This window comes from Diabrotica virgifera, chromosome 6, assembly GCF_917563875.1.
Source record: "Diabrotica virgifera virgifera chromosome 6, PGI_DIABVI_V3a".
NCBI classification, from domain to species: Eukaryota; Metazoa; Arthropoda; class Insecta; order Coleoptera; family Chrysomelidae; genus Diabrotica; species Diabrotica virgifera.
The window spans coordinates 207,344,398-207,480,982 of NC_065448.1; the positions used below are offsets into that span (position 1 = coordinate 207,344,398).

The 136,585-nt window shown below is 33.3% G+C and overlaps 2 protein-coding genes across 2 annotated transcripts; one reads left to right on the forward strand and one right to left on the reverse strand.

The window, feature by feature from the left end:
• The first annotated feature begins 9,582 nt into the window (after positions 1–9,582).
• Positions 9,583–28,593, forward strand: LOC126887171 (uncharacterized). Its single transcript, XM_050654556.1, has 2 exons — positions 9,583–9,751; positions 27,241–28,593. The coding sequence occupies exons 1-2, from the start codon at positions 9,734–9,736 to the stop codon at positions 27,532–27,534; spliced, it is 312 nt and encodes a 103-aa protein (XP_050510513.1). The 5' UTR covers positions 9,583–9,733; the 3' UTR covers positions 27,535–28,593.
• A 3,687-nt stretch (positions 28,594–32,280) lies between these two features.
• LOC126887166 (uncharacterized) lies at positions 32,281–62,768 on the reverse strand. Its single transcript, XM_050654550.1, has 4 exons — positions 62,576–62,768; positions 45,612–45,856; positions 39,450–39,608; positions 32,281–32,913 (listed from the first exon to the last, which is right to left on the reverse strand). The coding sequence occupies exons 2-4, from the start codon at positions 45,834–45,836 to the stop codon at positions 32,407–32,409; spliced, it is 891 nt and encodes a 296-aa protein (XP_050510507.1). The 5' UTR covers positions 45,837–45,856; positions 62,576–62,768; the 3' UTR covers positions 32,281–32,406.
• Between the last annotated feature and the right edge of the window lie 73,817 nt (positions 62,769–136,585).

The window sequence follows — 136,585 nt, forward strand, 5'->3', positions numbered from 1 at the left end:
TATGATGTTTATTTTGCGAAAGATCGCGAGATTTGTATTTAAAATTTTAAATTTACCCCCCACCCCTCTCCGTGGGGGGTCAAGTTTGGTATTTTTCGATAGATTTTTGAAAAATATTGAACACGTAGTTTTTAGTTTTTCAATCTGACGTTCATTTCGCGAAATATTCGCTTTTTTTTGTGAAACTTTTTGACTCACCCATTTCCGTACGCCCCGCTCAAATCGTCATATTTTTGAAATATAGACTCTTTTGCATGTACTTAACTTACCTTATCTTAATCTGACAATTTCGAATATTTTAAGGATAGATTTTTTTTCGGGCCCCCCTGAACGAACTCCCCTGTGTTAAGAGCCAATATATGGTGGAGGTACATCTGCAGGGTAACACGTTTCTCCCCATATGATAATCTGACGCGCTCGAGTAACTGCAAAAATCCCCGCTTGGGCTCCCCTACCATTATATTTGTGTTGCCAGGAAGCGAAAAAGGTAGTTCCCGAAATGTTCCCAAACTGTGGCTTATTCCACATAAAATAGTAAATTGCATAAGATGACACAAGAAAATAGTTTCAGAACAATACCAAAATAAGATGTAGTAGAAGTACAGGACAGAGACATGATTATCTACAATTACTAAACGTTCGTAAGTTTCCTCTGGATCGTCAAAATGAAAAATTTTAACGAACAATAACCGCGCCACGAACGCGCGGCGCACACACGGCGCGGAGTTCGCGGCGCGGATATGTATTTCCGCCTTTAGAGTCGGAATTTCAAAAACGAAAATGTTGCCAAAAATATTGAAGCCCGAAACAAACTAGACATTGTAGCAATAGATATGTTAAGCGATCTAATTATGACCACTAAAAGGAACAAACATATTCTGGTAATGGTGGATGTGTTTTCAAAATACGTAAAATTATATAGTTGCCGCACCACAAAGGGGGAAGAAATATTAAGAAAAATCGACAATTTTATAGCCATAGTAGGAACACCAAAAAAGATTCTACTGGACAATGCAACGTATTTCCGAAATGATCGTTTCAAGGGACAACTTCGAGAACGAGGAATAGAGACAAATTTTGTCAGCATCAGGCATCCACAGAGTAATCCTTCGGAACGATTCATACAGGAAGTGACGAAATTTCTTCGCATTGCAACAGATGGTCAACATCGCCACTGGGACAGGAAAATGGCGGAAATAGAAAGGTATCTAAATACAATTCCGAGCACAGTAACAAAAGAGACCCCAGAATACATCATGAAGGGTGTACTGCCGATAAGGCCATGGGAAGACCAAGAGCCAAAAGAATATCAACAGGTGATTGAAACCGTACAGAGAAGATTACGGCGAAGCAACGAAAAATATATCCAAAGACAGGAACAAAATAGAAAAAGAAGACCAGTGACTTTCCAAAAGGGTGAAAAAGTACTCGTGAGGGCATTACGAGTATCAAATCTTCCTGGGGGCATTTGCGCAAAGTTGATGCCTGTTTTCGAAGGCCCGTACATCGTGAATAATGAAAATGGGATAAATAGTTATGAGTTGAGGCACAGGAACTCGGAAAAGATCCGAGGAATTTATAATATTCACGATGTATACAAATATCACGAATAAAAGACAGAATTACATGAAGTAGATAGTAAGTTAGGATATAAGACGTAGATTGAAGTTAGGAAATATACAGGGAGTTGGTTTTGCCCCGAGAAAATTTATTTAAAAATGCAGATAAATTTTATCGAATACAAGGCGGGGATTTGTTATATTTCTATTTGATATGAAAATTAAATTTTGATAATTATAAGCAGAATTCAATTTAATATAAAATATTTTCAATTTTCTCAACCACGGGCATATAAATTTAGAACAACCTGTATACAACAAATTGTTATGTTTAATTTTAAGAAGTGATTAGACGAAGCTTACGAAACTCGGGACAATGCGCTTAGAATAAACAAAGTGAATGGCGCGTACCATTATCGTTGTTCGCGGAAGGTTCGATCACTAGCCTATGCTAAATAAGACTCAGTTGAAAAAGATAATAGGTCATTATCGTTGTTCGCGGAAGGTTCGATCATTAGCCTATGCTAAATAAGACTCAGTTGAAATAGAGAATAGGTCATTAAAATTTGTAAATAGTAGAAAGTAATTTTAGAATGGGAATTAACTATTTCTTTTTTGAAATCCATTAAGCATATTTAGAAAGATTAAAAATTGGTTTTGAGGAAGACTGCGAATGAGAGTTGGTGGTGGAAGGTTGATTTGTGAATCTGGAAGGGATATTTAGAAAGTAGGGGAATGAATGACAAATATAGATCAGAATGTTTTGAGCTGTCGAGAAGTGAAGTCCAGTAGGAGACGGTAGTGTACGGAGAGTGAGAAAGCCGGTGTAGTTCCGTGAGTGTGGAGATCTATCGTGGAACGAGAGGTAGGCCAGGTTGAGAGTAAAGAACCTCCTTGAGCAAAGAGTGTCCCGGTAGCTGATTGCAGTTTCGAAAAAGGTAGAACACAGCATCACGACAGAAGCAGGAACGAGAGCTATACGAGCTAATCTTCAAAGGAGAACATTACTGAAAGCCAGGACGAGGTTTTGATCGCACCCAAGGATAGCAGGAAACGGGTCTTGTGTGAAGACATTCTCAGTTCACCAGAAAAAGGTCAGTCTCATTTGTTTGGACATGAATGTATGGGTTTTTCGTATTAAATACCACATTATAAATTGAAGAACATAATCAATAATATCAGAAAAGCTTCATCAAACTTAAATAGAATTGTTGCTAATAAATCCTAATAGTTAAATGTTAATAAAAACTTTCAATTGGAAACCAAAAGGAAATAAGATTCCCATTTGTAAATGTTATGTTTAAGAATAATAAGATCTAGCACATATTAAGCAGTGATTGCCATTTAAATAAAATAAACAATATTTTGATTATAATTGTAACCCATATGTATGTATTATTTTACTCTTTTCTTTCCTATCCCGATTAGGAACCATTGAGAAATACTGAGAAGCCACGTAAGTAAGTAATTAATTTTATAATTCGCCCTGAGATTGAAAACATATTGATATGTGATCTGGTAAATTAATTAGATTATTATTAATGCATTGATTAAATTAAATGACATATAAGAATATTATCTCATATCAATAATCAAGATCACATCAGTATATATTTATATGATGTATTTTTTAAATAGACAAATTAATATTGTATATTGTAGACATGTATATAAAGCTTACAATACCGGGATTCCCGGTATATGACGATATTTTCCGGTATTTGATACCGGTATTTATAATAAAAATACCGGTATTTCGGTATTAGCTTAATTTATAAAAATGGAATTGATGCACAATAAACTTTCTTCTAAGATATTTTTTTGCTATTACAAGAAATTATTTTTGAGGATAAACTACCAATATCAAATATCATTGTAAAAAATATTTATTAAACACATTCATTACACATACAAGTCAAGTATATCGCTTTCTAAAAGCGTGAATGTCGTTAATTTAAGGCGAACGGTGATACATAACAGCTTCTACAACCAAATTATTAAATCTCGTGTTAGTATGGTATAGTTAGACCCAAACCCAGACATCCAAAGTGAAAGTTATCCTCCAACACCAAATTGTTCTATATGGTCCACATAATGTTCAGAAAAAAGTCACACCATTTTGAGCGTCGGGTTTGGGGGGGAGAGGGGGGAGAAATCTGCAAATTCGTAGTTTTTTACGTTTTTCGTCAATATTTCTAAAACTAAGAGGTTTAGCATGAACAACCTTCTACACAAAATTGTTCTAAATTAAATTTGAAATAAAAAAGGCCCTATGCATAAACCTTCTAAAATGAACGGTTCCAAAGTTATGGAGGTAGTATAGTATAATTGGTCCAAAAAAAGGCCTAACCCAGACATCCAAAGTAAAAGTTTTCCTTCAACACCAAATTGTTCTATATGGTCCACATATTGTTCATTAAAAAGTTACACCATTTTGAGCGTCCGGTTTGGGGGGGGGAGATGGGGGAGAAGTCGGTAAATTAGTAGTTTTTTTACGTTTTTCGTCAATATTTCTAAAACTATGCTTTAGCGTAAGGAATGTTCTATAGAAAAATGTTCTACATAAAATTTAAAACAAAAAAGTCTCTACACATAATTGTTATAAAATCAACGGTTCCAGAGTTACGGAGGGTGAAAACTGGAGGTTTTCGATACTTTTTATATTAACCGATTTTTCCCCCCTCTCCCCCCAAACCCGACGCTCAAAATGGTGTGACTTTTTTCTGAACATTATGTGGACCATATAAAACAATTTGGTGTTGGAGGATAACTTTCACTTTGGATGTCTGGGTTTTTGGTATAGTTATATCATAAATATTGCCCAAAAAATATAAAAAGTATCGGAAACCTCGACTTTCACCCTCCGTAACTCTGGAACCGTTGATTTTATAACAATTATGTATAGAACATTTTTTGTTTTAAATTCCATGTAGAACATTTTTGTATATACCATTGTTTACGTTAAAGCATAGTTTTAGAAATATTGACGAAAAACTTAAAACAACTACTAATTTACCGGCTTCTCTCCTATCTCACTCCCAAACCGGACGCTCAAAATGGTGTAACTTTTTACTGAACAATATGTGGACCATATAGAACATTTTGATGTTGGAGGAAAACTTTTACTTTGGATGTTTGGGTTAGGCCTTTTTTTGGACCAGTTATACTATACTACCTCCGTAACTTTGGAACCATTCATTTTAGAAAGATGATGCATAGGGCCTTTTTTATTTCTAATTTAATGTAGAACAATTTTGTATAGAGGGTTGTTCATGCTAAACCGCATAGCTTTAGAAATATTGGCGAAAAACTTAAAAAACTACGAATTTACCGATTTCTCCCCCCTCTCCCCCCCCCCATACCCGACGCTCAAAATGGTGTGACTTTTTTCTGGACATTATGTGGACCATATAGAACAATTTGGTGTTGAAGGATAACTTTCACTTTGGATGTCTGGGTTATGCCATCTTTTGGATCAACTATACTATACTATGTATACAAATATATAAAATGAGTTCTTAAACTTGAGTTCAAAAATTCTTAAATATTTAAAATTAGACTACTTTATTTTATAAATAAGCCGAAAGATTTATTAATCAGAATTGTTTTTACATTTTCAGATCTATTTTTCATTTTTTTGTGTATTGTGGTGTATAAATTAGGCTCACTTATTTTCTGAATTATTAATAATAATTGAAAATATATAGCGGTCTAAATACAGAGTAATCCATATAAAATATTTGTCACAGTAAGTTAATCTTTGTATTAATATATTTTAAAGTTAAATTAATTTACAAATAGCAAATTTCTTGAGTAAAAGTACTATCCTATTATATGCAAAATTTATCCTAGAACCTAATATATAGTTTTTCTATTTGCACATTTTTTGTATCTATCTATTTCTACTCTCTAGGAATGTTATAAACAACATCTACTCATTTCAAAACAAAATTTAATAGGTTTCATATATTATTTAATAACAAGTCGATATAACAACTGAGGATAGTATAAATATAACGCGTATATTTTTTATTCATAATACCGGTTTTAATACCGGGATCCCGGTATTTGAAATTTTAAATACCAAATACCGGTATTGAGATTTTGGCTCGGTATTCCCTATATGTATAGTAAAAAAAATGTAATTGTGTTTTTCACGCCCAGGGCCTACATGGCCTGTTGAGCAAAATAAATAAGTGATCCTCTGTTTGCGATCACCAATTTATGCAATTATCACGATTATATTTTTGTAATGCCAAAAATGTATCTTCAAAAATGTGTAAAAAAGTTATAAAAATTTCATATTTTTCATCTTTCTACTTTATAGATAGGCTCAATGCTTGTTTTACTTCGGTTTTTAGCCTCAATTGACGTTGTTTGACCGTCTTTTCCTCGGTCGTCCCAACTATCTCCTTCCATTTGGCAATTTGCCTCTTGCTATTCGTACTATTCTATTTTCTGTCATTCTTTCTACGTGTTGATTCCATTCTATTTTTCTTCTTTTGGTCCACATGTTTATTTCTTCTATATCACATCTCGCTCGTATTTCCTTACTTCTTACTCTGTCTTTTAGAGTATGGTTTGTTATTTTTTGTAAGACTTTCATTTCTGCTGTTTCCAGCAGTCTTTGTATTTTCGTATCTGCTCTTGTTTCCGTTGTGTACGTCATTATAGGTCTTATTGTTGATTATGTATCCTGGTTTTAGTTTCCGTTGTGAGGTATTTGTTTCTCCAGATTGTATTGTTGAGACATCCTGCTGCTCTGTTCGCCATGTTCACTTGTTTTTGTATTTCTTCTTCCACTTTTCTGTAGCTTGACAGTTTTATTCCCAAGTATTCCGTTTCCATCACTTGTTTTATTATTTTGTTATTTACGACCAGTTTACATCGTTTCAGTTCCGCTGATATCACTATCGATTTAGTTTTCTCTGTTGAGATCACCTTGTTGTATACTAGCACCGTGTTTTCGAATTATTTAATTAATCTTTGTAGGTCATCTTCATTTTCGGCTATTATTATTGCAAAAAAAAGAAAAAAAAAAAAGAAAAATCAATGGGAAATTCCCAATAGTTGGCTGTATACCATAGTTTAAAAAACCAATACAGAAGTAAAAACTTCGAGATGTATTCTGGTATAAAATCGTTTATTTAAAACTATAAAATGTCATCGATTGCAGAACGTTTTCGTTCTAAACAGAACATCTTCAGTGCATCCTGCCGAGTATTTTGAAACTAGCACACTGTAAATAGTGTTAACATCATCATATATGGTTTACATAATGTAATATGTTAAAATGTTATGACTACAAGTCGATGTTAATGGATAAAGTGGAACACATGCTAAAAGGGTGCCATGGTTCCCTGCTCGAAGATACTAGGTATTTGCCAATTCAATGGGCACAGACCAACCTGGTCTGTGCCCATTGAATTGGCAAGTACCTAGTATCTTCGAGCAGGGAACCATGGCACCCTTTTAGCATGTGTTCCACTTTATCCATTAACATCGACTTGTAGTCATAACATTTTAACATATTACATTATGTAAACTATATATGATGATGTTAACACTATTTACAGTGTGCTAGTTTCAAAATACTCGGCAGGATGCACTGAAGATGTTCTGTTTAGAACGAAAACGTTCTGCAATCGATGACATTTTATAGTTTTAAATAAACGATTTTATACCAGAATACATCTCGAAGTTTTTACTTCTGTATTGGTTTTTTATTATTATTGCGTCGTCGGCGTTGCATATTATCTTTATTTCCTTTTCTCCCGTTCTATATCCTCTTCTTTTTTTAACTTTCTTTACGATTTCATCCATTATCAGATTAAATATTAATGGGCTCAGCGAATCTCCTTGTCTAATGCTCGTTTCATACTTGATAGGTTGCGATGCGATAGTTTTCCTTTACATCTTACCATAGCTATATTATCTTTATATACAGGGTGTCCCGAAAGTAGTGGAACGGTCGAATATTTCCCGAACTAAACATCGGATCGAAAAACTGAAAGATACGTGTTCAATCATTTTTAAAAATCTATCCAATGACACCAAACACCAACCCCCACTACACCCCCTGGAGGTGGGGTGGGGGGTAACTTTAAAATCTCAAATAGAAACCACTAGTTTTTATGGCAGATTTGAATTCATTACGTAAAAGTAAGCAACTTTTATTCAAGACATTTTTTCGAACTGTGGATAGATGGCGCTATAATTGAGAAAAACGATTTATCCTGATACCATAGGTAAATTATAGAAACGGTCTAATATCTCGAGAAATACACTTCTAAATGAGAAACCAAAAAAAGGTTTTTAATACTTTTCGAATACCTATCGAATAACACTAAACACGACCCTCCAACCCACCCCCTGGAGGTGGGGTGGGGGGTAACTTTAAAATCTTAAATAGCAACCCCCACTTTTTATTACAGATTTGGATTTGTCATGAAAAATTAAGCAACATTTATTCGAAACATTTTTTAGAATTCTTGATAGATGGCGCTTTAATTGGAAAAATACGATTTATTAGCGCCATCTATCAGCAATTTTAAAAAATGTTTCGAATAAATGTTGCTTAATTTTTCATGACGAATTCTAATCTGTAATAAAAAGTGCATGTTGCTATTTAAGATTTTAAACTTACCCCCCACCCCGTCTCCAGGGGGTGGGTTGGAGGGTCATTTTTGTTGTTTGTCGATAGGTTTTAGAAAAATATTAAAAACCTGTTTTTTGGTTTCTCATTTGGAAGTGTATTTATCAAAATATTAGACCGTTTCTATAATTTACCTATGGTATCAGGATAAATCGTTTTTCCCAATTATAGCGCCATCTATCCACAGTTTGAAAAAATGTCTTGAATAAAAGTTGCTTACTTTTACGTAATGAATCCAAATCTGCAAGAAAAACTAGGGGTTTCCATTTGAGATTTTAAAGTTACCCCCCCACCCCACCTCCTGGGGGTGTAGTGGGGGTTGGTGTTTGGTGTCATTGGGTAGATTTTTGAAAATGATTGAATACGTATTTTTCAGTTTTTCGATCCGATGTTTAGTTCGCGAAATATTCGACCGTTCCACTACTTTTGGGACACCCTATATATTCTCAATGGTTTTTACTAAATCCAGTGATATTCCCTTTTCGTATAATAGATGTATCGCGTCCCGAATTCTTACTCTATCCCGAATCAAAGGCTTTCTACAAATCTATTTGGCACATATATGCTGGTTTGTTGTATTCCAGCTATTTTTATTTTATTTGTCTTATTACAAAAACTGCATCCGTGCATGATCTTCTTGTCCGAAATCCTTGCTGTTCCTCTTGCAGAGTTATTCGTTCGTTTATTTTTGTCGCTATAATTCTTGTCAATTTGAGTGTTGAATTTAAATGATTTATTGCTCGATAATTTCTGGGGGTTTTGTTTTTTCTTATCTCCTTTCTTGAAGAACATCACCATGATCGCTCTCCTCCATGCATCTAGTATTCTGTTCGTGGTGATTATTTTATGAATAAGATTTTGCAGTTGTTGTACAAGGTAATCATCACCATATTTTAAAAGTTCATTTGGTATTTGATCTTCCCCTGGTGACTTTCTATTTTTTAATTTGTTTATTCACATCTATTTGGGTAATTTCGGTCTTTTCATCAGTTATTATATTTGGCGTTTCTGATAAAGATTCTTCGTTTTCTTTTTTAAACATTTCTGTCAGGAAGGCCACCCATGTATCCTCTTTTATGTGTTCTATTTCAACTAGTTCTTAAAAAAATACCCATATTAATTATTAGGCGCCCGAAAAGTATGTATCTGAAAGGAATAAATATTATACTTAGTATCATAGGAAATAATTTAAACAATTAACAAGTTATTACCATTCGCATAACTATTGCTCAATCGATAAACAAACAATTCCAAAAACTAACCTCGCACTTATATGAATATGTTTAATAACTGTATATTAATAATATAATACTGTGTGAATTGTATTTCATCTCTTTGTCATCTTTGTGGACATTACCAATTCATCTTTCCTGTTAACTACTGCTCAGGACTTTCCATATGGTTGTTGTTTTATATAAATGTGCCAAAGTCTTGTTGGTTTATTCAGTTTATTTCTTCCCCTCTAAGAGTAACATTGACATTGAATATACTTACGTAATCCTGAAAAAGTGTTCTTACAATGGAAGCGCTATACTTGGTAAGTACCTAATAAATTGGGATGAATTTATTTTTATTACACGCTTTTCTTTAATTCAGTAGTTTGTGCCAAATTTTTAGACGTTAATTTGACTGCCTTTTCTCCAATGCAAATAAATGAAAATATGCACACATATGCATTCGCGGGAACAATACACGAATAGTCAATAAAAAAATTATGTTTATTAATTGTTTAAATAAAAAAAATCGATTTTAATGGAAAATGCTTAAATTCTCTTGTTTTTTACAATGTAAAAACTTGAAACTTTAACGGATTGTAGCTAATGATATGAACTATACATAATTTCAATTTTTACGTTAATTGTTAATTGTTTACGTTATGCTTCATAAATAAACAATAAAGTTTCAAATTTTGAACGCTCATATATTTGTTTATATAAAACTTGGGGCTTATTAATGTCAAATTTCAATACGATACGAAATAAAACTTCAACCAAAACTCAAATTCAAAAAATTTATGTTTTTATCGTAGTCTTAGAAAAACTACCCGTAGAGACGTTTTGTGCTATAATTAACATGTTATTCGTTTTGGCGTATTAATTAAACCCTTTTCTTTAGCTCAACCGTTTGGGTCAAATCTTTAGACGTTAATTTGACTGCCTTTTCTTCAATGCAAATGATTGAAAATTTGTAGACATATGCATTCGCGGGAACAATATACGAATAGTCAATAACATTTTTTTTATGTTTAATAATAATTGTTTAAATAAAAAAAAAACGATTTTAACGGAAAATGCTTAAATTCTCTTGTTTTTTACAATGAAAAAACTTAAAACTTTTACAGATTGTAGCTAATTATATGAACTATACATAATTTCACTTTTTACGTTAATTCTTTATGTTAAGCTTCATAAATAAATAATAAAGTATCAAATTTTTTGCCGATTTCGACTACTTTTCATGTTAGTACATCATACGTTTTATACATATTTTAATAAACATGACGATATATTTTAATATTTGAAAAGTGTAAGACTAAAAAGTAAAAAATAAAAAATATAAAATTTTTTTTTTAGGAAACTCTTTTCTTTAGTTACGAGTTTTTTTTTAACGGATGTGTTAGATTTTTTCAATTTTTTTTATTTTTTGCTTTTTAGTTGATTTTTTTATAATATTTTTAATTTTAGTCACTCGTAACTAAAGAAAAGCGTTTCTTAAAAACTGTTTTTCATATTTTTTTATTAATAATAAATGCTACTAGTGAACAAATTAGAAATTAAAATAGGAAATGATTGAATGCTCGAATATATAAATTTTACAAATAGCCTAATAAAATAAAAAAAAAGTCAAAATATAAATTCGTACAGGTTGAAACAAATTTTATAGCAAAGTTTAGGTGGGTACAAAAAAAATTTTCAAGAAAGTATCCAAATCATACAAGAGGATCAATGTTTAAATAATTAAAAAGAGGTCATTTTTGCAAAAAAAATACTTTTTTAACTGCTGAGGTCATTCAATTACTAATAAAGGTCTATAAGATTATTTTCTGCAAAGATGAAGAGTAAATCTTTCACATAAGACTTACTAAATTAAATTTTACCCCCTATTTATTTAAATAATTGTATACAAAACTTTAAAAACAAATTTGCAATAAATTATTTTTAGCGTTTTAAATAAACACTATAAAATATCTTTTTTTACAGACGAAGTTGCGCTATGTTACCAGTATTAAGTAAAAAAAATTGATCAAAAAATATATAATATTTTTGGATATATTGAATTTGTTTTTTAAATGTTACTATATTTTCAATTGCAAAAACGCGGTTGTTGCCAAAGAAATATTCACCTGATTAAGATCTCATTATTTTTATTTTTATCTATATTTTCGATGAATGTATTGATAAATTCAAATTTCAATTAAACTCCCCCCTAAAATGGCATTTTAAAATTATTCAAATTTGTTTATAATTTGTTTTTATAATAACGTCACGGGGACTAAATATTTTGAAATGCCGTTTCAATAATTGGGTTCCTCGGAATTTTTCACTAATTAACAAATTTTTTTGTCTTTTTTTCCTCTTCTTTTTTTTTCTTGGAGTTATATTACTACGAGCCCTTTTAGGGTTAAGTTTCATTAAGAATGTCGAATCTCTAAGTTGTAGATTCTAGACCTAGAAATATTAAGATTGGTCTAAAATCACTTAAATAAAATATGGCTACTTACTGAGTTACAGGGTGTTTTATTTAAAAATTTAAAAATTATTGTTACCCAGTACTTTAAAACTATGTGACGTATCCTTATCATACTTGGCAGAAAGTGTGGCTATTATATATCCTACTAAATTGTGATTAATAAACGTTTCTAGCTAGTGCCAGATGCGTACGACAGGGGATAGTGAATGATTGACCCTTCCCAAATTCTACGCCACTGAGTGAATTACTATTTTAGCGAAATTTTTCGATTCTCCAATACTTTGTATGTAAATAACTTTATTGGTATCGATAAAGTTATCAGTTTGCGAGATATTGGAAGTTTAAAATGAATGAATGAATGATTCAAAATAATTAATCGTTACCAGTAAAGAGTAAATGATTTACATAGAAAGTATTGGAGAATCGAAAAATTTCACTAAAATAGTAATTCCCTCAGTGCCGTGGAATTTGGGAAGGGTTAACTATTAACTATCCTCTGTCGTACGCCTCTGGTAGTAGCTAGAAACTTTTATTTATCTTTATCACAATTTAGTAGACTGTATAGTACCCACACTTTCTGCCAAGAATGATAAGGATACGTCAAAAAGTTTGATAATACTTGGTAAAAATAATTTTTAAATTTTTAAATAAAACACTCTGTAACTCAGTAAGTAGCCATATTTTATTTAAGTGATTTTAGACCAATCTTAATATTTCTAGGTCTAGAATCTACAACTTAGAGATTCGACATTCTTAATGAAACTTAACCCTAAAAGGGCCCGTAGTAATATAACTCCAAGAAAAAAAAAAGAAGAGGAAAAAAAGACAAAAAAATTTGTTAATTAGTGAAAAATTCCGAGGAACCCAATTATTGAAACGGCATTTCAAAATATTTAGTCCCCGTGACGTTATTATTAGAGACTGGAAAATATGCACTAAAAAATGTCTAAAATATGCATGCAATATGCATTTTAAAACAAGCTGAATATGCACAATTAACATGCAAATATGCATTTATATATGCACTTATTTTTATATGAATAATTTTATGGTTTACGTTAAATACATAAATAAATAAAAAATAATAAAAATAAATAAATAGGTTTGAATTTAAACCAAATTGTATTATTATTTCTTAATATATTTTTTTAACTTCAGGTTTTGTGACAAATAAAACGGCAAAATATTTTATTTTGACCACAAGATAAATAAGAGTACAATAAAATAAATGTACATATTTTTATTGTTACAATATTGATTCATATTTTCTAAACTAATATTATAAAAAGAGTACAATAAAACAAATTTACATATTTTTATTGTTACAATAAATAATCATATATTGATTCATATTTTCTAAACTAATATTATGTCTTCTATCTGTTAATATTTGTTTATAGGCAGAAAAAGATCTCTCAACGTCACAAGATGTAATTGGGGCATATTTAAACTTTGCTATTAGAGACGGATCCATATTAATATTTTCATCGAAGTTTCCAAAATTGATTATATTATTTATTGAACGCAATAAAGTGAAACCCTCATTTTTGTTTAAAACGTCATCAAGTTTATCTTTAATTTTTACTCCAATTTCCCCATTCAGATTTGTTATTTTCTGTTTAACCGAATCAACAATAGACATACTATTGTGAAGACATAAATTTTGAGCCTCTAATTTTGTAATTGAACTTTCAATGATATCGAAATTCGATTTTATATACAACAATTGATTTTTAATAGACTTTTCTTTAAAAATATTTTGACAGTTATCAATAGCGGTACAAGTCGGATCAAAACTTGAAATAACGCTTTTGATGTCGTCGTAGTGTTCAGATAAAAATATAGCACTTTTAAGCCAAGTTCCCCATCTGGTTAATACTGGTTCTGGTGGTAAAGGAATATCGGGAAGCATCTCCCTATATACCTGTACACGTAGTGGTGCTTTCAGAAATACTTTTTTTACATTATTTATTAAGGTGTTTACATTGGGAAATTCAATTCTAACTTTCTCTGCAACTCTGTTTAGGCCGTGCGCCAAACATGTACAGTGAATTAAATTAGGGAAAAAGATTTTAAGATTGGATGCAGCTTTCATCATATATGAGGCGGCATCACTAAGCATTAATAATATTTTTTCAAATGGTACTTGATCAGGTAAAAAAAAATTTGTTAGGGATTCGTTAACAAATCTAGCTATTGTAGCATAGTTTGTTTTTTCCAAACATTTTACACTAATTAAGTATGAGTTTTTAAAATCGCCAGAGTCGTTAAGAACTCCAACAATTAGATTCGCAATTTGTCGACCCTTTGTATCCGTTGTTTCGTCGACGGAAATCCAAAGATATTCGGCTTTTAACTGATTTTTAATACTCGTCATCACATCTTTGTAACATGCACTGACATATTTTTTCCGAAGAGTTGAAGAACTTGGTATTTGAGCTGGTTTATCTTTAATCTTGCAATAAGTTTTTAAAAAGTTTTGACACGATTTATGTTCTAACTTGTGCAGAGGGATATTGCAGTTAAAAAAAAAATGGCATAAATCCTTTGCAAAGGTTTCTTGCCCAACTGACGTATTCTGAATCTGCAAACTGTTCTGTAGAATCTGCTGGCGAGGTTTATTATCATTTTTTGATAGCTTAGTTTGGTGAAGTGAAGTTTTTATGTGTTGAACTACTTGGAATTTCTTTTGACATGGAATCTGGAATATAATGATAATGATGTTTTAGATGTTTTCGTAAATAGATACCTACATTAAAATGATCAAACTTTTTAAACCTCCCCCAATTTTTTTTTATTTCTCAAAGTGAAATTGAAATCGTCAAACAATAAAGTACAGTCAGTGTACCGTAGTATACAGGGTGGGCCACTCTCAACACCTCGCTCTGTATAAGCCAAACCGTTGCGAACTTTAAAAAACAGTTTTTGAAGAAATGGGACGGTTTGTCATTTTAGAATAGACAGACACATAGATGTGCAAAGAAGTTTGATAAGTTTAAAAATCTATTGAAGTGGAGAACTTACCTTTTTATCACAAATGGTGCAAAACATACTTTCACTGTCGATAACTTTTAGATGATTGTTACTTCCAATCCAACTTCTGAGAAGACTTGATTTTTCCCTTGCTACTTTAGGCATTTTCACAATAATAATAAAATGATTTTTTTACACAGTATAGTCAATAACTTGCAATCACAAAAGTTGAATAATCGGCGATTGATTTAAGACTAACCATTCATAAAATAAAATAATCTATCCTACCCTTAAAATGCTTAAAATTTCGTTTTGGTTGGTTTTCCCAGAATAATTCATAGTTGGCCGACACCAGCAGAAAGTACAGGTAATATTTGTAATGTTATTCAAAATATAATCGGTATTTACTTAGGTAATTTGTAAATTCTGAGAAGTCTATAAATCTTAAATATCCGGATAATGATACCTGCAGCTATAAATAACGCCCATTATGTTTATGGGTACAACAACAAAGGAGCTTAACAGCAAAATATTTACTTTCACATTTTATTTTAATGGATGTTGATGTTACTAATATATACCTTATTTTTAAATGGGGTAGAGTAAATTCCCATCAAAATATGCATTTATATGCTCTTAAATCTCCAAATATGCAAGGCATATGCATTTATGAAAAACATGAGAAATATGCAGCATATATATGCATATGCATTTTGCATATAATCCAGTCTTTAGTTATTATAAAAACAAATTATAAACAAATTTGAATAATTTTAAAATGCCATTTTAGGGGGAAGTTTAATTGAAATTTGAATGTATCAATACATTTATCGAAAACATACATAAAAATAAAAATAATAAGATTTAATACAGGTGATTATTTATTTGGCAACAACCGCGTTTTTGCAACTGAGAATAGAGTAACATTTAATAAACAAATTCAATATCCCAAAAAATATTAAATATTTTTCGATCAATTTTTTTTGCTTAATACTGGTAACATAGCGCAACTTCGTCTGTAAAAAAAGATATTTTATATTGTTTATTTAAAACGCTAAAAATAATTTTTTGCAAATTTGTTTTTAAAGATTTATATACAATTATTTAATTAAATAGTGGGTCTAATTTAATTTAGTAAGTCTATTGTGAAAGATTTGCCCTTCAACTTTGCAGAAAATAATCCTATAAACTTTCATTAGTAATTGAATGACCTCAGCAGTTAAAAAAATAATTTTTTCGCAAAAATGACCAATTTTTAATTATTCAAACAATGATCCCCTTGTATGATTTGGATACTTTCTTGAAAATATCTTTTGTACCCACCTAAACTTTGATTTAAAATTTGTTTCAACCTGTACGGATTTACATTATGATTTATATGTAGTGTAATTTTATTTTACTAGACTAAAAGTGAAAGGTAGATATCGAGCACTGAATTTAATTTAATCTTGCCCAAGTACTTTACTAAAAATTGAAATTAAAAAATGAAATAGCTATGATGATTGCCAACCTCCGTAGCGGAGATGGCACCTGAAGAAGAAGTACTTTCGCTCCTAGAGCATTTTCAGGGGCATTTCGTCAATAAAATTAAGGTATCCTCGAATGTCATTTATTATGATACTTATTAGGGGAGCGCATATAGATTTTCACTTCGGAAAAAATCAAGCAAGATAGAGCTTTTTGTAATTTCATTAAGAAATGTTTAATAAACAACATATCAAAAAGTTCTACTCGAGAAGTGGGTGCTTCATTTTTTATTAAACAAATGAACTACGAAACTAGATTTTTTTTTAAATAACTCCGAAAATATAAATTTTAGAAAAAAACTGACTTGACCATTGAAAAATTCAGAAAATTTTACAAAAAAAACCTTATATAAAGAATTTTCTAAAATTAAATCTGTATCTTCCGTAAATTAACGTACGGTGAAGTGCACGGTTGAGTTATTTTAATGTAATTCTTTAACTAATTCATCAAATAAAATTTTACAAATTGAACATGAAACAAGAATAATTAAGCTATCTTATGGTTATAATAGAAAGAAATAAAATGTATGGGCATAAGTACAATGTGGGCGGAAAGTGAGCCTTACATGAATTTTGTTTAAAAATAATTTAAAAATGTGTAACTAATACAATTTTTCTTATAGAACCAGTGGCAGCTTTTGGAGGTAGGCAGGATAGGCCGGGCCTACCCAATAATTAAGAGCATTAAAATTGAAAAAGATATAAATATTTAAAAATTATGTTAAAGCATGTAAATAACTTTTAATTGTACTAAATCACTCAATACATCAGCGTCCGTTAAGACAACTTTGTTATATATTATCACAGAAAGCATCGAATTGTATTCAGGCATTTTAATAGGCCCGCTCGGGCCTGGCCGACCTCGCTCACATCACATAAGACCTCCGTACAAAAAGCGTTTGAAGTTAGGCAACTTGCCGGAGAATGATTTTTAAATTGTCGTGTTATGCTTGTAGTCCAGGGCCCATCTGTTTTGAGATGGACGTTGAGAGGTGACTCAAATTTTTTTGCAGAAATTGCTTGAAAATAACTCAAATAATAATATTTGAGTTATCCTCCCTCTCAAAAAGGCCCGGAACATTGTTTAAATAATCAAAATGTCAAAAAATGAAGGAAAAATTCGATTTTTTTCTTCGTTTTTTGATTATAACTTTAAAAGTGTTGATTTCCGAGAAAAGTTGTACTGACATAAAAGTTGCGTAATTAAATTTCCTATAATATAGAATTGGTTATAAATTTAAAAAATAGTCACCCTTGTTGCAAAATAGCAATAATTGCGAAAAAACCATACAAAAACAAGTATTCGCATTTTACTTTTCTCAACCATTTATGTTACACCCAGGACCTTCATATTTTACCCAGAAAAACTTTATAATATAGTTACACAACACTGTAAATTTCATTAAGATCGGTTTAATAGATTTTGCAAAATAAATTTTGCAATCCAGCTTTCGCAAAAAAAATTAATTTGTTTTAAATGTTGCAGGACTGAAAATAAAGCAGATAGCATATTGAATTTTTTTTTGCTTATAGAAGTGTACTGTATCTTTCATTTGCAATTTGCAAAATTAAAATCGATTAATTACCACGGCGTCAGGAAATTTTTTAATTTAAAATTAATTTTTGGTGCTACGCGCAGGACAGCGGTGTTCGATTCACACAAGTTGAATTCCACCAAAATTTCTTCCAATCTTTATTTAATATATTATTTTCTTACTCTATATTTTGTTGTATTTTAATATTTTAATTCCACAAAAATCAAACTAATTTTATTATTGTTTGTGAAATATTGTTTAAACAATTGCATATGTTTAAAAATAATAAACTTTTATTCTCTAAGTTAAAATATATGAACAAATAAAGTTTTTGCTAAAAAAGTGTTATTTCAAAGGATAGAGTATGTGTTTTTATTTTGCAATAAACAAATTTATTTATTTATATCGAAATCAATCGTATCAATCATTATCAAAGGTCATTGGAATACCCAATCAGAGCAAACTATCCGCTGTCCTGCGCGTAGCACCAATAATTAATGTTTACTTAAAAAAATTCCTGACGCCGTGGTAGTTAATCAATTTTAATTTTGCAAATTGCAAATAAAAGGTACAGTACACTTCTATACTCAAAAAAAATTTCAACTTGCTATCTGCTTTATTTTCAGTCCTGTAATATTTTGAAAATATAATTTTTTTTTGCGAAAGCTGGATTGCAAAATTTATTTTGCAAAATCTATTAAACCGATCCTAATGAAATTTACAGTATTGTTTTACTGTATCATAAAGTTTTTCTGGGTGAAATATGAAGGTCCTATATGTAGCATAAATGATTGAAAAACGTAAAATTCGAATACTTGTTTTTGTATGTTTTTTTAGCAATTATTGCTATTTTGCAACAAGAGTGACTATTATTAAAATTTTTAACCAATTCTATATTATAGGAAATTTAATTACGCAACACTTTTATGTCACTACAACTTTTCTCGGAAATGAATACTTTTAAAGTTATAATCAAAAAACGAAGAAAAAAATCGAATTTTTCTTTCATTTTTTGACATTTTGATTATTTAAACAATGTTCCAGACCTTTTTGAGTGGGAGGATAACTCAAATATTATTATTTGAGTTATTTTCAAGCAACTTCTGCAAAAAAATTTGAGTCACCTCTCAACGTCCAAATGTACTAATATTTTTACAGATGGGCCCTGGTCTATTGGTGTATAGGCCCGATTGAAACGGGCCTTCGCCAAGCCTCGTTGCCACTTGTAACATAATTATCGAATTGTAACTGACAAATTTGCACAAAGCAAAGAGAGAAGAATAAACCTGCTCTATAAATAATAAAATATGTAAACTATTTGTAAATTTTATTTCATAATTTTATTTAGTTTTAAAAATATAATTAAATGTAAATCTGTTACAGTTACCTTCTAAGTATTTTTATACATAAAAATAAATTTTTATTATTTGCATATTATGTATTATACATAGCTATTTGTAATTTGCTGGCGTGGCCTACCCAAAATTTTACCCCACCAGCCGCCACTGTATAGAACTCTCAATTTTGCACAACTTACCTTTCAAGCATCTTACTAAATGATAATTCATTAAAAAAAAATCTCAAAAATTTTATTCAAATGATATGACGTCTCAAAAATTGTAAATTTTGAAATCTTCGTAGTTTTATAGAATTACCACCACTTTAAGACGGTATTACTCAAGTTTGAACAGATCTATTACAGTTTTATAAGTGCTTTTTGAAAGGTTAGGATGTAATGTTTAAAATACACTAAATTATTTTACTTTAGAAATGAAATAAACTTTTTCTTTTTAAGGAAATTAAGAAAGATAACAAAAATGTAATACAAAGACCGAAAATTACCGGCTAAAAAAATGTTTATACAAAGTCATCAAAACTTTTTTCTGTAAAACTTACCTAAAATACATTTAATCATAAGCTTCAACAATAATAAATGTTTAGCAAAAAAATTGTTTTAGCTCTTATACAGTATGTCTGCGTAACTTGGAACCTATTGATAACTTTTTTATTATCAGTTTTACGAAAAAAAAGGTATTCTTTATAAAATGCTCTGAATCATATATAATCTAAGATGCAATCATCAAATATCAAATTTACTTAATGTTATACGAGGTATGTCAAAAATATGAATTTCACGCAAGAGTAAAGTACCTTTACATTTCACAATATCGAAAATTGTTATTAAGAAAAGTTGTTTGGAACTAAAAAATTTGTTTTAGTGTTCAGTTACATCCTTCTAATTAAAATATTGTGAATAATAAAGGCACTTGACTCTTAAGAAAAATTCATATTTTTTACATACCTCGTATAAAATTAAAAAAGTTTGATATCTGATGATTGTATCTTAGATTTTAGACCAGGGAGAGCATTTTATGAAGAATAACTTTTTTTCGTAAAGTGATAATAAAATAGTTATTATAATTGTAATAAAATTATGTTGAGTATCCGTAATTTGAGAAAAATTATTTTTTTCCGATTAGAATGATGTAATTGTATATTTAGACATAGTTTCTAATTTCAAACAACTTTTCATAATAGCATTTTTTGATATTCTGGAATATAAAGGTACTTTACTCTTTAACGAAATTCATATTTTTGACATTACTCGTATAAAATTGATAAAATTTGATATCTGATCGTTGAGTTTTAGATTTTTGACTATCCAGAGCATTTCATTAAGATTAACTTTTTTTCGTAAAATTGATAATAAAAAAGTTTTCCATGTGGTTCCTAGCTACGCAGACTTCGCAGACACACTGTATAAGAGCTTCTGTATAAGAATTTTCAAATTGCAAATTGCAATGCCATATTTGGATTCAGCATAATTAAAAACAAAATAGAAACATATTTGATCAAAGTAAAATAATGAATTTATCGATATTTTTAAAATTATTTATACAAAACAATTGTTATTGTTTAAACAATTAATAAACAATTAGCGGCCAAATCTGCGAGTAGAACTTTTTACTTTAATATGAATACAAACTAACAAAAAAAGTTTTAGAAAAATATAGGCTTGTTTGAATTTTTCCGAAACAATGCATGTTTTCGTTCTAATTGCACTCCCCTATATCAGATAGCTGGCAACTTAAATTAACATATAACTACCAACAAATACACTAAACAAGGGACAAACAGATAAATTTGAGTGCCGGGTGTGGTAAAATTCTACAACAATGTAGAATTCTTCCAACAATGTAGAATTTTACCACACCCGGATTCAAATTTATCTGTTTGTCCCTTGTTTAGAGTATTGTTCGTAGTTATATGTTAATTTAAGTTGCCAGATATCTGATAAGTATCATAATAAATGACATTCGAGGATACCTTCATTTTATTCACGAAATGCCTCTGAAGATGCTCTAGGAGCGAAAGTATTTGGGCAAGATTAAATTAAATTCAATGCTCGATATCTGCCTTTCACTTTATAAAAAAAATAGAAATTATGATTATTCGAAAATAATGTTAAAAAATATTAATTTAAAAAAATTTAATAAAATTTAGTTTTTTTGGTACCACCTACAACTTTTGTGTTCTGTTTTTAAAATATGTTTTTTTATTACTTTAACATTTTTTCATTTTCAATATTTTATTCATTCTTATTTATTTAAAGATATTGTTTGAAAATTACCAGGAATGTTACACATTTGTACTCAAGAAAAGTAATCATCATCTTCAATCAACCCTAATTTGTTCATTGTTGAGCTATTCCAAGTCAAATCAACACACTTTGAATTAATTTTTTTCCTGACCTATTTAGATTTTGTTAAAATTTAGAGTACTCATAGTGGATGATGAGTAAATAAAGTATTAAACTTTATTTTGTCTTCGATAACCATAATGCCATGTTATAATAATATACCTACCTAATATAATGTGGGCCGTAACCTTAATAATCCGGTCAACTTACACATCACAATGCTTGGCAAATAACAAAAATTGCCGGAGAGCCAAATTTTGGTGGAGAGCTAGGGTATACCATAACAAATAAAGTTTAAAAAGTCCCCATCGATCCCATGTGTGCGTCAAAAGTTATTCGGGGTCAAAGGTCAAAATTTGAGATTTTTTGGATTTTTTTCGAAAACGGTAAGTTTTATCAAAAAAAACTTCAAACTAAAGGTGTAGATCTTAACATTCTCTACAAAAGTTGTCCTTACAATTTTTTTCCTAAGAGTTACCATTCCTGAGATATCGCGATTTTAAAAGTTACTTTATACATTATATGCACATACAGGGTGAGTTTTTAGTTCGGGATCGGTCGATAATTCCATTACGGTATAGAATTTCGAAAAAAGTTATTTAGAAAAAATGTAGGCAATGATATTCTCCACGCTTGGAAAATATGTCTATTTCTACAGGGTGATCAATAACAGCGTGGTATATCAAACATATAATTTTTTAAATGGGACACCCAATATATTTTTTCATATTTATATTCCACTCATAATTCTTGTTCATATAATATAGGGTTTTGCATTACTATACAGAGTATTTAACAAGTTATGACCATTTTTATTTCGAAATCCCTATGAGATTAACACCCTGTATATAAAGAAGTAACTTATAAACAATAATTTGTTTTATGTAGTAAGATAAACAATATACTGTAGTTTTTAAATTAAGTCCAATTGAAATCATTGACGAATGTTTGTATACAGGGTGAACTACAAAACCAAATTACGATTTTCTCTATTTTTTTAAATGGATCACCCTATATTTTATTTTTCAAAAATATTGTATTTATTATACTATTTCATTTTTATATACCATTCCCTATATCTAAACTTATTACTTTCGGAGATATTTTTAGTTTTCTTCAACTTTCGGGAATACATTCAATTTTTCTAGTAGAAATAAGTTGGTATTGAATGATAATTAAACAAAATTATTTTTATTCAATAAATAACTAACACAAAATATAAACCATAGCATTATGCAATGAATGTATCAATAAATGTGATATTAAGGAATTATCAAATTTCCATAATATACAAGAATCATACAATTCCTACAAAAAAATATAGGTATCTTGTGTATAATAAAATTACAAGATTACTTTTATTTAATAAACAACTCACACAAAACATAAATCAAAACAATATACAACTAATTTAATAGTTTTTAGATTAATATATCAACAGCATTCTAAGCCAAGAAGTTTTTAGTAAAACATTCCTAATTGCAGATTGTGACCCGCAGTTATTAATAATATAATTTTCATACTACATTTCATTAATATGCATCAAGAAATCCCTACTTTGTTAACACTCAAACTAGGTGATCTATAAATGTTTAAGGTGATATTGTTAGAGATTATGTGATTGGTCCACATTTTTTGACGGTTGAGGTTTTTATACAACGGTGCTCCAGTTCTTCCAAAATTGATTTTTTTCAAGTGGGGCTATATAAAAAACCTTGTATACCACAAGCATCCTCCAACGCTGATGATATGAAAAATAGAATAAAAGAAGCTTTTAATAATATTGACTTACAAAAATGTTAGAAATGTGGCTCGGTCATTTGAATATCGGTTACAAAATTGCAGACGTTGAAAGTGGTCATTTTCAACATTTACTTTAGACTTATATCCTTAACATCACATTAATTGGTACATTCATTAAATTTTGTTATGGTTTATTATTTTTTTGTTAGTTATTTATTGAATGAAAATATTTGTTATATTATTACATAATACTTATTTGTTAAGTTATTTATATTTTTAAGAATTGAATGTATTCCTGGCAAATGAAAAAAACTAAAAATATCTCAGAAACTAATAAGTTTAGGTATAGGAGATGCTATATAAAAATGAAAGAGTATCATAAATACAATATTTCAAAAAAAAAAAATATAGGGTGATCTATTAAAAAAAAATTGAGAAAATCGTAATTTTGTTTTGTAGTTTAAAAGTGCTTATAAAAATGAATGTTCTACTAAAAAATTATTGGCTTAGAATGCTGTTGATATACCAATCTAAAAACTGTTACATCAGTTGTAGGTATATTGTTTTGATTTATGTTTCATGTAAGTTATTTATTGAATAAAAATAATCTTGTTATATTATTATAAACAATACAAAGTTTAAGTTTTTTTGTAGGAATTTTACGATTCTTGTATATTAGGGAAATATGATAATTTCTTAATATCACATTTATTGGTATATTCACTGCATATTGCTATGGTTTATACTTTGTGTTAGTTATTTACCTAATAAAAATAATTTTGTTTAATTATCACTCAATACTAACTTATTTCTACTAGAAAAATTTAATGTATTCCCGAAATTTGAAGAAAGCTAAAAATATCTCGGAAAGTAATCAGTTTATATATAGGAAATGCTATATAAAAATAAAAGAGTATATTAAATACAATATTTTTGAAAAATAAAATATGGGGTGATCCATTTAAAAAAATAGAGAAAATCGTAATTTGGTTTTGTAGTTCACCCTGTATACAAATATTCGTCAATGATGTGAATTGGACTTAATTTAAAAACTACAGTATATTGTTTATCTTATTACATAAAACAAATTATTGTATACGAATTACTTCTTTATATACAGGGTGTTAATCTCATAGTGATTCCGAAATATAAATGGTCATAACTTGTTAAATACTCTGTATTGTAATGCAAAACCATATATTATATGAACAAGAATTATGAGGGAAATATAAATATGAAAAAATATATAGGGTGTCCCATTTAAAAAATTATATGTTTGATATACCACGCAGTTACTGATCACCCTGTAGAAATGGACATATTTTCCAAGCGTGGAGAATACCATTGCCTACATTTTTTTTAAATAACTTTTCTCGATATTTTATACCATAATGGAGTTATCGACCGATCCCGCACTAAAAACTCACCCTGTATAAGCCACGTATATACATATGTGGCTCTTAAGACAAGTATAAATGCCTATTTGTGTCTCTTTTATATAGTATATTATACTATTCTGAAAATATTTCTTCAAAAGGTAATCAGTCCCAAACTGAATTTCCTCTATCCACGTGGCCTTGAAAAACATTTGGCTATAGAACATATACCACTGTTTAAAAAAGAACAGATTGTCTATTATAGGCAATGGCTACAGTATTGTCCGTAGGTCTGGTTCATAATATCTGTTTCTTTTAGTGCTAAAGGTTCAGTTCAAGTGAATATAAGTACCTATTACAAGCTTCTACCATTTAGTACCGTTACCGTTATTTGTACCTACAATTTTATAGTTTTAAAAATGTCTCAGTTTTGCTTTATTTGCAATAAACCTTTAAGTGAAACTAAAACAGTTGTGGTTGATCGTGAAATGCCAAATTTAATCGAGGCTAGTGTCGAGAGAGGTGATGAGTTTATTGAGTATTTAAGAACTCAAAAATCCGTTACAATACACGTGAATTGCAGAAAATCATACATTCGGAAAACTTCAATCGCTGCAGTGAAAAGACGACGTGAGGAGGAACAGGCTAGTACTTCAAAAGTAAGTCCACCTCATACTAGAACGCGAGTAAGTAAATCACATTTTTGTTTTAAAAAATACTGTTTATTTTGTGGCAATGAAGCCAATGAAGAATCTGAGATAAAGAAAGCACAGCATCTTCGAAAAATAATTCGTAACGTAACTACACTAAAATTCAAAGAATCCCTGTTGAAATTAGCTAAAGATCGTTCTGATGATGTTTCGAAGGCTGTTCTTGAACGTATTAATTTTGAGTATGATTTAGTCGCTGCTGATGCAAAATACCATGACAGTTGTTACAAATCTTTCTTAAAACCTAATACTGGTCGTAAAATTGGCCGTCCACAAGATGAAACTGTAAACTCTGCGATGGAGAAAATGTTTCAATTCATAGAAACGATTGATGATTGCCAGTTTTCATTGGATGAATTAAGGAATGTTTGTCAAGATGTAGTTTTAGATGACAGAACTATAAAAATACGATTGAAATTAAAGTATGGTAGTAGAATTATTATTACAGAAAAGCCTGGAAAATTAACATTTATTTGTTTTATTGACAATTACCAAGATATTTTAAGTCAAGTCTGGTCTGATAAAAAAGACTTGGATGAAAAAGGCAAGCGGTTAAAAACTTTGAAAGCCGCAGCAGCAATTGTTCGTGAAGATATTCAATCTTGTGTTTTCGATAATACTATGTACCCCCACCAGGTAGAATGTTCGAGGATATAAATAACGATATTCCCGAATCATTGTCATATTTTTTGGAACAAGTCATCTTAAAAAACAAGCGTCATAATTTAGATCATCTAAAATTAGTTTGTACGAATATTAGCCACTGCATCATGACAGCTGTTCGGCCTAGAACCTTTAAATCTAAACTACAGCTGGGTCTTTCAGTTTTTTTTCATCGGCGGTTTGCTTCGAAACGTCTCATACAAATTTTTTCGTCTCTTGGTTTATGCGCCTCTTACAGTGAAACAATGAACTATGAAGCAGCAGCAGTTTTCAGTCATCCACCTCACATTTTACCACCAGAAACAGGCACATTCATCCAATATGTTGCAGACAATGCTGACATTAATGTAAATACTTTGGACGGCAAGATGAAATCGAAGAAGACTTGACTGTTGAAGTAGACTTTCAAGAATATGAATCTGATTAAAATATCTAAAGAAATCAAAACAATAGTTAACCTAATAATCAATAGCAATATCAATAATCAATATCAATAATAAGGTAATATCTAGAACTTGACCGGTATTGTTTCCTTAAATTATCCTAAAATTGTCAAAACAGTTAGTGGAGTAGGCCTACAGGGGAAACCACGGTAAAAAAACGCGCCGAGTACACTACCTCACAGGTGGTGTGGAAACGTGTGCATATCATGTATAATGTGACTCTTTGAATCGCGATATCTCAGGGACGGCAACTCTTAGGAAAAAAATAGTAAGGACTATTTTTGTAGAGAATTTTAAGATCTACAACTTTGGTTTAAGATTTTTTTTTGATAAAACTTACCGTTTTCGAAAAAAATCCAAAAAATCTCAAATTTTGACCTTTGACCCCGAATAACTTTTGACGCACACATGGGATCGATGGGGACTTTTTAAACTTTATTTGTTATGGTATACCCTAGCTCTCCACCAAAATTTGGCTCTCCGGCAATTTTTGTTATTTGAAATGTCTATATAGACCGGGTTATAAACCGTTACCGTAACCTTAAACCGATAAGATGATTAACAAACCTATTTTATACACAACCTATTTTATATTTTATTTCATAAGATTTTCATAAACCATATCTCTATAACCATATTTTAACACTTTTCTTCATATTGATTTCAGTTTCTTCTTACCATGCTCGTGACTCTCTCCACACATGCTTCACCAGTTCCAGATGATTCGAGGTATTTATACTACGCTGATAGAGCACCTGCTAATCTCAACAGACTCTTTCTGGTAAGGAGACAAGCGGAACCTGACATTGGATATTCGGATGAGTCCCTGGATGATTCACCACGAAGACATTATTACCGTCCATACGTTCGTATCAGAAGAGTGTACCGCACCCATTATCAGCCAAGGCACCCCTTATCTAATTATGCGGACTCTTATGACAGATTTCCAACAGTAGCTTAAAATATATTATGAAGGTGAAGGTTATCTCTGAAGAAGATATTGCATATCGCAGAAAAACGGATTATTAGGTAAAAACATATATCCAAGAATTTCAAAACAATTTTATATTATGCACATCCTAGAATCAATAGAGCCATAAAATAAAGTACCTACATGTTAAAAAACAGTCCAAGAACTTGTCTAATTTTTGTTGTTTTAGGGCCTTGCTTATATTATGATGTGCAATGACAGTTTTTTTATCTTTGGATATCTGTATATGCTTGGCATAAATTTATTTACTTAGGTATACAGGGTGTTTCATTAATAATTGGAAATATTTTAACTGTAGATTTCTGGGCTCAAATCACTTGGTCCGAAAATGCTTCCTAAGGGAGCTAGAGTTCTTTGAAGATGCCGTCTTGTAATTAGTTTTTTTTAAATACCTCCAGAACGCTTCTATTTAGAAGAACGAAAACTGGTACACTTATTTATGTTCCAGAGATAAATAAATTCCATAAATTTCCAATTTCTAGTACCGGTCATAAGCGTCCCTTTTGTGTAGAGCAACGGTTATTTTATCGCATAACTTTTATGTCTTTAACTTTTTAAGCATTCTTGACAAATGATTATTAAATTGTGAGGTACTCTGGTACTAAAAGATACTCTTGCTTCAAGTCGGTAGGATCCACCGTTTTCTAGAAAAATCGATTTGAAAATTTTTCGTTTTTTGAATTTGAAAAAAATTTTCAAAACAAAAAATTAATTACAAGACACCATCTTCAAAAAGCTGTAGTTCTGCTAGGGAGCATTTTCGGACTAGGTGATTTGGATCAAACCTCAATATTTTGAGCTCAATAATCTACAGTTAAAAACTTTTTAATTATTAATGAAACACCGTGTATATATTTTTTAAGAGATCTGCCATAATGACTGCTTAGTTTATAAAATGAATATATGTATTGCTAGTTTTTATGCTATTCTTATTAATTTATTGTTTCTTTTAATTATTAGTATAATAGTATATATTTTTATATCGACTGTATATTGTATATTATTTAATAAAATTGCGTTTAAAATTTATATTTAAGATATTTATTAAAGATCATATTCAGAGTTTGAATCATCAGACATTGGCAGCAATCTGCCATACTTCTTCAAACACAGAACTGATATCCATATACATAGATCAAATTTGTAAAACAATAACAATAACACAATAAAAAGTAAAAGTAGAAGAATAACTAACTGACCCAATTGAAGTTGGTAATGGGATAAGACAGGTGGATTTCCTGAGTCCTACATTGTTCAACTTGATCACGAACGAAGTATTAAAAAAAGAGTGTGTGTGTACTTTGTACGCACGTAAGAAGATATTCTTCTATTATATAATAGGTAATTTAAACGAAGTAAATATACTTAAAAGGTTATTTGTATTTTATTTAAAAATCAAACTAACTTTCTTATCTACCACTTTCAAAAAATTTTTATTAAAACAACCAAAAATAAAAAAAATATGAATCGCCCAGGAATTGAACCCGCAACCTTCCAATCTCAGTGCTAACGCATTTCCCACTACTCCAGCGAGGCCCTAGAAATAAACATGTAGGTAAGTTTCGGATATAATTACACAACACGGCGACATATAGTGTAAAAATGTTATGCTTACATAATATTTTATTATTTTACTACAGGGAAACACAAATCCAAAAACACAAGAATTATAATAAATAATACATTTCCTAAAACCACTAATATATTCTTTTAATGACTTATTTGCACGGTTACAGATACATAATGAACTACATACTGTCAGAACTATATACTGTCAGTGTGCGCAGGCGCGCGGATCATGTACAATTTTACCCTCAATCGATTCGCCGCTAAAGAAGAATATCTTCAAAAAGTAAGAAAAGGATACCAAATGGGAGAAAAACAACTTAAAATAATCTGCTATGCATTCGATGCAATACTAATCTCTCAAAGTGAAGATGATTTACAACGTATGCTGCACCAATTTACTATAACTACCAGAAAATTTAACATTTAATTTCCACCAAAAAAGACATAATGCATGTTTTTAATAGCAAAACTACTGATATGCAAATTAGAGCTGGAGGGTCAGATAATAGAACGAAGAATGAAATGGTGTGAGTTTAAATATCTTGGCAGCAGTCTATATAGCTACGAAAACCTCGAAATAGAAGTGGCAGATCAAGTGAATAGATCAAACGGAGCCATAGATTGCCTGAATGAAACAATATAGAGAAATAAAAATATCAGAAAAGAAACGAAAGATAGAATTTACAAAACGGTCATCAGACCAATAATGACCATATTGGTAGTATGATGCAGTTTATGGGTGTTAATTTTGTTTTCATGGCTAATTTGCTTTTTCTTCCCGTGAGTCCTCTTATTGCAACTCTGGTCGTTGCTGTTTAGTGGACTGTCGCGTTAACATGTGGTATGAATGTTAGACCTTGGTACATTGTGTCTTCTAACTTACTTCGTTTTGCTATTCGATAGTATGTCTTACACTGTTAGCTATTCCCGCTTATTCTTCTATCGTATCCAGTGCCGTCTGTAGATTTCTTACAGCTATATCAGATTCGTCTGCATAAAAGCTGGTTACTGGTAGATACTCCAGATTCCGATATTCCATGTTCAGATAGAACTGGTTCTATCTGTATCCTGAACCTCCGGTCGCTTAGGTACAAGGAGATAAGTTTTGTCGTGGCCTCGCTGTAACCATAATTTCTCATTTTGTATGGCAGTCCATCACGACACACTGTTGAAGGATTTGCTTCTCACATCCAAGAAGGCTGAAGGCTGCTCCTGTATATTATTTGTCTTTGAATCTAGCTGATATGTACTCTGTAAGTCTGATTACATGTAGTTCGCTGGGATGTTCAGCTGTGAAAGCAAATTGTACTTCTGGTATTAATCTTAACCTGCCTGCTGCCTGTCTCTGATTGGAGTCTGGTTTGGACGGCTCATTCTATTTTACTGACTGTTGTACGTAAGCTATTTGGCCTGTAATTTTGCGAAAATATCTGATTCTTTCCTGGCGTGGGTGTACATGGGCTTCCTTCCGATTTGAGAAGAGCCTGTATATTAGTATTGCGTTTGTTATGTTTTTGTCAGATACACAAATGTTTTCGAAGGAACCCTGCTAGCGCTGAGCTCTGAAGGAATACTTCAGAGCTATGTTAGTGATTTCGTCTGGACCAGGTGCTTTATTTGGTGAACTTTTTCCGATCAGTTCACTTATTGCTCTTGGTTTGGTGACGTGGGATTTATTATTTCTTCTTTTTCTTTGGGTATTTCTAGATCTCTTTTTAGACTTCATAGATAAATTCTATATCTTATCGTCTTGCTACTGATTCAGTGTACCTACATTTTCTCTTTAGAGCCATTCTCATCATCTCGGCTTTCGGCTTTACTGAGCAGATGATTCCGTTTTCTCCGTGTGGTAGGGGAATGGATTTCTGTCGTTTCTTAAAGTCCTTGGGAGCCTCCATATTTTTTGCATTTTGCCTACTTCCTCCATTTCCTTTACGTAATTGTTCCACTTTTGGCCATTCGTGAAACCTGCTGAGCCATTTATGAAGCACTGAAGAAGGTATATTTCTTCTTCTTCAAGTACCATATCCACGACAGAGGTCGGCAATCATCATAGCTATTCGGACTTTAGAGACAACTGCTCTGAAAAGTTCATTTGATGTACATCCGCACCATTCTCTCAGGTTGCGCAGCCACGATATTCTGCGTCCCTCTACGCTTGTTTTTCCTTGAATCTTTCCCTGCATAATGAGTTGGAGCAAGTTGTATCTTTTTCCATGTGTAATATGTCCGAGATTTTCCAATTTTCAGGTTTTGATTGTATTTAAGACTTCCATTTCTTTATTCATCTTTCTCAGAACCTCTTTGTTTGTGACGTGTTCTGCCCATGATATTTTCAGAATTCTTCTATATACCCACATCTCGAATGATTCCAGTTTTTTCATTGATGCCGCATTCAAGGTCCAAGCTTCCATTCCGGAAAATAGAGTCGAGAAAACGTAGCACCTAGCCAACCTTCGGTACTCTTAACTTTAACCTTAGATCTCTTGTGCAGAGCACTTTTCTCATTTTGTTCAAATTCGCTCTAGCCTTTCTATTCTAATTTTAATCTAGAAGTAAACATTTGTGGAGTTGATCGTTGTTCCAAGATATGCATATTGGTCTACTCGTTCGACGTTGGTTCCGTTTATGAGGAGATTCTCGTTATTTCTTTGAGTTTTAGATATTCTCATAAATTTTGTCTTCTTGATGTTCATGGTTAGACCGTATTATTGGCTATATGTCGCTATTCTGTTAACCAGTCTCTGAAGATCTTCAATATTTTCGGCTAAGACGACAGTGTCATCCTCATACTTATCTAATGTTGTTAATGTGAATTCCGTTCACCTTTATTCCAGCTGTTTCGCCCTCAAGAGCTTGTTTTAGGATCTCTTCCGAGTAGGCATTAAAGAGAACTGACGACAATACGCATCCCTGTCTCACCCCACGTCTAATTTCAATTTCCTCTGACAACTGTTCGTTAACACGTACTTTTGCTCGCTGCTTATAGTATAAATTAGATATGATCCTGAGGTCATTGTAGTCTATCTTCTTTAATTTCAGGACATTTGGACATTCATTAATTGTTCATGTCGTACTTTATCGAAAGCTTTATTATAATCAATAAAACAGAGGTATATTTAAAGGTAAGTAAAGTAATGACAACAATCGAGAACATAATATTTATTTTTATACGATACAAAATTGAATGAAGTATGTGGAGTGTTTCTGTGGTGTTGCAGATGTATTTTGCCAATGTTAGGCTATATCTGGATGTTAGATTATATTATTCGATTATGATAAAGAATTTGATGGATGTTGATATGAGGAGGAATTATTGCAAATATTTAGAGCAGATGGATTACTGCAATATACAGTAGCGTTTTCTTGGAGTCTTCCCATCCTAGCATAAAACATTACGTCAGAGATCAGTTTTTCGGCAATAATTCTTTGACGTTCTTCCACTCTTTGTAGTTGGTAACCTATCCGTTTTCCTGCAAGTGTACACTCATTTTCGGTTATTTCGTCATTTGTGTCATTAGCCAAGGCGTCATAGGCTAAATCCAATACACGCTGTTTTTTTGCTTCAATTTCACTGCTCTCCTTAGGTAATCTTTTCTTTTGACGTTTAGCAGTGTAGCATGAATTTGTCGAAGATAGTGGGTCAGCCTTACTCTCTGCCAAAATTTCTATTTTCGGATTTTCTAAACCAGAAAAAGACTGTAAAAGCGATGACGGCGATACATTATATTCTCTTTCATAATCACTACCATCATCATCATGATCATCATCACTATCTACCTAAAAAAGGAAATACAAATTATAATTATTAAGTTATATTTATTAGGCCTGGATCTCGCGTACCAAAAAAAGTTTATTAATAGCAAGCTGAAAATTTGTTAATAGCTTAACGGTGTCTAGTCGGACAAACCTTCATGTACGGGAACACTGAAACACGCGAAGTTTTAATTGTGGAACAGGTTACATGTTTCGAACGTAAGACTACGAAAACGTCTCATGTATTTTGTCGGACAGAACTTCCAATTGATTTGTTACCCTTCTATTAAACTCACATGCAAAAATCAGACTGCTATTTACCACCAACATAATTGCTGTCATTCGACATGTTCTACGTGTCGGACTTAATAAAATGCCCAACATATCTGTCGGACAGACATCTTTTCATATTTTATATAAAGTTTGCTATTGAATAAATTTAAAAATGTTGAATGGGTTGCATGTGAGAAATGTTGAATGGGTTGCATGTGCATTTTAAATGAAGTAAAAGACAGACGTACTCTCAATCATTTATTGTAACCTCCGACGACCGGTTTCACACTCTAAAGTATGCAGAGCATCTTCAGGTCAACGGTTACAAGTCACTAAATGCTACAAATAAAAAACAGAGTTAGAACAATGTCTGGTTGTAAGAGATGCTAAAGATCCACAAGATCAAGCCAATATTGAACGACATACATAAAAGTAGTGCAGATAGCAGACAAATACATATGCATGTAAAATCGGGGGCGGTAACAAACGTCCCCAAGCTCACAAACACATGCATATGTATTACCGTCTATAATCATGCAATTATAACGTGTCGTACTTACATTCCGATACAAGGAGCTACTCCTTTCTTTTATCTGATTCAATAGTTTATTAATATTTCTTCACCGCTTATATCATTAAAGCATAGTCTCAATTTACAATCAATTACTTTCAACTGAATTTTAATTCCTTTCTTTTCTACTCTAATTCTCCACCCTTTAATTTATATCTCAGTTTCATGTATCTACATTGTTGTCTATCAACTCACATTTATTACTGTTTTTATATATAACTGCTACTTTAATCTTTTAGCTACAATTTTTAAGTTTTCCGATTTGTCATCCCTCATACGACCACTACTCCTCTCATTAAAACATCAAGAAGTACTGATCTTAACAATTTAGGTTACAGCTGCACATCCACATCTAACATACATATTAAATATCGACCCGTTTTGATCCAAACGTTGTCAATCTTACACTAACACATACACTAATAAATAGAAGCCTTTTAATAAATATAAATAAAAACAAAATCTTTTAATAAATAGAAATAAAAATCTTTAAAACCATCACATTTAAAAAAAATTGTATATATGACATTCAGTGTAGTTTACTTCACAAACAAAATAACAGGCACAGATTTGTTGGTTGTCTTTCACCAACTATCTCTTCACCCTCAAGAATTCCCAAATCCCATAAACTTGTTTACCTTTGCAACATTCTCCGTCTATTCCACCATATCCCGTTAGTATAACTTAAGCAGAAATATCATGTTAATGAATACTGTACTAATAAGTACGACACGTATACATATACACATGCATACATCTGCATGTGTTTGTGAGCTTGGGGACGTTTGTTACCGATTTTACATGCATATGTATTTGTCTGCTATCTGCACTACTTTTATGTATGTTGTTCAATATTGGCTTGATCTTATGGATCTTTAGCATCTTTTACAACCAGACATTGTTCTAACTCTGGTTTTTATTTGTAGTATTTAGTGACTTGTAACCGTTGACCTGAAGATGCCCTGCATACTTTAGAGAGCGAAACCGGTCGTCGGAAGTTACAATAAATGATTGAGAGTACGTCTGTCTTTTACTTCATTTTAAACTTAAAAATACTTAAAACCTGCTAGTTTTCACAATCATAAACTTGCCAGGATGACACGTTTCACAATTAAAATCACGTTCCACGATTAAAACTTCCCCTGTTCCAGTGTTCCCGTACATCAAAGTTTGTCCGACTAGACACCGTTAAGCTATTAACAAATTTTCAGCTTGCTATTAACATTGTATAAGCAGACACTATTAATCAACATTTTTTGGTACGCGGGATCAGTGGCGTGCTGGCCATATAAACGAAACGGTGCAATTACCGAGAGGCTGCGGCCTCTTGAGGCCGGTCAAATAAGTTTTTTTCACAAAAATTTCTAGATGTAACAACAATATTTTTAAATTTCGAATCGAATGATGTTAACAAAACATTTCACGAAAATTTAAATCTTTTTTATTGTAAAATGCAGTTTAAGTAAATTAATAAGACTGTTTGTACATACATGATTGATGCAGATAAATAAGCATTTATTAACTCTCTCAGTGACACAAGTATCTTGTGAAAGAAGCTTTTCAACATTGAAGTACATAAAAAATAGGTTAAGAAGTACTTTAACCCAAGATCACTTAAAAACATTTGTGCTAATGGCTATAGAAAAAGACACTTTGCTCAAGAATTTGCTCAAAAATCGACTTTGGGCGTAGGCGCAAAAATTTCGCGAAAATGTGTTTTAAATGCATTTATTTTTTTTAGAATCCAGTATTTTTGAAAAATTAAACGCAGATTGAAAGATTGCATTATTACCGAGGGCCGAAAGTCCCTGCAAACTTCTATAATATTTATTTAAATAAGTTATTGGGGTAAAAAAGAGAAAATTTAGTGTGATTTTTAATTTCAAATATCTCATTCAAAAGAAACTTTTCGGTTATTCTAAGGGCCTTTCGACCCTCGGTCGGTAATATTGTAATCTTTCATTCTTCGTTTAAACTTTTCAGAAATACTTATTAGTTTCCTGAGGATTCGAAAAAAAAATGAATGCGTTTAAAACAATCCCTTAATGCGGAAATTATTGAATGAGAGTTAATTATTTTATAAAATAATTGCAAAATAATGTTTAGATTATTGCGTTGTATTAACATTTAAATATTGTTAAATTAAAGTATTTGTACTGTTGTAGGTACTTGTATTTGTACTCTCTTGTATAATTATTATTGCTTTACTAAAATTCAACTTAATATAAACACACCGGCAAAATTAGCCTTAAAAACACCTTAAAAATGGGACATGTTTGATGTCTTGAATTTCCTAAACCACTGATCCGATTTGAGTGATTCTTTTGGTATGTTATAGCCTTATTATTTAAGAATATTGTTGTAATAATATTGTTGCTAGACAGGTAAATATCATTTTATACCTGGTGTACCAATCATACTGTGTTTTTTTCTTAAAGTTTGGAACACCCTGTGGAATATTCTAGCATATGTAAAATATTAAAATTAATACTCGATTGTAGATTTAGGCTTTCTTAACAATATCCTTTTTGATTTATTTACTTTTGTGAGATAATAAAAAAGTTATGTGCGTTAACAACTATCCATGTTTTTCATCAATAAATCCTTATAGTAGGGGAGGAAAGTATATTAAATTTGCAGTTACTCGAGCGCTTTGGGGACCTATTGGATTGTGAAGAGTATGTGCTAAAATCAGAAAAAGGTTAAGTTAAGTTTTCCATAAAGAGGGGGACTTTTCATTTTTTAATTTTTTTTTCCATTTGAAACAATCATATTTCTCCGATTATAGCGCTTATCTATCCATAATTCGAAAAAATGTGTCAAATAAAAGTTGCTTATTTTTACGTAAAGAATCCAAATTTGCAATAAAAATTGGGGGCTCCTATTTAAGATTTTAAATTAAATTCCCCACCCCACCTCCGTGGGGGCTCGTGACACCCCACGGAGAGGGGTGGGGGGTAAATTAAAAATTTTAAATACGAACCCTGCGATATTTCGCGAAATGAACATCAGATCGTAAAACTGCAAAATACACCTATTCAATATTTTTCAAAAATCTACCGAATTGCACCAAACACGACCCCCCACGGACGTGAGGGGGGGGTTACTTTAAAATCTTAAATAGGAGTCCCCAATTTTTATTGCAGATTTGGACCCTTGACGTAAAAATAAGCAACTTTTATTCGCAACATGTTTTCCAATTATGGATAGATGGCGCTATAATCGGAAAAAAACATTGGTGGAAATGGAAAATTAAATTAAAAAATGGAGAGTCCCACACTTTATGAAAACTTAACTTTTTTTGGTTTTAGCACCCACTCTTCACAATCCAATAGGTCCCCATAACGCTCGAGTAATTGCAAATTTAGCATACTTTCCTCCCCTACTATGAGGATTTATTGATAAAAAGCATGGCTAGTTGTTAAAGCACATAACTTTTTTATTTTCCAACATAAGCAAATGAATCAAAAAAGAAAATGTTAAGAAAGCCTAAGTCTACAATCGAGTTTTAATTTTAATATTTTACATATGCTAGAATATTCCACAGGGTGTTCTGAACTTTAAGAAAAAACACAGTATGATTGTAACACTCGGTATAAAATAGGGCTTCCAATCCCGCAGCCTGAGTTCAATCTCGGTATTTGCGGGACTACGAATTTTCAATCCCGCGGGATCTCGGTATTTGCGGGATCCCGCATATTGAAAATAGTCATATTTATATAAGGCAAATAAAACAGTAAAATAATCAACTAACTCCACATTTATTTAAGTATCACTAGTAGTATGAGATTAAAACTGTTTTTTCTTCACAAAAAACAGTAACAAATACTGCAAAAACAAAAAATCTATCTTCTTTAAAAAATACACCAACGAAATTTTAAAAATCAACCAAAAAAACCCATTTTCAACTGAAAATTAATGTAGTTTACTAATTTAGTTGCTATATAAATTATTATTATTTAGCTAAAGCTTTCAATTAAAAATGTTTGCAAAGAAAACATATTGGATGGTATGAATAAAAATGGAGTATAAACTCCGAGTACGTTCTCATGAGTATGAGAATAAAGTAAAAGTTTATACTACATTTCATATGAATAAAAATATGTTGATGTGATGAGTTTCTACTCACCGTACCTAAGAGTAGATACTGCCGCGTGGAGTATGTACTTACTCTAAAATTTGGAGTATAAACTACATTCTCATTTTTATTTATACGAACCAATATCTAAATCAAAATTGTCATCTGCCAAAATCCTGTGTATTTTAGACACAATATAGCCAGCAGCAGAAAATGTCCATTCGGCTTCCATACGTCAACGGCATTCCTTTTTAGGCTTTATATATAAATGTAAGATATTTTCCCATTGACTCCCAAGATTCATAGAGAGTCATTTCTATTTTAATAATGGACTCAAGTGTATTAGCTCGAGATGGCGACGGACAAATAAATATTACATGCTGACGATATAGTTAACTCTAACTCCTGTTGCAATGTAAGATCAAGATCGGAACCCGATGATGGAATCTCTACATTGTTTCAAGTGCTTCTTACTTGATCAGCCTCTTCGTCATCATTGCTCTCAGATGAATTTAAAGGCTGAAGTTCATTCCAGTTACAAAATCATTAATTTCTTTTCGAATAAACTTTTTGGTGGGAGATGAAAAGTTTCATCGTCACACTACGCTTGGTAAATACTAGGCTTTTGGAGATAAATCAGTAGTGCAGTCACATTTATACGTCGTGTCGTTGTAAAATACGGCGGAAAGACAAAGCTAATTCTGAAGCTAACCTTGAATAATTTTTTCCAGTTTTCTAATAATTTTGAGCAGCAGCAATGTACACTTTTTTCAGTCCCGCAAATCCCGCGGATCCCGCGCCTGTAATCCCGCATCACGCGGGATTGGAAAATGACGCGGGATCCCGCAATACTGAGATCTCGGTATTGCGGGATTGGAAGCCCTAGATAAAATGACATTTACCTGTCTAGCAACAATATTATTACACCGATATTCTTAACTAATAAGGCTATAACATACTAAAAGAATCAATCAAATCGGACAACAGGTTTAGGAAATTCGAGACATCAAACATGTCCCATTTTTAAGGTGTTCGGCTAATTTTGCCGGTGTGTGTATAATTGAAAGACTCTCAAAATTTCATTTTATTTTCATCTTTTAATCACATTAAATTTATATATATTTATTCAGGAAATTATAGTTTCTGCCTTACTGCAAACAACATTGTCATACATGTGATAATATTTATTATTTGTCAGATTGCTTATTCTTAAATAATATGCTTATTCTTAAATATTTCTCTGAGCAGTATATAGACAAAAAAACAATCAAATGGATAAGAAGCAAAACCAAAGTAAAAGACCCAGGGCAACATGCTGAAAAATTAAAATGGAGCTTGGTAGGACACAAATCCGACTGAAGGATAAAAGATGGAATCACGAAATACAACAATGGAGATCATGGTTAGGAAGAAGAAGAAGATGAAGGTCACAGAGATGGGCGGATAACATTAAGAAGATTGGAGGACACAACTGGAAGCAAGTGGCGCAAAATAGAAAACACTGGATTGAATTGGGGGAGATCTATGTCCAAAGTTAGATTACTTAAGGCCGAAGAAGAACATAATATTTGTAATTATTTATATGCGGTAGGTATATGCTTATCCGGAAATAAACTCTTTATTTTAGTAGCTACTTACTGTGCTATTATAACTTTCCAATTTCAGATTATTTTCGTCAAGCGTACTATCTTTTCCGTCACCATCTGACTGTGTTATAAACGACATCAAATCGTAGTACCAGAGTGTGGGTTCATATACATCATCTGTGTTCGTGCCTGTTTCTTTGGAAGCTTGAACCTTGAACATGTAAAAAAATTAGGTATATATATATATATATATATATATATATATATATATATATATATATATATATAAATAAATAAGCAAAATCATTGGCTAATACTCGTAAAGTGAATGTGAATTTAGTTGGAAATATATAAAATGATGAAGGGTCATCATTCCATACATTTCTGTGCAACTATATACACCGGTGTTTCGGCCTATTTGGGCCTCGTCAGTATAGTGTAGCAAGTTAAAAAAGTTGTTTGTTAACTTGTAAAAGGATTACTACAGGAGCAAGGTTACCATTTTTGGTCAGATTGTTAGAAGACCCGCAGTCGCAAGGCTACAACTAACATTGCCAAGGAGGTAAGGCTACCTGAGGAAATGAAAAGCCATAACATTATTAAATAAAATAAAATAAATTGCACAGAAATGTATGGAATGATGACCCTTCATCATTTTATATATTTCCAACTAAATTCACATTCACTTTACGAGTATTAGCCAATGATTTTGCTTATTTATTTTTATATTTGTACTCGATTATCCAACATCATATATATATATATATATATATATATATATATATATATATATATATATGAGCTAAATAACAAACTACTTAAACAATAAAAAGTTTGTCTTAAAGTCTGCGCAATTTAAGGGAGTGGTATATGGGTACAGTTGTTCAGAGCTGCAGCCAACAAAGTTAAGATTGCTGTGATGGTAGCCAACCATGAATGCCAATGATGGAACCAACAAGGAAATACGTTTGTTTCCTACGCTTCTCCTACCCTCTCTATTTTTCCTTGAATTTATGAGTCTCAAGGGTCTCATTAACATCTGGTTACATTAAAATAGATGCAACCCTTGGACCATCTCGTCCATATTTTCCGGCTCGTTCCGTTGTCGTAGCGCTAACTATTCACTCCGTATGTAATTTCTATATATATATATATATATATATATATATATATATATATATATATATATATATATATATATATATATATATATATATATATATATATATATATATATATATATATAAGACCAGAAGGGAAGTCTTTGCTGACAATGTTATATAACAAGGTTGTATTCTTGGGGAATTCAGCAAATTTTATGTGAAAGAAAACACTTTTTACTTGATCCAAGCTTTCGTAAACTTTAATGAATCGTTTACATCATCAGGGTAGACTGTAATAAAAAACGATGGTAGTTTTTTGGTATATGACCTTATAAATTAATATACTGACAGTAAGTTGTGGTTGTTCACAAAAAGGTGTTGTAAAAAAGTTAATTAAAATCATAAAATGTCTCTTGAAGTTTAAAAAGTGATGGTTAAAATATTTTTTTACTTTGATAACTACAATTGTTTTTTAAATTGTAAACAGTTTTTTAAAAAACAAAATATCACAGAATATATATACTATGACAGATCGGATTACACAAGTAAATAACAGGCAGGAAATATTAGAATGATTTATCATAAAAATCGGTTTTTAAGCTATTCAGCCATGGTCTTGTTATTAATAAGTATTGAGCCAACTCCAGTATGATTTGAACAAAAGTTATAATGTTGTAATCAAAGTCAATTGAGATTGATAGTAAGTTATTATTGTTAAGATATAGTTTTCTTTTATTTTTTTTATTTTTAAGTATACTAATATAAAATTAAAATATTAGTATTAGGTGGTCAATCTCAATGTAAAGGAGACAAGGATACTACAATTTGTTAATTTCAAGGTGGTTTATCTTTAGATAGTAAATTGGAATAAATGACACTAAGGTGTTGGATATCAGTTCTTTTGTTTATACAAGAAGGAGTTAGGGCAATGTATGTCATTTCTAGAAACTTTCTCTTTGTAGAATTACATTCACTAGACACAATTTTGGTTGATTCCCAATCCATATTATGTTGTTTGTTTGTGACATGAGTGGCAAGTTCACACCTCTCTGGATGTAACTATTATTTTATATAATAATATAGCGCGCTAATTCCCACTCCGTCACGTCATCGACAGCCACGTCAGTCACGCCAGTCCACGGTATAAATAACCGCCCCAGCGTCAACAACAACAGTAGTGCAGTGAGTAGTGAGTGTACTGTCTGGAGCCTCAGGAGACTAAGACCCCGGAAGCCCTGAAGATGACGTCAGAGAGGACGTCGAAAGCTCGGCCTAGAAATCAACGACGCGGTTCAACCCGGAAGCCTGGTGACTTTATTTTTAATATTAATTCTTTTATTGATATTGATTTTAGCTTTAAGTTTCATATATATATATATATATAAATATATATATATATATATATATATATATATATATATATATATATATATATATATATATATGAAACTTAAAGCTAAAATCAATATCAATAAAAGAATTAATATTAAAAATAAAGTCACCAGGCTTCCGGGTTGAACCGCGTCGTTGATTTCTTTCCCCTTACGAATAACTCACACATCCACTATTTCTGGCTGGGAAAAATTTTTCGAATAGAATCAAAGATCCAAACACCAGTTCTTAGAAATGTGTTTCGCCCTCTTCAACCTCCGTGGGCTCATCGGTAAAGATGAGAGGTTGAATATCTTTAGACACATTTCATCAAAAAATAACATCCGAGACATAGACATAACAGGAGCGTAAATCTACGCCCAACCTGAAAATGACAGTCTCAAGTTTTAATTCCCTAATTACTTTAGAGTAAGTAAGATAATGTTTATGAAAAAACAAAAGATGTAGATCTTTGAAACACACTCAGTGATCAAAAGATCCACAGGTACTGGTTTAACGACCACTCGTACGAAATCAAACAAATGAAATAGAGAATGTGGAAAAATCCCCTTACGAATAACTCACACATCCACTATTTCTGGCTGGGAAAAATTTTTCGAATAGAATCAAAGATCCAAACACCAGTTCTTAGAAATGTGTTTCGCCCTCTTCAACCTCCGTGGGCTCATCGGTAAAGATGAGAGGTTGAATATCTTTAGACACATTCCATCAAAAAACAACATCCGAGACATAGACATAACAGGAGCGTAAATCTACGCCCAACCTGAAAATGACAGTCTCAAGTTTTAATTCCCTAATTACTTTAGAGTAAGTAAGATAATGTTTATGAAAAAACAAAAGATGTAGATCTTTGAAACACACTCAGTGATCAAAAGATCCACAGGTACTGGTTTAACGATCACTCGTACGAAATCAAACAAATGAAATAGAGAATGTGGAAAAATCCCCTTACGAATAACTCACACATCCACTATTTCTGGCTGGGAAAAATTTTTCGAATAGAATCAAAGATCCAAACACCAGTTCTTAGAAATGTGTTTCGCCCTCTTCAACCTCCGTGGGCTCATCGGTAAAGATGAGAGGTTGAATATCTTTAGACACATTCCATCAAAAAACAACATCCGAGACATAGACATAACAGGAGCGTAAATCTACGCCCAACCTGAAAATGACAGTCTCAAGTTTTAATTCCCTAATTACTTTAGAGTAAGTAAGATAATGTTTATGAAAAAACAAAAGATGTAGATCTTTGAAACACAACTGGTGTTTGGATCTTTGATTCTATTCGAAAAAATTTTCCCAGCCAGAAATAGTGGATGTGTGAGTTATTCGTAAGGGGATTTTTCCACATTCTCTATTTCATTTGTTTGATTTCGTACGAGTGGTCGTTAAACCAGTACCTGTGGATCTTTTGATCACTGAGTGTGTTTCAAAGATCTACATCTTTTGTTTTTTCATAAACATTATCTTACTTACTCTAAAGTAATTAGGGAATTAAAACTTGAGACTGTCATTTTCAGGTTGGGCGTAGATTTACGCTCCTGTTATGTCTATGTCTCGGATGTTGTTTTTTGATGGAATGTGTCTAAAGATATTCAACCTCTCATCTTTACCGATGAGCCCACGGAGGTTGAAGAGGGCGAAACACATTTCTAAGAACTGGTGTTTGGATCTTTGATTCTATTCGAAAAATTTTTCCCAGCCAGAAATAGTGGATGTGTGAGTTATTCGTAAGGGGATTTTTCCACATTCTCTATTTCATTTGTTAGATTTCGTACGAGTGGTAGTTAAACCAGTACCTGTGGATCTTTTGATCACTGAGTGTGTTTCAAAGATCTACATCTTTTGTTTTTTCATAAACATTATCTTACTTACTCTAAAGTAATTAGGGAATTAAAACTTGAGACTGTCATTTTCAGGTTGGGCGTAGATTTACGCTCCTGTTATGTCTATGTCTCGGATGTTGTTTTTTGATGGAATGTATCTAAAGATATTCAACCTCTCATCTTTACCGATGAGCCCACGGAGGTTGAAGAGGGCGAAACACATTTCTAAGAGCTGGTGTTTGGATCTTTGATTCTATTCGAAAAATTTTTCCCAGCGAGAAATAGTGGATGTGTGAGTTATTCGTAAGGGGATTTTTCCACATTCTCTATTTCATTTGTTTGATTTCGTACGAGTGGTCGTTAAACCAGTACCTGTGGATCTTTTGATCACTGAGTGTGTTTCAAAGATCTACATCTTTTGTTAGGTGGAAATAGAGAATGTGGAAAAATCCCCTTACGAATAATTGACACATCCACTATTTCGTACTGGGAAAAATTTTTTGAATAGAATCAAAGATCCAAACACCAGTTCTTAGAAATGTGTTTCGCCCTCTTCAACCTCTCTGGGCTCATCGGTAAAGATGAGAAGTTGAATATCTTTAGACACATTCCAATCAAAAAACAACATTCGAGTCCTAGACATAGCAGGAGCGTAAATCTACGCCCAACCTAAAAATGACAGTCTCAAGTTTTAATTCCCTAATTACTTTAGAGTAAGTAAGATAATGTTTATGAAAAAACAAAAGATGTAGATCTTTGAAACACACTCAGTGATCAAAAGATCCACAGATACTGGTTTAACGACCACTCGTACGAAATCAAACAAATGAAATAGAGAATGTGGAAAAATCCCCTTACGAATAATTCACACATCCACTATTTCGGGCTGGGAAAATTTTTTTGAATAGAATCAAAGATCCAAACACCAGTTCTTAGAAATGTGTTTCGCCCTCTTCAACCTCTCTGGGCTCATCGGTAAAGATGAGAAGTTGAATATCTTTAGACACATTCCAATCAAAAAACAACATTCGAGTCCTAGACATAGCAGGAGCGTAAATCTACGCCCAACCTGAAAATGACAGTCTCAAGTTTTAATTCCCTAATTACTTTAGAGTAAGTAAGATAATGTTTATGAAAAAACAAAAGATGTAGATCTTTGAAACACACTCAGTGATCAAAAGATCCACAGATACTGGTTTAACGACCACTCGTACGAAATCAAACAAATGAAATAGAGAATGTGGAAAAATCCCCTTACGAATAATTCACACATCCACTATTTCGGGCTGGGAAAAATTTTTTGAATAGAATCAAAGATCCAAACACCAGTTCTTAGAAATGTGTTTCGATGTTGTTCTTAAATGTCATTTTCAGGTTGCTTCCGCGAGTGCTTCATTGAATTTTTCTTTGAGTGTATCATTGAGTATTTTCTCTATATCTGCCCGTACCCTTGGATCTTTAAGTTTTCCCATACTAGGTTTTATCTTCTCTCTGAGTTTGATCTTTTTCAGTTTTAATTGAGATTTTACCGACAACAAGACAACCGACAACATTGTAACCGACAACATTGCGGTCGGTTTTAGTACTCTTTCAGACCAAGACACTGGTGTCTGACACCGTTGTCCGCCACCGGTGCTCAATTGCAGCAAAGTGTGAGCCACTAAAATCAGCCAGACACTCAAAAGTGGTTCGTCTGCAGTCGTTCATTTAAAACAACGCTTTGCTGCACGATGGCGGACACTGGTGTCGGACACTAGTGCCTTAGTCTGAAAGGGTACTAAAATACACGAATATATTAAATTGCCGCTCGTTGCGGTACGCCCCGTTGTGTGCTGATCCGGACAAATGAGCGCGGACCTTTATGCATAATTTTTTTTATAAATAATAACTTACCTTTTTAAACTCTCTTTGAAAAGCTGTTCTCATATTACCAATTTTCTTTTTTAAATTATCCAGCGTTGCTGTTGGGTTAACTGCTTTCAATTTTTCTAAAAGTTTTTCGTAACTTGCTTGACGTTTCCATTTATTGGTATAGTCTTTAGATGTACTATTCCATAAACAAGAATTCTCCCGATAAAGTTCTATAAGCTCCGTCCAAAACTGTCTATTAAAGTCCATTACTATTTTACTTATAGATCCTAGAAATTAGAGATGCAATTAGTGTGGAAGAAATATTAACCATTACGTTGTAGCATGTTATAGTAATCGGTAAGTCGGTCAGCTAGCCTAGCAGTCTAATGCGCTCGATCGCATATCCTCTAGATTTGTCGATCAATCTAGAGGATATGCGATCAAGATTCGAAAACAGGCCGGCGAACAGAAAAATAAAAATGCTAACGTCGTAATCTAAAATTCTAAAGAATCTACGGCTTGGTCTGGAATAAGCTGGTGTCTGATCGGCCTATGGGGGAGCGATACGGCAAGGGATAAGGGCTTGTGACTTTGTAATACTCCTTCATAGATCCCTACCGGAAGGGCGTGGAACGCCTAAAAACGGTTTATATAAATATAAATTGTAGTACAAGTTACTGAAGGTATTCACCTCCTATTTCGTTGAACCTTAATCGATCTTCATGAAAATTTGTGAATAATTAGAGGATACCTCAAGAAAAGTGGATAACGTCAAAAGTGACATGGTGGTAACTTGGGTTTTTACCCTGGGGGTTGATGTCACCTTCTTGTGAAAATTATTTTATTAAAAATAACTCCATAAATCGAAAGAGGGACAAATTGTAAGCAAAATTTGTTATATCGAGTTATTAAAATAAATCAATTTTGAATTATTAAAGACAGAAAGATATAGCTGCAGTGGTAGGCGTAACACATGGTATAAGTACCAGTAGTGTGTGGTAGGGAAGCTTAAAAATAGAGCAAGGCAAAGCTGAAAAATGGAAAATCCCCTGGTCCTGGTGGCATCCCTGCAGAATTAGTGAAAGCCGGTACACACAAACTCCATGAACAGCTAAGAAAACTCTTCCAAGACTGCTTAAATGGTGCCGAATTACCAAAAGAATAGAAATTAGCTATCATGTCAACCATCCACAAAAAAGGCAGTAAGGATCAGTGTGAAAATTACATACGAATTGCGGTAAACAGCACAATAAGTAGGATGTATGGGAAACTTATTAAGAACAAAAGTAGAAAATGATTATAGAGATTACGAAGCAGAGGAGCAAGCTGGCTTTAGTGCTGGGCGGTCCACAGTAGACCACCTGTACTCTATTACGCTACGCAAGCTATTGAGAAAAAACAGCCGTCAATAAAGAAGATCACCTGGTTTACGTAGACTTACAAAAAGCATATGACAGTGTGCCCAAAAGAAGTAAAAAGAAAAGTAGAAAAAGGGAAAAAATGAAAGATGGGAAAAAACATCCACAGAAATAGAACAACACATAGGAGGAACAAGAAATTCAGAGTCATGGCGTATCTTAAAGTCACCCCAAAGAAATAAGACAGAGAAAATCAAGATCGGTCAAATCAAAGAAAACGAGTGGCAAGAATACTATAAAAAATTGCTAACCGAAAGTCGCCCCCAATTCAAAGAAATAGAAAGAGACGGAATAGAAATCTATACACATGAAGAAATAGAATTAGGTCTAGCTGAGGCAAAAAGAATGATCAAAACACCAAAGAACAAAAAAGCAGAAGGCCCCGGCGGAATACCAAATGAATTGATAAAGAACGGATCGGAAATGTGGTTGCTGTCATAGGAGGCCATAGAGATCAAGAGAGGTGTTAGACAGGGTTGCGTGTTGTCTCCATTGTTATTCAGTCTGTACAGCGAAGCTATTTTTAAAGAAGCAATATCAGAGGAAGAACAGGGTATATCAATAAACGGAAAAATCTTGAACAACATAAGATTCGCAGACGACACCGCTATTTTTGCAGACAGTCTAGATGCACTGCAACTATTAGTAAATAGATTACATCAAGTCAGTATGGACTATGGACTACAAATGAACGTTAAGAAAACCAAGTTCATGATTATTTCTAAGCAACATACAGGAGGAAGGTTGGATATCGAGGGAAAACAAGTAGAAAGTGTGAATAACTACAAATATCTGGGAACCTTGGTAAATGAAAACAATGACCAGGGTAGAGAAATCAGGACACGCATTGAAATTGCAAGACAAGCATTTATAAAAATGAAAAAGATGTTTGTTAATCGAGACCTTCCTCTGGAGCTGAGGATAAGAGCCTTAAGATGCTACGTGTTCTCGAATTTGTTGTATGGAGTAGAAAGCTGGACACTAAAAGTAGAAAATATACAGAAGTTGGAAGCCTTTGAGATGTGGTGCTATATAAGGATTTTGAAAATACCATGGATCCAACGAGTTACAAATGCAGAAGTGTTAAAAAGGCTGCAAAAGGATTGCGAGGTGATAAAGAACATCAAAACAAGGAAGCTGGAATATTTAGGCCACATTACCAGAGGTGCGAAATATGAGATATTAAGGCTCATAATGGAAGGTAAAATAAAAGGTAAAACATCCATAGGCAGAAGAAGAATTTCCTGGCTGAGAAACTTAAGAGAGTGGTATAGTTGCAGCTCAGTAGATCTTTTCAGAGCAGCCGCCAATAAGGTACAGATAGCTGTGATGATAGCCAACCTCCAATAGGAGAAAGAACTACAAGAAGAAGAAGGATCGGAAAAGCTATTATGCATGATACACAAAATGTTTGAGAGAGCACTGAATGGAGAAGACTTACCGGTAAAATGGACTCAAGCATATATGACATCAATATAATAAGAAAGGAACTAGAAAAAACTGCGAAAACTATCGAGGAATCAGCATAATATTATCTATAGGCAGACTGTATGGAAAGACCATAAAGGAAAAATTTCCACTGCGGGGAAAGCATGCCTGGATCACATTTACACGGTTGAACTAATAGAAAAACGAATGGCCAAAAACAGATCCGTCCATCTGACATTTGTAGATCTTAAGAAGGCGTATGACTCGATACCTAGAATCAAGCTATGGGAAACAATGGAAGACATCGAAATCCCACGAAGATTAATAAAAGCAGTAAAAGCACTCTACAAAAATACCACAGTAGCTATCAAAATGGGCAATCGAATATGCAGTCCATTTAAGACGACAAAGGAACTACTACAGGGCTCAGAGCCGTGCTGTAGGGATGGCAGTTTTTTAAAAAACACCGGTTTTCGGTTATACCGGTTTGTTTTGCTTACGGTTTAACCTGGCGGTTATAACCGGCCAAAAAAAACCGGTTTTTGGAAAAACCGGTTATCGGTTTTTTTAATCCAATAGGTTACAAAGTTACATTTACAATACACTTTAGTTTGCGATACTCCATTCGACTCGATATCAATACATATGATCAAAATTAGTACTATCGAAAGAACATGTATTTATTACTTTTAACACGTTTAAATATTTGTAGAATAGGTACATTTTAACTCATTTAATACTTCCTGTATGAGTGTATCGTTTTGAAAACGTAGAGAAATTCGGAGATTCGTATTCGTAATCAGTAATTCGATATTCATAGTCAGAGCATTATTTTTGGTAATCAGAAAAAGCCTTTCACCCACTTTCATTGTCAAGAGGTAAATTTGAAAAACAGATGATGTTTGCGTCTAATTTAACCAGATCACTTCTTATGTAAATATTATGATTACAAATACCTTTTCAAAGAAATATTATAATAAAACTTAATAATTGTTTCTGGCTGATGTGAGATTGCACTTTCAGTTTGCTTCTGTATTTTATAAAATAAAATAAAATTTGAATTATGGTTTTGTTTGGAATAATTACTTAAGAATAATAATTATGATTGGGATCCGAAATAATACCTAACCTAATCCTAATCACCGTAAAAACCTAATAACCGGTTTTTACTTTAAAAAGAAAAAGCCGATTATAACCGGGACAAAAAACAACCGGTAAAATCGGTTATTGCGAAGTAAAAAACCGGTTTTAGGTTTAAACCGGTAGGTTTTTCCCATCCCTACCGTGCGGTACATCTTTTCAATATGATGCAAGTCTTCGAAATGCCGCTCCCTAAATATTATTGAAACTTAATACTAGTATTTATTTTTATTAAATGAAATTACACAAAATGAACGAAAACTTTTATCTTAAAAACAAAACATACTTTAAATTAAATGAAATAATATGTATTAACATTAAATAACATTTATGAAAATTACAATTTTATTCATTTGATTTTAATTTTGGCAAACTCGTTAATCAGATTGGTGTAGTCTAAAGTAGCAGCTAGTGAGGACTCTATTGAAATAAGTGCTAATTTTTTTAGTTTTGTTTGTCTTATGGAGCTTCGTAAATAGTTTTTAATAATTTTTAATTTTGAAAAACTTCTTTCCTCAAGCTACCGAGACAGAGTGTTAATAAAATTCTTAGGGCTGGATCTCGCATGACAAAATTCGTCTAACCGGGTTTTAATCGGAACAGATAATACCGGCCCTTGGTGATACAACTATATTTGGGTATAAAGAAATTAAGTTATTTTGGCTAGGGGTAGAGGGGGCTCCTTAGCTGTGGTGAAAGCAACCTCTCTAAGAGAAGGAACTCTGAAATCAAACCCTGGTCCTCCAAGGTGGGGGTTAAGGCATCGGGCTAACTCCTCGGTACTTGTAAAAAAAATGACTGAAGTGGGGTAGAGAGGACTCCTTAGCTGTGGAGAAAGCAACCTCTCTAAGAGAAGGAACTCTGAAATCAAACCCTGGTCCTCCAAGTTGGGGGTTAAGGCATCGGGCTAACTCCTCGATACTTGTAAAAACAAGCAAATGTTAAACGACCCAATAATCAGACTCGGATGAATGGACGGATCACTCGGCAACGAAAAAAGCGACGAAAAAGGACTATGAATTTTGGAACATGGAACGTTCAAAGCCTCTCAAATAAAATGGATGAAGTTATATTAGAGCTAAAATACATGAAAATGGACATCGCAGTGGTGACAGAAACTAAGAGGAAAGGCCAAGGATCACAGAAATTGGGCTACTATGATCATTTTTATAGTGGAGTTCCAAAACACATAAGAGCTCAACAAGGAATATCGATCTTCATACGCAGAACATTAAGAAAGCACATAACATCGTGGGAAGGAATAAATGAAAGAATGATAAAGGTCAACATGAACATATATGGCTATAGAATAACTATTTTGGGAGTATATGGTGTAAACGAGGACGCACTGGTAGCTAACAAAGATGAGTTCTATGAACAGCTCAACGATGAAATCGTCAAAATAGGAAATGCCAGAGAAATTATATTATTAGGAGACCTAAATGGCAGAACAGGCAATAAAAAACAGGATGACGTAGTAGGCAGATACGGCGAGGAAGTACTCAACAATAATGGAACAAGAATAATTAACATCTGTAAACAGAACAATTTAAGAATTATGAACGGCTTCTTCCAGCATAGATGCATTCATAAATATACTCGGACCCAACCTACTATGAACCAGAAAAGTATAATTGATTATCTTTTGATAAAACAACGGAGTCGAATGAAAATTAACGATGTAAGGGTTTATAGAGGAGCAACATGCGGCAGTGACCATCATCTTCTAAAAGCGGAAGTACTGTTCTCCGGAATGAAATCTCAAAAAAATCTAAATCCACGAGAACAAGGAGGAAACAAATTGGCACCAAAAAAGAAATACAACCTAGAAAGCTTACAACAAACAAGCATAAGAACGTTATACGAAAAGCGACTGGACGAGAAACTGAAAGGACAATATACATTTATAAATACGGAACATCTTCATACACATATAACACAATGTATACACGAAGCTGCATATGAGGCATTGGGGGAGTACAAAGACAACATAAGAAATAAACCATACTGGTGGGACTTAGAAATAGCCACCGAAATAGACGATAAGAGAGAAAAGTACCGGAAATATATGAGTACACAGAAAGATTCCGATAAGGTTTTATACAAAGAAGCACAAGCAAGAGTGCGGAAAAAAATCACACAGAAGAAAAACGAAACGTGGACAAACAAATGCAATCAACTTAACGCCTATATAGGGGGGACAAGAAACACAGAGAGCTGGAAATTCCTTAAAACGTTGAGAACAGATACCAAAAGGGATATAATAACACCGATTACTCTGGAAAAGTGGGATGGCTATTTCAAGCAGTTACTAGTAGAAAATAGAGAAGATTTTATTAAAAACGAAGATCACGAAAGTTTCAATGTAATTGTCAGTGGCTCACCGATTCGGTTAAGACTGGAAGAAGTACGAAATGCATGCAAATCCCTAAAAAATAGAAAAGCGTCAGGGCCTGGCGACATAGCACCAGAACTGCTCAAATACGGTAGCAACACCCTGTATGAATACCTAAGAGATCTATTTAATAGATGTATGAATGGCGAAGTCATACCAAAAGAATGGCAATTGTCTGTAATTTCTACAATACACAAGAAAGGCAGTAAAAATATATGCGATAATTACCGGGGAATATCTGTCACAAGCACCATCAGCAGAGTTTACGGAAAAATTATCAAAAATAAAATAGAAGAATACAAGGACTTAGAGGCCGAAGAGCAAGCCGGTTTCCGCGCTGGCAGATCCACCACTGACCACCTATATTGTGTAACACAGTTAATAGACAAACAAATAGCCTACAATCAAGAACTGCATTTAGTGTACATAGACTTAAAAAAAGCATACGATACTGTACCACAAAGTAAACTTTGGGAAGCCCTCGAAAAAACTAACATCAGTCTGAACCTCATTAAAGCTGTAAAAAATCTATACCAACATAATATAGCAAAAGTTAAGCTAGGCAAGAAAATCTCGTCAGGATTTGAAGTGAATAAGGGTCTTAAACAGGGCTGCTGTCTATCGCCGACACTATTTAAAATATATTTAGAGCAAGTTTTGAAATCCTGGAAAAGGAAATGTAAGAATATGGGTATACCGCTAAATGATGATAACATGCTATACACTCTATGTTTTGCGGATGATCAGATTCTTATGGCCCAGGATTATCACGATATTGAATATATGACCCGAAATATCATAGAAGAGTACCGGAACTGGGGTTTAGAAGTGAATACCAAGAAAACGGAATATATGTGCGTTGGAGGTATACAGCAGGATCTAGCGTTGGAAAATGAAATAACTATTAATCACTGTCAGGAATATAAATACTTGGGTCTTACAATTACACAAGATGGAACGTTGGACAAGAATATCCAAGAAAGGTGCACACAAGGAAGGAAAGCTATCGCATTATTGAACAAAATCCTATGGGACCAAAGTATCTCCAAAGAAAATAAACGTAACATCTATAACAGCATTGTTAAGAGCATTATAACATACAGCAGCGAAGTTTGGCCACTTAAAGAAAAATCCGAAAATATGCTCAGAACAACTGAAATGGACTTCTGGAGAAGATCTGCTGGTATATCAAGAATACAAAAAATCAGAAATACAAGAATATTGGAGATAATGGATGTAAAGCATACAATAATGGACGATATAAAAACAAAGCAACTAAGATGGTTTGGCCACGTACAACGTATGGAAGAAGACAGATTACCCAAGCAAGTGCTACGATGGGCACCAAAAGGACGGCGGAAGAGAGGAAGACCTAGGAAAAGCTGGATAGAAGGAATCCATAGGGAAATCGGAGAAAGAGGCTTGAACGATACATGTGCTACGATCGAGAGCAATGGCGATTGGGAATCGGAAGACGTCGTAGAACGTTATAAACCGATTATATATATATATATATATATATATATATAAGTTATTTTGGCCCAAATAGTTCAAAACCTCTAAAGGTTTCATGGAGTATGGTTATGGTATCATTTGGGATATATCATGCAATAAATCTTCTAGAAAATCATGTGCCTCTATATCCGATTCTTTTTCTATGAAAAGTATTGAATGAATATGTTCTAGTATTTTATCATCTTTCGTTTTTTTATATTTCCCTCAATTTAAAAATATCATATAACAATTTAAAAATTTTATTATGAGTTTCTAAAAGCGAAAATCGATCAATGAAAGAATTAAAGGCAATGTTTAAAATATATATGAAAAAATTTACTTTAAATTTATCTTTCTCTGTTGAGAGCTAATTCACAGATAAAACTGACGCATTCTTTTCTTGCCTCAATATTCGTTTTCAGCAGGAAATTCGGAACTTATTTACAAGATTTTCTGCAATTTCATTATCAGTAATTTTCATTTGGTCATAGCCAAATTGTCAGTAAATTTTCATTTTTTTCATAGTTTCTAACATTTTTACACAATCTGACAAATTTATAGTTACATGTTGCAACATCTTCGAGACTGAATTTATATAAAATATCATGCCAAAGAACTACACCGCATATAAATTTATAATTTTTAATATTTTTTACTGATCATCGTGCTTTGACTTTAGTTTCTGAATTATTGTTGACGCCTTCTATTATTTCGAAAAAGGCATTATATATTTCACAAAATTGAAGTCTAGAGGTTTCAATGCATATTCTAGTAGTACTCAACGGTTTTAGTGTTAGTTGTGAAACAGGTTTTTTTTTCAGAACTTCCCAAGGCTTTGTAAAACAAGAAAAAAGTGTACAGTTCTTGTATAATACAAAAATAAGTTTGTTACAGGGCACGTCAAACGCCCTCGAATATTTTTCAAATATTCTGTTTATCACACTCTTTCTTATTCCTTTCATAATAACCCCGTTATCATAACTTTGTCCTCTGAGCCGTTTTAAATCAAGAACTATTTCTTTCAAATTTGTCAAAATAGGGTCTGTTAAACCTTCACCAGTTAAATATTTTCGGCCGGCACTTGGTCCTATATATACTTTTAATTATTGAATGGCTCAATCTGTATTTTGATTTTACTGATTATGCCGCCCCCTTGTGATGCCGCCTGATGCGGCTGCCTCACCGCATCATAGCACCGCACGGCCCTGACAGGGCTGCTCCACATCCCCTACCCTGTTCAAAATATTCCTGGAAAAGACCCTGAAACCATGAAAAAAAAAAGTGCGAAGGAATGGGTATACCAGTAAGGAATGAATATCTATAAATATACCCTAAGTTTTGCTGACGACCAAATAGTGATTGCACAAGACGAAGATGACCTCAGTTTTATGATGAGGAAACTGGAACAGGAATATACAAAGAATAAGATGGAAATAAACCTAAAGAAAACTGAATACTTAACAACAGAGAATACAGAAATAAAACAACTGGAAATAGACGAAGGTAGACAAATCAGAGGAACAGATAAGTACAAGTATTTAGGTTTTATAATATCAAACAAAGGAACAACTGAGGAAGATATAAAAAATAGACTAGGACAAACAAGAGACTGCATACGAAAATTGAACCCGATACTGTGGGATAAGAACATCAGCATAAAAACAAAAAGAAGAAAATATAATACCATAACAAGAGGTATCCTCACTTATGGGTGTGAAAATTGGACAATAAATAAGAAAACCAAAAATAAAATAAGAGCAACAGAGATGGAATTCCTAAGGAGAAGCTGCAGAGTAACTCAGACATAATAGACTACATCGAACAGAAGAGATTAAACCTGGTACGGACATGTCAGAAGAGCAGACCAAAATCGGCGGATAAACCGAATAACAGAGTGGAGCCCGATAGGAAAAAGGAAAAGAGGCAGACCCCGAAGATCCTTCAGAGATGAAGTAGACGAAGCAATGGAGAGAAGAAATCTACAGGAAGGGGACTGACCAGACAGAAAGAGCTGGAGAGAACGATTGAGTGAAGGAATACAGTGAAAACTGTGGAAATCCTTAGTATATACAGTGTGCCCCTCAGAAAACTATGGTCCACCCTACAGCAAACCAACATTAAACATCGTCTTATCAAAACAGTCCAAAGTCTGTATAATGGAACGACTGCAAAAATTAAAACTGGATTAAGGATGTCTGAGGGATTTACGGTCACGAAAGGATTGAAGCAGGGTTGCTGTATTTCACCTAACCTGTTTAAAATTTATCTGGAACAAGCAGTCAAGCTGTGGAAAATATAATGTAATGGCATGGGAATCCCTCTCAATGACGAGACAACACTATACACTTTATGTTTCGCTGGTGACCAAATTCTGATTGCTCAGGATCATGACGACTTGAGTTACATGACTGAAGCTAATAGAAGAATATCACAAATGGGGTCTCGAAGTCGACATTAAGAAAACTGAAGCCATGTGTAGGAGGGACAACGCAGTCAATTACATTAGACGATGAGGTAGAAATGAAACACTGTGATGAATACAAGTATCTGTGCATGAAGATAAATCAAGATGGAACACTCGATTAGTAACAGAAGTGGACTTCTGGAGAAGAGCAGCAGGCAAATCAAGAAGAGATCGGATACCAAATGAGAGAATACGAGAAATGATGGGAGTCACAACACTAATTGATGACATAAAAATAAAACAATTCATATGGTACGGCCATGTACAGAGAATGCCAGATGACAGGATCCCTAAACAGATTTTGGCGTGGACACCACAAGAGAGAAGGAAAAGAGGAAGACCGAGAAGAAGCTGGAGGGAGGGAATTGAAAAAGAACTAGAGGAAAGAGAAATGCCTCTAGGTCTATGGCTACACAGAGAAATTGCGGTTAGGAGTCGGAAGGCGTCGGATGACGCTGTAAACCGACAGTATGTAGTAGTATCTTGACTTTTTAAAAATTCCCTTCTGGGTTCAGAAAAAATTGGTTCAGAGTATTGCCAATTTTAGTTCAGTATGTTTTTAATGCAAAACGAAAAATGCAAACAAAAATATTTTCTACATACATCAAAACAAGGTTTTTTTTGGATTTAATCAAAAGCATGTGAAATTTATTGAATTTTTAAATTATCCCATGAATAGCTCCTGACATAATTGCGTGTGTTACAACCTCGGATATAAATTAGATTTATTAGATCTGCATAATTTTCATAGTAATAAACAACAAATACATTTACTTCAAATAGTACTATATTGATTGGGTACATACGATATCATAGAAAATAGTAAACAGTATATATCTAATTTATCAAATTATTCCAGTTAATGTTTTTCGACTAAAATTCAGATTAGCGACCAAATTAGTATGGTATAACTAGACCCAAACCCAGACATCCAAAGTGAAAATTATCCTCTAACACCAAATTGTTCTATATGGTCCACATAATGTTCAGAAAAAAGTCACACCATTTTGAGCGTTGGGTTTGGGGGGAGAGGGGGAGAAATCGGTAAATTCGTAGTTTTTTATGTTTTTCGTCAATATTTATAAAACTATGCGGTATAGCATGAACAAACTTCTATACAAAAATGTTCTGCATTAAATTTGAAAAAAAAGTCCCGATGCATAATCCTTCTAAAATCAACGGTCCCAAAGTTACGGATGTAGTATAGTTAGTTATGCTTTATGTAAAAAAGGCTTAACCCAGACATTCAAAGTGAAAGTTTTCCTCCAACACCAAATTGTTCTATATGGTCCACATATTGTTCAGTAAAAAGTTACACCATTTTGAGCGTCCGGTTTGGGGGGAGATGGGGAAGAAGTCGGTAAATTAGTAGTTTTTCGTCAATATTTCTTAAACTATGCTCTAGCGTAAATAATGTTCTATACACAAAATTTGTGTTCTACACAATATATAAATAAAAAATGTTCTACATAAAATTTAAAACAAAAAAGGTCCGATACATAATTGTTATAAAAGCTACGGTTCCAGAGTTACGGATGGTGAAAAGTTTTCGATACTTTTTATACTTTTTGGGCAATTTACAATGATTGATATCACTGATTAAAGAAATTTTCTTTAACAGGATTGTGTTTTGTAAATAAAATTTGCTATTTGAGTGGCCGATGGTATGTTAGTGATAAGTCCTTGAAGAAACGTCAACCTCACCACCCAACATCATCATCAATTGGCATAAAAAATATAAAAGGTATCGAAAACCTCCACTTTTCAACATCCCTAACTCTGGAACCGTTGATTTTATAAGAATTATGTATAGGACCTTTTTTGTTTTAAATTTTATGTAGAACATTTTTGTATAGAACATTGTTTACGCTAAAGCATAGTTTTAGAAATATTGACGAAAAACTTAAAAGAACTACTAATTTACCGACTTCGCCCCCATCCCCCCCCTAAACCGGACGCTCAAAATGGTGTAACTTTTTACTGAACAATATGTGGACCATATAGAACAATTTGGTGTTGGAGGAAAACTTGGAGGAGAAAATGCCTAAGGTAGACCTATTTCCGGCAGTGGACGCGTACAGGTTGATGATGATGATGAAAATTTAATGTCTTATTAAAAAATAATCTAATAAAATATCTAAAAATATAATAAAAAAAATAAATATGAAAAAAAATTTTAAGACACTTTTCTTTAATTACGAGTGACTAAAATTAAAAATATAAAAAAATCAACTAAAATGCAAAAAAATAAACAAAATTCAAACTAGAAGGATTATTCGAAAAAAATGTAAGACATATTAAATATACAAAATTCTCTCACATTTGTTAAAAAATTGAAAAAATCACACATTCCTTAAAGAAAAGCGTGGGGCGAGTCTTCATCGAATAAACGGTTTTCGCCCCACGCTTTTCTTTAACGAATTTGTTAGATTTTTTCAATTTTGTTAACGAATGGGTGAAATTTTTGTATATTTTATATGTCTTACATTTTTTTTCGAATAATCCTTCGTGTTTGAATTTTGTTTATTTTTTACATTTTAGTTGATATTTTTAATTTTAGTCACTCGTAACTAAAAAAAAGCGTTTCTTAAAACAATTTTTCATATTTTATTATTTTTTACTTTTTAGTCTTACACTTTTCAAACATTAAAATATATCGTTATGTTTATTAAAATATATGTATAAAACATATGATGTACAAACATGAAAAGCAGTCGGAATCGGCAAAAAATTTGAAACTGTATTGGTTATTTATGAAGCATAACGTAAAAAGTGAAATTATGTATAGTTCATATAATTAGCTACAATCTGTAAAAGTTTCAAGTTTCTTCATTGTAAAAACAAGAGAATTTATGCATTTTCCATTAAAATCGTTTTTTTATTTAAACAATTAATAAACATAAAAAAAATTAATAAAAAAATGTATACCATTTTTATTCAGTTGCAATGCGAGGCCAAAAATGTCTTAATTTTTACTTAGATTAGAGAGCGCAACCAGCACTCTTATCGACGATTTCACCTCTTGTTAGAGGCTCTTCAGAGAATGCATAGGTTACTTTCTCTAACCCAGTAAATTTTTCGACATATACTAGTCCCACACTGCAACTGACGTGAATGGATTAGGTGACTAGCGTCATCTGGCAATTGAAAGATAAAGTTTTTCAATCCTAATAGCAACATTAATAATATTGAAAAATATTAAAAATATTACTAAAAGATTTTTAAATTAAAAACTTATTGGTACATTTCCCTGGTGACACCTCCAAGGCTTCTACAATTTGCAAGCATAATGGATGCTGCAGTGAAGACAAAAGGGAAGGAATTCTACACTATGCAATTCACAACCCCCGTCTCCAGCTTGGTAAAGTTCCAACGGAAAATGCACCTAGTTACTCCACGGAGTAATACTACATAAAATAAAAAAGTATACCATTTTTATTCAGTTGCAATGCGAGGCCAAAAATGTTTTAATTTTTACTTAGATTAGAGAGCGCAACCAGCACTCTTATCGACGATTTCACCTCTGGTTAGAGGCTCTTCAGAGAATGCATAGGTTGTGCTTTCTCTAACCCAGTAAATTTTTCGACATATACTAGTCCTACACTGCAACTGACGTGAATGGATTAGGTGACTAGCGTCATCTGGCAATTGAAAGATAAAGTTTTTCAATCCTAATAGCAACATTAATACTATTGAAAAATATTACTAAAAGATTTTTAAATTGAAAACTTATTGGTACATTTCCCTGGTGACACCTCCAAGGCTTCTACAATTTGCAAGCCAATTGGATGCTGCAGTGAAGACAAAAGGGAAGGAATTCTACACTATTCAATTCACAACCCCCGTCTGCAGCTTGGTAAAGTTCCAACCGAAAATGCACCTAGTTACTCCACGGAGTAATACTACATAAAATAAAAATGTATACCATTTTTATTGCCTCGCATTGCAACTGAATAAAAATGGTATACATTTTTATTTTATAGAGTATTACTCCGTGGAGTAACTAGGTGCATTTTCCGTTGGAACTTTACCAAGCTGCAGACGGGGGTTGTGAATTGCATAGTGTAGAATTCCTTCCCTTTTGTCTTCACTGCAGCATCCATTTGGCTTGCAAATTGTAGAAGCCTTGGAGGTGTCTCCAGGTGATTTAACTAAAGAAAAGCGTTTAATAATCATACATTTTATCTTCGTAGGTTTCTATTGGTTAAAATCTCTATTAGTCGAGGAAATGAAGCATTTTGGTTCGCAATTTTTTCGTCCAGCATGGCTTTACTTGAAATTTTTACAAAAGGTTGGGAATAGTCCAAGGATCATTTTCTATATCATGCCGCTGTACGCTAAAACCTTGGGGGTGGTTGCCACCCCATCTTGGGGGCGGGAATTTTTTATTAAATTTTAACCAGGTAAATCGATATAAAAAGTGATTCTAAGAAAAAAATGTTTTTTACATTTTCTTCGTAAAACTAATATTTTTCGAGTTATTCGCGCTTGAAAGTAACAGTTTTTCGACGAAAAAATCGACTTTTTTAGAGGATTTTTTGAGAATACCTCGAAAAATATGCATTTAATCAAAAAAACTATAGATATTAAAATTGTATCTTTAAGCAACACAAATCGAATTCTTTTTCTTTAATATCTTTAAGACCAACAGAAACCGAGATACGGCATGTTAAAAGTTAGCTTTTTTCGTCAAATGCATAATTTGAAATATTCAAAGCCAAATAACGGAAAAATTTTGCATTTTTCGAGGATAACTTAAATAATCTTTTTTCAAGTATATAGTTAGATTTTTCAAAAAAATAATAATAAGTTTATAGCCTGAAAATTAAGCGACTTACGATTAAAAAAAGGTCGGTATCTGCTTTTCTCCATGAAAAAATCAGTGAAAACAACCCCCAACTACCCTCCTAGTTAAAAATTGGTCTTCACCTTTCTATAATTCCTTTTATATTTATATTATCAATACACCCAAGAAGTTTGACCTATTTAAAAGGCCTAATTTTAGAAAAATTGGAGTTTAAAGAAAAATTAATTTTTTGCAATTTGCCATTTTTCACCTTTTACTTCAAAATATCTCCGAAAATACTGGAGATACGAAAAAAATTATAAACTACTAAATTGTAGCTTTTTTAATAACTAAAATTCCCTTGTGTATAGATTTTCATTTCATTACAGTAAAAAGTTAGCGAGATATAGCTGTTTAAAACATCTATTTACGAGCAAACACCCCCTTATTCGAGCCCTTTAAACCCACCCTAATTAAAAACTAAGGGATCTTACGGAATTTAGTTTACACAATCTTATAACTCTTCAAAAATCCTACAAAGTCATTTTTGAAAAAGCTTTTTATCGCCAAAAATGAAAGAGCTATGTTTATAAAACGAATTTTTTTTTTCGAAAAATTCGAATAGTTCGCTTATGGATAATTTTCAATGTATGTATAATACCACAGAACCGGTTCGTATACTGGAAGATGACTAAAAAACTATTTGTATTTGTATTTGTACATATTTGTAAGTTCGTATTTTTGTGTAAATAAATGTTTTTGTAAATCTTTAATTCTACTTTTTTTTCTGTATAGATCTATTAAAATATCTACTTATAAAAACTGTAATGTTATTAAGGGTGATTTTTCAGGGTTGAACTATTATGATATTATATCCTAAAGTATAAAACAATCATTATTTAACCAATCAAAACCAAATTTTACCCATATTAAAGTTTACAATGTTTTTATATAATTTTTTACAATAAGGGGTAGTTTACACCCCCAAAAATAATCAACGCCCTTAAGCATGATATAGAATATGAAGTACAGGGTAAGATGATCGTAATCCCAAATTTTTATGTAAATCGATGCAAGCCGAAATTATTCTTTTAGGATAAGTAAATTTTATTATATAGCTCCAACAAGGGTGATTTTAAGGGTTGAAATATTATGATAGTATATCTTAAAGCATAAAACAATCATTATGTAACTAATAAGAACCAAATGTTGACAATATTAAAGTTTAAAATGTTATTTTATAATTTTTCACAATTAGGGGTAGTTTTCCCCCTTAAAAACCAAAAGCGTACAACTGTTCAATATAGAAAATGAACTAGAGGGTATAGTGAGCCTAATCATAAATGTTGTTCTGAAGCTATTTTCTTGTGGCATTTTTACAATTTTAACTATTTAGAATGGGAAATAAGCCACAATATTATTAAAAAATGATTTTTATTAACGTTTCATATTTTAATTTTTATTAATATTTCACAATATTATTAATTTTTTATATAATAAGTATTTTGTATTTTGACAACGGCACCCGATTTGGGCGTCGAAACGTTAATAAAAATCATTTTTTAATAATATTGTGGCTTATTTCCCATTCTAAATAGTTATAATCATAAATGTTTGTACAAATCGATGCTGGACGAAAAAATTGCGAGGTTTTTCCATTTTTTCAGCTTCATTTCCTCGACTATATGAATGAAATAATCCTTTAAATTTTGTTCATTGATTTTCTAACGTTAAATATTTTTTGGAACGTTCCTCGAGCCGATCCTGTCTCCGGGCGGATCTACGGATCTTGTCGAAGCGTGGCGTGGCGTGGTTTTAAAATATCTCAACCGGTTGTGTTTATGTATCGATTTTCTGTATTATAGAAATTAAGGTACTTACACAGGAAACTGTTGATGAAGTTCTGGTTCTGGTATAGCACGAGACACCACTGACACAATGTAATAATGTTCTGCTATATTTAGACAACAATATTCTAATTTATTTTGAAAATTTTAACTTTTCTGAACCAGCCGGTCTGCGTCGTTTGGCAGACGATACAATATGTCGCCCAACTTGTTGTTCAACGTTCAACTCCAGCGGTGTCAGCAACAGTGCAGAGTAGGGTTGCGTCAGGGCCGCAATGTTACAGAATTGAAAAAAATTATAGTGTTACGAGAAAAAATAATCTTCAAATTCAATTTTATCACAATAAATAATTATTAATGGTTCTTCATCGTTTTTTTTTTATGAAACTGTTGAATTGACGGTTGAATTTAGAATTAGTAGATTATTAAAAATTCACTCATATTTTAATAAATTAATATCATTTAAGGAAAATCATTGGCAAAAAACTTGCAGTGTGAATGTGAATACAAAATAAAACATAATATAAAAGATGGAAGGCAATGCATATATAGGGTGAGGCAGATAAGGGGTCTATTAGAAATATAGCGAGAACTAAAGGCAACAGAATCATGAAAATTGGAATGAAGGTGTTTTGAAGAGTTATCTATTTAACGAAAATATTTTCACCTATTTGCTACTTCCGGTTATACCGAAAGTTGCTTATAACTTCGTTTTTTTTAATGGGACACCCTGTATATTTTTACATTTTTGGATTCTCCTCGACGTCATCTTTCTTAAAATTTGAGGTTTTGCAATAATATACAGGGTAGTTTAAAAGATAATTATGTTTTTTTCTTAATTTCGTAGCAATATTCACACCCTGTAGAATTGTAGTAGTTTGACATCAAAAGCTCTATTTATATTCAAATGGTTTTTAATATAGTCTACTATTGTTAAGAATTGTCAGGATAGCCAATTTTTTAATTTTAGTATACAGGGTTGGTCGATACTTGGAATGAGTATTTTCTGAGTTTTCTTAAATCGAACACCCTGTATTTTAATATTGCAATGAAAGGATATTTTATGGTACTTTTTTATTTCTTAAGCATTCCCTATACCTAAATGCTTTAATTTGTGCTTAATTGTTAATCGAATCAACAATCTAAACTACGTAGGTATTTTGATAGATCAACCATTATTGCTAATTTTAAGGATCAGTCTAGATTAATATGTATTTATTTCCGAAAAATTATTTGTGATTGAATATTTTCACGGCCAACCTAATAAAATTTCACGTATTTTTTGTTGCAATTAATATTTGGCTTAAATCACCAATAACTCACAAACTGAAGCAGTTAGGTGTTGGGAATGGTAAAGAAATAAAAAAGTACCATAAAATATAATTTCCTTATAATACTAAAATACAGGGTGTTCCATTAAAGAAAACCCAGAAAAGACTCATTACGAGTTTTGACCAACCATGTATACTAAAATTAAAAAATTAGCTATACTAACAATTATTAACAATAGTACACTATATTAAAAACCATTTGAACATAAATAGAGTTTTCGATGTCAAACTAATACAATTCTACAGGGTGTGAATGTTGCTACGAAAATAAGAAAAAAACGTAATTATCTTTTAAACTACCCTCTATCTATCTATAATATTACAAAACATCATATTTTAAGAAAGAAGACATCGGGGAGAATCCAAAAATGTAAAAATATACAGGTGTCCCATTAAAAAAAACGAAGTTATAGGTAACTTCCGGAATAACCGGAAGTAGCAAATAGATGAAAATATTTTCATTGAATAGATCACTCTTCAAAACATCTTTATTCAAATTTTCATGCTTCTGTTGCCTTTAGTTCTCGAGATACTTCTAATAGGACTTTTATCTGTCTCACCCTGTATAGGTACGTATTTCCGACTCATCATCAGCATGGTATAGCCAAGTTAAAAAGGAGTGTATTAACTTGGGAAAGGAATACTACAAGAGGAATGTTACCATTTGTGACAAACAATGTCAGGATTGTCAGAACACTCTGCCTTTCAGGACGACGACTGACGATACAGCGACGAACAGGGTTGCCAGATTGGGGTATTTTCCCACAATTTTGGGGTAGTTTGAAAGCGTATAGGAGAACTTCTCCAAGCAGAAATAGTTGGTAGATTTTTTGGGGGGAAAATTATGGAAGATTTTAAGGGGTTATGGGAAATTAAGTTTGCGAATGTATACATAGAACTGTATATTATACTCTCATATAATCCAAGAAGATATAGGACCTATGAATTATTTCCATGGCCCTCTATTGATAAGTAGTATAATTTTGGTTTATTGTTCTCTACATTTGACTACTAATTTATTATAATGCGGCAAAAATTTAAATTTTTGTGATTTGAGGGAATTTCAGTTTCTAAGTGGGGGTTTTAAAAAAACACATCTGGCAACTCTGGCCACGGAAGTAAAGCTACCTGAGGAAAGGAAAGCCAAAATGTTATGAAAAAAAGATGTTGAGTAAGCGAGAGCAACGTAAATATAAATACAAAATAAAATATATAAAAGATCTTTTAAAAGCGTCACAAAAGAAGAGGATACAGAATGGGAAAGAAAGAAGTAAAAACACTCTGTTACGCAGACGGTGCAATATTGATAGACCAAGATGAATCATGAATATAGTCTGCAAAGATTAGTCCATATATTTAACGTAAGAGGATATATTATAACATAAACTAAAATAATACCTACTAATCAGTAAAGAACCAATCAGATGTAAAATAGAAATAATTGATGGCGTCGATTTTGAACAAGGAGGTAATGGACATAAAATACCTTGGAATTACCCTGTCCGGCTACGGAGACCTAGAGAAAGAAGTGAGAATTTAGGTACAAAAAGCAAATAGACTGGTAAGTAGGATGCCTTAATAATACTATATGGCAAAACTGACATATTAACACTGAGATGAAGTACAGAATTTATAAAGTAAGACCAATAGTAAGACCAGTAATAACATATGCGTCAAAAACAAGACCCGATACTGCCACAACACAAAGACTATTTGAAACTGAAAAAATGAGGGTGCCGAGAAGAATTACAGGAAATACGCTGAGAGCTCTAAAGAGGAGTGCTGTCATTAACAACTTTTATAGAAGCTCGTTTTCAAAAGAAACAAAGGCAGCAACAGTATTTTTAGATCTAACAGCAGCATATGATACTGTTTGGAGGCAGGGATTAATATATAAACTGGCCCGTATTATCCCCTGCAGAAAGATAACTAACCTCATTGACAGCATATTAACAAACAGAGCCTTCCAGGTTATAATGGGAAAGGAGACGAGTAGACAGATGAAACTTAACAATGGCCTTCCACGGGGTTCTGTCCTTGCCCCTTTACTTTTCAGCCTCTATATTGCTGACATGCCTAAAACCGAATCTCGAAAGTTTGGATATGCTGACGACTGGACCCTTGCAACAAGCCACCAATCTTTAGAAACTACAGAAATCACTCTCACGAATGACTTATCCATCCTCAAAGAATACCTTAAGAAATGGAGACTACAACCAAGTACTACAAGAACTGAAGTATCAGCTTTTCATCTCAACAACAAGCTGGCAAACAGAGAATTGTGAGTGTATTTTAATAACAAGCTGTTAAAACACAATAAATACCCGAAATACCTTAGAGTTACTCTAGAGAACGCTCACATTCAGAGAACACCTGACGAAAACAGCAGCAAAATTGAAAACACGCAAGAATATAATACAGAAACTCTGCGGCACTACATGAGGGTCCACAGCATCAACTTTAAGATCCTCTGCTCTTGGCCTGATATATCCGGTGGCAGAATACTGTGCACCAGTGTGGCTAAATAGCAGACACACCCACCTGGTCGACACCCAACTAAACCGTGCTATGCGTATGATAACAGCCACAATTAAGCCCACCCCTACAATGTGGCTACCTAGCCTTTGTAATATAGCACCACCCAACCTACGCCGAGAACATGCATTGGGGAAAGAATATAACAAAATAATGACCAGTCGCCAGCTTCTAGTCCACAACGACATCCCCGATATTCTTGGAAACCGTCTCAGATCCAGGTTACCCCCTCTACAATCTGCTCAAGCGCTGCAGCAATCCAATTTTGACTTAAATATCCGATGGAAAGAAGATTGGGAGAGTTAAACAGATCCGCATTACCATAGTTCTACCGGACATCATAGGAAAACCTAGCGAATTTGAACGTCCCCGTAAGATTTGGGCAGTCCTTAATCGAATTCCAACAAACTGTGGAAGATGCGCCGACTCCCTCTACAGATGGGGTAAACTTCCCTCGCCGTCTTGTGACTGCAGCGCTGCAAGACAGACGATCAGTCACATTGTTTAGGACTACCCACGCAGAGCATACACAGGCGACCCTATAGACTATAAACTTTGTAATGGCAACCGAAGGGTTAATCGATAAATCGATAAAAATCGATATATAAAAAAACTGGACATCTGTTTGTGATGCATTGTATAATACACAAATCTAAATATATTCTGTGATGTACTTAAGCCATACGCTAAATAAAAAAATTTAAAGAGAAGTGAAGACATTAAAAGAAAATGTAACGCACAGTGTATAAACGAACGGACACTAAATAGAAAAAAAAACAATGGAATAACCACATAAGCAGAATGGAAGAGACACGTGTGGTTAATATAACAGGAGACAAATCACCAATCAGTAGAAGAAGTACCGGCTGACCGCGCAAAAGAGTGAGTGACAACCTTCCATAGATGTATCAATCCGCCAATGAAAAAGCAGAATTACTTATAAAGAGGACGAAAAAGAAGAAAATAAATCATAAAGACAGATCGTAGAAAGTTTTGCAAACAGACGTGAAAAATGTCAAGTGATCGGTTGTAGGTACAACTAATAGCCCGGGAGGTAGTGTCAGACCGGAGCATTTTAGCATGGCTGGTTTCTTTTTATTTAGGTAGGTGTTCCAAAGCTTATTAACAAATGATGTGTCAGCTGGCCCAAAACCGGGGATTTTAGACAAGAAAAGGTAAAATATGAAAGTTGATGGACAAACGCTACAACTTAAATGTCAAATATTTATACTTGTTATTCAGAACATTTGATACCCTTGCTTACTTGCCCCCTACCTTTCACTCAGGAGATCCAGGTTCAAATCCTGGCGCGGAAAATTCTTTTTGTTTTTTAAATTGACATTTTATTTTGAAAAATAATTGTTTTTATAATACCACGTTTTTATTATTTATACGAGACAATATAAAAAAATCTGTTTGTCTTTTATAGAATCGCAAACTATGCATTTTTGGGCATAATATTATGATTGATCTTAATAAGCAAATTTGTTGTACATCAACCTCTGAAGGTTCCTGAGTTGGTAAGACCAACAATCTAAGTGGAAAGGAAGACATTATTTGTTATTTTTTTGGACAAACTGTTTTTTCTTAATTTTATATGTTGTAGAACCGAAAGATACAACCCTAAATTTTCACTTTTCTCTCACCAACCCCCATTTTTTAATAGCAATCTAAATATTTCCCTATTCTCTATAATACATAAAAATGAATGTTTGTCTGTACCTATGCCCCTTATAGAATCGTAAACTATGCATTTGGTAGAAAAAAGTATAGGTACCTACGCAATATTTTTTAGTATTTTTTGGCTTTCTGGTAATTTTTAGGTATTAAACTTTCAAACATTATTTAGTTTTAAGGCGGAACGAAGTTTGCCGGGTCAGCCTGTTAATAATAAAAAAATATTCTTGGACTAGTGTGGCAAAGATTAAAAAGTATAAATGAATAATTTATGAATTTTAGATTGTAATAAAAAAGCGTCAGCTGCATCATGTACGTTGCAAAAAATATTAGCTGGCCAAGTGGACATGCCGTGGTATTATACAAATAACTATTTTTTAAAATAAAATGTCAATTTAAAAAAAAAAGAATTTTCCGCGCCAGGATTTGAACCCGCATCTCCTGAGTGAAAGGTAGGAGCCAAGTAAGCAAGTCTATCAAATGTTCTGAGTAACATATATAAATATTTGACATTTAAGTTGTAGCGTTTGTCCATCAACTTTCATATTTTACCTTTTCTTGTCTAAAATCACCGGTTTTGGGCCAGCTGACACATCATTTGTTAATAAGCTTTGGAACACCTACCTAAATAAAAAGAAAACAGCCATGTTAAAATGCTCCGGTCAAATTTGACACTACCTCCCTGGCTATAATAGTTTAGTATCAAATTGTTCATTGTGGTACCAACTGTTTCGAAAAAAGTGATAGCTGGTTGTTTTTGAATTATATCAATAACAGGATGAAAAAGTAAAACAATGGCGTAAGAAATAATGTATCTATTTACATAACAATCTACTTAATGAACTATGCATCAGAGAACCTATAGGTTTCAAGAAGTACTAATGAATGGACAACTTTCTTACTGCTTTCGGTGTTGGGAAAGCAAACGGCATTGTTCTTTCATGCTGTGTAAGTACTTCATAACTTTTAAAAAAGAGTATCGAACAGAAGTTATAGAACAGAAGTATCTGTAGATTTGGAAGACACAAACAATGACGTTGTTGTGGTAAGGGAATAGAGAAATACAATTTTACTAAATCTATAGCAAAAAAATTGAAGTAATCAAGTACAAGAATTTTATTTTATAATTTATTTTCAAAAATTGTCACTAGAAGAGAATATAACGAATATCGAGTATACAGTGGCGTGCGCACTGTGGGTGCCATCGGTGCTGCGGCACCCACAATTGTGACCGAAGGGCGCTAAAATTCAATACTAAGTTAGAAAAAAAGACTTATTGTGTATGCTTCGCCAATGTGGATACAGTCGGAAAAATGAAAGAATACCCATGAACGAACATATAAAACACGCTGTATTTTCCTGTCATTGTGTCACAAAGAAAATTGTCCAGTGCAAGTACATGTAACAATAATTATTACATGTACTTACGCTGGCCAATTTTTTGTGTGACACGGTGACAAGAAAATACAATGTGTTTTATATGTTCGTTCATGGGTATTCTTTCATTTTTCCTACTGTAAGTGAAAAGTAAGATGTTTCCATAACATTTGCCCGCGTATAAACAAGGTGCAAATATTGTACGTTCACTGTTATGCTCATTGCCTTAATTTATCATTGGTAAGTGCTGTACCAATCATAAAGAGAACCCCAAAGTGTGTGATTTTTTTTGGTATAATGCAGTTAATTTACAACTACATTGAAGGTAGCCGTAAAAGACATGCTGTATTTGAGGAAATTACATATTATTTAAGAAATGTCAAATTAAAAATATTAAAACCGCTATCCGAGACACGATGGGCATGTCGTGCTGAGACAGTCTCTGTAGTTAAAACCCAATTTGATACTATTAGAAGAGATTTTACTGAAATAATAGCAGATACTTCCGATGGTAAAGCCAGGACTAGTGGTATAGGAATCCTAAACCAAGTGATAACATTTGATTTCATCATGTGTTTAGAGATTATGCACCCAATTCTACAACTCGTAATAAAAGTCAGCAAAACTCTTCAGTCGCCTGACAGATCTGTGTCAAACTATGGAAGAGGTTTCAAGTTTGGCCTTTGCTTTGGAGGAGTTAAGAATTGATGAAAATTTTTATAATGGTGTATATTCCGGAGCAGAGAGTACATGCGAACGTATTGGCATTGATATACCTATTCCTAGAAAACAAAGTTCTTTCTAAATTGGATAACAATCCTAAGAATACGTTTTCAGTAAATAGTAAAAAAGAAGAAGCTAAATTGTTTATTTTTATTCTGTTTGGATAGGATGATTGAATCTTTGAATGGTAGATTTAGCCAAAAAAACCAAAAAAGTCATTTGTGATGTCGGTAAAGCTAGGTCTCTAGGTTTAGGAGATAATAAGCTAGTTTCTTCTGATTATACATTTCTTTCTACTCAATTTGGTTTAGATCAGGGCCGTAACTACCATTGGGGCAACCGGGGCAGTGCCCCGGGGCCCCCGGACAAAGGGGGCCCCGCAGGGGCCCTCGTTTGTTTGACCCTGCGTAGATTTTAACGAGGAAAATAAAAATATGTATTTTAAAAGCCGATTCCAACGAAAAACGAAATATTTTCAAATGACACAATTTTAAAAGGACCTACAGGGCACCCTAGACCTCAACATAGAGTTTTAATTTTTCACTGGGGAAATTAGTCTTTTCGACTAAAATTGGAACAGAGCAGGGACCCCTGAGGCTTGAGCTAAGCTGGGTCCCCTCCGAGACCTTAAAATAAAAATTTAAATAAATAATGGGTTGCATGTGTGAGTCCATACTATTGTAGTAAAGAAAGAAAGACGTTCTCACAAACAATTTATTTTACAACTGACGACCGGATTCGCTGTCTACAATTTGCACAGAATCCTCAGGTCCCGGTTAAAGTAAAATTAAATGCTACAAACAATAAAAAAACTAAATAAAAAAATTAAAAAAACAGATTTTGTTATATTGTTTGTAGCATTTAATTTTACTTTAACCGGCATCTGAGGATTCTGTGCAAATTGTAGAGAGCGAAACCGGTCGTCAGTTGTAAAATAAATTAAAAATAGAAAATCTACGGTTTTATTTTTGATTTAAATTTGTCTCCTGCCATCCCCCGATAGTACTATTTCTAGGTCTACCCGTTGTCAAGGAGGCTCTGTAGAAGACAAATTTACACCAACACGTCCGTAGTTCTCGGTACAAGAATAAAACTATTTATACCGCAGTATGTTTAGAACGCCCTCTAACGGGGAATAAGTGAAATAAATAACGGGGAATAAATTGTTTGTGAGAACGTCTTTCTTTCTTTACTACAATAAAAATTTAAATTATTACTTAGGAAATTAGTTATTTCGGCGTAATAAAACCTAAAATGTCACTGGAAGAGGGGCCCGGGCTAAGCTGGGGACCCCGATACCATTCGAAAAGATATAAAAATGTCCAGGATACAACAAGTCCAGAAAGGAATGCCTCAGGGGAGTATTTAATCGCCCATTCCATATAACATTTTTATTTCAAATTTGCCAACAGATGTAAGAACATTTTCTAAAAAATTATGTATGTCTTTAGAAACTTCAGTCATGGAATGCATTAAAATGCGTTTTCAAGGGGTTAAATATCAAACATTTTTCCCGAGCCCCCTTCTGCTGGGGGTAAAGCCCCCGGTAGGGGGCCCCCAACGGAAGACCCACAGACCTCCCGGTAGGGGCTCTCCAGATCACGTTTGCCCCGGGGCCCCAACATCGTACTTACGGCCCTGTGTAACGAACGAACGCATTCGTTGATAATCCGTCCGCAATGTCAGATACAGATGAAGCTATAAATTCCCCAGACCTCCCGGTAGGGGGCCCCCAGATCACATTTGCCCCGGGGCCCCCAACATCGTAGTTACGGCCCTGGATTAGATTCTTCAGAATTAGCAGCAGAAATAAGAATTTTAAAAACTAAATGTTGTGAACTGTTTTCATTTTCGAATAGTGCTGTTCGGAATGTTTTTCGTATAGTTTCGAATGTTCGGAACATATGGATGTATAATCTCTCTCAATAAAGAATAATTACGAAATCTTCTTTTTCCTTATCTTTTATTTATCGATTTTATTTATACATATCCCATATTACATCGGTGCCTTAAAAGAACTTCTCCTTTAGCAGCCTCTTCTCGTCCAGTTCTGGACATAGGCTTCTCTTTGTGTTTTCCATATACCCGTGTTGAGCTGCCCCCCCCCCCACTTGCAAAAATTAAAAAACAAATAGCGGAGCTTTATGAGCTATTTATGAACTCTCACATTCCGCAAATTAAAAATTTTGAGCTCGTTACCCTGGGCAGGAATTTAATATTTTAGTGGGGGGGCTGACTCAGCCCCCCCCCCCCACTACTTAGGGACATTGAATCGATCTTTGCGGCAGAATTACACTTACGAGTTATTTATGAGCTCTCGAAGTGACATAGTTTCGATTTTTGAGCTCATCCCCTTCACCCCCCAAATAACCCTTTAATTGATTTAACGTAAGAGAAAGATGAGGAGAAAAATTAAAATACATCGTATCGCGGATATAATTCGTACAGCTTATATATTCTAACAATAAACTTTTAAATCACGCACATTTTGATTATTGAGCTACAACCCCTTCGCAAGAAAACCACCTCATCTTCCCGGCTTAAGAGAGAATCGTACTTAAAATGATTTAAATTCATTATTTGGCGACTACATATCGTTTAATAATTTATGAGCACCCAAAGTACGCGCTTTTAGATCATTAAATTGTAAGATGAAGTTTTCGATCCTAATAGCATTATTAATAATATTTAGAAAATATTAAAATATTACTAAAAGATTTTTAAATCGAAAACTTATTGGTCCATTTCCTTGGTAATACCTCCAAGGCTTCTAAAATTTGCAAGCCAAATGGATGCTGAAGCGAAGAAGACAAGAGGGAATTCAAAAAACTTACAATTCACGACCCCGTCTGTTCAGCTGGTAAATTCCAACAGAAAATGGACCTAGTTACTCGAAGGAGTAAAGACCAATATAAAAATAAAATAAAATAAAATTTTTATCTTTAATTCAGTTGAAATGCGAAGGCAAAACAATCTTACTTTTCAATTAGAATACGGAGCGCAGTCCAGTCCCTTGAATCGCGATTTTCGGCTCTTATTGGAGCCTCATCGGAAAGAACGTAGGCTTGTTCTCCATATCCCAATTGATTCGTACTGAGAGGTTTTCCCACCCATTGCAACTGAAGTGAAAATATTAGGTGACTAGCGTCATCTGGCAATTAAAAGATGAAGTTTTCGATCCTAATAGCATTATTAATAATATTTAGAAAATATTAAAATATTACTAAAAGATTTTCTATATAAAAATCTCTCAGGGTGTAGCTCAACACGAGTTTTCCATATTCGCCTGTCTTGAGCTAACTGGTGCCAGTTGTTCCTTCCTTCCTTTTCTTAAATGTCGTTGATTCATCTTTTTTGCTGTATTCCTATGACTGGTTTATATGTTATTGTGATCGTCATTTGTCCAGTTCTCTTTCCATTTCGATTTTGCGATAGCTTCGATAACATCTTTTACTTTGAGTCTTCTGTTCGTCGTTCTGCTCGTCGTTTCTCATATGATCTCTTAAGCTCACATTTATTATGTCTCTCGCTAGTTCTTTGAGTTGTTCTAAGTCTATCGAGAGATTGGTTAGTAAGTGTCATGGTCTCCATTCCATAAGTCATCAGTCTTTCTATTGTCAAGAGTGATATCTACTTCTTCAGCTAATATTACCTTAGATTTCTCAAGATTCATTTTTAGTCCTACTCCGATGCATGTTTTAAGTTTGTTATCATTTCTTGTAACTCCTCTTTAAAAGTACTAATTAGTACAATATCATCTGCAAATCACAAGTGATTTAATAGCGTCCATCAGTGTTAACACCCATTACAGTTTTTTTATATCCTCCAAAGCAAGTGTAAATAACTTAGGCGACATTGCGTCTCCTTGTCTGACTCATTTCCTCATTAATATTGCATTGGTTTTTAAGTTTTTAGTTATTTTAACTTTAAATGTTGCTTTCCTATAAATGGTTTCTAAGAGCTTTTTATATTGGGAGTCTATCCTGGCGGTATCTAATGCATGAAAGAATACCAATTGTTTTATGGAATTGGAAGCTTTATTAAAGTCAACAAATACTAACTAGAGTGGTATTTTATATCCCATGCATTTTTCCATGAGTGTGCGTTTTGATTGAAGTTGAACAATTATCTATTATTGTACTGTGTCCTTTGCGGAATCCAACCTGTTCTGGTGCTTGGTATAAGTCTAATTTATTTGTTAATTTGTTTGTTATAACATTTATAAAGAAGTAATAATTCGAATCCGAATCGTAGACTACACATGATTAAAAACTGATTTTGCGAAAACATTTCGCACGTATTTTAGTTTATACTTAATTATTATTTATAAGGCAGACTGAATATTTCTATTTTAACAGTTTTGTCGAGCTATGATGATTAATGCAGAAGAATGCTTTAAGTTAGAAAAAAAACAAAAATATTTGACAAGACAGTTTTCGTATAAAAACATCTGCCTATCTACCTATCTAAAAATTATACAGTCGGTAGCTACATTGAGATTGTCATCAAAAAAGTATGGGACATTGAAATGTATAAAATTGAAGTGGTGTTTTACCCATACAGTAAACGTTATTAGGTTACAATAAGATAGGGCATCTTTCTGCTTATTTTGTTCTGTTTATCCATCCCATTTTGAAGTTATCTCTGACGTTAATCTTTTGTAGTTTTATCCGACCACATCTTGACGAGTCTTGCGTCCACTTAGCTAGTGGAATACAGATGCTCTGCCCATCAATTTAGTTTGAAATAAAATATTTTAAGTTAGGGAAACCCAAACAGTAAATATTTTTAACAAAATTAACATATTTAATTAAGTAAGGTAATATCTTTAATAAGAAAGTCTTTTAGTCTAAAAATACGATAGAAGTTCGACCTGCATTGATCTGTTTAATGGATAAAGATTATTTGATATGTAATTTAGTATATTATAGTCCTGTCGCCAGGGGGGGGGGTACAACGGCCTCCTTAATTCAGATGGACTTACCCAAGTTTTTTTTATGTATTTTGACCCGTAGAACACGAATTTTATGGGTAACAGTTGTTCCGGATGTCGATAAGCTTGTTGTAAACAAAGAACTTGAGGAATTACATAACAGCGATTTTTCGCAAAACAAAACATTTTTTTGTATTTTTTGGGTGATTCTCAGCAAAAATAATCTTACAAGTTTTTTCGTAGGACGCATAGTCTTCGAAATAAACGCGGTTAAACTTTCAAAAAATCGAAAAAGTGCAATTTTTGAACCCGAATAACTTTTGATTAAAAAATAAAATAGCAATTCTGCTAACTGCATTTGAAAGTTCAAGTCAAATTCTATCGGTTTTGATTATTTGCATTGCTAAAAATTAAGTTTTTATTTGTTAAACAAAGCCATAAACACATAGTATTTCCCGTGCCCAATGCATGCGTTTTAATGTACGTAATCTACGTAGAAATTGTGTGTATGTGCGTCTACTCGTTCGATTTCAAATGAGAAATGTATTGAAAACATCATTCAATCACTATGTGTTTATAGCTTTGTTTAACAATAAAAAAATAATTTTTAGCAATGAAAGTAACCAAAACCGATAGAATTTGACTTGAACTTTCAAATGCGGTAAGCAAAATTGCTATTTTATTTTTCAATCAAAAGTTATTCAGGTTCAAAAATTGCAATTTTTCGATTTTTTAAAAGTTCAACCGCGTTTATGTCGAAAACTATGCATCCTATGAAAAAACTTGTAAAAACATGTTTTGCTTAGAATGACCCAAAAAATACAAAAAAATGTTTTGTTTTGCAAAAAATCGCTGTTATGTGATTCCTCAAGTTCTTTGTTTATAACAATCTTATCGACATTCGGATCGACTGTTACCCAAAAAATTCGTGTTCTACGGGTTAAAATACATAAAAAAACTTATGTAAGTCCATCTGAATTAAGGAGGCCGTTGTACCCCCACTGGCGACAGGACTATTAAGACTTAGAGTAGATAAAAAACAAAGGGTGCCGTATATAATTTTGTCCAGACTATAATTAATAATTTGAATTTATTTTTTAAATTCGGCCCGGGCAGATATTATTTTACATTTTTTAGATTATTTGAAACAAAAAAGGTCTTTTGTAATTTTTCTATTAAGTTGATCGTTTTTAAGTTATAAACAATTTAAACCTGAAAAAAGACCAAAAGATGACAATTTTCAAGGATTCAAAGCTCTAAAACATAAGTAAAAAATATCAGTTTTGATATTAAGACCAAGTACACAAATTCAAGTTAAAACCTTATTCTACCAGTTCTTGATAATTATTTTGGACTTATTTCATTTTAAAACATGGTTTTTTAGTTCTTAATGCAGCCCCCGATCGTCTGTGTTCCCATAAGGAACCTTCCTCATTAACAATTAAAAAATATATAGAATAAAACATGGCAAAAATTCTTATCGGGACCTGATAGAAGAAAAGTTAAATTTAGGTACTTGATGATTACAATAATAATATTTTTTGCTTGTGTTTTTGAGCCTTGAAAGTCGTCATATTTCGTTTTTTTTTTTAGTTTTAAATTGTTCATAACTCGAAAACGATCAACTTAGAGAAAAATTACAAAAGACCTTATTTGTTTGGAATGATCCAAAAAATCTAAAATAATACTTGCCTGTGCCAATTTTTTTTAAATTTATAAAAAGTCATTTTATAATTAGTTATTAATTAATTATAGCCAGGACAAAATTACATCGGGCAACCCTTATTTTTAATTATTGTTAACATACTAAATTACATATCAGATAATATTTTTTGTCCATTAAACACATCGGTGCAGATCGACCTTATATCGGATCCTCTACTATTTTTAGAACTCATATAAAATCAAAATAGCAACTTGAAGAAACGGAAATTTTTATGTCATTGAAAGGAAGTATAAATACTTATTTTTACTATCTAAATAAATAGTTCTTTTTACCTACTATATCATTAAATTTTATGTTTAAATAACATTTTACATGTAAACCAAAGGCTATTAAACCGATTTATAAGGGGCTTTATGCAAATGTTCAAATATGTCTGATAATATAATGGTCTGGCCAAAAAGATTTGAAAATTTTTATTTATCTTTTAAATAAATTTTTTTATTATGAATGAATTACGTAAAGCAACATACGCAACGATGGGAACTACAAAAATGAAAGTATCATAAGAGGAATTTAAAGGAAATTCATAACGATACTGTAAGAGAAACTGAAGTCCAGCTCAACGCCACAAATGGAGAGATCATTTCAAGATAATGGACCCAGAAAAAATCGCCAAATGGACAAAAACACTTAAACCCAATACAAAAAGATCACTAGGAAGATCGCCGAAGAGATAGTATGACCGCCGGACATCAACATCACAAGAGCTGGAATGATATAAAGGATAGGATCATGTCTTACAAAAAGAAGAAGAAGAAATAAATGTCTTAAAATTGTTGTTTAAATTTTCTTCGAATGAAGAGGTTGTGAAAATCTGGTTTACTGACCAAGATAAAAAAGATTAAAGATCTAGAGGCAGTGCATATTCACTAGAGAGACAGTTATCTTATTTCGCTTATAACTAACTATACGAACACACTACTGGATCAGTTAATCTGCTTGATACACTTTCAAACGAATTTCGTCCAGAACGGGGTGTCTGACAAGGATGTATACTATCTCCACAATTATTCAATATACAGGGTTTTTCATTAAGAATTGTCCATATCGTAACTGGAGAATTCTTAGCACAAAATACGAAGATTTAACCCAAACAAAGATTTAAAATATTATTCCTTACCGAGATACAGAGTGTTTTATTACAAATGTTTTTAAATTATTTTAGCCCATTGTTAAAGCACCTTTTAATATTTTTTGTTCCAACTTGACACATAGTTTAAATATGTTAGGTTAGAATACTTTAACTAGTTTTAAAATATAGTTTTCCGCTGTTACCAGAGACGTGCTGTAGGGATATATACTTCATTTTTGCCCGTTTTCTTCCCTTGCAATATACGCCACTGTCGTAATAATCATTTCAGCATGTTTTTTTATTCTTTTTACGTAAATATCATTCTTGTGATAAAGTAAGTAGTTTTCAAGTTATTTGCGTTTTAATGTAGGTAAGATGGATTTAATAAGATTATGTATTCTCACATAATCTTGTTGAATCTAGTTTAAAATACATTTACAATCAAGATGCAGTATAAATAGACAAACTAAGACACGTTAAATGCTACTAGGAGCACTCCCGAATCCAGTGGCGGCCCGTGAGGTAGTGCCATAGAGCCATGGCACTACCTTGCTAACTATGCAGAAACATATTTTTTATCTTAAAAACATTTTAATGCCTGTTTATTTTTTTTGTGAATATTTCTCTTTATTTTTATAAATTATATCAAATCTGGCAACTGTGTAGCGCAATGCAAATCTACCGACTCTGGCCACCCACAGCTGACCGGATAAAGGATGAAAATCATAAAAATCCCAGTGCCGAACGGCATAGTGGCTCGTGAGAAAAGAGAAAGATTGTATGAGCATCCTGTGTAAGTGACAGAGAGAGAGAGAGCGGTATTGCACTTTTAACATACGTTTAAATTGTAATCTCCGTGCCAGGCTCGAAATCTCGAAAAGAAAGTTAGTGGATCTTAAGATACAATGTTTTAGATCTACATATTTCTAGTTTCTTTACGCGTTCGCTTGACGCTATTGTGTTTATTGTCTACTACTGTATTGTATATTTGTGTTTATACTCTACTATATTTTTTAATTTGTAATTATTAGTTAGTGCGTTGTGATCGTGGGTGGCGTAGGTATAAAAATAATATTTTGATTATTTTCTACGTTTAATTTATTTATTGACAATGAATCAAATTAGTATATTAAAAAACTCTTTTGGTGGTTAACTACAAATTAAAGAACTCGGTCGGCCTTTACCCGATTTAAAAATTGAAAAACAAAGTGGAAATGGACAAAAACTTCGCTGTCGTAAGTTTAATAAAATTATTTATGATAAAAATAGCTGGTTGTGTGGTTGCGAACAAACTAATAAACTCTTCTGTTTTGTATGCGTTTTGTTTGGAGGTGACGAGACTTGGTCAAACAAAGGCACCGATGATCTTGTACATATATGGGAGAAATTGAAATCCCATGAAAAATCTAAAGTGCACATGAATAACGTTTTTAGCTTTTCAATGCTTGGTAAGTTAAATATAAAAACCCAATTAAATTCAGCTTATCGTGATACTCTAATTAAACATAATGAACAGGTAGATAAGAATCGATATGTCTTGAATCAAATCATAAATTGTATAAGGTTTTGTGGAGCTTTTGAGTTAGCTCTAAGAGGTCACGACGAAACGAAAAATTCAGACAACAGAGGCATATTTAAGGAGCTGGTCAATTTTAGCGCTGAATTAGACAACGACTTAAAGGTTCACATTCAAAGTTCCAAATCTTTTAAAGGTACATCAAAAACAACACAAAATGAACTACTGGAGTGCATGTTAGATGTTTACCACGAGGAAATTAAGAAAGAAATTGAAAATTCTCCTTATGTTGCAGTGATTGCCGATGAAACCACAGACGTTGCTGGTGAATTTCAATTAGTTATAGTCTTTCGATATTTGTGTAAAGGACGACCAGTTGAGAGATTTTGGAGATTTTACGTGCCGGGCGGACATGATGCTAAGTCAATCGCTGAATGTATTTTAAATGTTTTAAATCCATTGTTAAAACATACTCCAAACAAATTAATCGCTCAAAGTTATGATGGCGCATCTGTTATGAGTGGTGGCTTAAATGGTGTGCAAAAAATTATTAAGGAGACATATCCTCTTGCAAATTACGTTCACTGCTATGCACACCAAATGAATTTAATTATGACAAGTGCATGTTCCATCAATAAGCAGGCTAGGATATTTTTTTCTAATTTATCTGGTTTGTGCTCATTCTTTTCAACGTCCCCTCAAAGAACAAAAATTTTGGATGAGGTGGTTAATCGCAGGTTGCCAAAATCTTCCCAAACACGTTGGAATTTTCAATCACGAAGTGTTCATACTGTTCATGAAAAGAGAAAAGACCTCATTGCAGTTATGGACATTATACAAAGTACTTCACGTGATTTGTCTTCCATTAATCAAGCAAATGGTTACAAATTAAAGCTCCAGGATAAAGATTTTGTATTTTGGCTATTTATTTTTAATAAAATTATGCCTCACGTAGAAATTATTTTTCATCAATTGCAAAAAGTATGCACTGATTCTGTCAAAGTGAAAAAAGATTTGGAGAATTTTGCAGCAGCAATTCAAGGTATAAGGGAGCAAATGGACGTCATTATGGATAGTATTCAAGAAGAAATAAACACGTCACAGAGACAAACCGATAATGATGAACCAATAAAAAAAAAGGCGTGAATTGAAGAGGACAGGCCCAGCAGAAAACGGGAAGCCTTAGAGATATGCGATGCAGTTTTGTTGCAAATAAAAACAAGGTTTACCTTCTCCGGACGTTTAGTTGATTCTCATTTATTTATGTCAGAGAAGTTTTCTGCTTATAAGGATAAGTTCCCCGAATCATTTCTTAATGAAACATGCACACAATTTTTATTTTTAAACAAAACTCGACTTAAAACTGAATTACAAGTATTGTATCAGCGAGACGAATTAAGTACTACCTCTGGGGCTGTTCCGTTATCTGTTTTATTAAATGATGAAGGTTTAAAATGTACATTTGAAGAAACCGTTAAACTTTTAAGTATATTAATAACCATTCCCATGTCAACATCTGAAGCAGAACGTTGTTTTTCAATGCTAAAACGAATTAAGACATTCCTCAGAAATACCATGAAGGAAGAACGACTAAGTGCTTTAGGTATGCTGTCTACAGAAAGACATTTTGTAAATGGCATTGACAATTTTAATAATAAAGTCATTGAAAACTTTGCCTCCAAAAAAGAAAGAAGGATGGACTTCACATATCGTAAACTTTAAAAGTGATATTAAATAACTTTGTGCGTGTGTGTAAATAATAGAATAGTGTTATTTTTATAATTTTCTAAATAGGCTCTAGAGACCATATCGTAACAAAAAACTTCAAGTACATCAGCAGTGGTAGGAAGAATGAAACATTGACAGCATAGGATTAAAGGACGTGGTGGTCGGATGAGTGTGAGAGACGGAAGCTGATGCGTGATGACGAGCGACTGAGAATCGGGCAAAAGAAGGACATCGGGGAGAAGTCATGCCCTAACGGGTGATTCCACCCTGATGCCCTAGTATGAGAGGGGTGGGGTTTAGCTGGTCCCGGCCACATCGGAGTTACGGAGGGCAGGGAGGTCCGATTTAGGGCCAAACTGGTCGACGTGACACTGATGAGGTTTCAGCTCAGGAACCCAGCACTGTTGGAAATGTTTACCTCCGACGTCTGTTTGCAGATTCCCCACCTAGTGATGAAAAAAACAAAAAAAAAAGTACATCAGCAGTAAATACTGGTGGTAAGTTGAATTTATTTTATTGCTAATTACTTAATTTACGGAACTGTTTTGATAAATTTTGGTAAATTTTTTGGCATCCCAAAAATAGTAAATATATAGATATAAGATAAAAATATCTGCGCCTATTTTTTTTTATTTATATTTTATATCCTTTTTGACCATATCGTAAAACCGCCACAAAAAATTTAGTCAGCTGCCCGGATTCTGGCACTACCTTCCTAAAGTTATACGAGCCGCCACTGCCCTAATAATAATTTACAATGTATAAACTTTGGAAATCATTATTTGGGATTTACAATGTATATACATTGTAAATTATGATTTGGGAGTGCTCCTAGTAGCATTTAACGTGTCTTAGTTTGTTTATTTCTACTGCACCTTGATTGTAAATTTAGTATAGTCTTATGGAATCCATTATCTTTAAACGCAAATAACTTGAAAACTACTTACTCTATCGAAATGAGACATAAAGATAATATTTATGTAAAAAGTAACAATGAATCAAAAAAACATGCCGAAATGATTATTACGACAGTGGCATATATCGTGAGGAGGGGAAAGGGGCGAAAATGAAGTATGTATCCCTAAAGCACGACTCTGGTAACAGCGGGAAACTATCTTTTAACACTAGTTAGAGTATTCTAACATGTGTAAACTGTTTGTCATGATTGAACAAAAAAATATTGGAATGTGTTAAAACAATGGGCTAAAATAATTTTAGAATATTTGTAATAAAACACTCTGTATCTCGGTAAGGAAGAATATTTTATTTTAACTGTTTTGAGTTAAATCTTCGTATTTTGCGCCAAGGTTTCTCCAGTTACGGTATGGACAATTCTTAATGAAACAACCTGTATATGGTTGCAAATGGTATCATAAAATAAACAACCTACGTTACGCAGATGACACAGCCCTTCTTGCAAATAGTCAAGCAGAGCTGATTGATCTTATACGACTGGTCGAAAACGAAAGTCAAGTATGTATTTGGTCTGCAATTAAACATATCAAAGACAAAGATCATGATAGTGGATAGACTACATAACAATCATCCATACATAACCACAATTGCCTTATATCTGGGATCATTGATCACAAACACAGGTTCACTACAGGAAGAAATAAAACTTAGATGTGATCTAGGAAAAGTTGCCACAGCAAAAATGACCACAATATTGAAGGACTGTTGACTGAGGACTGAGGTTGACCAACTACTTAATATTCCCTACGGATGTGAATCTTGGACCCTGAGACAATCGGAAAGAAGAAAGATAGACGCCACTGAAATGTTCTGTTGGAGACGAATGCTACGAATTCCTTGCACCGGCCGTAGGACAAATAATTCAGTTTTAAGAGAGCTAAGTTATCCAACGGTACTCCAGTAAAGTCCATCTTCAACAATTAAAATACTTTGGACATGTTATGAGAGCAAACACAGAAAACATGAACAGACTCATTATATTTTTTTTGAAACGTTTATTCAGCAATCTGTTAGTTATAAAAAATTCTAACAATAAGCGTCTTTGGGGTTTGAAGTAAAAAAAAATTGACGGTTGAGAGGTCAGTCCAATGACTGGACCTCTAGTATGGAACAAACATGACATTCCGATAATATGCTACATACCAGTGGCGGCTCGTGATTTTTACAATAGGGGAGGCTATACCTAACTGTAAAATATCTAGACAAATTTGCACTAGCAAAAAAATGCGCCAAAAAATGTAATTTAAGGCCCCATCTTTTGACCATTTTTTATTTACATTTCATAATATCATCCTAATTCATAAATTCATGATATCATATCATTTTAAAAATAGTTAGTCTAATAGTAAAAGTTTAATACCAAAGTTTGTGTCGTTTATTTGTTAACAATTCCATCTATTTGTAAATAGATACCTATGCATATCAAAATAAATACAGATTTGAAGTTTTGCAGTCCATACATAATGAAGCTTCAAATTTTTTAAGATACTCAACTGAATTTTTTTAATTCTAAACGCGGCCTACTGCGAATTCAAAAACACGATAAATTACCGATATTTTGCTTTGAGTTAGAGATATCGGAAAAAGTTATTTGAGCAAGTTGTTCCAAATATTATTATAACCCCACATACCAAATTTCATAACAAAATTCGCACTTTTAGATTTTTCATTATTTTTAGTCAGGACCCTAAAATTCGTTGTCCCGAGACGCACCCAACCACCCAACGGAGCTGAGAAGCTATTCTGCCTCCCTTGGTATATCTCCGGGCAGCGTGTGATGGCGCCGTAGATGCCACTGTTAGGAGACCGGGTCTCCTTAAACGCCTGCTGCGCTGCACGGAGCATTAGCAACGGAGAATGCTGGGCTTCTCGGCTCCGTTCATGCATCTCGGGATAACCCAGGGTCGTGCCTACAATAATAATGTAATAAAACTGATACGCGATCATGCGTTCTAATGCTAATGCTCCGTACGTGTGGATAATTAGTGATAATATGGAATTTACACGTTGTATAATAGTGAGAGTAATTGTTGTTTTCGCGATTCATGATAAACAAAACAGAATAGAGTGTGTAAAAAATTTATGGGGAGGCTGAGCCTCCCTTGCCTCCTCTGACGAGCCGCCACTGCTACATACAAACATACATTTTACATTTACAAATAATACATATATCTAAAACATAAACCCAATTACGGTGAGTTATAAAACTTAATTATAAATAAGGTCCAGTGGATTTTTACGTTTTAGTCTGTGAGTTTGTTGACTATTAGCAAGCAAGTTTATTGCCAGGGCATTTGGATGGCTTTCTAGGCGTTTTATGTACCGAACACTGCACTGAACTATCACTTAACTGATCGTAGGTACTTCTAGATCACAATAAATGTCTTTGTTTGACACGAACCATGGGGCGTCTGTTATAGAGCGTAACACTTTGGATTGTAATCTTTCCATTATGGATATGTTGGATTTTGCTGCTGTACCCTATAGCTGGATCTCATAGGTCCAGACCGGTTTGAGTATTGTGATGTATACCAACAGTTTGTTGCGTATAGACAACTTAGATGTTCTGCCCAGTATCCAATAATGTTTACGAAATTTTAAATTTAACTGTTGGCGCTATTTCCATATATGTGTTCTCCATGTCAAAGTTTTGTCAAGGTGCATACCAAGGTATTTAACGCTTTCGGCTTGTGGAATTGCTTTGTTATTTATTTCTATATTGGGCGATATTTTACGACTGGTCTAGGTGATCTTCATTAGCCTGGTCGCGAATAGCTTCTCAAATAGTTTAGCTAGTACCGGTAAGAGACTAATAGGACGATAAGAGGTATGTTCGTGAGGTGGTTTACCGTGTTTATGGATCATTATTATATCAGCAATTTTCCATTGCGTTGGTACAATTTTGAGCATTATTGCGGCTATGTGTTATCATAACTACACCTTTATATGGTAACTCTTTTAAGATAGTTAATGTTATAAGGTCATAGCCATGAGCTTTTTTGGTTTTTAATTTATATTGAATAGTATTTTTTACATCTCTTTTTGTTACTTGTTTAATTTGCTCACTTGGCTGTTGGATTGTTGCTAGACTTTCATAGATAGTCTCATCTTCTTCAGCACTGACAGAGGGTAGAGGTTGAAAAACTTCTTCAAGATATTTTCCAAATGCCTCTGCTTTTTCTTGATCTGTTCTCGACCATGAGCCATCTGGATTTCTTAATGCTGGTATGTGTTTACTGGATTGTTTTAATTTCCAGGTAGCCTTCCAAAGTGAATAATCGGTATCTGCTGTTGGTGTTAAATTTTGAAGATAATTTTCGATGTAGGAGTTTTTGTGCTGTAGTATTGTATTTTTCAGCTGTCTTGCGGCTCTATTGTAGTTCATTTTGTCTTGATGCTGCCTTGTGTTTTGCCATCGTCCTATCATTATAAATACAAGGAAAGGTGGAAGGCCGAAGATCACGAGGAAGATCCCCAACAATATGGATCGATCAAATTACGGGAATATGCAAAAGACCTATGCATGAGTTAAAAGAAATGAACAGAGAACTTATGCACGACATCACGTCGACCACCACACTCCCTCCAGGGGGTCAGGATTGAAGAGAGATCCGATAAAGAGCGTGTTAAATAAATAATAAAATACTTTGACTTTAAAATTTGGTTGGCTTCCATAGTATACTATGAATTTTTTAATACCTCCAATACAGGAATAATATTTTTTTAATCTGACACGTTTTTTAAGATTCAAATCATTATAAAACGAAATTAATATTCCTGATGTTTTTATAAAAACCTTCATGTAATCTTTATAAAGAATTAGAAAAACAATTGTTTAAATAATCTGAATAATTAGAATAAAACAGTGATTTATAGCAGTTTATCACGTCCGTTCATTAACACATTTAATAAAGTCTTCTTTACATATTTAATAAGGTTAGTGGGCCAGTATACGTACGTATATCAACCTTGGAAAAACATCCATATAAGAAACCCATTTAAGATAATTTAAATTTTTCGCATTAATCGATGTTATAAGATGATCAACGCAAAGGCCAATTCAGAGTCTGAACGTGTTGCAGTTAAATGGTACGAGTATAAGAAATGCAGTCTGAAAATAATCAAAATGTGGAAAGTTTTCATCCATTGTCGACAGAATACATTTAACTTATCAAACCGAAATTTCCAAATACATATTATAGAAATAAAATAGATAGAGAGAAATGGTGTAAAAGTATTGATAAAAGCTTTAAGTAATGCAACTAATGTTCTTAAAAATCCTACTATATATCGTCGCCTTAGTACTATAACTTGATAACTCCAAAATTGACGTTTTTGAGATAACTAGTTCACAAGATGTATTTTATTTGCCTTTATATTGTGTAAAAACTTGATAACTAGTTTTAAATGGGTTAAGTATTTATTTACGATTGACGAAAGTTGATAATACTCAAATGCCGCTAATATTCAGTGCTAAAACTTGACAAGATAAGTGACCAAGCTATTTTTTAATAGAAATAATCGTGAATAAGACATCCACCGAATGCCATAACTAGGTAACTCCAGTTATCTAGTTTTAGCATGTGTTTTTCTGAAACCATTGAACTTACCACGTAAATGCTATCTGTTTATTCGGTTCATGTTAATGCAAAAATTCTAGAATTGTTAGCAGATCTGGCAACCCCCATGGCAGAGGGCTAATTTTCACCAACATAATGCTTAAATGATTAGTTTTGTTAAAAAGTTCACTTAGATGAAACTTGACATGACATGCGCCATTACCAAATGTTAAGATTATGGTAGTGCTAAAAGTTGATAACTTTAATTTTTCGTGTTATTTTCCATATTGGAAAGCAAATTTGCACCGTATTCCTAAATAGATCAGTAGCCAAAAAGTTAAGGAACAGTATTTTAGAGCTGCAGAGTGAATTCCGTATTTACCAACATCATGGGAGCAGCACAAATATCTTAAAAATTTTTAAACCCGTTTATCTCAAAACTACTAATTTCGAGTTATCAAGTTATAGTACTAAGGCGACGATATGTACCTCATCACGTGAGCATCAATCATCTTATAAGTTTGTATACTTCCTGACGTTAGTCTCCCTTGAATACTTCCATATCTCTCTATCCTCTGAAGAACTTTGTATCCAGTTTGTACGTAAACGTCGTAAATCGTTGGTTCTTCTCATTGAAGAACGTTCCCTATTTCTAAAAGCTCTGGATCTCCTTTCGATAATTCTTTCAGTTCATCTATTACGGTTCATTCTCGCAACATGGCATGCCTAATTCCATTTTAGAGTTGATATTATCTCCACGGCATCTTTTACTCCGATCTCTTAGAGATATGCCCAATATTGATCTTTCTGTTAAGATTAAACTGTTGAGGTCAACTATTCTTTTGTCAGAATTAGTGTTTCTTCACCGTACGTGAGGATAGGCACGACACATTTATTGAAAACTTTATTTATAACATTATAACACATGGGAAGATCTGATTTCCGTGTGCCAGCAAGTTACCGAATTAAGGCCGTCCAAGTCAGTTCTATTCTTCAGTTGAATTTCGTGGACTAAATACTTATGCGAAGTAATCTCTTTCATGCTTGTCTATGCCCACCTACTTTTATGGGTTCGATCTTACTCATTAATTTCTTTCTGCATATCCCTATCTACCCATTGAAATTTCGGAGTCGTCTTGTTTCATCTATTTTTGCTTTGAAATACATAAATATTATTACTTTGAAATAACTAGCATAGTATAAATTTAAAGTAGCAAAATCTACCGTTAAGATAGGTACATGGAACGTAAGAAACGTTTATGCTTCCGGTATCATCGATACGATATATTCCAAAACTTTGTTCAGGAGACCAAAAGTGTCTTCTTCTTCTTCTTCTTCTTTTACTTCTTCTTTTTGTATAGACATGACTCTGTCTGTTTTTTCAATGTGCCTCTAGTAAGTTGTCGTTCCATCGTTTTCGTGGTCTTCCCACTGATCGTCTTCCTATTGGGGAACCGTCTCTCGCTGTCCTGACTAGCCTATGTGTTGTCATGTGGCTTATGTGGTCATTCCATTCTATTCTTCTATTTCTTCTTCTTTCTTCTTCTTTGAGTGCCTCTCCTATCGGAGATTGGATATCATTAGGGCGATTCTAATTTTATTTACTGCTGTTTTGAACAATTCGTTAGTGGTACAGCCAAACCACTCTCTCAAATTTCTCATCCAGGACATTCTTCTACGGCCTGGATTTCTTCGTCCTTGGATTTTTCCTTGCATTATGTTTTGTAGGAATGTGTACTTCTGTCCCCTCATCAGGTGGCCTAAGTATTCAAGTTTTCTCTTTTTTATATTCAGTAGAACTTCTGGCTTGTTATTTATTCTGCGTATTACTTCTTCATTTGTAATTTTATCCACCCAACTTATTCTTAGTATACGGCGGTAGCACCACATCTCAAAGCTTTCAAGATTTTTAATATTCCTCTGTTTAAGAGTCCATGACTCAACACCGTAGAGCAAAGTACTGAATACATAGCATTTTAACATTCTAGTTCGTAGATGAATACTAATATCACGATTACAAAATAATTTTTTCATTTTTATAAAAGTAGACCTGGCAATTTCAATACGTCTTTTTATCTCGTGATTTTGGTCACCTGTTTCATTGATAGCCTGTTATCTCTTTTACTTTTTTGTGCATATTGAACGCATCGTACTTTTTCTCATAGGTTTCCATTTCTTCACATTGTTCTTTAATCCACGCCTCTTTGGCTTCTTTTATTCTCTTTTTTATGTGTCTGTTTATTTCTTTGTATTTGTCTAGGTAATTCTTCATATTTCTTCTTTTTTCCATCAAGTCTAGTATGTCCTGTGTCATCCACCCCTTGTTCTTTGTTGTCGTTTTTGTCAGATGTTTCTTTCCTGCTGTTTGTATAGCTGTATTTATGTACTTTAATTTTTGGTTAACGTTATCTGTATCGTTAATTTGTTGTTGCACTGAACTGAGGTTTTCATTTATTTCTTCTCCTGTTTCTTGTTGTATATTTTTGTTTCTAAGTTTAACTAAATCTAGTGTCTTTCTTTGTGGTCTCCTTATCTTTTTTGGTCTCGCCTCTATCACAGTAACTACCGGATTATGATCTGAGCCTATATCAGCTCCTGGGTACGTCTTAGTACATTTAACAGCATTACGATACCTCCTTGCTATCAGAATGTAGTCTATTTGATTTCTCACTATTTTTTCTTTGGTATGTTGTGGAGATGTCCATGTATATAATCGCCGAGGAGGTAATTTAAAAAGGGTGTTTGTTATTACGAAGTCTTCGCTCTGGCAAAATTGAATCAATCGATCTCCTCTGTCGTTTCTGTTTCCAAGTCCATAGTTTCCTACATGTTCTCCTACCTTACCTTGACCGACCTTGGCATTAAGATCGCCCATTATTATGTTAATGTGTTGCTTTTTTATTGCTTTCAGCATTTCTTCTAAGTCGTTGTAGAATTGTTCTATTTCATCGTCATCTTTATCTGCTGTTGGTGCATAGGCTTGAATAAGATTTATAAAGTTATGTCTTTCTTTAATTTGTATTAATATTAAGCGTTCTGAGTAAGGAGTACAGGTAATCAGAGAATTTTTCCATTTCTTTGAAATGATGATTCCAACTCCGTACCGATGGGTGTTGTTGTCGATTCCGGAGTAATAAAATACGCCATCATTTCGTGTTGAACATTTCCCGGATCCTGGCCATTGTGTATCGCTGATTCCTAAAACATCGATGTTTAGTCTATTCATTTCTTGTTCAACATTACCCAGTTTTCCTGCAGAGAACAAACTTCTCACATTCCACGTTGCAACTCTTAAAGTTGTTGGTTTCTGCATTTTTGTACAAGGATTTTGCAGGTTTACGACCGAGTGAGCCTTGTAGTCTTGTGCTTTTCTCTCTCTGCCGGATCTTGGTATCCGATTCCCATGATCAGTAGAGTTTCCACTATTTTTGGTGTACACCGTAATGACTTAACTAGGGGTACTCTATGAGTCTTTAATTCTATTTCTTACCCAGTTATTAATGTTATCCACCTTGCATCTCCGTCGTATATCTGTACTTCTAGAGTTCTAGCTCTGTCCCATAGAGTCTTACCATCGATTTTTCGAAGAGTTTTCATCTCCGCTGTTTCGAGCAACCTTTTTGTCCTCTCTGTGTCGGGTCGTGTTTCTGCCGCGTATGTCAGATCTGTTGTTCAGGAGACCAAAAGTGTAAAATTACCAATTATTGGTGTAAGCGAATTACGATGGCCCTGTGTAAATACTAAAGAAAATTTTAAAATAATACAAAAAAATCAACTATGAAAATGAGCATAATTTTCCACATCCCTAACTTATGCCTCGTAGTGTAATTCATGAATAAATTATTGTTTAACGATTGTTTTAGTCAGACTCTCAATTTAATTTACAATCAACGCAATGCAAACAGTCGTGAAAAAATATTCAAAACAGAAATACACAATACCTAATATAAAAATATATAATTTCATCTGATTTTCATATAATATAATGTTAATAATAATTAAAGCCAAAATTATATTTCACGTCTGGTAAGTTATTCTCCCATGGATACTTCATCTCCTTTGTTACTTGTCCACTTTTTGGTAATCGTTTAAAATTGTCATATCCTAAAGTCAATCTAGCGCTTTGGGAATTTGAAGGAATATCTATGTTGAACGTAGAAGGTTCCTGTATTTTTTGCGCTTCGACGCTAATTGTGAGAAGAGCAATCACGATACATATCTAAAAAAATAAAATAAATAAGTATATTTTAATATAATAAATGAAATAATTAAAAAAACACAAATAAACATATATCATAACTAACACATGAAAGTAAACAAAAATGTAAACTAGCACTGGTTAATTTTAAAACAGAAGTAGTAAAAGCAAAAGCAAAAAACCAAAGTTGGGAACATAAATGCCAGGAAATGGGCACATATACTGGAGGGTGAAAATCTAGAAAATACTGAAGATTTATAAAAACATCTTAGAAAAAATAAAAGGGAAGCAGCCATCAATAAGAAATACGATATAGTTGGTTTCTACCAGTATGGTTTCAGACCTGGAAGATCGACTATTGATTAAATATTTAATATTAAACAAATGCCTGAATAGTATTCGGAGTATAATCAAGACGTACATCAGATCTTTATAGATTTCAAACAAGCTTATCGTCGCCCTAATTAGCAAACCTCGTAATTCCATTTTTACTAAAATTTTGGATATATGAGCCATCTGTTTGTAAATTAATTCTTTTTTAACCAAATTAAGTAATTAATGCCCGGTTGCTCCAACAGATCTTAATCTTAAGTCGAGAATATTAGTCCTGTCGCCAGGGGGGGTACAACGGCCTCCTTAATTCAGATGGACTTACCCAAGTTTTTTTTATGTATTTTGACCCGTAGAACACGAATTTTTTGGGTAACAGTTGATACGGATGTCGATAAGATTGTTATAAACAAAGAACTTGAGGAATTACATAACAGCGATTTTTTGCAAAACAAAACATTTTTTTGTATTTTTTGGGTGATTCTCACCAAAAAATAATCTTAAGTTTTTTCGTAGGATGCATAGTTTTCTAGATAAACGCGGTTGAACTTACAAAAAATCGAAAAAGTGCAATTTTTGAACCCGAATAACTTTTGATTAAAAAAGAAAATAGCAATTCTGCTTACTGCATTTGAAAGTTCAAGTCAAATTCTATCGGTTTTGATTATTTGCATTGCTAAAAATTAAGTTTTTATTTGTTAAACAAAACCATAAACACATAGTTTTTCCAGTGCTCATGCATGCGTTTTAATGTACGTAATCTACGTAGAAATTGTCTGTATGCGCGCCTACTCGTTCGATTTCAAATGAGAAATACATTGAAAACATCATTCAATCACTATGTGTTTATAGCATTGTTTAACAATAAAAAAATTAATTTTTAGCAATGAAAGTAATCAAAACCGAGAGAATTTGACTTGAAATTTCAAATAAAATTGCAATTTTTCGATTTTTTGAAAGTTTAACCGCGTTTATGTCGAAAATTATGCATCCTACGAAAAAACTTGTAAGAACATTTTTTGCTTAGAATTACCCACGAAATACAAAAAATGTTTTATTTTGCGAAAAAGTTTAAGTTCTTTGTTTATAACAATCTTATCGACATCCGGATCGACTGTTACCCAAAAAATTCGTGTTCTACAGGTCAAAATACATAAAAAAACTTGGGTAAGTCCATCTGAATTAAGGAGGCCGTTGTAACCCCACTGGCGACAGGACTATATCATAAGAATTAATATAATATAATTATAATATATTACAATAAGAATACCATAATGTAATAATAGATATAATTGATAATAAGTTCTTCTTCTTCTTTCTCATAATCCTTAGTGCCCTTCAGGGCGTCGGATGTCGGGTTCCGCCTTTTATCCACTTCTTCCAATTGCTTCTATTGGTGGCCAGGTTCTTCATATCCCTCATACTGATGTGTCTCCTTTCACCTATATCTTGGATCTGGTCCATCCATGTCTTCCTCGGCCTTCCCTTTTTTCTTTTGTTTCCCATTTTGGCTTCATGTACCTTCTTTGTAAGTCTATTTTGCTCCATTCGTTGTATGTGTCCAAACCAGCTTAATTGTTTGTTTTCGATCTTCCTAATTATCGGTTCTTGTTCCAACTCTCTTCTTATATCTTCATTTCTGAATCTGTCAAACTTCGTAACTCCGGCTATTTTTCTCATGTATTTCATCTCCGTCGCGTTTATCATTGATTCATGTTTCTTTTGGACAATCCATGTTTCCGCCCCATATGTCATTATCGGATTTACTATGCTGTTATATACTCTGAGTTTAGTTTTGTTGCTTATTTCTGACTTTCCAAAAATTGTATTATTTAAAGAGTAATACACGCTAGTTGCCTTCTTCAGTTTATTACTTATTGCCAAGTCCGTTTTCCCATCATCTGTTATTATATTTCCCAGATATTCAAAAGTAGATACATGTTCTATTACTTTTTCCCTTACTATTATATTAGTATTCCTTTCTCTTTTCTCATCTTCATTTATTATCATAAGTTTTGTTTTGTTGAGGTTCATTTCCATTTTTAATTTATGTATCTCTTTTTGCCAAATATCTATTAGTTTCTGCATTTTCTCTACTGTGTCTGTGATTAGAACTATATCATCAGCGTATAGAAGTAGTTAATAAGTTAAGAATCTAAAATTATGGTGCAACGGAAGTGATACTCAAGGAGGCCCTATCTATAAGTAGAGCTTAGCTAAGCTGGAGCTTAAGATCTATTGGTACAACCATGTATAAGTCTTTTAACCAGATCCTGTAACTCCACCTAAATGTAGAAACTAAATATAAGCGAAAAAGAAAACCTTGTAACTCCGTAGGTATCAGCTTTTTTTGCGTATCCTGAACAATTTGTCATTTTGGAGTTACGAGTTTTGCTAATTAGGGTAACGTTATGATTCAATTAATCATCTAACACTATAGAAGGTAATGGTCGAGCTGGGCGTACCCAAGAAACTAACTGCGGTAACGCAAATGTGTGTAAGTAACTCCTTTGCTCAAGGTAGAATAGGGGGAAAATATCAAATGCTTTCTGCGTAAATTCTGGACTGAGACAGGGAGATCCGTTGTCCCCATTGTTGTTTAACCTGGCCTTAGAATATGTCATGCGATGCGAAAAATGTATTCAAAAATCAACTCAGACATAGCTGATGTGTGATTTGATTTTGCTCATCGAGGAGCAAAAATCCTACTCGCCTTTGCCGATGACGTAGATGCAGTGGCAGAATCAACATTAGAAGTTAAGGATATTTTCTCGAGCTTTGAAGAAGCTGCATTAAATATCGGACTACAATTAAATGAAGACAAAACAAAATATATGGTCGTCTCAAACAAGAACGACGCCGAATAATTCAAATATTAGGTACTATAAACGATAATAACTTTGTTTAAAGTGGAAACGAAAAATCCCTGACCCTGGTGAGATTCGAACTCACGATCATTCGGACCTTTCGATCCGAAGGTAGGCGCTCTAAGTTGATCAAATTGTTTACCTTGGATATCAGCGAAATTGTATCGCAGAGAGTAACGGTGAAATTATTAATTATAACCAGAATACAGCACGCCAAGCCGTTTTTAGAAGGATGTCCAAGGTATTATGTAACAGAGACCTAAAATTGGCATTGCAAATCGAGATCCGCCTACTTCGCTGTTACATGTTCTCGGTCTTACTTTATGGTGTCGAGTCTTGGATTGTGAATAAAAACTATCTCAATCGCCTTGATGCTTTCGAAATGTGGTGCTATAGAAGAATTTTAAAAGTTTCTAGGGTGGAGAAGATTCGAAAGTTCATAATACTAGAACGTTTCAGCAAGACCACTGAGATTATAAAATAGAAGGCATGAAGAAGAGATAGCTGGAGTATTTCGGACATGTAATGAGAGGTTCTACATATTATAGTAGATATATAATACGTAATGAGAGGTCCTAAATATATATAAAATATCCTAAATATAAATTTGATTTTCTTGGGTTTAGGTTCAGACATTATGTTTTAAATTTGGAACTAGATTTTATTTTCCATTTACATACAATCAACGTTTCGGCGGATATCTCTCGCCTTTGTCAAGATTGATTCTAAAATTACAAATGAAAGACAATACATTATTTCAGAAAAATATTAAAAACTTACCAAACACGTAAAACGACACACTGACGACGATGAACAGACACAAATAATTAAAAATTGAGTGTTGATATCTCATTGCTTACTACTGTCCTAACATAGTTTATAGTTAATTACAGGAGCATATCTTTTATGTTGTAAAGGGATACAAAGTGGAAATATGTTATTTTAAGAATTTTTTTTATTGATGGTGTGATTTATTATTAATTAAATTAGATTAAAATAAATTCTATTCAGGTTGTCCGTGTCTTTCCTATCGTTGATTGAATTTTTGTTTCTTTTTATTTCTATTGATTCGTAAATCTCTCTCTTCTTTTTGTTCTTCTCGGTTTTTAAAATGTTTGTGTTTTCGAAGTCAAATGTATGCTTCTTCCCATTCTCATGTTTTGTCAGTGCAGTGGTGTTGTTTTTGTCGTATTTGTGGGAACGAATTCTGGATTGAAGCAGTTGACTTGTTTGCCCAATGTAGACACCATCACAGTTTGTACAAGGTATCTCATAAACAACATGCGATTTTTTGAGTTTGGGAGTTTTTGTTTTAAGTTTGGTGAAATATTTATTTAAAAGGTTGTTGCCTTTATGAGCCACTGTTATGTTATGTTGGGCTAGAAGATGCATCAGTTGTTCGGATAAACCTTTTATATATGGAAGAGTTTTATATGTAGTATTGGTTCTACTACTTTTGTTGTTAGTGTTGTTATAAAATTTGTTTATTCTTGATTTAAATACCGATTCGATTAGATGTTCGGGATATGCATTACTTAGGAGGGCATTTTTGCTTTTTTTTATTGCAGTTGGTCTGTATTCTGGATCTGTTAGCTTTATGGATCTATCAGCAAGACCTATAATTACCGACTTCTTCTGGGAGAATTAATGGTGGAGATTTATAGTTGAGATATCGTGAAGACCATGTTTCTTTTGTGAACCACATAGTTTTGATTGTGTTATTAATACGATGTAAAGTGACATCCAGAAAATTTATTTTATTGTGCTGTTCAATCTCTATAGTAAATTTTAGCTTTGGGTGGTAGTTGTTAAAATTTTCTAAAATTTCGTTCACTTTATTTGTTGGGACAGCACATACACAGTCATCAATGTAGCGGTAGAAGAATGGTACATTAAAATCTAAGTGACTTATGACAGATTTCTCTAAATCTTCCAGAACCAGCTGGGCAATGACACTAGAAATACTCGCACCCATTGCACATCCATCTATTTGTTGGATAGAATTTATTTTAATCTAATTTAATTAATAGTAAATCACACCATCAATAAAAAAAATTCTTAAAATACCATATTTCCACTTTATATCCCTTTACAACATAAAAGATACGCTCCTGTAATTAACTATAAAATATGTTAGGACAGTAAGCAATGAGATATCAACACTCAATTTTTAATTATTTGTGTCTGTTCATCGTCGTTAGTGTGTCGTTTTACGTGTTTGGTAAGTTTTTAATATTTTTCAGAAATACATAATGTATTGTCTTTCATTTGTAATTTTAGAATCAATCTTTACAAAGGCGAGAGATATCCGCCGAAACGTTGATTGCATGTAAATGGAAAATAAAATCTAGTTCCAAATTTAAAACATAATCTCTGAACCTAAACCCAAGAAAATCAAATTTATATTATATATACTTAGTATGGTTCAAGAACATCAATAAAATAATATCCTAAATATATATGAGAGCTACAAAATGTTGTGCAAGGGAAAATAGCTGGCCAACGCAGTCCAGGACGAAAAAGAAATTTAGGGTTGAAGAACTTGCGAAATTGGTACGGTGCATGATATTTTGGACGGCAGTGAATAAAGTTAAGATAGCTATGATGGTAGCGTTTATAACGGTAACGTATTTAAAATAAAAGAATAAAAAAAAGACATGTTTTCATTTCAAAGAAGGTTATTTTTATCCGTCCGCCTTGTATAAAAATTACACAGGCCTACAGTGTTTTTGGTGCCAAAGTGTTTAGAGCTGATTTTAGGTATATTTGGGGTGCTGATTCCGAATATGGCTTTAGTTTTGCCAAATCAGCTCTAGTTTTCAAGATAACGTAGGCCATGCCAGCTCTTATGCATTAAAATACGAATATGCTGATATGGATATACCAAAAGATGTAGATCTTTGAAACACACTCAGTGATCAAAAGATCCACAGGTACTGGTTTGGACGACCACTCGTACGAAAACAAACAAATGAAATAGAGAATGCGGAAAAATCCCCTTACGAACAATTCACACATCCACTACTTCGGGCTGGGAAAATTTTTTTGAATAGAATCGAAGATCCAAACACCAGCTCTTAGAAATGTGTTTCGCCCTCTTCAACCTCTATGGGCTCATCGGTGAAGATGAGAGGTTGAATATCTTCAGACACATTCCAATCAAAAAACAACATTCGAGACCTAGACATAGCAGGAACGTAAATCTACGCCCAACCTGACAATGCCATTCTCAAGTTTTAATTCCCTAATTACTTTAGAGTAAGTAAGATAATGTTTATGAAAAAACAAAAGATGTAGATCTTTGAAACACACTCAGTGATCAAAAGATCCACAGGTACTGGTTTGGACGACCACTCGTACGAAAACAAACAAATGAAATAGAGAATGCGGAAAAATCCCCTTACGAACAATTCACACATCCACTACTTCGGGCTGGGAAAAATTTTTTGAATAGAATCGAAGATCCAAACACCAGCTCTTAGAAATATGTTTCGCCCTCTTCAACCTCTATGGGCTCATCGGTGAAGATGAGAGGTTGAATATCTTCAGACACATTCCAATCAAAAAACAACATTCGAGACCTAGACATAGCAGGAACGTAAATCTACGCCCAACCTGACAATGCCATTCTCAAGTTTTAATTCCCTAATTACTTTAGAGTAAGTAAGATAATGTTTATGAAAAAACAAAAGATGTAGATCTTTGAAACACACTCAGTGATCAAAAGATCCACAGGTACTGGTTTGGACGACCACTCGTACGAAAACAAACAAATGAAATAGAGAATGCGGAAAAATCCCCTTACGAACAATTCACACATCCACTACTTCGGGCTGGGAAAAATTTTTTGAATAGAATCGAAGATCCAAACACCAGCTCTTAGAAATGTGTTTCGCCCTCTTCAACCTCTATGGGCTCATCGGTGAAGATGAGAGGTTGAATATCTTCAGACACATTCCAATCAAAAAACAACATTTGTTTGTTTTCGTACGAGTGGTCGTCCAAACCAGTACCTGTGGATCTTTTGATCACTGAGTGTGTTTCAAAGATCTACATCTTTTGTTTTTTCATAAACATTATCTTACTTACTCTAAAGTAATTAGGGAATTAAAACTTGAGAATGGCATTGTCAGGTTGGGCGTAGATTTACGTTCCTGCTATGTCTAGGTCTCGAATGTTGTTTTTTGATTGGAATGTATCTGAAGATATTCAACCTCTCATCTTCACCGATGAGCCCATAGAGGTTGAAGAGGGCGAAACACATTTCTAAGAGCTGGTGTTTGGATCTTCGATTCTATTCAAAAAATTTTTCCCAGCCCGAAGTAGTGGATGTGTGAATTGTTCGTAAGGGGATTTTTCCGCATTCTCTATTTCATTTGTTTGTTTTCGTACGAGTGGTCGTCCAAACCAGTACCTGTGGATCTTTTGATCACTGAGTGTGTTTCAAAGATCTACATCTTTTGTTTTTTCATAAACATTATCTTACTTACTCTAAAGTAATTAGGGAATTAAAACTTGAGAATGGCATTGTCAGGTTGGGCGTAGATTTACGTTCCTGCTATGTCTAGGTCTCGAATGTTGTTTTTTGATTGGAATGTGTCTGAAGATATTCAACCTCTCATCTTCACCGATGAGCCCATAGAGGTTGAAGAGGGCGAAACACATTTCTAAGAGCTGGTGTTTGGATCTTCGATTCTATTCAAAAAATTTTTCCCAGCCCGAAGTAGTGGATGTGTGAATTGTTCGTAAGGGGATTTTTCCGCATTCTCTATTTCATTTGTTTGTTTTCGTACGAGTGGTCGTCCAAACCAGTACCTGTGGATCTTTTGATCACTGAGTGTGTTTCAAAGATCTACATCTTTTGTTTTTTCATAAACATTATCTTACTTACTCTAAAGTAATTAGGGAATTAAAACTTGAGAATGGCATTGTCAGGTTGGGCGTAGATTTACGTTCCTGCTATGTCTAGGTCTCGAATGTTGTTTTTTGATTGGAATGTGTCTGAAGATATTCAACCTCTCATCTTCACCGATGAGCCCATAGAGGTTGAAGAGGGCGAAACACATTTCTAAGAGCTGGTGTTTGGATCTTCGATTCTATTCAAAAAATTTTTCCCAGCCCGAAGTAGTGGATGTGTGAATAGTTCGTAAGGGGATTTTTCCGCATTCTCTATTTCATTTGTTTGTTTTCGTACGAGTGGTCGTCCAAACCAGTACCTGTGGATCTTTTGATCACTGAGTGTGTTTCAAAGATCTACATCTTTTGTTTTTTCATAAACATTATCTTACTTACTCTAAAGTAATTAGGGAATTAAAACTTGAGAATGGCATTGTCAGGTTGGGCGTAGATTTACGTTCCTGCTATGTCTAGGTCTCGAATGTTGTTTTTTGATTGGAATGTGTCTGAAGATATTTCCCAGCCCGAAGTAGTGGATGTGTGAATTGTTCGTAAGGGGATTTTTCCGCATTCTCTATTTCATTTGTTTGTTTTCGTATGGATATACCAAATTGAAATGAAAATCACACAATTATAAAATACATATATTTTAAGCCATTTAACTAGATACAATAAAACTCTTTGTACAATGAAACAGATATACAATTAGTTTTGAGAAAAAACTAACAAAATAGAAAAAAAACTTGACGCAACGAAAGCTTCGCTTGCGTGATTTTCTAGAATGAACTTTTAAACAGTCTCTCTTCAAAAATCTGCCATCATATGGGTGTCCCATCTTCCTTGGTAGCGGTCCTCCATGGTTTTTATGTCTTGGTGAAATCTCTCATTTTGTACCTCACTTGTGTCACTTGAGTTTTCAGGGAAACGGTCCAGGTGGCCGTGAAGATATTATACTTTGATGCTCATATTATATCCAAGTAATTGGAAGTTATTCAGCAAACGGTTTACCAGCTCGGCATAGTTTTACTTTTGAGATTTCCTAGAAAATTTTTCATAATGTCCACAAATGAAAGCCAAGCTTTTTTCTCTACCGCATTAATTGACCACACAAAAGCCAGATCCTTTGTAAGAAGTCAGATCTGTGGTATATCAAAGATTCCAGCTTGGAGTTTTTCCGTACTTACCTGGGGCAGCTTCCTTCCTATGTAGGCAAAGCATTAGAATCAAGTGCCTTAACGAATTGCTTCATTAGGCCTAACTTAATATGGAGGAGTTTTAAAAGTTTAAAAATACTTCTCAAGCTGTTTTATTTCCTTATAAAATAGTAATGTAATGACATTAAAGTATCATTTCTTGCATAAATAAGGCAGAATACAGTGAGAACCAGTGGCGTAACTAACGCCAATGCAACCAATGCGGTGCATTGGGGCGCAGGCCTTAGGGGGCGCAAAAAACTGATATTCTGGAAAAATTTGAGCAAAAAAATATGTTCAAGCAAAACTCCCTGTATCTTCCCGAAAATAAAAAATGTAAAAAAAATATTCGTGGTATTTTATTCCGTTCAGTCACAACAGAATGTTGGTGACTCTTTTGTTTACTATTATCGTTATCTTTTGTCCTCGGCGCGACGATGCACATCTGTGTTTATGGCTTTCTCATCACAACTGCTTTTGTTTATTTATCGTTGTTAGCTACAAAGATATTCAGGTAAATTATTTTAGTATTATTTTAGTAACTAGGACAACGTGTCCCTGTCATGTGTCAGTCCTTGTTGTAAGATCGTAAGGTTCAGTAAGCTTTATTTGTTACATAAAAATACAAAACAAATTTTGTCGGTGTATTTGTTATACAATTGAAATAAGTGGACCGTTTATTTGTGCGTTTTAGTGTCAACAAAATGAACGGAAATAAAAGACGGGGTGGGGGGAGGTGAAGAATAAGTCTTGGAATAGGGGCGCACGAGGAATACTTGCATTGAGGCGCAGGTCAGACTAGTTACGCCACTGGTGAGAACAACAAATATACTAAGGAAGAAGTTTAATTAACAATGTATATTCCTTTGAATAGCATATTCTTCATTATCTCTCATATTAAAACTACTAATTTTGGAATGTGCCATATCCATAAAACTAGAGCTGATACAAAAAAACGGAATCCATATTTCCATTTATCGCTACTAATATAGTAAAAATCAGCTTAAAGATTCACGGCACCAAAACAATTTTTTTTTCTGTAGGCCTGTGTTATACAGCGTGTCTACTTGAGTTGGAAACATATGGGAAACTTTTTTATTATTAATTTTACGAAAAAACGTTATTCTTTATAAAAAGTTCTGCATGCCCCAAAACCTAAGATTCAATCATCAGATATTAAATTTTCTGAATATTATACGAGGTATGTCAAAAAATATTAACTTTGTTCAAGAGTAAAGTACCTTTATTTCTCTCAATATCGAAAATTCTTATTCTGAAAAGTTGTTTGGAAATAAAAACTAAGCTCAAATATGCAATTACATGCTTCTAATTGGAAAAAAATATTTTCCAAATTTTTCTCAAATTTATTGATACAACTTCGTTTTGATTCATTACACATACGATAACTCTTTTATTATTACTTTTACGAAAAAAAGGTATTCTTTATAAAAAGCTCTGTAGGTCATAAGGCCGAAGATGCAACCAACAGATATCACATTTTATTAATTTTATACGAGTTATGTCAAAAAATATGAATTTCACTCAAGAGTAAAGTACCTTTATTTTTCACAATATTGAAAACAGTTATTAAAAAAGTTATTTAGAACTAAAAACTATGTGTCAATATGCAATTACATCCTTCTAATTGAAATACTGTGAAATATAAAGGTGCTATAATATTGAGCGAATTTCATATTTTTTGACACACCTGGTATAAAATTAATAAAAGTTGATATATCATGGTTGTGTCTTAGATTTTAGACCATGCAAAGCTTTTTACGAAGAATAACTTTTTTTCGTAAAATGAATAATAAACGAGTTATCATATTTGTAATAATTAAAAACAATGTTGGGTATCCTTAAATTTGAGAAAAAAATTTTTTTTTCAATAAGAAGCATGTAATTGCATATTTGATCTTAGTTTTTAATTCCAAACAACTTTTTATCATAAGAATTTTCGATATTGAGAGAAATAAAGGTACTTTACCCTTGACCGAAATTCATATTTTTTGACATACCTCGTATAATATTCAGAAAATTTGATATCTGATGATTGAATCTTAGGTTTTGGGGCATGCAGAACTTTTTATAAAGAATAACTTTTTTTCGTAAAATTAATAATAAAAAAGTTTCCCATATGTTTCCAACTCAAGTAGACACGCTGTATATCTTTCAACATAAACGTAAAGAAGACAAAGCTTATGATCATTGGCAGGAAATAGATAACAGAAGGTCAACTCTACATCAACCAAACTCCTGTAGAAAGAGTGAGGCACTACAACTACCTCGGCACCATAATAAATGAAGAATGGACCAACAATCAAGAGATAAAAGCGCGCAACGGAAAAGCTAGTTCCACCTTCACGTATGGGGGCCTTTTTCAAGAGCCAAAACTTTTCTCTTGATATAAATGTAAGAATGCTGCGATGCTACGTCTTCTCTGTCCTTTTTTATGGTGTTGAATCATTGACCTTGAACGAAGATATGTGCCGAAAATTGGAAGGATTTGACATGTGGCTATATCGGAGAATTCTTAAAATCTCGTGGACTGACCGGGTCACAAATGAGGAGGTCCTTAGAAGAATGGGGAAGAACCAATAGGTACTAACCACCATCAAATCTCGAAAGTTGGAATACTTTGGACACATTATGCGCAGTGAATCCAGATATGCCCTCCTACAAGCAATCCTGCAAGGAAAAATATTTGGGAAGCAAGGTCCAGGAAGAAGAGCATCCTGGTTAAAGAACCTCAGAACCTGGTTCAATACAGCATCTGTGCCGCTTTTGTTGCTGCAGATAAGATAGAGATTGCCATGATGACCGTTAACATTCGTCACGGCTAGACACATCAAGAAGAATGATGGTAACAAACGTTCTGAAAGGATATGGTACATAAAGATGAATTTACTTGTGTCAACTACGGCGCTGCTTGGTATTTGGTCACTTGGTATAGTTCCTGCCACCAAGACCCATCACTAAAGATTCACCCTCATCCTTTCTCATCCGGGCTTTGGACCGGCAATGACCGGAGTTTTCGTTATGCCTCATCATAGTATTATCATAGTATTATAGACCAGAGTAATAAGCTAGAAATAGACCATGTTCGGTACACTCAAAGCTCCAGGTAGCTGACTACTTTTCTAGTTATTGTATACCTCTTCTTCTTCTTAAAGTTCCACTCCTATCGGAGATTGGAACTCATTCTGGCAATTATAATTTTGTTGGTTACGCGCCGGAACAGTTCAATTGAGCTGCATCCAAACCATTCACGGAGATTGCGTAGCCACGAGATTTTACGTCTTCCTACGCTTCTTCTGCCTTTGATTTTGCCCTGCATTATATTCCTTAATAGTTCGTATTTTTCACCTCTCATGATGTGCCCCAAGTACTCCAACTTCCTGATTTTTATGGAATTTAAAACTTCGCATTGTTTTCCTATAGGATGAAAATCTACCTGTTTCCTGCCTAGAGTTCGCGTCCGTTTTTTAATTATTAACAATTTAGTGCCAAAATCTCGATTTTTTCGATAGCTTTCAAAAGCTAAATAGTTGACATAAAATTACAAGATTTAAGTTATTTGTTAATAACTTTTAATAAAACTACCTTAGAACTTTAGTGTTTCACCCAAAGTTGGGTATTGGGGTACTTAACAAACCCTCAAAATTTGAGACCGAACCATTAATCAGTTTAAGAGTTATTCTAATTGTTTATCCCAGAGACCTTTATTTTGCAATAACATAAGACAGAAAATAATGAAGATAGGGCAATTCCGAGTATGCCAAATGAAAGTAGATAACAGCTGGTATTTTACACGAATTTTTAAAAATGTAGTTTAACTGGTGACTAGTCGTGGTAGTGAAGGGGGAGCTGGGAGCCGACAAATGCACGAGTTCAAAAACTAAAAAAAGCAACTTAAAACTACTATCATTTTCTATATCTCGGGATCTACTGAATATATTTTGATCGTTCTTTTTTAGTTTGTATGTAATTTTTCTATACATTACAAATATGTAATTTGTCTAGACATTTATTAATTAATAAACAGTCTAATTTGTCTAAACAATTTTTGAAAAAATATTTTTTTCACAAAAATTCATGATTTTAATCACACTATCCCTATTAATCATAGAAAAAGTTAAGGTATACTTTAATAAATAAATTATCTTCAATAAATAATTATCTAATAAAAATAATTTATTTATTAAAGTGTACTTTAACTGTTTCTGTGATCATTAATAATACTATGATCATTATGATTAAAAAATAGATTTTTGTAAAAAAAAAATTTTTTCAAGAATTGTTTGCAGTTCAAGAAAGAAAGAAAACATCATTATTAATTAACCAATAATTGATTCTTGAAAGAAAACAGAAATAACGACAATTAAATGTTAATATTTTGAATGAGCCACCTTTAGCCGCTATTAGAGCTTTAATTCTGCGCGGCATACTATCAATGGAAACCTGAACTCTCTCCTGCGCAGAAGTAAAGCTCTAATAGCGGCTAAATATACTAAATATACTAAATAAATAAATAATAGCGGCTAAATAGCGGCACATATAGTTGCCACCTCCAGAGGAGCATGTGATAAAAAGTTTACCACTACTATAAAAAGGGAGCTTAAACATCTAAAAGCTGCCTGTCCATCAGATACAGAGTACTCCGCACCGTTCACTCCAGAAGAAGTCTCAAACGCCATCAAAGACATTAAATCTAACAAAGCTCCTGGTACAGATGGTATACCTCTCGAATTCCTGAGCCATTGTGGGAAATTTGCAAAAACCTGGTTGTCTAAATTCTATACAGATATACTCAAAACAGGTAACCTACCAAACATCTTTAAACAAACAAAAATCATAGCCATTCTAAAACCTGGAAAACCAACAGACAACCCAGCGAGTTACCGCCCCATCGCTTTACTCAGTTCAGCTTACAAGCTCCTCGAAAGACTGGTCCTGAACAGAATCGGCCCAAAGCTACTTCAAAAAATACCAATTGAACAAGCAGGATTCAGGCCTCAACGAAGCACCACTGACCAAGTGCTCTCTATAACTACCTACATAGAGGCAGGTTACCAAAGAAAACTGAAGACGTCTGTGGCATTCATCGATTTATCGGCTGCATATGACACGGTTTGGAAAGATGGCCTCATCTATAAGCTCCTGAAAATAATCCCCTGCAAAGCAACCGCCCGACTCATAAATACTATGCTGAGCAGTAGAAACTCTCGTGTAACCATGGGAACTACAATGAGCAAACAGAGAACGCTTAACAACGGCCTCCCCCAGGGCTCCGTACTTGCACCGCTGCTATTTAGTATGTATATAGCTGATATGCCCCCTACCAGATCTAAAAAATTTGGATATGCAGACGACTGGGCACTTGCAGCTCAAAACTCCTTAATGCAAAACTCCGAGGCAATCCTAACGGAAGATCTGGAACGACTGGTTAAGTACTTTAAACAATGGAGACTTAAACCTAACCCCAAAAAAACCGAGGTTAGCTGTTTTGACCTGAACAATATGGCCCACACAAAACTTAAAGTGTACATTGATAACCAACTGCTCACGCACAACTATAATCCCAAGTACCTCGGCGTCACCCTGGACAGAACACTCTCCTTTAAGAAACATCTTGAGAACACCGCGGCAAAGCTGAGAACCCGTAACAACATCATACAGAAGCTTTGCGGGACTACATGGGGCTCAACAGCAAGTACACTTCGGTGTTCAGCCCTTGGACTCGTATACTCCGCAGCTGAATACTGCTCCCCTGTTTGGCTGAACAGCGTTCACACAAAAATTATAGATACTCAGCTCAATGTCGCCATGCGTCTCATATCTGGAACGATCAAGTCTACACCTGTGGAGTGGCTTCCACTACTGAGCCACATACCTCCACCTAACCTTCGTCGTCAGCATGCTCTGCTTAGAGAATTCCAAAAGCTGCTTAACAACCCGCAGTTACCTATACACACATATGTCGCCGACGCTAACTCACATCAATTGCGCTCCAGAAAACCTCCGACTAGAGATGCAATAAACTTGAGTTCCAACAATTTCCAAATGAACTCCCAGTGGAAGAACATGCAGAGCGACAGACCGAACCTAATAATGAGAAACACACCATGCATCACAGAAACTCCACCAGGTTTTGACCTCCCCCGAAAATCATGGTCAACTCTTAACAGGATAAGAACGGGTCATGGAGTCTGCGCAGATTCCCTTTATAAATGGAAAATGAGAACCTCTGCTGAGTGCGACTGCGGCGCCGAGAAACAGACCATCCAGCATATGATTGCCGAATGCCCTCGGAGAAAGTATGATGGAGATCCTCTGGACTTCGCCTCTGCAACACCAGCGTCGATTGAATATATTAATACATTAGATGTTAGTAGACTATAACATATGTGTGATAATGTTGTGTATCAAATTGCCATACACTAAATAAATAAAAATAGCGGCTAAAGGCGGCTCAACCAAAATATTAACATTTAATTGTCGTTATTTCTGTTTTCTTTCAAGAGTCAATTGGTTCATTAACAATGTTTTATTTGTGATAAAATATAGACAATTAAATGGACAACCAAACAACATACATTGTGTCTGGTACATACAAAAGACCTACTTAGTATCACCTCATAATCAACATTTTTTATAAAAAATCTTATAGTGCATCTAATAATTTGGCCAGGGACTGTACATACCAATTAAAAAAAACAAAGATCAAAATCCATTGAGTTGATCCGGAGATACAGCAAATTATATTCGTTTGAAATTGCTTTTTCGGTATTTTAACTCGCTGGATTTGTAGGTTCCCCCTAGTAGTCGTTTGCACTACATTTTTGAAAAATCGTAGAGGGTGCTGTGAATGTATAATGTTTGTGCAACTTTTTTAAGAAAAAATACAAATCCCCTTCTTTAAAATGGCATTAATGAGATTCCTTAATTATTATAAACAAATTAGCTGTGAATTAAAAAAAACATATGAATAACTTTGTCCCAAATGAGCCCAGTCTAAATTTTTTTATTTGAAAATTCGTGTTAGAATACTATCTTTTCGAATATATAAAAAGATTGTTTCTATGGACAACATTTTTAAAGTTATTCTAAATGTTTATAAACTACAAAATTTTAAAAATTTGGCCTTAGGATTTTTGACTATGTTAATCATTTTTTTATCTTTTTTTTGATACATTTTGATACTATCACTTTTCTACTTTTATTTGGCATACTCATACTTGCTCTATCTTCATTATTTTCTGTCTTATCTTATTGCAAAATAAAGGTCTCTGGGATAAACAAATAGAATAACTCTTAAACTAATTAATGGATCAGTCTCAAATTTTGAGGGTTTGTTAAGTATTCCAATATCCAACTTTGGGTGAAACACTAAAGTTCTAAGGTAGTTTTAGTAAAAGTTATTAACAAATAACGATTTTCACTTATTTTGCAGTTTGCGTAGCAACAAATTAACTTTTTAACTTTCAAAAATCGGTATTTTGAAGGTTTTTCAATGTTAAAAACGGAATTTTGTAATTTTATGTCAACTATTTAGTTTTTGAATGGAGTGCAAAAAATCGAAAAAATCGCGATTTTTGCACTAAATTGTTAATAATTAAAAAACGGACGCGAACTCTAGGCAGGAAACAGGTAGGTTTTCTTCCTATAGGTCTACAATAACTAAAAAAGTAGTCAGCTATCTGGATCTTTGAGTGTCCCGAGAAAATCCTTATTACCCTGGACTATTATTATTCTAGCGAGAAAACGACTTAGAATAATTTAAAATAATTACTACTGCATTACAGCATTAAAATAATAGAATGTAACATAAAAGATAGGATAGGTACTTATTGTTTTATTGGATGTAGTTATTTTTAGGGATTTAGTCATAGTGATTTTTTACTTTGTTGTTTTTTTTAGATTTGTCATCTTAGAAGCACAGGTCAAGGTATAAGCCATAAGTTTCAACTTTATTATTAGATTATTGGATAAGGTCAGTAGTATTAATTTAATCGATCTGGCTTTATAATTAAGCTATAATAAAATAGAATGCTAATTCCTATTTTTTATTTTTATTTATTTTTTTAATGCGCCTTGTTCGACAATAATAAACATGGTGGTCAACTCACTTGGTATTAGGATTTAGTGTCCACAGTCATATAAACCCAAACAAAAAAACAACGATGCGTCTTGTAAAATTTTGTATTTTTGAAGTGAATACTTCTTATTGCTCGGTATGGAATTTTGACGGGACTAAAATCGTATTTGGCGTCATTCTAAAATAGTGACGCCCAATATAAATCCCCGAATTTTAAATTATTGGCTGCCTTCGGTGTGGTTTCAACTCTATATGGGATGATTTGTTCAGTTTTTCGAAAAATAAGAGAGTGGCACATGTTTTTATACTAAACTAAGTAGAGATTCCGAATTTTCAATTCTTGACTGGCTTGGGATGGTTTCAACCCTGTAGAGGTTAACTTGTTCAGCTTTTTTTTAACACAGTGACTCAGAGATCTAAGAACGAAAAATGCTCAACATTAAGCTCAGTGATCGCAAATCCAATGTAGAGATAAGAAGACGATCAAAAGTAACAGATGTGATCCAGAAGAGTGCCATATTAAAATGGAACTGGGCAAGACATATAGGAAGAATGGAAGGCAACCGTTGGACAAAGCAAATTCTGGAATGGCGACCAAGCGCAAGTAAGACAGCAGACCTCAAATCAGATGGACTGATGACATCAACAGAATGGCTGGTGACGAATGGATGCAAAAAACAGCGAACAGAAATAAATGGACACACATAAGGAAGGCATACTTAATTATTATATCTGTATTTTTTAATTTAATAATTTTCATAGATTCTAAAAAAGATAGTTTAATTTTATTTTGAACATGGACAGTTTGAAAGTGGTCATTAACAGAATGATTATGATCTAGAACAGGGGTCACCAAATGGCGGACTATGGTCCGCGTCCGCATCCAGACAGTAGGCTAGTTTTGTGCGGACCCCCACTAAATTCAGAACATAGTGTTCGGCAATTTTGAAAATATTTGACAGTGAAATTGTGTAGGGGAAGGTGAGGGTAAATGGGATACTTGGGTAAAACGGGATAGTGCCTCTAGTGGCCTACCAATGACGTCAACCGCGGTGAAAAATACTTAAAACATTCGTCTAATGCGGCTTGGCTTAGTTCAAACTACAAACACCCGACCTCGTGCTCAGACCAAAATATGTGTTTTGACAGGTGCCTGATGTAATTTTCGGGTAGGGTCCCACGTCTTAAGCTGTAACTTTTGTTTTAAACAAGTTTTTGAAATAATTTTTGAACTCAGATGATGTGTAGTGCCCTGCGCATAATGTGAATAAGTTTTTTGAGTGAACCAACTCATATTGAGCATACAAGGTAAGTTATTTTTAAACAGCATGTGGGGTAAAACGGGAAATAACCGGGTGGGGTAAAATGGGATATCCCGTTTTACCCCTTATGTGAAAATTCTATAGTTACATCAAAATCATAATTTTTTAAAAAATAAAAGACTTTTAAAAGCAAAAAATATTCAAGCTTGTTTAGGGTAATATAAGAATAAACTTAGAAGAATTGTTTTTGTTTCAGATGCCTAGAAATTAACAACGAAAAACTGAGCGTCAACAATGGTCTGAAAAATCTATGGCCAGCGCTCTGGAAGCATTAGAAAAAGGAACTTGTGGATTTCTAAAAGCATCCAAAAAATATGGAGTTCCAAAATCAACATTGGAAAGAAGGTTCAAAGGAAGAAATAAATCCGCAACAGGTCATTCTAAATTACTTGGGAGCCGACTGCCTACATTTTCTCTAGAGTTGGAGCAGCGATTGGTAACATATGCAAAGAATATGGAAACTATGATGTTCGGTCTTACAACTCGTTCCATCCGTAGCTTGGCATATCAGATGGCAGAGAAAAACAACATCAAACATCATTTCAACAAAAACACCAAGTTGGCTGGGTGGGAATGGCTTCGCACTTTTTTGAAACGGCATAAACTTTCGCTCCGTTTGCCTGAAGGAACATCAGCTGCACGTGCTCGAAGTTTTAACAAGGAAGCAGTTTCATCATTTTTTGACATATTGGAGCCTCTTCAAGAAAAAATGAACTTTCAACCCTCCCGTATTTTTAACGTTAACGAAACCGGGATTACAACAGTTCAAGGTCGTCCATCAAAAGTGATTGCTGTCAAGGGTAGAAAACAGGTCGGCACCCTAACATCTGCAGAACGAAGGGAGCTTTCTACTGCTGTAATCTGCATGAGTGCCAGTGGAATATTTGTTCCTCCTATGATCATAATTCCCAGAGTTCGTATGAAGCCGCAGTTCTCAGAGGGTGCACCGCCAGAAACCTTAGTCGTTACTGATAAATCTGGTTGGATGCAGCTTAACTTGTTTGAACAATGGTTTGACGATTTTCTTCATCACACTCAATCATCAAAAGAAAACCCATCTCTCTTAATCTTTTGTATGGCCATAAAACCCATACACAAAATATTGCTATTATTGATAAAGCACGTAAAAATGAAGTGACAATAATTGGCCTGCCTCCTCATACGAGCCATAGGATGCAGCCCATGGATGTTTCCTTAATGTATCCGTTAAGTACATTTTATACGCAAGAAATAGAAGTGTGGCTGAGAAATCATCCAGGGCGATGTGTAACTATCTCAGAGGTGCCTCACCTATTTGGAAAAGCTTACCTACGAGCATCTACTCCATTAAATGCCATTATTGGTTTCCAAAAAACAGGAATTTTCCCACTGAATCGTACTGTTTTTACAGAAGAGATGTTCGCTGCAGCTTTGCCTCACTATCAGCCTACTACTCAGAGGTGCCTCACCTATTTGGAAAAGCTTACCTACGAGCATCTACTCCATTAAATGCCATTAATGGTTTCCAAAAAATAAGAATTTTCCCACTGAATCGTACTGTTTTTACAGAAGAGATGTTCGCTGCAGCTTTGCCTACTGATCATGAGCCAAATATTGAAGAAAACATATCCAGCCCCGAAAAAAGTCAATCCAAAAATGACCAGCCTGTCGAAGAACAAGTTACTCCAGAAAGACAAAATAATGAATCTTCTAAAGATTTGCTTATGGACATGCCCTCAACAAGCACTGGTTTAGGTCTTTTTTCTCCGGAACAAGTTGGTCCCTATCCAAAAGCACCGCAAAAACAAATTAAGCAACAGAGTAAAAATAAAGGTAAAACTGTCATATTAACAAGCACCCCTTATAAAGAAGAATTGGAGACATCTCTAGCTACCAGAAAAGCAAAAGTTAATGTTAAAAATGTTAACTCACAGACCAAGATTAAGTCACTAAAGCAGAAAACCGCAAAAATAGAAAATACTTCCAAGAAAGTTAAAATCATACAACCTGAAGATGAAAGTGACAGTAGTGCAGATGAGGAATGCTTCTATTGCAACAATAGATATTCTTCAGACAAAAAAGGAGAAGGCTGGATACAATGCTGCAATTGTAAAAAATGGGGACATGATGCTTGTGCAGGAGCTGACAGCGATGATGATGTATTTATTTGCGAATATTGCAGATATGATTAAGTTAAGAAAAATGTTCGGTATTATTATTCTTATTAATATTTAAGCATAATGTTCGGTACTATTATTCCTATTAATATTTAAGAAAAATGTTCTGTATTATTATTCCTATTAATATTGGGTCTTTTTGGGTTTAACCCATCGTTATTTCTTATTTAGTTAATTGCTCTTTTTCGTTCCTTTCGAATTTTTGAGTTTAAGTTGTTGTATTTTGCATAAAAATAAAAAAATTAAACTTAAAAAAAAGAGAAAATTAATTAAAATAACAGAAAAATCCTATCCCATTTTACCCCCACGGTGTATCCCGTTTTACCCACACAGTGGGGGGTAAAATGGGAAATTGTATTGGTGTCAAATTTTTTCATATAACTTTTTTATACATTTATAAAAAAAATCTTTTTTTGTGCTTTTGATACAAAAATAATGAGTTTTCACTGTGCCAAAATATGAGTAGCCTCCAATACATAGTTTCGGTGTTATACAGCCTCAAACGTTAAGTACCCCATTTTACCTCACCTTCCCCTACTGTGTTTGGCTCAACTTATGTGTGCGAAGCCGCTTTTTCAAGAATGCACTTTATTAAAAGTCGGTACAGATCTCAGCTAACACTAACAGATGAACATCTCAACTCCCTAATGAGCATCAGTTGCACTAACTAACCTCAATCCAAACTTCAGACACGTTGTACGTAATAAAAATGTCATTTTTCTCACTGATAATTTTGTAAAGAGATTTCGCCTTATTATGTTATCAGGGCCCCCGCTACCATAAGTGCAAAGTGTGCAATGCACACGGGCGCCATCCTTTAGGGGCGCCAAAACCCGGGGTCAAAAATTGCAAAAAAATTTGAAAAAAAAACAAAAATTAATTTTAAAATAAAAATTGAGAAATTAAACAGGATTAGGTATAAATAGGAGAAAAAGAGGAGAAAAAGAGAATACTGTGGCCATATAATTAGAGGACCTAAATACCATCTACTTCGCCTTATAATACAAGGAAAAGTGGAGGGAAAGAGAAGGATTTGTCGAAAGAAACTTTGATGGTTGCGTAATATTAGACAATGGTGTAGAACCACAGTAGAAAAATTTGTGTAAATTGTAAATAAAATTGTAAATAAAAACATGTGTAAAACCACAGTATTTCGCGCAGCAGCCGATACAGAAAGGTTTTACGGACTTGTAAACATGATAACGACCAACGTCTGAATACGGACACGGCACGTAAAGAAGAAGAAGGTATACATCCACACGAAATTTTATTAGTACATCATCCAGTTACTGCCAGTTCCATGTGCGAGAAAATGTCAGAAGTCAGGCATTTTAATTTATTTTATTATGATTTTATTCTGTTTGTTTAATTTTGATATTTTAATATACAAATAATAGTCCCTTTACTCACGGTTTTTGATGTGAGTTTTAAAGGACCGCTCGTATTGACATGAAATTTGGCATACACATAGCTAACACGTTAAAGAAAAAAGTGTATTGTGTCGATGTCTGCATTTTGCCCTGGGGGTAAGTTTCACTCCTTCTCGGAGATGAAAAAATAAAGGTACAAAATATGTTCGGAATTGGATAAATTCACTTCCTAAGCAACTTTGGCTCTATAGAGTTAGTTCACAGTTTCAAAGTCAATACTTTATTTGCGCGTATATTTGTACGAGTTATTTACAAGTGAATATGTTCATTCCTTAACAAAAAATCCTGTTTTAGACAGTTTTTCGCAAATAACTCAAAAAGTAGGTAAATATTTTATCGAACAAAATGATCTAAGCAAAAATTAATATAGCTTACAAAAAAGTGAAAAACGGGATTACAACTGCTTTAAAGTGTTTAAAAAAAGCTTAAATTTTGTTTTTAAAAAAATTTCAAACATCAAAAGTAAGTAAATTACGTTCAAAATAAAGGCCCCTTATTTTTTTGCCAAATAAAAAAAAATCGTAAAACTCACTCCCTAATTAGCATCCCAAATGAAAATAATAGTTACCGCTTTACCATTTACTTTAGAATAACCAAAGAATATTTTTTTCGATAAAATACTTACTTTTTGAGTTATTTGCTAAAACCCGTCTAAAACCCTGTTTTTTGTTGTTGAAAAATGAACATATTTACTAGCAAATAACTTGAAAAGTATTAGTGAAAGAACTCTATTATAGAACAAAAGTTGCTTAAAATTAGTAGTTTTATCCAATTCCGGACTTTTTTGAACGTAGATATGTTTTTTCGCCGCCGAGAAGGGGTGAAACTCACATCCAGGGCAAAAGCACACATCAGCACAATTGCACTTTTTTCTTTGGCATGTTAGCTATGTGTATTGTATACCGAATTTCATGTCAATCAAAGCGGTTCTTTACAATTCGTAGGTTTTTGCAATATTTGACCGTGGGTGAATGGACTATGAATAGTATTTCAAAAGTTCAGTTTTTACTTTTTTTCAAGCATTTACCTACGTACCTACCCTCAAAAAAATAAATAAAAAAACATGATCCAAAATGATTTCAGGGGCTCCAAAATATTTTTTGCACACAGGCGCCTGTAGCTCTTACGGGGGCCCTGTATGTTATACTATTATAATATTTCATTTGGAGTTTTAGTAAACTGTTATGTAAAATTTTCATGTGCCTTTTTTCTATTCATTTTCTCTCTACATGTTAAGTATGAGAACTTTTCAGCTAGCTGTGAATTTAATGAAAACAGTTTTCGGATTTATAAAGTTTCCAACAAACATGTATGTGTGGCTGTTAACGTACGTCGTCTGGAGATTCGAGAGTTTTTGTCACTAAATTAATACAAACAGATTATAAGGGGGGTTTTGGGGGGTAGCTGAACAAGAATACTCCATTAGAACCGACGTCCAGTGCACCGGATGCTTAAAAACTCTCGAAACTCCAGTAGACGACGTTACTTAGCAGTAACCATGGGCACCAGGTGGTCCTGGTCAGTTCTAATGGCGTATTTTTGGCCAGCGACCCCAAAAACACCCTAATAATCTATCTGCATGCATAAACAGATTACACAGTTTTTGGGGTAGCTGAATACGAATACGCCATCAAAACCGACCCCCGAAGCACCTGGCACCTAGGGTCACTGTTAAGGCACGTCGTCTTCTGGAGTTTCGAGGACTTTTCAGGTGCACCGGACGTCGGCTCTAATGAAGTATTCATAAAAAAAATTTAAATTAAATTAATTGACACAAAAAGAAGAGTGTATGTAATTTATTTTAAGTACATTTAAATAAATATTTAATTTATTTAATTCAAATTACATTCTACTTCTGTCAGGAAACAGAAATAAATGTTTATTGAACAAATAAACATTACTTTTCACTTAAATTCAATGTTCAAGCTGCCATCACCCACCTGCCTCTTGGCAGTTTGAACATTGATTTTAAGCAAAAATCAATGTTTATGTGTGCAATAAACTTTTATTTCTGTTTTCTAACAGTAGTAAAATGTATTTTAAATTAAATAAATTACATACATTCTTCTTTTTGTGTCAATTAATTTAATTCTTAAACTTTTTGGACACCCTGTGTAATTAATCATATTAATGTTTATATTACTGAATAAGGAATTGAACAGCCTTTCAAATGAGCTTGAACTCGACCCCTATTCCTATTTAAAAAAATAGTCGATTACGTCATCACGCCCAAATGGATGACGTCACTAGTACGATATATATGTCAAAAAACCATAATTTAAAAATCGAATAACTTTTGTACTTTACATTTTTTCCAATTCTGTAAATAAAATAGTTTACAGGGGGGTCAAAATATAGTGAATAACCCTGTACAGAACTGCAGTTGTAAAGTAAACAAAGCTATTTAAGGTCAGCTATTACCAAAATTCAAAATGTAAATGCATTATTTTTGAACACTATGGGTGCAGAAAAAAAAAGACAACCAGAATCAGGTAGCATTAAATCCGGACCCCGGAAGAGTCCTAGGTTTTCGAAACGGACCCTCAGAGAATATAATTGAAGCATTTATTTGAAAAACAACACATATGTCCATTTTTGACAAATTCGACTTTTTGTATTCTTCTCATAAAATAGTAGTTTCTTTATCCATCTGACACATTCAGTTGTGTAAAAATCTCAGATGTCCGGAGTAAACTACAGAGAACATTTGGATAGTTGTATAAAAACAACAGATGTCTGGGAAATTTTTCTTGATTTGCCAAAATTTTAATTTTTCCAAAACCTGTTGCCTGGCAATAGACACAATAGCCCGCAGGGCTTACGTGACTATTGCCGAATGGCAACGAGTTTGAGAAACAAACTGGAGCACTATTTTCTTATTTATTCTTACTTCTTACTATCGTGTGACATTCGAAAAAAATTTTTGTAATCTTTTTTAACCTCCAAAGATTAGCACACATACTCAATACAACAGCTAAGAAATACAATATGATAATATCAGCAGAAAAAACCAAATGTATGACAACATCTAAATACCCACTACGATGTAAAATCGAAATTAATGGGAAAATAATAAAGCAGGAAGCAAGGTTTAGATATCTGGGAATATATTATGTAACCAGTTACGGAGACGTTGAAGAGGAAGTACGACAACAAAGCTTAAAAGCAAGCAAAGCGGCGGGATCTCTTACTGACACAACCTGGAAGAACAAACACCTAAGACAAGACACAAAAGCAAGAATCTATAAAGCGGCAATTAGACCTATATTGACATACACGGCGGAGACAAGACCTGACACATCTAAAACGAGCAGGCCCGACCAGAGGGGGGGCAGGGGGGGCAAAATCCCCGGGGCCCGGGGCCCAAGGGGGCCCGGGCCCGGCCGTTAGCAAATTTAAAAAAATTCCTTTTATTAAAATATTTTACAACAGATTGAATTTGCTTGCGGTTTTAATTATGAAATTATTATAATGAATATTATTATTATAAGGACAGGGATTCGATAACGGCAGTAATATGAGTGGCAAGTATAAGGGTGTTCAGGCTCATATTTTAAAATCAAACCCTCTGGCTGTTTACTCACCATGTGGATGCCACAGTTTGAACTTATGTGGAGTATGCGCTGCTGAGAGTTGTACTGAAGCACAGACTTTCTTTGGTGTTGTTCAGAATCTGTACAATTTATTCAGTTGCAGCCCGAAAAGATGGGAGCTTCTGAAAGAGATAGTAGGATCTTCACTGCACTCATTGTCTGATACGAGGTGGAGTGCTAGAGTAGAATGTGTGAAACCAATAGCGGCACACATAGGCAAAATCATTGAGGCAGTTTCATCATTGTTGAATCTTAACGTAACTGTTGAAACGAGAGCCACAATCAATGGGGTTTTAGAATATCTTAACACCTTCAAGTGCATCCTCATGGCGTCAATTTGGGTGAAAGTGTTGGTATCCATCAACTACAGAAGTCAACTACTTCAAACTATGGACGCTACTTTGGATGTTGAGAGTAGTAATATAGAGAGCCTAATTGATGATTTAAGTGCCTTAAGAAATAACTGGGACAAGATATTGTCTGAATGCAAACATGTTGCAAATGCTTATGGTATCGAACCGGAACTCTCCACTTCCCGTGCGAGAAAGAGGAAGACTTTTCACGATGAAACAGCTACAGAATATGTAATGTTAAATTTATCCCCGGAAGAACGCTTCAAAACAGAAGTTTTTTACACAATAATTGATGTTTTGGTGGCCAACCTGAAAACGAGGTTCACAGCACTGAGAGAAATCGAAATGAAATTTTCATTTTTATGGAAGTATAACGAAATGGACGAGAATACGATCTCAGAAAGTTGTGTAAGATTCGCCGAAGAGTACAATTCAGATGTAAGCAGGGATCTAGTTGATAAAATGATTTACTTGAAAACTGTTAGTAAATCAAACATCTCAGATACGTCGCTGAAACCAGCAAAACTTTTGAACAAGCTCGTGTCCCTTAATGTGACAAATCTTTTCCCCAATGTGTGCATTGCTCTTCGCATATTCTGTTGCCTACCAGTATCCGTTGCTCAGGCCGAGAGATCATTTAGTGTTTTGAGCCGAATTAAGAATTGTTTAAGATCTACTATGGGTCAACAACGATTATCTGATTTGGGACTGTTAAGCATAGAGTCGAAACTTGCAAAAACTCTTGATTTCGACCACGTGATCCAAAACTTTGCGGATATGAAAGCAAGAAAAGTTATGTTGTAACTAACAGTTCTATTGTAAATAATTAAAAACAAAGTTTAATTGTTAAAACTGTTTTAATTTTCTTCCTTCCTGTGCCAATAGCATGAGTGTTCACTATTACATATCCCGTTTATGAGTTATCAGATTTTTGGGAATTTTCGTTCAACTGGGTTTGGGGGGGGGGGCGGCCGGGTCTCATCCCCGGGGCCCGGCCTGGCTCTGGGCGGCCCTGAAAACGAGACGACTACTAGAAACAGCAGAGATGAAAATACTTCGACGAATATCAGGGAAAAGTCTGTTGGATAGGGAGAGAAGCGAAAACATAAGAAGATCGTGCAAAGTAGAAGACATAAATGGATGCAGAAGTGGAACGAACAGATTAGTAGAATGGCAGAGGATATGATAGTACGAATAGCACGAGATAAGTCACCAAATGGACGAAGAAGTATTGGCAGACCAAGAAAAATATGGTGCGATAATTTAAACAATTTAGGAGGCCAATGTTGAAGAAGAAACAGGCTTTAAAGCCTACATACAAGAAGGAAGAAGAAGACAATATATTTTGCTATACCTACTTAATATATTGTAAACTAAATGAACAAAATTGGTGTATCGGCGAATGAGCCTTGAAGTTCCCGTAGTCATATAACTCCAATGAAAAAAAAAAATAAACAGAAACAAAATACTTAAAATTTATTCCCAATATAATGCTAATCTGATTGAGCAGAATTAAACACGCGATGAAAAATCTTACTACACGATTGTAAACAAAAATCGTTAAAAAAGAATCGCTAAAATTTTTATTTTTGTAGGTTTCTATTGGTCAGAATCTCTATAAATGAAATAATCACAGATAATTCGAAGGAAAGCCAAATATCAATTGAATAAAAAAAATCAAATAAAAAACGTATAATAAAGGAAGAAAATACTTGTATGAGTTATGTATATTGCTGACTGCATATCTGCATACTGGATTGGGTTGGATCGGATATCTAGCTTAACAAAAAAAGTAGAAATATAATGCTAAAATATATCTTTGCAAATTAATTATGTATTCACAAGTTATAATTAACATGCAGTTAAAAAAATATATTGCTCAACAAGTTATTAACACCCACTTATATTAATAAAAATAGACACCTTACCTGATACAAAGTTAGCATCTCAACAAATTGTAAGAAATCTTGATAACGAACTAACTTGATGATGTAGTAGCGAATACTTAAACATAAATAAGCAATGAATGAGATGCTGCACCTTCAACCATTTAATTTTTGCATGGTTCGTGATCATGGGCGTACATTGTATAAAAAGGTTGTTACAAATGTTAATCACATAATAAAAGGTTACATTATGCAAACAATTAAAAAAATTCGGATATATGGATACTAATAATTAGTTTCCCAGCCCTTCAAATAAAATTAAAGTTGGTTCTCTTTGTTTATTATAGAACATTTTAGAGAAATAAAAGACAGATATCGAGCATTGAATTCATTAAATCTTGCCCAAGTATATTTTCGCTTTTAGAGCATCATCAGGGACATGTCATATTAGGAAGATCTCCTGGTTTTAACATATAACAGATACTTATATCTTATATATATAAGAATTCTTTTTCTTATTCTTCTTCTTCTTCTTCTTCTTATTCTTCTTCTTCTTCTTCTTCTTATAATAAGCCTCTTGGCCTGTTCCTTACCGATTTTGAGGTTGTATTCGTAGCTGTGATGTTGACTGTCAGCAATCTCGCCATCTTTTAAAGGGCCTTCCTATTGGTCTCTTGCCTGTTGGCTTCGAATCCCTGGCTATACGGGCTATTCTCTCGCTGTCCATTCTTGTCACATGCTGATTCCACTCTCGTCGTCTCTGTCTTCAACACCGCACTATATCTTGTATGCTACAGAGATCTCTTATTCTGTCGTTCGGTATTCTGTCTCTCGGTGTTTTCCCAGTTATTGGCCTCAACGTTCTCATTTCTGATGTTCTCAGTATCCTCTTGGTTTCTGCTGTGTCACATCTTGTTTCCATCGCGTACGTCATGATCGGTCTTACACATGACTTGTATATGCGTATTTTCCCTTCCAGCCTCATATCTTTGTTTCTCCAGATGACATCCCTCAGACATCCTGACACATAATTGGCTGTATTTGCTTGCTTTCGGACGCTCTCTTTAACATCTCCATAACTACATATTTCGATTCCCAGATATTGGAATCTCGAGACTTGTTCAATTAGTTCGTTGTTAATTACTAATTTGCATCTTATAGGTTCCCTTGACACTACCAGGGATTTTGTCTTGGCTGTTGATATTTTCATGTTGTAGTTCTTCGCCACTGTATTGAAAGTTTGTGCCATTCGCTGTAGGTTATCATCGTTATCGGAGATTAAGATTGCGTCGTCAGCATAACAGGATTTTTATTTGTTTTTCCGCCATCTTATATCCTTTTCCAGTACCTTAATGTTTTCTATGATTTTGTCCATGACTAAATTAAAAAGCAATGGGCTCAAGCTATCCCCTTGTCTGATTCCCGAGTTGATTTCTACTTCTGATGTTAGTTCATTCTCGACTTTTATTCTGGTTTTGTTCTTCGTATTAATGTCTTTAATGTCCCTTTTTGGGTTGATTTTTCTCCTTTAGCAATCTTAGCACATCTTCCAATCTTACACAATCGAAGGCCTTAGCTTAGAAGGCTTAGAAGGCTGTGTAGAAGGCCTAGATCTATAAAGCACATAAATGCAGGTTTATTATATTCCAGTGCTTTCTCAGCAATTTGTCTGACTATGAATATGGCGTCTATTGTGTACCTATTTTTCCGAAAACCTTGTTGTTCCTCAGTAATTGTGTATTCTTCATTTATTTTATTGGCAAGTATTTTTGTGAAGAGTTTAAGAGTTGTGCTCAGCAAGATGATGGTACGGTAGTTGCTAGGGTCTTTGCTGTTTCCTCTCTTGTGTATAGGTATTGTTATACTCGTCCTCCACTGGTCTGGTACACGCTGGCTACATATTATTTCTTGAAAGAGGATCTCTATGTTTTCTATTAAGGTTTCTCCTCCGTATTTCAGGAGTTCATTTTCTATCTCATCGGGTCCTGGTGCTTTTCTGTTTTTTAATTTACGTACGTTATTCCTTATTTCTACTTTTGTAGTTTTTAGTTCTGTGTCTATGTTGGATTCGTCTTTATTTCCTGTTTCTTCCTCTTCTTCAGGTATTATACAGGGTGAGGCAGATAAAGGGCCTATTAGAAATATCTCGAGAACTAAAAGCAACAGACTCATAAAAATTGGCATGAAGGAGTTTTGAAGAGTGATCTATTTAATGAAAATATTTTCATCTATTTGCTACTTCCAGTTATACCGGAAGTTGCTTATAACTTCAATTTTTTAAATGAAACACCCTGTATATTTTTACATATTTGGATTCTACTCGAAGTCTTCCTTCTTAAAATATCAGTTTTTGTATTGTTGTACAGGGTAGTTTAAAAGATAATTACGTTTTTTTTATTAATTTCGTAGCAACTTTCACACCCTGTAGAATTGGAGTAATTTGACATCAAAAACTTTAATTATGTTCAAATGATTTTTAATATAGTCTACTATTGTCAGAAATTATTAGTATAGCCAATTGTTGAATTTTAGTATACAGGGTTGGTCGAAACTCGGAATGAGTAAACCTGAGTTTTCTTAAAATTTTAGTATTGTAATGAAATGATATTTATGTTACTTTTTTATTTCTTAAGCATTCCTTATACCTAACTGCTTTAAGCTTTAATTTGTGCTTAATTGTTAATCGCACCAACAATCTTAACTATGTAAGTATTTTGATAGCTCAACCATTATTTGGAATTTTAACGATCAGTCTAGATTAATATGTATTTATTTCCGAAAAATTATTTGTGACTGAATATTTTCAAGGCTAACTTAATAAAATTTCACCTATTTTTTGTTGCAATTAATGTTTGGCTTGAATCACCAATAACTCACAAATTAAAGCAGTTAGGTATAGGGAATGCTTATAAAATAAAAAGTACGATAAAATATCATTTCATTACAATACTAAAATACAGGGTGTGCTATTTAAGAAAACTCAGAAAATATTCATTCCGTGTTTTGACCAACCCTGTATACTAAAATTCAATATATATTAATAATGTTTAACAATAGTAGACTATATTAGAAATCATTTGAACGTAAATAGAGTTTTTGATGTCAAAGTACTATAATTCTACAGGGTGTGAAAGTTGCTACGAAATTAATAAAAACACGTAATTATCTTTTAAACTACCCTGTACAATAATATAAAATCTCATATATTAAGAAAGGAGACATCGAGAAAAAAAATGTAAAAATATACAGGGTGTTCCATTTAAAAAAACAAAGTTATAAGCAACTTCCGGTATAACCGGAAGTAGGAAATAGATGAAAATATTTTCATTAAATAGATCTCTCTTCAAAACCCCTTCATTCCAATTTTCATGATTTTGTTGCCTTTAGTTCTCGAGATATTTCTAATAGGCCCTTTATCTGCCTCACCCTATATAGTATCTTCTTTATATAGTTCTTCTATATAGGCGGTCCATTGTTCTGCTTCTATTTTATTTAAACTTCTATATTCTGGACCTGGACAAAGGACAAACAGATTAAAATTAAATGCCGGTACTATGGGTGGAGGTACAATGTACCTCCATCTTCGAATATGTAATTTATTACCGCCATTTAACTTTAACCTGTTTGTCCAGTATTTGTTATATGTTATATATTAATTTTTTTTCCATTAATTTGGCTAACAAATGTCTACTACATTCCAAGATATCTTCCTAATATAACAAAATGCCCCTGATGATCCTCTATGAGCGAAAGTACATATACTTGGTCAAGATTTAGTGAATTCAGTGCTCGATATCTGCCTTTTATTTTCCTAAAATGCATATATTCGAGCATTCAACCATTTCCTATTTTGTTATAGAACAGTAAAAAACATTATCCGAAAACAGTAGATATATGTATAATGTATATTTACGTAGAAAATTTCCAATAATGAAAGAAAAGCTTTCTATGATCAATTAGAAGATTCACTTACATTAGATACATTCCATTATAGGAGAGATTACAGTAGGGGAGGAAAGTATGCTAAATTTGCAGTTACTCGACCGTTATGGAAACCTATTGGGTTGTGAAGAGTAGGAACTAAAACCAACAAAAGTTCAGTTAAGTTTTTCATAAAGTGGAGGACTTTCATAAAGTGGAGGACTTCCCATTTTTAATTTAATTTTCTATTTCCAACAATCGTTTTTTCCGATTATAGCTCCATCTATCCATAATTCGAAAAAATGTCTCGAATAAAAGTTGCTTATTTTTACGTAAAGAATCCAAATCTGCAATAAAAAATTGGGATCCCATTTAAGATTTTAAAGTAATCCCCTACCCCATCTCCGTAAGGGGTCGGGTTTGGTATAATTCGATAGATTTTTCAAAAAAAATTTGAAAGTGTATTTTGCAGTTTTTCGATCTGATGTTCATTTTGCGAAATATCGTGGGGTTTGTATTTATAATTTTAAATTTAACCCCCACCGCTCTACGTGGGGGAGGGGGGGTCACGTTTAGTACCATCCGATAGATTTTTGAAAAATATTGAAGAAGTATTTTTTAGTTTTTCGATCTGACGTTCATTTCGCAAAATATTCGCTTTTTTTTGTGAAATTTTTTGAATCACCCATTTTCTTACGCCCCGCTCAAATCGTCAGATTTTTGAAATATACACTCTTTTGCATGTACTTAACTTACCTTATCTTAATCTGATAATTTCAAGTATTTTTAAGGATAGATTTTTTTTCGGGCCCCCCTGCCCCCCTTAACGAACTTCTTTGTGTTAAGAGCCAATATATGGTAGTGGTACATCGTACATCTGCAAGGTACCAGGTTTCTCCCCATATGATAATCTGGTGCGCTCGAGTAACTGCAAAAATCCCCGCTTGGGCTCCCCTACCATAGGTACCTATAGTGTGAAGTTTTTCTACGAGCGTGCAAAAATGTCAACTTTCGCGCACGCGTTTTAGTTTAGAAAGTTTTACTTTTCCGCACGCGTTTTACTTTTCCGCACGCGTTTAGATATTTTAATATGGCCTTAAAATAATTATAATACATGCAATAAACTATACCCTATTCCACGAACATACGCCTGTTTTGGATTACTTCGACAACGAATATTTTACTGTGCAAAATAAGAAGAACGAAAGTAAATTGCAAATTACATTGTTGTTTATTGGAATAATTATTAGCGCCATTTACTTTCGTGCTTCTTATGTTGCACAGTAAAATATTCGTTGTCGAAGTAATCCAAAACAGGCGTATGTTCGTGGAATAGCCCATAATATTTAGATATTATTTACTATTTTATTTCAAATGTATCTTATTGTGTTCCTGTTTTAATGAAATTAACGCGACAATTCGATGAAATAAAATTATTTTGACATAATATTCGAAAGTCAAATCGGTAGACAATAACAGTCGTTTTGAATCACCGTCATGGAAACCAAGATCGTCGTCATGCTAACTAATTATATTAAAAGTTTGGTTTTGACAACCTTGTCAAAGAATTCATTTGTGTATGTATTTTCATATTAATTAAATTAATTTGTTAAGATTTGGTCATTTTTTAAAGACTCATAGAAAAATATTGTTCCTAACTCTTGCAGAAAGTCTCTTTTCCGCACTCGACTGCTTGCCGAACTCCCGCTTCGCGTCGTTCGGCAAACTGCAGTCGCGTTCGGAAAAGTATGACTTTCTGCACTTGTTAGGAAAATAATACTATTTTAATCCTTGTCTATTTGTATGTTAACCAAATAGATCTTCGATCTTCGAAATATTGTTCAGATACTTATTTTATTTTTAGGAATCTATTTTCATTTCATTGATTTATTTGTCGGTAATCACTAATCAACGTTTAGGTTTACATAGTCCAATGACTTAATTTTTTTGTCTCTTCAATCAGTTGACGTCAGTTGATGTAGTTTGTTTGTTATTCAAGGTTTTCTTTGTTTATGCTTTTCATTGCCTATATTTTGATCCGCTTCCTTCATAACATTGTTTTTAAATCCTGTAGATTCATAGTAGTAATTAGGATAGGGGGCATACTGCATATTTCGTAATTAGAGACAAGTCATACCTACCACAATATCTTAATAATTAAAACCAGTAAAGATGAATAATAAATGTAGTTTTTAGCAGCTACCATTGGATTTTGTTTTTTCTCAAATAAATATACAATTACGCGTGTACTATATCCGGATTTAAAAAACAGTTAAGATAATTTAACTGATAGGAGTTTATATAATTTTTCTCTCTGTAATTTATACCGTAAAAAATTCATCAATTGTAATGGATGATGCCACAGTCGTGACTTAGAATAATTGTTATTTATAGTAAATATTCATGTTAAATTGCTTCCCGATATTTTAACGTCGGCGTCGGTAATAATACAAAATAGGTACCTACCTACAACAAGAAAATACTAAAAAATGATATAATAAAACAAACATGAAGATTTCACACAGTAATTTAGAAATTAATTTCATTATAAAGTAAAAATAGTTTATTTTATTATTATAGCTTTCTTATGCCTTTCCATAATAAAATATTTACTTTGATCATTTTTTACTCCACTCATCTGTTTATGGCATTATCTGTTATTATGGGAGTTTTATAGAATTTGTCTTTCAGTTTCATTGGAATCTTCCTATCACGCAACAAATCACTCATCTTCATTTGTCTCGCTCTAACTCTAGACACTGAAGATAACATCAAATGAATTAACGCACATAACATAAAGCAAAGGAAGAAGCTCTACTGGAACTAAAAAAAGAATTTGTGTGTACTTTGTACGCACGTAAGAAATTATACTTCTATTATATGATTATATGATTATAAACGAAATTAATATACTTTTTATTTATATTTTATTTAAATATTAAACTAATTTATACTTACACTTACTACTTCTCAAACATTTTTATTAAAACAGTGCCAAAAATTAAAATAATAAAAGAATAAAACACACACAAACACATTAAAAATGCCACAAATGATTTCTGAACATTAATTGTCGGAAATTTTTTTAACTAAATACGTATTTTCTGAAAATAAAATTATATAATAAATATAAAATATACTTACAATCATAAAATGTATAAAAAAAATAAAAAAATAAAAGTTTCTATTGGGATTCGAACCAACTTACCAGCGCGGCTGGTATTGGCGTTGTATTGGGGTTCACTCGCATTAAACGCTTCGCCACGGAGACAGTGTGTCATTATGTGCGAAGATCGACTAACTAAACGGATTAAACTTTTGACATTTTTGAATTATGTAAATCAAATTATTTTGATTTTGAATTGAAATGATTTAGAATTGAAAAAATACAACAAAACATAGAGTAAGAAAACAATATATTAGGTGAATATTGATAGAAATTTTGACGGTAATCAAATTATGTAAATAAAAGTATTACATACTATGTATTTTGGTAGGTTCAAATAGGTACATAGGTACCTATGATACATTTACAATTATTACGTACCTGTTGCTTTAAAAACTATATAAAAATCACTACAATTATAAACTTTTTTGTTTCTGTCCTCACAACAATAAAACTAATATATTATACATTTGTTTACCTTCATATTGAACAATTATCTACTATTGACAGATCATTTCAACACCCAATCAGAGCCCGTATAACGACTAATAAATTTCGCAATCACTTGCATCGTGCAAAGTGGCTGTGTTCAAATATCATAACAAAATTTGATCAACTATTTTTAAAACACTTACCAGTGTAAGATTCTTTAGCTTCGAATAAGCGAGATCGTAGATCGTCCCGGTTAATTGTTGTTATCCACAGTTCTCTACGCCTTCGAGCTAATAGGTTTTTATCAGTAATTTTGTGGCACTCATACTAGTCACAGTTTGATGGGATTTCACATTGGCATGCAACAATCATCTCTTCTATGTTAATAAGTCCAAAAATATAATATGAAAACTATTTAAAAAGGCAGTATAACCATTAACTAACTTTTTGTTTGTTGTTTCTCTTCCTACAAATTTTAAAACGCAACAACCATACATAACCAAACCACAGTCCCACAGCTGTGCCACAGCTGCCATATTGGATAATTTTTGTCATGTCATTTGAACATCCAATCAGAACAAAGTTGTAATGCGACTACGCCGGGATCAAAGGTTTTAATCCTATTAAAATTCACCCTTATATCGCGCGTAAAGAAGTATAACTTCAAAAATAGAGAGGCTCCAGAGAAATATGGAATAAGTAGCAAAAAAGCTCATAAAATATTAAGCACTTCCAGTATAATGCAACAGTTAATCATGTTTAATAAAGCCACACGATTAGGACGAATACTTCAGCAATTATAGAGAACTAAATATGTTGAGCTTCATTGTGAAACTTCTTACAAAAGCTATAAGATAAGTTATCAAAAATGTGTACTGAATATATTAGATAAACAAGAAAGATTCAGAAACAGAAGAACTTGTAACGATGTGCTTTTTGAAATCATAAAAATAGTTGAGAAATCTGTAAAATACAACGAACCGTCTTACATGTAATTTGTTGATGTAAACTGCGCGTCATAGAAAACGGGCACCCTAAAAAATGGGTAATTTTTGAGGTTGCGTATCTCCTAAACCTGTTGTCCGATTTAAGTGATTTTTTGAATATCTTATAGCCTTATTCTTTGTCAATATCCCTGTAATAATATTTTTGCTAAACAGGTAAATTTTCATTGTATACCGGGTGTACGAATCAAACTGTGTTTTTTTCTCAAAGTTCGCAACACCCTGTGGAATATCCTAGCATTTATAAAATACTGAAATTAAAACCCACCTATAGCCTCAGGTTTTTTCAACAATCTGTTTTTTTATTCATTCGCTTATGTTGGATAATACAAAAGTTAGGTACTTTAACGATTAGCCATGTTCTTTCTCAGTACAGGGTGTTTCTAAACAAGTGCGACAAACTTTAAGGGGTAATTTTGCATTAAAAATAATGACAGTTTGCTTTATAATCGTATGTCCGCAAATGATTCGTTTGCGAGATACGAGATGTTGAATTTTTTTCTTACAAACTGACGATTTATTTATTGCTTTGAAACCGGTTGAGATATGCAAATGAAATTTGGTGGGTTTTACGACGTAGTTATTGCACATTTTTTTACATACAATTAAGAATTTTATATTTACCATTGACGTGCATACGGTTAATATGATCGGTCATATTACCCGTATGCACGCCAATAGTGAATATACAATTCTTGATTGTAAGTCAAAAAGTTCGCAATAACTAACAGAACAATCGCAATAACTAACTAACAAAAAACAGAATGTTCAGAAAACCTTAGGCTATGGTCGGAATTTAATTTAAGTATTTTATAAAGGCTAGAATATTCCATAGGGTGTTGCGAACTTTGAGAAAAAAACACAGTTTGATTCGTACACCCGGTGTACAATGAAAATTTACCTGTTTAGCAAAAATATTACCACAGGGATATTGACAAAGAATAAGGCTATAACATATTCAAAAAATCACTTAAATCGGACAACAGGTTAAGGAGATACGCGACATCAAAAATGACCCATTTTTTATTGTGCCCGTTTTCTATGACGCGCAGTGTAGAAAAGGCACTAGACAAAGTCCAACTATCAGATACTACTGTATAATAGACAAGTGCTACTGGAGATCACAAAATATGGCCGATGAGAAACGCTGCCGTCGGTCGTACGCAGGGCCCCCGTAAGGGTAACTGGCGCGTTCGCTCCGGGAGCTATACGTAAGAAACAAAACTGACAGCACACGGAAATTATATCAGAATAAATTAGCCCATGCATAGACTTGTTATACTCTGGGCTAATTAGCAAAATTCATGGAAAAGTTATTTACCAGCAATTTTATTGCTGGAATCGAATTATAAGATCCTATAATATATTATTAATATAGGTATGCAAAGTCCGCAGATAGTGTGCTACTTTTTTTATAAACAAAATGGCGCTGACAAATCGTATTTTTTTTTCAATTATTGCTCTATAACTCCGAAGATTTTAACTTTACACCAAAAACACTCAAATAAAAATTCACCCCAATTTAATTCTACATAGAAGCATGTTTTTCCGATTTGCTCCGACGAAAATTTTCCTCGGAAAATGTGAGTTTTCCCAACAAAATCTCGAATTTTCAAATAAATTTTTTGAGCCAATAATTATTTATCAATAATTATATAGCTTGGTGAAATAAAAGCTTTCTTGGTTTAGATTATAAATTCAGAAGCCGGTGAAAATGAAACGAATATTTTAGCAACAATTCAATTGTTAATTAACAATTTACAGTCGCAATAACAACCAAAATAATCATGAGACATTGATCAAACTTAGAAAGATTATAAAGGTGTGATGCCTATTTAATATTTTGTCGACAAAATATAAAATTTTCATTTTTTTGCATAATCTTTAAATGTTTAAAAAAAATTGTTATAAAAAAATTAACATTTCTCAGAAATTATTTATTATATTCTAATTTTATAAAATACTTAAAATGCGTATTTCATAGGTCTTGAAAACGAACGCTTTAAAAAAATTTTCCAACCATTTGCAAAAAAGTTATGAAACAGCAAAGTAAATATACGAATTCTCCGTTGTTTATAATTTGTTTTAATTGTTTCAAAGCTTAAAAGTGAGTCTATGGTACAATCTAATTACTCACAAAGAGTGTCAAAAATTAGTGCAATGGTTATATTTTAATCAAAGATTAAAAATACTTTTTTTTGTAATTTTTAGCGCAAAAGTAGGCCTGATACAGAGTCGGAGCTAAAATGTTCACTCGAAGCGACTGACACGCAGCATACATTATTTATAAAAGTGTACGTCTCGCGCGGCCGGTCGTCGCTCCGAGTGAAAATTTAAATTTTAGCTGCAGTGCTATATTATTCTACTTTCGCGCGTGTAAATTACAAAAAAATATATTTATGATCTTTAATTAAAATATAACCATTAAACTGATAATCGATATTTTTTGTAAATAATTAGCTTGTACTTTAAACTCACTTCTACGCTTTTAAAGAATTAAAAAAATTATAAACACCTTAGTAATCGTATGTTTATTTTGCTGTTTCATAACATTTTTGCAAATGGTTGCAAAAAAATTTTAAAGCATTCATTTTCAAGATATTTGAAATGCGCATTTTAGCTATTTTTTAAAATTACAATATAATAAAAACTTTCTGAGAAACGTTAATTTGTTTATAACTATTTTTTTTAAACATTTAAAGATTATGCAAAAAAATAAAAAATTTATATTTTGTCAACAAAATGGTAAATAGGCATCTCATCTTTATAAGATTTCAAAGATTGATCAGTGTATCGTAATTATTTTGGTTATTATTGCGACCGTAAATTATTAATTAACAATTGAATTGTTGCTAAAATATTCGTTTAATCTTCATCAGCTTCTGGAACTATAATCTAAACCAAGAAGGATTTTAAGTCACCAAATTATTTAAATATTGGTAGATAAATACTTATCTAAAACTTTATTTGAAATTAAAGATTTTGTTGGGAAAACCCGCATTTTCCGAGGAAAATTTTCATCGGATCGGATCGGGAAAAACACGTCTCTATGCAAAATTTAGTCACGGTGAATTTTTATTTGGGTTTTTTTGTTGTAAAATTAAAATCTTCGGAGTTATAGAGCAATAATTGAAAAAAACACGATTTTCGGGCGCCATTTTGTTTATAAAAAAAGTAGCACACTATCTGAGGACTTTGCATACCTATATTATTAATATATAGGATCTTATAATTCGATTCCAGCAATAAAATTGCTGGTAAATAACTTTTCCCAAAAATGGCCTATTCTCCGATAATCAGGCCAGACTATTAGTGAATACGTAAACCACGGCACAAATATACCTACTTTATGCCCACGTAGTAAAATCGCTAAAGAGATATGCATATTATGCAGCTTTGGGAAAAGTAGATCGCACCTACTGACGAACAGATAAACAACAGAAAAGGATAAAGCAACGAGCCTATCATAGATGGCTTACTTTCCAAGAAGTAAACGTCAAAAACCCATACCTCAATCAACAAGGATTTTTTTAAAGAATGGTTATAAGACATAAAAACCAAACATGGGAACGAAAATGCGAGGAAGTACGGTTAAAGTGCAATCGGAGGTTGGATATCATCATCACTATCTTTAATCTATCTACCGGTGCTCTGAAGAGTTTTATAGAACTGCATTTAAACCAGCCCCTTAAATTCTTCAACCATGACACTCTCCTTCTTCCTCTTATCTTTCCCTGTATTATCACTCTTAGCATTTCACATCGCTGTCCACTCATTACGTGTCCCAGATATTGTAATTATCCCAGATATTGTAACTTTCTTATTTTTATTGTGTTTAGTATTTCACATTATTTGCCCATTTCTCGCAATACTTCCGTGTTCGCTTTCTTCTGTGTCCATGCTATTCTAAGCATTCTTCTGTAACACCACATTTCAAATGACTGTCGCTTATTTATGTGTTCTTGCTTCAATGACCAGCTTTCAAGTCCATATTGCAGTATCGAGAATACGTAGCGTCTCAAAGCTCTTACTCTCAGTTCTAATTTAAGGTCTTTGTTGCAGAGAATTGTTTTCATTTTTACAAACGCATTTCTTGCTATTTCTATCCTGGTTCTTATTTCTGTTGTTTGATCATTTTTATCTGAAATCCAGGTTCCTAGGTATTTGTATTTATCAACCTTTCTATCGGTACATTTTCCAAATGTATGCTTGTTTGTATGTTTGTTTTCTTATAGTTATTACCATGTATTTGTTCTTTTTTATATTCGTTTTTAGTCCATATTCTTCACAGAAACTGTTTGTTTCGTTTAGTAGTAATTGGAGTTGTTCAGCAGAAGCAAAGCTTGCCATAATCACGGAATCATTTTTATGTGGAAGCAAGTCTTTGGAGGCTTGGAAATTCATACAAAAACTAAGGAGGGAGGACATAAATATATCAAACATACAAACCATCAACATCAATGTATTAAAAGTCACTACAAAAAACAACTGCAAGAGTTCAGACCTGAATATATGCAACAAACACCCAGAAGATACCAAATCCATGGACCAGAAATAAATATCGGAGACATCCTAACTGCCAAATTTATAAAAGCCATAAAAAATAACAGAGCCTATGGGCCAGAACGAATTCCTGCTGAACTTTTGAGAAATTTAACACTAACTCTTGTTAATATGATAAACCTTTACCAATAGATACCTAAATGGAGAGAATATACCTGAAAGCTGGAAAAACGATGAATTAGGTACACCAAATCCATAAAAAGGGGTTGTACAGGGTGTTTGGTAGGTCGATGGAAATTTTTTAAGGGATAATAGGGGACGCCATTTGCAATTTTTTTTGCTAATAATGTATCGCTCAAACTGTTAAGGTTTCCGAAATAAAGTTAAATTTGTCAATATTCGAAAATAAGTCTGCTCGTCTATTTTATTTTTAAAAATAATTATCTAAGCGAGATACTTCCCTGACATACAAAATGCCTTAAGGCCCGTTTTCACGGTACACTTTGGATGATCATCCCGGATGAATCATCCAAAGTGATTACGACGATGAAAGTAATTATCGTTTACATGGATCACCAAGACTGAACTAGTCTGTTCACTTACAAATGACACCGACTGAAGTTGTACGTGCTGGAATTGGCATAATAAGTGAATATCTTTTAAATGAACTTAGACATGTACTTGAAAAACAGAAGATTAGAAAAAAACGACGTTGGTGGGTAAGGCTGTGGATAATTCGACGCTACAAAATGGGGGCGTCAACGTGTTTGTTAAAGGAATGGTCTACAAAAGATCAGGCCATGTTAAAAAACCATCTAAGAACAAGACACAACGTACAAACACAACAACTACCCACTTTAAATGTGACAATAAACAACCACGTGGACCTGTTGCCGCCGTTCACTAGTCACTGCCGATGAATCACAGCAACAAATGCATGTTTACATGGTTCACTTTGGATAATTCATCCGCGATGCATCCCCTAAAGTGAACAAAAGTAGAACTCGGTTCAACTTCGTTCAATATTCATTTTGGATGATCATTTTCGATGATTAATAGTTTACACGATTCATTTATTTTTCACTTTGGATGATTCATCCGGGATGATCATCCAAAGTGTACCGTGAAAACGCGCCTTTACGTATTACTTGCTCGGATTGCAAAAACCCTTCGTTGTTAATGCAACTTCAAACACAATTCGGATGTCAAAACAGTAAAACGCACCTTTCATACGCATACAATAACCATGTTTATAAACCAAAATAAAACACTTCATAGCAGATAGATTGTTTGTTAGCATAGCAGGTAGATTGTTTTTTGTTCGTTATGCGTTCGGAGAATGACGATAGCTGATGGAAATTGTATGCGAAGAGTCAGTGTTTTAGGTTTACATTTTTATTCCATTCGTAAAACAGGGAGGTAGTACGCCTAGATAATTTTTAAACGTGAAATAGACGGTTGTCGAATATTGACAAATTTAACTTTATTTCGGAAACCTTAACAGTTTGAGCGATACATTATTAGCAAAAAATGTTGCAAATGGCGTTCCCTATTATCCCTTAAAAATTTCCATCGACCTACCAAACACCTTGTATATTAAGGCAGCCTGCAAAACTACTGCTGCATCTCAGTTACAAGCAATCTCAGTAGATTTTACGGAAAAGTTATGAAAACCTTAGTCGGAAACGAATATGAACCACTTGAGCTGGAACAGCAAGCAGGATTTCGAGTTGGATGATCTTGCATCGACCACATCTACACTTTAACCCAACTAGATGAAAAAGAACGGCTAGGGATAGATAAGCTCATCTATTATTTGTGGACTTGGCGAAAGCTTATGGTACAATATCCCTATTAGTATAGTATAGTTGATCCAAAAGATGGCATAACCCAGACATCCAAAGTGAAAGTTATCCTTCAACACCAAATTGTTCTATATGGTCCACACAATGTCCAGAAAAAAGTCACACCATTTTGAGCGTCGGGTTTGGGGGGGAGAGGGGGGAGAAATCGGTAAATTCGTAGTTTTTTAAGTTTTTCGCCAATATTTCTAAAACTATGCGGTTTAGCATGAACAACCTTCTATACAAAATTGTTCTACATTAAATTTGAAATAAAAAAGGCCCTATTCATAATCTTTCTAAAATGAATGGTTCCAAAGTTACGGAGGTAATATAGTATAACTGATCCAAAAAAAGGCCTAACCCAAACATTTAAAGTAAAAGTTTTCCTCCAACACCAAAATGTTCTATATGGTCCACATATTGTTCAGTAAAAAGTTACACCATTTTGAGCGTCCGGTTTGGGAGAGAGATGGGAGAGAAGCCGGTAAATTAGTAGTTTTTTTAAGTTTTTCGTCAATATTTCTAAAATTATGCTTTAGCGTAAACAGTGTTGTATACAAAAATGTTCTACATGTAATTTAAAACAAAAAATGTTTATACATAATTGTTATAAAATCAACGGTTCCAGAGTTACGGAGGGTGAAAAGTCGAGGTTTTCGATACTTTTTATATTTTTTGGGCAATATTTATGATGTAACTATACCAAAAACCCAGACATCCAAAGTGAAAGTTATCCTCCAACACCAAATTGTTCTACATGGTCCACATAATGTTCAGAAAAAAGTCACACCATTTTGAGCGTCGGGTTTGAGTGGGAGAGGGGGGAGAAATCGGTAAATATAAAAAGTATCGAAAACCTCTACTTTTCACCCTCCGTAACTCTGGAACCGTTGATTTTATAACAATTATGTATAAAACCTTTTTTGTTTTGAATTTTATGTAGAACATTTTTTTATAGAACATTTCTTACGCTAAAGCATAGTTTTAGAAATATTGACGAAAAACTTAAAAAAACTACTAATTTACCGACTTCTCCCCCATCTCCCCCCCAAACCGGATGCTCAAAATGGTGTAACTTTTTACTGAACAATATGTGGACCACATAAAACAATTTGGTGTTGAAGGAAAACTTTTACTTTTAATGTCTGGGTTAGGCCTTTTTTTGGACCAATTATACTATACTACCTCCGTAACTTTGGAACCGTTCATTTTAGAAGGGTTATGCATAGGGCCTTTTTTATTTCAAATTTAATGTATAATAATTTTGTATAGAAGGTTGTTCATGCTAAACCGCTTAGTTTTAGAAATATTGACGAAAAACTTAAAAAACTACGAATTTACCGATTTCTCCCCCCTCTCCCCCCCAAACCCGACGCTCAAAATGGTGTGACTTTTTTCTGAACATTATGTGGACCATATAGAACAATTTGGTGTTGGAGGATAACTTTCACTTTGGATGTCTGGGTTTGGGTCTAACTATACCATACTATATGTAGACTATGGCAAGTACTGGAAAGCTAATCTTATAATATTACACTTGTGAAAACAATATAACGAGTCTATGACGATCTTCAATCAAAAATAAAGATTAACAACCAATTCTCCGAGAATTTTAGCGTAGCCAATTCTAAGGTCTCTAAGGCTGCAGTCTGTTCTAAACACATTTTAAACCTAGCTGAATGAGGCACTGAAGAAATGGATGAAAGCATGCTCTGGAATCTTCTTCTTGTGGTAGCACTACAACCCGGCGTGGGTCTTGGCTGACTGCACAACTCTCTTCCATCTCGAACAACCGTCCATGATAGTTGGGTCAGTGGGTAGCCCCATTGTTCTTAAATCTGACCATATATCGTCGGCATACTGCAAAAACTGACCAAGTCAAAAATTACTATTTTCGAGAAATTGAAAGTTTTACATCAAATCTGATATTAGCTTTATATGACTGCAATTTTGATATCCTGTGTATTAAAAACGTTAGTTTCTAACCACCATATTTAAACATTGGGGACTTTGAATAATTATAAAAAAAATGTACTTGGTCACTTTTTGTTATTAAAAAAAAAATTAGAAATTTGACTTGGTCAGACTCAAAAAATATAATCAACACCTTATTAGGACATGATATTTATTAACTATGGTCAGTACATAAAACAAAATTAAAATCTAATCAGTTTCTGTGTCGCCGCTTTCGGAAGAAGCTGGTTCCGGTATTAAAACCTTTTTTTTGTCTACTGGAATCGATTTATACCACTCATGGAGCTCTGGCGGAACAATTTTGTTTCTACAAAGGAGGCTGTTTTTCTTTTTCTCTGATATAGACAATAGCTCATTGTATAACATTGGAATGTTCTTTGGAATAACAGCTGGTCTTCCCTTGCCACATACTCTAAGAGTCTTATAGTTAGGATCACTATAATTATACTTATAAAAAATACAGCCAGGTTTACTTTTCTCATAACGCATTACTTTTAATTTTAACCATGATACTTTGTCTCCCCTTTCATCTTTGACTCTATTTTTAAGAACACCTGTGCTAAGGATTTAAGATCGAAAAAGTCTGAATACCGTAATTCTTCAACTCTGCAGGCACTGCTCTTTTTGTTGCGTCTTGTAGAACGAGCTAGGGAGACTCAATGGCACTGTGCATTGAGTCTACCTCCATGTACGAATGTCATTTCTCCATAAAATTATGCTACAAAA

Coding starts and splice junctions, on each gene's coding strand:
- LOC126887166 (XM_050654550.1), bottom strand. CDS start 45,836: ATGGACTTTAATAGACAGTTTTGGACGGAGCTTATAGAACTTTATCGG. Junction 39,609..45,611: donor TTCAAAGAGAGTTTAAAAAG/GTAAGTTATTAT, acceptor TACATGTTCAAG/GTTCAAGCTTCCAAAGAAAC. Junction 32,914..39,449: donor TGGAAAGTTATAATAGCACA/GTAAGTAGCTAC, acceptor TTCCTTTTTTAG/GTAGATAGTGATGATGATCA.